Source organism: Nycticebus coucang, chromosome 2, assembly GCF_027406575.1.
Source record: "Nycticebus coucang isolate mNycCou1 chromosome 2, mNycCou1.pri, whole genome shotgun sequence".
Taxonomy (NCBI): Eukaryota; Metazoa; Chordata; class Mammalia; order Primates; family Lorisidae; genus Nycticebus; species Nycticebus coucang.
Genome location: NC_069781.1, coordinates 22,789,925 through 22,934,103, shown reverse-complemented (window position 1 = coordinate 22,934,103; position 144,179 = coordinate 22,789,925). Strand labels below are relative to the sequence as shown.

Genomic DNA, 144,179 nt, shown 5'->3' with positions numbered 1-144,179 from the left:
CTGTGTCAGGGGAGTTAGCTTGATTTTTGAGCCCCACTGGTATTGTTGGAGGGGTAATTAGTGGTAGTTTGTCATCCTGAACTCTAGGAGCCCGGGCTATGTTCTGGGAAGGGGTAGAGGGAAGCAGGACCAATCCAGGGCTAAGCTAAGGGGGTATGTGACATCTACTTTGGAATAGACTCTGGGAATTCTTGAACACATTGAGGGTAGTCTCTGCATATGATCCTAAACCCAAGCAATGACATTCATTGAGTAACTATGTATATTCCTGTGATGCTACTAGGAGATTCACATTTGTATTTTTTGTTTGTTTGTTTTTGTTTTATACAGATACCCGGTTTACTAACATATTTCATGTCAGGTCATAAAACCATCATTTGTCCAAACAGCCTCTGTTATTTTATTTTATTTTATTTTAGGACCATTTTTCTTCCTTGCGACCTTGGTGCCTTCTCCTATCAGCCCCCCACCCCATTATAAGATATGTGTGTCTTTTTAAAAATGGGCAGAGTTTATGGCAGATGTGTATGTTTTTAATGTACACATAGGATAGGATATGATGTAATATATATGTATAGGTAATGTACATGTGTGATACATACATATATATCTCATTTAGATTCTCATTTATCCACTCAACATTGTAAGAGTCTATCCACATCAACGGATACCCTAGCTGACATTGCTAACTGCTACACAATATCCCTCTGTTTACAGCCACCACGTTGTGCACTTCCCTTTTCCTGAGGCTGACCTGTATTGAAATATTGCCTCCAACTTCCAGCGCTGGGCAGCAGCAATGCCCACCTGCTTTGTGCACATCCCACATGCACCTTTCCTCAACTTTGTAAAGGCAGCCGCTTAGTACTAACCAAGATAGTTTTAGGTGCCACGTCATGTGACGATCAGCAACATGGAATTATGCAAAGTTTGTACCATGGAAAGCTTATCAATTTGGTATTAAAAATTCATTCCTACCTCCCCTTGCTTGCTTAACTTCCCTTTTTTAATAAATCAGAAACAGGCAGCATATGCTAACTGAAATTTAATTATGTTGGAAATGTAATTAAAGTGCAATTGAACAAAACAGATCTATTTAAATGTTTTCTTCTATTTTTAATAAGCAAAATTGAGTTTCTATTGAAAGAGGTGACATTTCCTATTTAATAGAATCTCAAATGCTACTGATTGTAAAGCATCACTATTATATATTCCATTAAGAAATACAAATAATTCTATTAATTAAGCCATCCCGCATCATTATTTTAAGAAGCATGTTGCTTTCAAAGCTGTTAAAATGTGAAGAAATGTACATCTATTTCTGTTTCCTTTGACAAATTAACTTACTTAAGTAAAAACAAAAAAGAGTGGGTTTAATGGAAAAAATAAGTGCCAATGTGGGCATTACAGGGATTTGGTAGAAAAGATGGAGTGAAGTGACTAGAGTTTGGGAAGGGTGTGATGACATATGGGTGGTTCTCCTACCAGCCTGGTAAAGGAGGTGATGCTATTGCTGTTTGGCTGGCAAGGAAGCTCTAGAGTGTGGAGAAGTAGCCTTCACAAGGCCACAAGGTTAATGGGAAATTTCATCTCAGGCTGGTATGCCAGAAACCTCACTGCTGGGTACCAGAAGTCCATAAAACTTGTGACCTGAATCTAATATGGTCTTCTTCCCACCTCTGCTCTCTGCACAGCCCTGACAAGTGGCCAGCACATGACTCTAATCATGAGCCCTTCAAAGTACTGAAACACTTTTACACTGGCACCCTCCTATCACTCACACTTGAGTAAGAATTAGTGTCTTCTGGCACATTTCTCACAGTGGCTACATTAATGAGTGGACATTTCTCACATCGTGGTATCCACTGAGGGTCTGGGGACAGAGAATACTCAAGTAATGGTTGTAGTTGTGATTTCTTTGTTGGTTACAGGCTCTTTCATTTTTATTTTCATTTGAATCTTACCACAATTATGTGAATAGGCATTGTCCTCATTTTATGGATATAAAAACTGACAAAATTAGTCGTGTGACCAAATCGCATTACTAATAATTGGTAGAGTTGTTAAGTAGAGCCTTGGAGGCACTGTCTATTTTTTAAACTTAATCTCCACAAAATGGAGATAATTGTAGACTCACAAGCTGTTGTAAGAAATAATAGACATCTGACAGATCTGGTGCACTGCTGGATTAACTACTTTCTCCTAATGGCAACATTATGCAAAATTATGGTACAATAATGTGACAAGGATACTGGTATTGGTACAATCACGATGCAGAAACCAGGATGGCTCATGCCTATAATCCTAGCACTCTGGAAGGCCAAGGTGGGTGGGTTGCCTGAGATCAGGAATTAGAGACCAGCCTGAACAAGAGTGAGACCCCATCTCCACTTAAAGTGGAAAAACTAGCTGGATGTAGCGGCACACGCCTATAGTCCCACCTACTCAGGAGGCTGAGGCAAGAGGATTGCTCAAGCCCAGGAGAGTTTGAGGTTGCTGTGAACTATGATGCCATGGCACTCTACCCAAGGTGACAGAAGAAGACTCTGTTCCCCCCCCCAAAAAAAAAAAAGAAAGAAGAAGAAGAAGATGCAGAACATGGTCATTGCTCTGGTTTTGACCTTGTATAGCAACATTGACCTTCTTCTAAACCTCTCCCATCACTGACTCCTGCCAACCACAAATTCATTTTCCATTGCTATAATTTTAGCATTTTAAAAATATTCCATAAATAAAATTCTACCATATATAGCCCTTTGAGACCGGCTTTTTCTCACTTAGCTTAATGCCCTGCAGATGCATGCAAGATTTCTCCTTTTTACTCCTGAGTATGAATGTACCACAGTCTGTTTAACCATTTACTGGCCGCAATTGCCGGGTTGTGTGACAGTTGCATATTTAGCCTCATAAGAAATGGAGTGGCGGGCGGCACCTGTGGCTCAGTGAGTAGGACGCCGGCCCCATATGCCAAGGGTGGCGGGTTCAAACCCGGCCCCGGCCAAACTGCAACAAAAAAATAGCCGGGCGTTGTGGCGGGCGCCTGTAGTCCCAGCTGCTCGGGAGGCTGAGGCAAGAGAATCGCGTAAGCCCAAGAGTTAGAGGTTGCTGTGAGCCGTGTGACGCCACGGCACTCTACCCGAGGGTGGTACAGTGAGACTGTGTCTCTACAAAAAAAAAAAAAAAAAAGAAAGAAACGGAGTGGCCATGCCGTTTATTTACATCTCTACCAATAGCATACAAGTGACCCAATTTCTCTGTGTCTTCGCCATTTGCTTTCTTTCATGAATTTTCATTTTAGCCGATTTCATGGGTGTGTAGTTACATTTCACTGTGGTTTTGATTTGCATTTCCCCAATGGCTAATGACGTGGAACATCTTTTCATGTGCTTATTTGTCTTTTGTACATCCTCTTGGTGAAATGCAATCATGTGCACATAACAATGTTTCCATCAGTGACAGACTATACGCCATGGTGGTCCCATAAGATTATAAGGGAGCTGGAAAATTCTTATGACCTCGTTTGATGTTTTAGTCACTGTGACGTTGTTGTATAACACATGGTCCATGTGTTTGTGTGATGCTGGTGTAAACTGTGCTGCTGCACTGCCGGTGGGATAAAAGTTTAGCACACACAGTTAGGGACAGTACACAGGCTTGGTAATCATAATAAATGACCGTGTTACTGGGTAATGTGTTTACTACACTTTTTATTCTTAGTTTAGAGCATATTCCTTTTACTTATTAAAATTAAGTTAACTGTAAAACAATCTAAGTCAGACCCTTCAGCAGGTTTTCCAGAAGAAGGCACTGTTATCATAGGTTGTGACAGCTCCATGCATGTTACTGCTCCTGAAGACCTTCCAGCGGGACAAGGTGTGGAGGTGGAAGACCCTGACATTGATGCTCTTCCGCCTCCACACTTTGTCCCACTGGAAGACCTTCCATTTCTCTGAAGAAAATACACAAATAGCCAATAAGCACATGAAAACATGTTCAACCTCATTAGTTATCTGGGAATGCAAATTAAAAACACAATTAGGTACCACTTCTTACCATTAGGGTGGTTATAATGAAAAAGATTGGTAATAACAATTGTTGATGAACCTACCCTACTTCCCCTAGGTAGGCCCAGGCTAATGTGTGTATTTGTGTCTCAGTTGTTAACAAAAAATTTAAAAAGTGAAAAAAAGTTTCAAAATAGAAAAAAAAACCTCAGAGAATAAGGATATAAAGAAAAAAGTTCACACAGCCATACAATGCTTGTGTTTTAAGCCGAGAGTTATTATAAAAGAGACAAAAGTTAAAAACATTTGTAAGTTGATAATGTTAAAAATTACAGTAAACTACGGTTAATTCATTATTGAAGAAGGGAAGTTTTTTTAAAAAATAGATCTAGTGTAGCATACGTGTACTGTGCAGTGCTTATGAAGTCTACAGTAGTGAAAGGTGCCATCCTAGGGTTTGATCTTCACTCACCACTCACTCATCAGCTCTCCCAGAGCAATTTCTAGTCCTGCAAGTTCCATTCATGTTAAGTGCCTGTTACAAGTGCACCATTTTTTTTTTATCTTTCATACCATATTTTTGCTGTGTCTTTTCTATGTTTAGATGCACAAATACTTGCTACTGTGTTACAGTTACCTGCAATATCCAGTCAAGTTTGTAGTCTAGGAGAAATAGGCTGGTGCTAGGCCATAGTCTAGGTGTGTAATAGGATATATCATAGAAGTTTGCGCAAATACACTTGAGGATGTTTGCACAAGGGAATCTCCTAAGGATGTATTTATGAGAACATATCCTCCCTGTTATATGAGGCATGACTATGTTGTTTTCTTCCGAATCCCCTTCCATTTCTCCCCAATATCCTTTATTAAAAAATGAGATTTTTGTTGAGAGAATTGTAGATTCACATGCATGTATAAGAAATAACAGAGATCAATGATAAAAAGAAGAAGAACATATTGAAAAAGTGAGATAAGGTTTTGAATAGACATTTCTCTGAAGAAAATACACAAATAGCCAATAAGCACATGAAAACATGTTCAACCTCATTAGTTATCTGGGAATGCAAATTAAAAACACAATTAGGTACCACTTCTTACCATTAGGGTGGTTATAATGAAAAAGATTGGTAATAACAATTGTTGATGAAGACATGGAAAAATTGGAACCCTCATACGTTGCGAGTGGGGATATAAAATGATGTAGGTGTTTTGGGAAACAGTCTGGCAGTTTGTCCCAAGGTTAAACATAGAGTTATTTACCATATGATTCAGCAATTCCACCCGTAGTCTCGTATACTCAAGACAATCGAAAACATGTGTCTACACAAAGCTTGTAAATGATTATTTATAGTAGCATTAATCACGATAACCAAAAATAGAAAAGCCCTGATATCCACCCATTGATGAACAAATAAATAAAATGTACTGTATCCATACAATGGACTACTATTAAGCAATGCAAAGAAATGGAGAATTGATACATAGCACGTGTTACACTAAGTGTTGAGAAAAAGTTAGTGATGAAGGACCACATAATTTATGATTCCTCTTAGATGAAATGTACGTAAGGAGTAAATCTGTAAATAACGAAAGTAGATTGATGGTTTACGAGGCCTTAGGGTATGGGGGGCTGGGTAGTGATGGCTAAGAGGGGAGAAGTTTCTTTTGGGGACAATGAAAATGTTCTAAAATTGTGCAATGATGTCCAACTGTGTGAGTATATTATACTTAAAACCATTGAATTGTATCCTTCAAGTTAGTGCATGGTGTGTTGTGTGAATCATATCTCAATAAACTTGTTTAAGAAAAGAGAAATAGTACATGGATCCCTTGCCCAATTTTCCTCAGTGGTAACATTCTATCAAAACTACAGCATGATAGAAAATTAGGATCAGGATATTGAGGTTGGTACCACCTACTGGTCTTATTTAGATTCCCCCAATTTTACATGTCCTCCTCTTTCCCTCTCTGTGTATATTGATTTGTGCATTTTTACCATGTGTAGGTTTGTGTAGCTACCACCATAGCCAAGACACTGAGCGGAAGACTGACTGTTATACAGCCCTGTTCCCCGTAGTTTCTGTTTGAAGCAGCCCCATGGAGAGCTTTACTTTTCCCCTAACTGTTAATAATCAGACACAAGGCAGCTCCCTTCTTACCTCCTAAGCTTCCCACCCAGCAGAGCGTCCTCTTTATTGTTGTCAAAGGGCAGGAATCAGAGAGAGACACAAATTCCCACCCACGCAGCAAGGATGAAAGGTTGGGATTGCAGGCATCATTCATCTAGATTCTAGAATCACCCACACTTCTGAAAGAGCAGGAAATCATCTTACCAGAGGCAGGAACATGAATTCTGGAAGGGGGATACGCCTCCGTGTCTCCATACCCCGCTTTGTCCTCCCACCAATTTCGGAAGTGATTTCTGTAACTCCCAGGCCGGGTCTGTGAATTGTCAGCGCTTTTGGAGACCCAGTATTTATTGGGTTGCCACCAGCAAATGCTCTCAAGGAGAGGACTGGCAATGATTCATCTGTACTAATCCCTGCGTTTTCATCAGCCTTGCTGTTGTGCAAGGGGACAGCCCCGGCTGCCCTTCCACATCATCATCACTTTGGTTTCTCTCAAAATGTTTGCTCAGAAAAAGCCCAGAGTTTGGCCTCAGTTCACTTTGGGGTTCTAGGGGAATTTCCCATCCTGCTCCACTCCACGGGTGAAGCTGCTTGAAGATTTGCTCCTTACCCAGCAGGGCAGAAGATGAACCTGGAGTCAGCCTGGATATCTTTTTGGATCAAAGGTGAGTTTAGTAGATTACATAATTTGGGATAGGAGATGCAGGAAGGAGCAGTAGTCATGATTCCAGTGCCCCAAATCCCCTGTTTGCTACTCCCAACTTTACCTCTTCCTTTATCTTGTAACTCCACCAAGATTTGGCCATCTAAAACTTATCTTGTGCACATGTACCCTATGAGACCTCAATTGTGGCCCCTGAACTCTGACCTCATCACCCCTTCCCCAAACTTCAAACCCCAATACTCATGATCCCATTTAAACTTAATATTGTGACTAGCACATGGAAAAAATCTCTAAAAATAAGTACTGATTCTAAAGGTGATAAACAGATCTCTGATTAATTAAGCACTTACTATGCATCAGACAGTATGCCAAGTCTTTTCTAAGCATCACTTCTCTGAGTCCTCACAACTTTGACATGCCCAAGGTCTCACAGCATAATGGTGACACAAGTTTGTAGTAATAAATTTATATTTCTCCCCTGTAGTCACATTTCCCAGCAGCCTCCTACCTTCTTCAAGTTCATTATTCCAGAGCACAGGTAATTGGCCTCGCTAGTAAGATCAAAACCTTGCAAACTGATTCTTTTCTTTTCTTTTTTTTTTTTTTTTGTAGAGACACAGTCTCACTGTACCACCCTCGGGTAGAGTGCCGTGGCGTCACACGGCTCACAGCAACCTCTAACTCTTGGGTTTACGCGATTCTCTTGCCTCAGCCTCCCGAGCAGCTGGGACTACAGGCGCCCGCCACAACGCCCGGCTATTTTTTTGTTGCAGTTTGGCCGGGGCCGGGTTTGAACCCGCCACCCTCAGTATATGGGGCTGGCGCCCTTACTCACTGAGCCACAGGCACCGCCCGCAAACTGATTCTTAAAGAGAAGAAAATGATTTGCTAAATTCCTTTATCTGTTATTTATTGTATCAAAGATGAAATATAGAGAACTCAACATTTATCTCTATACACCATTAAAGCTCAGGCATGAAGTCCATTTAAAAAATCTCTATTAATCAGTCTTCTCCAGAGAAGCAGAAGCAATAGGATATATACGTATAAATATATGAATGAATAGCTGTCTAATAGAAACAAAATGAATAAGATATTGAGAGAGAGGGAGAGAGAGAAACAGAGATGGAGAGAAAGAGAGATTTATATTAAGTAACGGGCTCACGTAGAAGCTGACAAGTTCAGATCTGCCCTGCAGACCAGGCTGCAGAGCCAGGGAGAGTTGATAGTGCACCTTGGTCTGCTGGTAGAATTCCCACTTCCTTGGAAAGGTCGGTCTTTCTCATCTACATTATGGAGGGGAATCTGCTTTGTTCAAAGTCTAAACATTAATCCCATCTTTGACATACCTTTACAGAAACATCCAGACATGTTTAACCAGATATCTGGGTGCTGTGGTGTAGTCAGGTTGATGCATAAAACCATCACACCAGCCCAGGGTTTTATGGAAAGGAGAAGACGGGGAGGGAGGGAGGGGCCCTGGACTGGCCAGGGGTCACTGCCTGGACCTTTGACCAACACAAACTAAGTATGTTAGGTAAAGAAATGCCCAGAACAGAGAGCGGTTCTTGTTTCCACTCTGCTTGGAGAGCTGCCAGGCAGAGCCACCTCACAGGATGCTGTTCAATGTTGGGGGGACCTCAAAATGGCTGCATAGCACCCACCAGGCCGAGAGAGGCTTCGAGGCTCCACTTTCTCAAACCACCCTTGGTTCCTGTGAGCTGCCTGGGGTGATTCTAGAGACAGTAGGGTGCAGGGGCGTGATGCTCCTCCTTAGAAGGTCTCACCATAACGAAGCCAAACAGACTCACAGAACATCCTCAGAAAGTCCTAGAACAGTGGTTCTCAACCTTCCTAATGGCGTGACCTTAAATGCAGCTCCTCATGTTGTGGTGATCCCCAACCATAAAATTATTTACGTTGCTACTTCATAAGTGTAATTTTGCTACTGTTATGAATCGTAATGTAAATATTTGATAGGCAGGATGTATTTAGGTGACACCTGTGAAAGGGTCGTTCAACCCCCAAGGGGGTCGTGACCACAGGTTGAGAACCGCTGGCCTAGAAGCTGATTGGAGGAAGCCAGCAATGGGCCAGTGCAGGGTCAGCAAAATTAAATCTTTGTTGCTTCAAGCTGCTAAGATTCCAGCACTGTTTGGGATAACAACATAATTTACTATGCTAATGGGTGCAGTTGTCACATCCCAAGTTCACTTCTGTTGGCTAAAGCAGTATCAAATATGTGCCAAATACAATGGTGATACATACGGATCAATCAGATGTGGGCCCTGAGCTCCTGGAGCTCACAATTTCACAGTCTTCTCTTTTTAATTAGTTAGAGCCCTCCCTGCATTCAGAAGAAATGCTTTCTTCCCATCTGCTAAGAACTCTTAAGCGTGAGTAGTGCAGTTATAAGTTTTGAAGACAGATCTCAGTTATAAATCATAAAGGTTAACAAGTTTCTAAACCTCTCTGAAATTAGATGATGATGATGATGATGATTGTTTGCTGGTGTTGTTCTTAAGATGAGAATAACGTTAATCATGTAGGACAGTGGTTCTCAACCTTCCTAATGCCATGACCCTTTAATACAGTTCCACATGTTGTGGTGACCCCCAAACATAAAATGATTTTTGTTGCTACTTCATAACTGTAATTTTGCTACTGTTATGAATAGTAATGTAAGTATCTGATATGCAGGATGGTCTTAGGCGACCCCTGGGAAAGGGTCGTTCAAACCCCAAAGGGATCCTGCCCCACAGGTTGAGAACTGCTGTTCTAGAAGTAGCAGGGCTGAATTAGCCAGGGTGCACCTGGACTTTTCAAATTTGACCTGCTAAAGACTTAAGTTGCAAACACTAGCAGGGCAGCCTGCAACTAGAAAGGTCAAGGAGAAGGCCGGGCATGGTGGCTCACACCTGTAATCCCAGCACTTGGGAGACCGAGGCAAGTGGATTTCCTGAGCTCATGGGTTCAAGACCAGCCTGAGTCAGAGCGAGACCCTCATCTCTAAAAATAGCCAGGCATTGTGGTGGGCACCTGTAGTCCCAGCTACTTGGGAAGCTGAAGCAAGAAAATCACTTAAGCCCAAGGGTTTGAGGTTGCTGTGAACTGTGACACCATGGTACTCTACTGAAGATGACGAAGTAAAACTCTGTCTCAAAAAAAAAAAAAAAAGGTCCAGGGTGTTCCCTCTGACACCAATGTCCAACAGGCTCAACAGGCTTTGTGCCTCAGGGCCACAGTGTTTCCAGAAGACCCAGGTGCCACCTGGGAGACAACCTAGGGATGGGAGACAGAAAACCATCATTTTGGAGAGACTGGAATTTTCCTGAAGTATCCATTTAAAACTATCAGCTCAAACTAACTATAAATTATGTAGAATTTAAGGTCCACACTTTACTAGGAAGAACTAGATTCACTAGTTCAAAGTGGTGTTAGCAAGTGATGAATCCAGGACTTTGAAAACTAAGTCTTTGTAACTTTAAACCAAATTTCCGTGCTATTTTCTGGACAGTTTCACCGTGGTTAACCAACCTTCCCCAAGGTTTTCCCAGCACCGCAGGCTAGCTCCTCAGCCTTGGTCCTGCCCTGTAGCCAGGGTTCTCTGAAGTAGACCCTAAGGTCAGCTTTGGTAAGAGATGAAGGGCACTTTCATCACTTCACTGTATGACCCATTGTTGTTCTTTCATTACTTTCATTTTGAGAAAACTTTAACAAATACAGAAAGACATTAAGAATGGAGGCTTAGCTACAACTTGAACTTCACCTTAGAAATGAAAACAATGTAACCTACACATTTGTATTCTCATATCAATCCAAAATAAAAGAAGGATAGTGTCGCACACATTGCCACGATGTATTCCACATTGTGTATCAAATCAGCACATTGTACCCCATAAATAAACAGTTATGATTTAATAAAAACAAACAAACAAAAAAACACATTTGGACCCAAGGATTTTGAATAAGAGAATGTAGACTAGTATCACTTGGAACATACTCCAAGTTTTCTACTTAACATAATGTGATTAATAATGTCAAATCACCCCCCAAATAAAATAAAATCAACCACTTAAATTGGAAAAAAACCCCAACAAATTAACAAATGCCAAGGTTTTATCATATTTGCATCTAGCCTTATTTAAACATCTGTGAAACTTTGCAGATGAATTGACTGACCCCTTTGACCTCTCATGAGCCAAGCTCCTGAGTTTGGTGTGCGTTCTTCTAGGCCATTTAAAATATTTTTATACACAGAAATACCTCCATGAAAAGCTATTTTGTGTGTTTTAAAACATGATCACGGCATCTGACTGTAGATAGAATTTCACTCAGTCTTGTGAGTGAATCCAGTTATTCATCTGCTACATTTTCTATGCTACCCTACTTGTCAGCGTTGGAGTTTTTTCTACTTTTTAAATATATAACCAGAATTGCAGCAGCTACTTGACCAACTCCCAACATTAACCTTAAGTTGACCCAATTTTCGTGGGCGGGACATGTACCACATGGTGAAAAGAACATTGGCCAGTTTGTTACAATCCCTTGGGTGGTCAGTTTGCAGAGCTTCTATTTTGTGTTTCCAGGAGCCCCTGTGTATATCCTGTGATCGCGTGCTTCCAGAAGTAGCAGGGCTGGTATTCTCATACCCGTATGAGGTAGTTATCACTGTGATCTCACCAGTAGCTTGTCTATGTGACGGTCTCTTCACTTAGACGCTGAGTTTCTTGAGCGTGGGGCTGTGCTTTATGGAGCTGTGCCTTGCTAGTGCCTGACACAGGATGTTGGGACACATGGAAAGATAATAAATCAGTGAAATGCCTCCCTTCCTCCCTCTGATATTCCAGTTTAACTTCATCCCTCACCCCAGCATGATGAGAGCAAAGGGAATTCCCTGCCGCAACTTACTGTGTTTATTCACATTATCTTACCCAATTACCACCACTTTCTGAGACGTGTCAATTTATAGGTGATGAAACAAGCTTAGAAAGGCAAAGTGAATTCTTCCTGTCACACTGCGGGTTAGGAGTAAAGGTGAGTTTTGAACCCAGGTTTCCCCTGATCCAGCACCATGGCCCCTCCACTGTCCTATGCTACCACACAAACAGCCGGATTTGCCTTACGGAAACATTTTCATCTTTTGCCATCGTAAACATGACGTCAGCTTTGAGAATTCTCTCCCCTTCGATAAAAACTTTTTATTTTTATCCTCAGAGTCTGGGGAAATCACCTTCATTAATTATCCCACAGCTTTGACTGACGAACCCACATCCTTCTCTCTTGTGCTTTGCCTCTGCGTGTTAGAATCCTAAAATGCTGGCAGGAGGCTTTGCTATGAGTGGGACCAACCCGTAATTTCAGAGTTGGAAGGGAGGAAATACGGTCTGGTGCCCTGTGATCAGTCTTGGGGTTAGCTGAATCTGCTGGACTCGGAGGAAAGCAGCCTCGACAGTGGAGGAGTTGGGTTAGTGCTTACTAGCATAACAACCAGCTCTGGGAAGCTGGTGGCTCACCACCATAAACATTCATTGTTTGCTCACACATGGCTCCATGCTACCCGCGGTGTCGTCTCTGCTGCGTGCAGTTGTTTGGAGACTGGAACTCTTCCCAACTTTGGACCTTCCCTATCCAACACAAAGTCAACCCCAAAGGGGCACAGGGAGCTGACAGTGTGTCAAGGTGAGTCCAGGGCAGAGCTTAGATGAGAGCCAGCCATTCCTAGTTAACATGGCCACTGGCTGGTGTTTCTACCCGACCATCTTGCCTTTCAACATCCCTGCTCCTCAGTTTGCTCCTCTCTGAAATGGGAAGAAGCATAAAGCCTGCTCTGTGCACCCTCTGGACCAGGAGTTCAGGCACTGGGCCGTGTTTTGTAAATGGGTGTGTGTCCTGCAGATATGAGAATGCCTGGTTTCTTCTCTACATGACAGGGAGCCAGGCATTCCACACACCTCTCCTTGGAGTCTTTTCTCTTCCAACCATGAAAAGAGAGGACAGATGTGAGAAGCATTCCTTGTGAATAGGCGACAGCTGCAATGTGACCTGCTGGGACACAGGCATGTACTGTGAGTCTGTGGCCTAGGAGAGCTCTCCTCCCAAGCTGGATCCATGTTGCACGTGCATTTTGACACTAAGCATCACTACCTACCTTTACCCAGGCCCTCCCACCTGCAGGCACCAAGCTACGTCTTCAGGGTCCATCACTGACCTTGAACCTTGACTGCAGCACCATCAATCAGACTCTGGAAGGGAAGTTTGTTAGCCAGTGCATAGAGTTGGGAATCTCGTAACTCGATTCAGTTTTGGGTTCTGGTAGCTAGTGGACTCACTTTCCTCATCTATAAAATGAGAAGAATATCTTATCATCCTTTTTGAGGTCTAAATGAACTCATTATGAAAACTGCTTAGCAGACTGACTGTAAATTAGCAGCACTCAGGAAAGCTGTGGTTACATTCATGCCATGTCCAATGCGCTAGAGATGAGTTCTGGGCACTTGCATAACAGTTGAGTCAGACCTTCGGCTTGTGGCTTCCCTCTTGGCTCTGTTTCCACAAGCAACCTTTTGGCTCAGTGTCCCTTTCCTGCTGGTCTTAGTTTCTGCCCTAAGTTTTAACCAACTAAGCTGAAGGCTCCATCTAGCCCTGCGAAGGCCAGATACGGTGTCCCCCTCACCACTCCCCAGAACTGCCTGGTGGGTTACCAGGCTGGGCGCCCGTCTCAGCCACCCAGGCACTGAGGCCTGAAATGTAACTTTTCCCGGGGCTGTTCAGCGTCTGGCCCATGCTGACCTCTCTGCCTTGATCTCCCATTGCACTCCTGATTCTGTCTCTGCTCATGAGGACCGACGAAGAGCCTGAGACGAGGGTTTGGGAGGTGGTCCCAGGATGCAGGAGTGAAGGAGTGTACAGGGTGAGGTGGGGAGTGGGGGAGGAAAAGCCAGTGTGTTCTGGGCTGTGCACTCGGTTCCTGCTTGGGGTGGCGGTGGCTCAGTCCCACCGGGACCCTGCCGAGAAGGCAAGTAGAACCTGAGAATGACTGGGATTTCTTTACTACATGACTCCTGGACAATGCCTCTGGATCATTCTGCGGTAGGGCAAGGTCTTGGACATTTGCTTCTGCTCCCCTCCCACATTAATTGAGGATCTCTGGGGGATGTTCCGCTTTGAAAACTCTCAAACACCCAGCTTGGAGTGGGCTTTCCAGGCTCTAGAGAAGCTCCCAAGGTGAAGACCTGCTTGAGGGAGAACCTGCCCACTCAGCAGTGAAAACAGAGACAACATGCACGCCTAGTGTCTGTGGAAGTCGTTTCACTTACAAGCTGTTTCCCAGTCCAGGCCCTTTGTATGAACCATCCCCTGGATTACACTGATGATCTAAGTTCACATACAAATATGACCTTTTCAGACAGGGCTCTCTTGACCTCTGATCTGAAGGCTCCTACCTGTGGTTATTCCATCTCATGCTCATTTTCTTCCTGGGACTCTTAGATGGGGTGGCTTAAAATCTACCAGCTTACAAATGTGTCTGGGTCTTGGGATGGGTTCAAACAAGACCTCCAGACCTGGGCTTGGGTCATTCTGTGGGAAGGGGCTCAGATGCAAATGCCAGGCCAGGACGCAAGTGCTAAAACCTCTATGTCAGGCCTTCGGGGTAGAGGATGTCGGGAGGGGAGGGGAAGGAATTCCCCTGTCAGAGTGAGGCCCAGGGAGAAAGCAAGCAGTCGGCAGAGAGTGGCGGCCCAGGAGGAGCCCTGGTGTTACTTCTGTGTAAGGCTAGCAGGAGGCTCTCTTGGGAATGGACGAGATGTGTTTGTGGTCTTGCTCTAATTAAGGGCTATGTAATGCACTTCTGTATAGGGGTTCCCTTGGTGTGGCCATGCAGATGAGACTTTTAAAGTTTGGGACAAGTAACCATTTCCCTCCACACTGCAATGAAAATGTGTGTTCATCTGGTTGAAAGTCATTCAAAAACTTGAAGGCATTGAGAATCAAGGGCCTGGTGTCTTGGCACAAAGCCAAATGGCTTCTGCAGACAATTTTTGTCCAGCTCTCAGTGGCCCCTGGAATTCTGGAGATTCTAGACTGCAGATGAGCAGGGAAGTGACTTCCATTGCCAGTTTCCCAACTTCAGGAAAGAAAACCACTTCTCCACCAGACCGCCTCAGCAGGACCAGCTCATTTGCATATAGCTTGGGTCACCCTCCAGGCTGTGGTCAAGAGCTGAGGCTGCGTGTTCCCCTTTGCAGTGGACCTCACGATCCAGGTCTCAATTCTCTGCATTACAGGAAAAATGTTTTCACTCTGCAAGAGGAGTCTGCAGAATAGTGTTCCTGGCTTGTAGGCAGAGGAAACATCAGGGTGCTTGTTCTTTCATTCTATGGATTTTTTTCTCCTTCAGGCAGAGTTGCAATAATAAACGACCTCTTAGCTTTCCTGCCTGTTGCAGCCAGAACCTGTGGTTCATGCTGGTGGATGAAAAATAGAATTTACCCTTCATCATCGTCCTTGGCATTTCAACTGTGTGGGCTCACAGCTTTGCCACTGTTAGCAAGGCATCCATGCATTCCTTATGTTCATGGTGGACTTCTCTGTTCCCAGATGATGGGAATCTGAAGCAAAGGGCTCCATTTTAATCCTAATTGCCTTAAGCAAAGCACCTTCTCAATGGTGTAGTCTAGAAGTTGCCTAACCTCTCCGTGCCTCAGTTTCCTCCTTTGTATAATGGAGATTATAATAGTTCCTGCCTCGAAGCAATTTTATGAACATGGCATACATTTTTACATGGGGAACACTTAACAAGGTGCCTGGCACATATCAGGAATTGCGATAAGTGTTTGATGTGATTACTTTTTAGCCCATCACTCATTTAAAGATGGCAAATCTGAGGGAAAAAAGTCAGCTATCTTTTTCCAAGTGGGAATCTGTGAAAATTCATGTTTTTAATATTCTCCTACATTAAAGGGTTTTCGCAGAAGGGTTTGCAATGGTTTATGGATTCAACAGAAAACAAAAAAGGACCATTGGGATGAAAACGAGAACAGAAACTGGTGGAAGGAACTGGAAGGAAAATATTGTGCCGAAGACCTAAGTCCTTACTTTCCCGGCAGCTAAGGAAGGTGGGGAACACTTTGGATGACGTCTACTTCACTTCCTGAGCACAGCTTCAAATATACATCTGTTGGCAGAAATAAATTATCTGGGGGGTGGGCACAGGGGGCCAGACGCAGGAAGAGTCGCCACAGGGGTCGCCTCGGGGTTCCCTCACGTATAAGGGCAGTTTATTGTATCTGTATCTGTGAAAGGCTGTGAAAGATGTGACCCTCTAGGTGACCTACAGAGTTCATTTTATGAAACTCAAATACCAAAATAGGAATCACAGTGTAAAAGAAAGACAAACACAGGCGTCGGCTGCCTCTCACACTTAACAGGTATATTAACATTTTGCATGTGTTTCCTCTTCGCTCTTCCAAACTCCTCCAGACAGCAGCCGTGTGACCTGAAGCACTTGGTTTAATCTGCCTGGGCTTCCTCCTAAATTAATCGAGAGCATTCGTATTATTTCCACTTATTGATCAGACAGGCAAATGGTTATTGATTCTTCCTTTGCGTAAAGCATGTTTGTAGGGAATAAAGGAGGATAACATTCACTGGGCACCAATTATATGCCAGACACTGTCTGGGACACTTCATACACATCAGTGCCTTAGTTACAATCATAGGGGGCGGCTGTTATTATTCCCCATTCATAGATGAAAAAAATCGAGCCTCAGAGAAATTTGTAACTTGACCAAAGTCACATGACTACTTCTCTGCAGCACAGCGAGGACTGGAAACCATCCAGCAATTGATTGATTGATCCGGCACATTGCTATCTTCTGGGCCAGGTATGGCTGATACAGAGAATGCTAAGAAATGATTCCTGCCTTCAACCCCACCCTCAGTCAGCTCAGGGAGGCGATTTCCTGACTGTATGTCCAGGGACCTTGTGGTACCCAATCTCAAGCCATAACATGGAAAACATGTGTTACATGATGTATATCAAGCCATTGAAATTCCATTTGAATGCTGATGGGGGAGGAGGATTAATTGATGATTGAAGTTGGGAGGTAAATGAGAGCATCTAGCATCCTGTCTCTTTTGACACTAGAAATCCCCTTTTATGGAGATCTTTGATCTATGCTCTTATTAACTTTCTAAGTGAAATTTAAGAAGCTTACCCCAAAGTGAAGCTTAGCATAAAGCTTGCAGAAATTACCCTGAGTTAGGCAAAAGCCTATGAGATTCTCTTGCAGTAGATCATGGCTGGCGCTACAGATTTTGTTTCCAGGAAGCAGTTTGCTTCAGAGACGCTAATTAAACTCAATATATATATATATTTTTATTAAATCATATCTGTGTACATTACTGCAATCATGGGGTACCATACACTGGTTTTATAGACCGTTTGACACATTTTCATCACACTGGTTAACATAGCCTTCTTGGCATTTTCTTAGTTATTGTGTTAAGACATTTACATTCTACATTTACTAAGTTTCACATGTACCCTTGTAAGATGCAGCGCAGGTGTAATCCCACCAATCACCCTCCCTCCACCCCCTCCCCCCTCCCTTCCCTCCCTTTCTCCTTTCCCCCTATTCTTAGGTTGTAACTGGGTTATATCTTTCATGTGAAAGCCATAGATTAGTTTCATAGTAGGGCTGAGTACATTGGATACTTTTTCTTCCATTCTTGAGATACTTTACTAAGAAGAATATGTTCCAGCTCCATCCATGTAAATATGAAAGAGGTAAAGTCTCCATCTTTCTTTAAGGCTGCATAATATTCCATGGTGTATGTATACCACAATTTATTAATCCATTCGTGGATTGATGGGCACTTGGGCTTTTTCCATGACTTAGCAATTATGAATTGGGCTACAATAAAAATTCTGGTACAAATGTCTTTGTTATGGTGTGATTTTTGGTCTTCTGGGTATATGCCTAGTAGCAGAATTATAGGATTGAATGGCAGGTCTATTTTTAGATCTCTAAGTGTTCTCCAAACATCTTTCCAAAAGGAATGTATTAATTTGCATTCCCACCAGCAGTGTAGAAGTGTTCCCTTTTCTCCACATCAGCTTCAAAAATACACTACTGGGACCTGATCAAACTAAAAAGCTTCTGCACAGCCAAGAACACAGTAAGTAAAGCAAGCAGACAGCCCTCAGAATGGGAGAAGATATTTGTAGGTTATGTCTCTGACAAAGGTTTAATAACCAGAATCCACAGAGAACTCAAACGTATAAGCAAGAAAAGAACAAGTGATCCGATAGCAGGCTGGGCAAGGGACTTGAAGAGAAACTTCTCTGAAGAAGACAGGTGCACAGCCTACAACATATGAAAAAATGCTCATCATCTTTAATCATCAGAGAAATGCAAATCAAAACTACTATGAGATATCATCTAACTCCAGTAAAATTAGCCCACATCACAAAATCCCAAGACCAGAGATGTAAACTCAATATTTTTAAGAAGGCTTAGGGTTTTGTCATCTTGCAAGCTGGACTCTCCCCAACATGTTCCCTGGGAGAAGGACTCTGCCTGTGCAGAGGAACAGCGGCACTTCTGTGTTTTCCCCCTCCTGTCTCCCTAAGGAGCCACCTTCTTCTTTGGAATAACATTTGTGTTGTTTCATGATTGTGTTTCCTTTAGTTGCATTTGAGACACAGGCTGGGGACTGAAACCTTGGAGCAGAAACATTTTTGACACCTTGTCGGCTACCACTAACTGAACCAGGGGTGCAGAATAAGCACATTTCAGGGCTGAAGGGGACATTACCATGCCACTTTATTTAATGCTTGAACCACCACAAGACCTAGCGTTTTTACATATCACTTCCAGGTGCTCACTGCTTCCATAACAGCTTGTTAACATTTTAGATGGCTTTTGTCATTCAAGTTCTTTCTTTTATTTTTTTATTTGAGCACAGTTTGCTCCTCTGTAGATTTCACCATTGGATCCTAGTTCTTCTTTTTGTCACCCAATAGAATAAATCTGGTCTCTCCATGACAGATCTTCAGAGATTTTGAGATAGAGATTATGTCCCAGCTCAGGATTCCATCGTTCTCTTTGTAAGGAGGTGGCGTTTCTCACTATCCTAATGATCTACATAATGCTCCATTCTAAGGATGACAAATACATTAAGACACCTATTAATTGAATGCAAACCTTTTCCCTACTGGGCCTTGTTGTGACCTTCAAATCCTTCCCAGTAACTGCCAGGCAGTTATTCTAAATTGTTATCCTAATAAAAAGATCTGAATTGTATAACTACTGTGTTTAAGGACTGTGCACTGGGGAGATGCCGGGCTGGGCACAGCAGAACAATCCAGACTCTCCCGTGTTTTGCAACCTAGTCTGGAGCTACCTGAGACTTGTGCTCCTGCTAATTGAAGGCTCTTTAATATCTTTGAATTGGGCTTTTGGGTGGAGACATCTTTTCAAACCTGACTCTGATGCTCACCTAAAGGGTATCTAGGTGGTGTGTGGTCCTCTCTGGGTCTACTGTGTCTCTCTCTGTTTCTCTCCTAAACAACTTCCATACACTTGGGGCTTGCTCTGCTCTCTTCTCTGCTAGCTGAGAAAGCCTTGGTTGTAGAAAAATTCATACATATAAAGATGAAAGCGGAATGAATTGGGGATAATTAAGGTTTTGACGCTAGGGAACAGAGGACTTCATTGGAGAAGCTCATGAGCACCCAATGAAGTGAATCCAGTTTAGCGATGCCCCTCCCATACCTGGGAACTGCCCCCCATGCCATCATCTGAACAATCCTTTTTACTTTGATTGGTGCTACATCAAAGGCTTGAGAGGTCAGTCCCACCTTCCCACTGATACTTAAGAAATGGTGGCTCTCAGTGTGGCTGGGTGGTGGGACCTCTGTCCAAACTCTGACAATGCTGTCTAAAGACCCCATGTAGACTCTGGAGAAGCTATTCCAGTCAGAGGGATAACGTACTCTGTCTTTGAAATGATTGGTATTTATGTATTTCTTTTTCTCTAAACATCCTGCTGGATCTCTTTGCTGTAAAACAATCTCTGCCCATTACCTAGTCCCTCCACAGGAAAGGCTATTTCTGAGGGTCCTTAGGAGAGCAATTCCTTTTCTTTGTGTCACACTCTTAGGTTCCTACCTGTTGAGATTGACCTGAGTGAGTGGGGATAGAATTCAAATCCACCTTGATTACGTGACAGCTTTGGGAAAATCACGTTTTCTGTGAATTTGTTTGTTGCAGTTATAAAATGGTTAAATATTCAGTCAATGTGTGATGACTGAGAAATGATAAAGCAGGTCTGTTCTAGGGGCTGGAGATACAGCGGGGACAGGGAGGGGGACACACGGACAGAGTTTCTGTTGACACAGAGCTTGATTTCTATACAGCAAACACATGAATATGGAAAGCAGGATGTCCAGTGGAAATATGTGCTGTGAGGAAAACTAGAGTACTGGGATTGGGGAGGACTCTATGTGTGTGTTTATAAAGGATGATGAAGAAGGTCTCACTGGGCACCTGACTTTGGGAGATGCCCAAGGGAAGTGAGAAAGGGAGCCATGACATGGTGGGGGAGAGGGCATTTCAGGTCAAGGGCTTTCTGGAAGAGGGGGCTTGCAGGGAGGTTATTGTGCCTAGAGAATGGTGAGTAAGGGGCTGAAGTCAGGGAAGCATGAGCCTGGAAGGCCACTGTAACATCTTGGCCTTCTTCTCTGAGCCAGAAGGCAAGCCTTGAGAGGTTACGGCAGCACAGTAGTGTGACAGAGCTCACTCTTCCCAGAGGATCACTCTAGCTCTTTGGGATGGAGATGGGCTTCAGGCCATGAATACTGGGGACACAGGGCTCTTCACCTCATTCTCAGCGTCACCCAAAGTTGTTTAGAATAATCTGCAAGGATCAGCATCTAAATCAAGCTTTTGAGATGAAAAAGTAAAACAATAGCAACAGCACCGGGGAACAAGTCCACGTCTGGGGTCTGTCTGCTCTGGGCTGGGAGTTAGGGCAGGGAAGGAGAATAGACGTCTTGTTGCTGAGGGGCAGAGCCAAGCCAAAGGACAATGACAGAGCAACAGAGCATGGGCATGCATGGCACTCCCAACCAACAAAGAGGGCTGGGTAAGTAAAAGCAACCTAGTAATGGGACAGGGACACAACGGAGGCGGTCAGCATGTCAAAGGAGGGTGGCCATCCTTGCCAGGCAGGCCTCGCCGAATCTGGATGGAGAGAGGACATGGTGGCCAGAACCTCTCCCAGTGTCTCATGTTCCTGTCCCCTGCCCCAGTGTACATTTGCAAGCACTGATAAGCAGGAGGGGTTTGGGCTGTTGACAGGGATGTTGTCACAGGTAAGAATCAAGAAGAGAAGAGGTGGCCTACTATGGTCCCCGCAGACCTCCAGGCAGGGTTAGAGCCCTTGACGGAGAGTATTCCAGTGAAGGGGAGGTTGCTTTCCCATTTACCAAAGGTGCCTGTGATCCTGGGAGCGGGAGGCACCAGCCCCATCCGTATCCACACGTCCACCAGGAGCACCCTGTCCTGTGCCCTCTCAAAGCCAGGAGGAGGCTGCCATCTGCTGGTTCACATGAAGATTTTACCCAGACCCTCCGCTTGTTGCATTTCAATTTTAGGGAGAGAAATGCATGGCAGCATTTTCTTCTGGCTAGAGTTGTCTGTTTTCTCTTTTAAATGACCACATGTTCTAATCAGGGTCGGTGAACTCTTTAGTCTCATTTCAATGGATGCACAGAAAAATTAAGAGATTAGACCAAGATGACTTCCTAGTTGGAAAACTTGGGACTCCAGCTCAGCCCTCATTACAAAGACAATAACTTTTTAAAGCAGTTGTATGATCCCATTGGCTTTGCAAACTGTAAAGTTTTGAGGAGGAACAAATTAATGGCAGATGTTCTGAGTTTCCCAGTGGAAGAAGAGATAAAGGAATAAACACACAGGCAGATATTCCTCAAGGCACGACCTGGGTTTGAGCTGCAGCTCTGGAATTTAGAGGCTGAGTGAACTTGGAGTGATTCATTTCACTACTCAGAGACACAAACTGTGGTTGCAAATGTGTTGGGTATATGTGGGGGCTATTTATTTTGGCTTTTTTTTTCCTGTGAAATGCTGAAATCCATTTTCCAGTCCTGGTGGGATAGGAGCTATTCTGGAGAGGGCATTGTCCTGCTGCTTTTCTAGAGATTTTAATGTATTTGAGAGCTCCCTGGGGAGGGAGGAGGATGAGGCAGGTGAACTCTCTGCTGTCCACTAACCCATCTCTAGTGCTCCGGGGCCCTGCAGCATCCCAGCTCCTGGACTAAAAGGGATCTTGACTTCTGCTTCCCAAATTCTTAACTAGCCTGACTCAGTTGCCACTGACACCCTAACTGACACCCGTGTCCAGGAAAAATCCCCTGTGAGAACTGAGGGCAGCAGGGATAATGGTGAAGACACAGAGAAGCTCTCCGGGCTCTGAGTCTTAAGAGTTTACCTTTGAAGCATCTCTCAGGACCTTATGCTCCATCTCCGTGACACTGCACTTAGCCAAATCCCACCACCTTTTCCTGGACCCCTGAGGCTGCCCGTTCATGGCTTTCCTCCCTCCACCCCCCTTCCCTGCCCTAATCTAAACTACATCAAAAAGGTGGTTAACAGAAACCAAAACAGACATGACTGTAATACTCTCTTGCTTAACCCTCCTTAGTCGCTTTCTGTTGCACTAATGAAATAGTCAAAATCCTTATTCCGGACCAGCTGGGTTCCTGCTGACTGCTGCAGCCTCAGGGCACAGAGGCGCCCAGGCCCTCTGCCTTCTGTCTGCCGGCTCTCTTTGTCTGGTTAACTTCTACTTGCTGTCTAGGTCTTGGTTCAAATGCCCCTTCCCCAGGGAGCCCTCCCTATCAGGTCCCCCCGAAGAGATCCTCACAGCTCTTGGTATTTGCTGCCAAAGCACTGTACTTGGTTTCTAACTAGACATTTGCTTGTCTGACCCAGCGGCTGTGGCCTGAGGCTACCTGAAGGCAGGTACTGTGCTTATTGCTTATTACTGTGTTCACTCACTGCTGGCTAGATTTGGGGGAGTGCTCAATATGGATTTTTAAATGAAAAAAGAAATGAGTGTCTTGGGAGATGAGGCCCCATTAGCACAGCCCACAAGGAACCTCCAGCAAGGTGTGGTGGGCAGAGCGGTGGGGTGGGGGGTCATGCTGAGAAGGAAGAAAGTGGCATCGTGGTCCCAAAGCACTGGGCTTCACAGCCAGGAGTTGCACAGCCTTCAGCTCCCAGGACGCTCAGTGAGGAAGAACCCAAAACTTTTCCCTTCTCTTGGAGGATAGACAGTGGTGTATGAGGGGGGAGCATAAGGCTTCTCATTAGAATCGACTGCCAGATTGCTGAGGTGCCCAGGACAATCCCCACCCTCGTTCGGATTGCTGTTTTCCCATCTCTAAACTGAGGGAAATGAGCACGAATTCAAAGAAACAAACATGCATCAACTGTGTCTTCTGTTCTTGCTTCAAGTCTTTCTCATAAGGCCTGCCCTGTCGGGTCACCTCCTTTGTCCTTTTCCCCATGGCGTTTGTTACCTTTCACTCTGCTGTTTAATATGCTCATTTGTTATGTTCATCATCCATTGTACCTTGTTAGAATTTAAGCTCCACGATGGCTGGATCTTCTCTCTCGGTCTCTTTATTTCTCCCTGACAAATCCCTTCCCCTTGTGAGGTGCTCAACAAGTGTTTGTTAAATGAACAAAGCTCTGGTCTCCATTTAGTGTGGTTTGTGGGAACAAATGAGATATCCTAGCTGCAAAGAAGTTGGATTTGGGAATCAGGCAACGTGGCATTAAATCCTGATCCTACACCAGCTGTATGAGTGTGGGAAAGCCACCTGACCCCTCCGAGGCTTAGTTTCCTGTGTAGAATGTCATGGTCTTATCTGTCTTTCAGGTGACTATGATGCTCAAATGACTTTGACGATTGAACAGTCCAAGCACAGTGCTGGGTCTACAGAAGAGTCAGAGAAACTGAGGGACTGGTGGCCTGGGGGAGAAGCTTATCAGTCAAGATATTTGGGGGCAAGCATCAGGAATCATTGGGGACTACCTAAACAGAAAAGGAATTTTCTGGAAGGATATCAGGAAGCTTGAAAAATTAAAGGGACGTTGAAGAAGACAGCACAGAAAATTCTCAGGAACCAGAGGCCAAGTAGCAGGACTGATTCATCAGCCAGTACGTCTTTGTCACTGCTGGAAACAACCAACACCAATCAAGAAAGACACTGCTGGACCTTGCGTGGATGTGACCAAGGATCCCTCTTGCAGATGGACCCGTTTCTAGACACCATGGAGAAGTCAATTCCACAGGCTCCTTGTCTCGCATTCCTTGCCCAATGGTAAAGGTCCCTCTGTGGGTATCCAATAGGCAAAGCCCAAGTTGTGTGCCCATTCCCTGGCCACCAGGGGGAGGAGAAAAGAGTATTTCCTTCTGTGGGTTCCATGATGGGAGGCAGGGACCTCACCCAATGCCTAAATGTCTGAACTAGAAAGGAGTTTGGGTACCAGGAAGCCATGAAATGACCGGTGGCTGCTCTAAGGAGAGGGCAGGAGGCAGCGAGGGTACTGGGCAAGTAAGCACTAAGGACCGGGTATTCCCTAGAGTACGTGGGCCTGTCAGGCTCCCTGAGCACAGCTGAAATAGAGTGCCACTTCCAAAAGTGCAGGCCGGGAGGACAAGGACCCTAAAGGCCAGCTGTGTCCCCGGGTCCAGCAGCAGCTCGGCTGCAGTGAGCACCCTAGGCTGGAAGGGGTGGCATCATCTGAAACTCAAAGAAGGCCGAGTTGTGCTGGAGACCTTCGACTGATAGCAGTGGTGACTCTGGTGAGGGAACTGGCAGCCCACAGTGATGTGTAGGGGTGGGGCTAGGACACAAGTGCCCTGGCCACCTGGAAGCCACAGTGGACATTGACACAGTTCACACAAGGTGGGCTTGAAGGACACAGAACAGGGAGAAGGAAGGGCTCAGATGGAGGAAGGATCCAAGGAAAGACTGGACACCCTGGAAATCAAGTCTCAATAGAGACATGCTATTAAAACAGAGACAATAGAGACCCCACCAGGGGTGGGGGTGAAAGTGGGGCTGGGGATGGGGCCCAGCCCTTGTACCTGGACTTGAATGTTAAAAGGTTTTCAAGATGGAAAAGGTGGATGGAGCCAAGACACAGAGCCAGAGACTGGAGAATGGGTTTGAGAAGTGGTGAACTTGCGTTTGCCCCTGCAAAGTCTCCAAATACCCCAGCCTCAGGTCCTGCTGCCTGCCCTGTCCCCACTGGGGATATCCACAACGTTCCCAAGGCCATGATTAAGGACTCCTGTTTAAGGGGCAGCCTTCACCAAGCAGAATTTGATTCTTGTGTGGCTTCTGGGGAATCCCTTAACAGCTTAGGTGTATCTATCTATAGTCCTGGAGAGGGGTAAGATTTAGGTCTGCAGCCAGTGGAGAGTTAAGCCTCCTACTTAAGGCTTGGTGGTTACAGGGAGCCTGTTTGTTTGGGTTTATGCAGCCAGGAGAGTGTTGCTATGGCTGAATTGCATGCAACAGGTCTTATGATCTGGAACAGCCAACTGTGTACATAACATGACAGCATTGAGTGAAGCAGGATAAACTCTGCAACAAAGGATATATCTGGAGCCATAAATTCCTCTGATCTTCACTTCTGAGCCATTACATTCCATTGGAATGAGGGCTATCCGTCTAAATGTTTGTTTTTTTAAAAAAGGCTAGTTTGCTGAACTCCCCCTAAAAGAATAAACTCTCCCCCTAAACACCCTTGTTTTAAAAGAGCAGCGCTGTGCACTGTGTGGCTCTGCTTCACTGTCTTTGCTGGGTACTGAATCCTGCTGTGCGGGACACCAAGTTCCCCATCCCTAGATGGGTTCAGGAGGAGGCTGGGGGAGCACTGGGCTCTCTTCCTTGTGTAGGAGAGGAGATATCATAATGGACAGGCTTTCTAGTTCTAAGAGTTCAGGACTGTAGGAGCCTGAGGAAGGTAAAGTTTAAGGTCTCCTGCACCCCTCTTCTGTAACTTGCATTTCTCACCACCACACATCCCCCAGGGAAGGAGAGATTTTCATTAGGGGCCTGAGAGAGAGCAGGAACACCGGCCTGTGTAAAGGCCTATGTTTAAGTTCTATTATTTATTAGGTAACAGCCCCAACCAAGTCATTGCATGTGTATGGACCCTAGTCCATCTCATATAAAGTGACAGCAGACATAACCAACAATTACTAGCATTAATCTATGCCAGGCACCACGCTAAGGCTTTATGTCCAGACCTTCAACTGGACCCTCCCTCAGGCTCCTACAATCCAATTTATTCTTCACAAAATGCTATGAAACAAAAAGTGTGAGTTATCCCTACTTAACAGATGAGGAAACTGGGGCACAGAGAAATTAGGGAACTTGGGAATGAATGGTGGAGGCAAGATTTGAACTCAGGCAGTCTGCCTCTGGGCATCTTAAACTTTGGCTCTCATCACATCTACATCATAGAATTTCTCGAAGGTTACTCTGGAAAATGGGTATAAAAGCATCTTTTAACCTTTTTGTCACCAAGGATGGGTTTCATGGAAGACAATTTTTTCATAGATGGGGGTGGAGGAGTGGTTTTGGGGTGAGTCAAGTGCATATGGCCCTACCTCATCATCAGGCATTAGATTCTCTTAAGAGCACCCTAACTAGGTCCCTCCCAACTGCAGTTTACAGTAGGGTTTGTGCGCCTATGAGAATCTAATGCCACCACTTATCTGCCAGGAGGCAGAGCTCCGGCAGTGATGTGAGCCATGGGGAGTGGCTATAAATACAGAAGAAACTTTTCCTGCTTGCCCCGGCCACCTCCTGATGTGGGGCTGGGTTCCAGGACCCTGCAGCAGTCCCTGGTCTGTGAGATTAGAGACCATAGTTTAAACCATAAATCCTTAGACTTGGAAATTCTGAGCAAGAAGCTGAATCTTCAGTTGTAAACTTTTTCTAATCATGTGCAACTTTGTTTGAAAAACTTATCTCCTAGGTTTTGGTCTTTCTTCTTTCCCTCCTACTGGGCCACCATCCTTCCTTCCTTATTTTTCCTATCCCATATTCCTCCCTTTGTTCAAATTATTGGCTCTGGTGAAATTAAGACTCTATAATGAAAGGCAAAATAACAGCGAAATCCAAAAGTACTTGTGTTTTATTAAAAAAACAAATACAATCAGATACTGTCCAAATGTGTTTTGGAAAGGAAGAGCTCTTTAAAAATCCTTAGTTTTCATCATCATTATTATTATATTAATAATATTAATCATATTTTAAAAATCGAAACAGTATTGCTTTTCTGGTTTCTGTTGTATAAAATGTAAAAAAAAAGGGGGGGGCACTTCTTCCAATGACACACATTTAAACTTTGCTAACAAAAATAACGACAATTAATTATACAGCTTTGTGTAAAATACAGCTGGTTCTAAAACAAACTACCACTGTACAGACTACCCCTCTCCCATTCCCAGAGCCATCCGAGAAGTAAAAACCATTGTGATGTTGTCACTAGAAGATTTTTGTTGAATCAAATAACAAAACAGAAACCTGTTGGAGATTGATGTCTTTGGTGCGAAAAAAGTAATCGCAGAGTAGGCGAGGCTGTGCTGTTGCCACGCTCAGCGTTGACTCCTGCCACATGCCCAGGTGTGGACTGATGATTGGGCTGGTTATATTGATGCTTTGGTAAAATCCGTTCCTTTCTCTGGGCCCTGTTATTCTCTCACCCAATGGTCCCTGCAATTCATGCCCGTTTGCGCCTGCCTTCGAGATTTCTGAAGTGGCTTGGTCTCAGTTTCATCTCAGCAAACTGGATTGAGTGTTCGTGGCCCTTCCAGTGGAACCAGTTAACACCCTGTATGAAAAAGAAGGCCTCCATGTTGGTTTCCGTTAGCAAGGTATTCCACCAATCATTGCTATTTAGTTGTTCAGACAAAATGAGTTCTGGTTAGACTTGGCCATTTGGTATATCACAATTGTCTCCTGCCTATCTCTCTGTTTGTCTGTGTGGTGAAAATGTTCGAAGGGGGTGGCTGAATCTGATCCAATTTTTCATCTTGGTCAGGAGTCACCTGAGTTTGCAGGGACTTTGGGCTGCCATCTTGAAACAAGATGGTGGCTGATGAAACTTGCCACACATGGGAATAGGTTCTCAGGAATTTAGGTCATGATGGGAGGTGCAGAATTGAGTAGCTTATGCAGGGTATGTGTGTGTGTGTGTGTGTGTGCGCACGTGTGTGTGTGAATCTACAACTCACAGGATTTCTATGGAATATTTTAAGAGAATTTTGGTATGGACTAGCAGAAAGAACATAAGTGAAACACAAGTCATACAAAGTTAAATACTAATGCTTGTACTTAAGAGATAAATGGTGTTAAACAAGGTATCAAATCTCTCTGGGTCTGTTTGTCTATGTTTTTAAAATTTTCTTTCTTAAGGTCTGATAATACCAAATGTGAAAGATGGTGTGAAGATTACTTGAGTTCATATGGGAGCTATCACAATGCTGGGCACATCGAAGGTTCTTGGTTAATATCACTTCTTAATTTCAAGTAGGGAGAAATCTCCTTCAAATTTTGGCCAAAGATTTCTACAAGACCACATTTGTGTCTGGGTTTCCAGGATCCATATTTAACTCTTTAGCCAACAGTCACGTCCCGCATGGCCCCCTGCCCTCTGTGGCTACAGAGCATCCTCCTGAGTGGCCACCCCTCCGGAACTGACGCCTCTCTTCGTTAAGCTGCATGGGGTGGTAAAGGAACATGCCATGGGCAAGCTAAGAGCTAGTGAAATGAGGGGGGCAATAGAGATGCTTTGTTTGTCTCTAATTTGTTGGCACTCACTGACACGCGGTGGTGTCTGAGTCCGACAGGAAGGAGGGGTTTAATGGGTAGGTGCCTGCTTGTAATCACTCAGTTACAGTGAGGTCCTATAGCCAACAGCCCGGCCACATGCTGCCTGCTACAGGGTAGGAAGCCAAGACCTCCTTGTGCTGCAGTGGAGACTGCAGTCAGAGAGGAAAGACGACTTCACAGAGGCCTCACTGTGGCTTGAGCAGAGCCGGATCTGGGCCTGAGCTCCAGCGACTCCTTTGTGGCCTCCTCTATCATCTAATTCTTCCAGCATCGACTGGAAGGAGGGAAAAAGAGGTTTCTTTGACAGGTAGCTTTATTTTTTTTTTTTTTCCCCTATAAGGACTTTGTATGAACTAGAGTTAAAGGACAGATCAATAAAGGTGGCTGAATAAGGAATGCTTAGAGAGGAGATATCACTGAGGGAACATAAGGGGTGGGGTCAAGAGGTGTCCTTTAACGCCTGCTTCTCTGTAACACAGGCATGAAAAGCTGTCGGAAATTATGTCAAGGTATGAGCCACATTTCAGGTCACCCGTGTCATTTTCTAGCAGTTAACCCGGGCACACACACGTGTATCAAATTCACTGACAATGGGGAATAGCAAGTCCCAGTGTTTTCTAAATGTCAGGAATCACCTGTGGAACCTGCCAAACCCCCACAAAAAATGCCAACAGAAAAACGTACAACTGTGCAAAAAGATGAGATGCTGCCTCCCACCTGAAGTCATCGAATCAGAATCCCTGGGGTCCTAAGGCATAATTTTGGCCACTGCAGTTTTATAAAGGCCTTGGGACCCCAATAAGAAGACCTGGAGAGAATCTGTGAAGTCTTGGGGTCAGTATGGTGTGGCCTCGTGAGGATACCCATTCCTGCTCCCTGGGGTGGGGATGAACTTTGAGAAGGGACCAGGACAGCGGGGCAAGATTTAAGTGGCTGGTCCCATCTGACTTGGTCACTCTGTAGGCATATGCCAGTGCAGGCTGGGCTCAAAGTTAGCTGAATTTATTTCATTATCCTATTTCTAAAGGGCTCTCAAGCATTGATTTCTGTGACTGCACAAGTTGTGTGAGAGCTGTGTGTGCACAGGAAAAATGTGGGGCAGAGGAAAGGTGGGGGAATTCAGCTCTGCTTCCAAATTCGTTCTGTGACCTAGGGAAAGTCAGCTTTCTCTGGGCCTTAGCCTCTTCATAAAGTGAAGGCATTTAGAGTCCATGGGCTGTAAGGTGTTTGAGGGGTTCTGCAGGTGCCCGAGGCCAGGGCCCTGCTGAGGTCTGCATCATCCCTGCTTTATCTAAAAGCCTGCCATGTTTATATGCTTTACTTTAGGGGTTAGCTAAGTTTGGACTTCATTTGCCCAGGGGGTGCTCCTTGGGAATCTTCCAGGGTTCACAAGTGCTGTTTCCATTCTGCCAGACCTACATTGTTATTGAGGTTTCTCACTGCACTGACAAGTGACAAGACACGTGCTCTCATACCTGAGGTTTTTGCCTCCTTGCATCTGCCAGGATAGGGGTTGAACTGTCCTCCCATCAGCCCCATCCTGCTTCCCAGGCCTGGCCTGCTCCGTACCCTCCCAGTCCACTCACCTGACTGTGGCTGTTATCCCCATATCTCCCCATCAGGTTGACACGGTGACAGTTCTTATACCAGAAAGCCCCCTTGTAGGACAGGGCACAGTTGGTGATGGCTGAGTCTGTGTCCTTGTCAAATGTGGAGAAGGACCTGCCATTGTGGTAGGCCATGGAGTCACCTGGGAGAGAGAAAAAATAAGGACCTGAGAAATCCCAGCTGGAATTTCCTTCTGGGCTGTGAAGGACAGAACCAGAGGTGACAACTGAATGGTCCCAGGGTGGGCTGGCCTTAAACATTGGACCCAGAGTCAGGACCAAATGTGGGACTAGATAAGACACAAGTGTTGCCCCCAGGACTCATGTAGTAGAAAGAGGGCTTCAGAGGCTTGGGATGATCCAGTGTCCAGTCCTATCTCTCACTGTCCAGCTGTGACCTTGCATAAGTTAAACCACTTGCTGAACCTCAGTTTTCTCATCTATGAAATGGAATCAGTACACTTGTTACATCTACCTCACAGTACTATTGGGACAAATGGTTATTACAATTTTTGCTGTTATTTTATGATTTTCTGCGTGCCCTTTAAATAAAAGAGCTTGGAGAATAAGGTAGGAAATCTGCACTTAATAATGTTGTGTCTTCTCCTCACAGACAAGTACTTATTAAACCTTACTCATATTAAACCATATATTAGATGTCCCTAAACAGTCTGTGTATCATACAGTTATTTTTTTAAAGTATTTATCAGACCAGTGTTCCTCGATTCTTAGACAACAAGCTCATTTATACACTATTTGGTCTTAACACAATAATTAAGTAAATGAGGTGAAAGCTATATTAATTAGTTTGATGTAAGCACTCCAAATTGTATAAAAAAATCATCAACACATTGTACCCCACAAAGGTATTCATGATCTATGTGTATACGACTAAATGAAAGGAAAAAAATATATACACTATTTGGGACTCCGGTTTCTAATTTAGAATTCTAGAAGCATCTCAGTTCCATTTCTCTTTGTGTTTCCTCACTCTCAACCCTAGCCAATAATTGGATGCAAACATTTCAAGACTCTAAAGCATTCTATCCTGATATTTTGGAGCAAGTTGTCAAAGGGACTCAGATGCTACCCAGAATCTGAGGGTGGCAGGTAGATATTGGCTGTCCTGCGGATGTCCTGGCTTCAATCAAAGTACACAGAAAAATGCAACCTTACAAAGGTTATCTTAGTAAAGGGAAATATTACAGCTCATTCTCCTATCGGAAACACAAAGAGATGGAGAAAGGCCACATTCCTGCTGCGTGGTGGATTTGCTTGCCATGTAACAATGTCCTTCTTGCCTGAAGCCATCTCAACCAAAGAAATATTTACTGCCAGGTAATAAAATGTCGGAATTCTTCCAGGGATGCGAGAACTAAAACAATTTCCGCCCCTGGCTGTCTCTCTTCATTACCACTAAATTGCCATCTTAAAAGAGCTTTGTGTGTCCTTAGATTGGGCCTGGCTGGCTTTTGGCAACCTTTTATCTGGAGACTTTCACCTTATGTGTGTTTTCTTCCAGGGATCAGAGGAGTTGGAAATGTGCCATGACATTTGTCTGTTTTCACAAACATAATAGAAAGCTACTCAAAGTGACATGGCTTGCTGTGAGGGGTCCTGCACTCTCAGGACCAAGACCATCTTCAGAAGCCAGACTTCTACAAGCTGTTTCACCTTGGGGAAATTTCGGAGTTTTTCTGAGCTTGTTTCCTCATTTGTATAATAACATCATCTTCCTGAAATAGTTTTTATGGGGATTAAATGGGGCGATGCAGGTAATACTTACAAAAGTGAAAGGTACCTAGCAGGCCTTAATCCATGTCATTTCCTTATTTATTTCTCCTCTAATGTGGAGCCATAAAACTACCCAAAGGCCATTTCAAGTCCAAGAAATCTTCAAAACCTGAACTAGGGTTATGAACTAGACAAGGAATGAATGGAAGGGTCACGAGAGAGGTAGTGAGCTTTTGGTCATGGGGTTATGCAGACTGAGGCTGGACGGCCACATGGCAGGGATGTCCTAGAAGAGGTTTAAGTATCTCGGTGTGGGGTAGATTCTTCCCTAATCAAAGTGCAATCCACAGACCAGCAACACCAAATAATACTGGCATCAGTAGGGAACTCAAATACGAAAGGGAGAATCTCAGCCCACCCTAGCCATCCTGTGTTAGCATCTGGACAGTCACAGGCTCCAGTGGGTCATACACCCGTAACAAATTGAGAAGCACTTGGTTAGATGCGTTGGAGACTAGGTATTTTTTTTTTTTTAATCAGTCTACAATTGGTATGTAAAACTGGATAAGAAATACACAGTTTTTGAATGAGGGGAGTTACAATGCAAGCCTGGTTGCCCTAGTTAGTTCCCAACCAACTTTTTGTTTCAGGGACCAAAATAATCTACCCAATCCTTTGTAATCGCATTTCTTCTGAATTAGTACCTAGTACAAATTCAAATGTGGGTTGATCCAATGAATATATGGATTAAGAAAGGAAAGAAGGAAGGAAAAAAGAAAGGAAGGAAGGAAGGAAGAAAGGAGGGAGGGAGTAAGCAGGAAGTCAGGAAAAGCAGAGGAATTAGCTAAAAACACCAAGAAGTTCTCCGGTTGTGTGGCTCTAAGCGCACAGCTCTGTACCTGCTGTCCCACTGTACCCCTCCACCTTCAACTTGTATCGAGTCTTGGCATCTCCCACGCTGAATCTTTCGTAGACGGCGAAGGCTGTCTCCCCTTGGTCCCGCAGGTCCACCCGGAGCTCATACTGCCCCTGGGCTGTGATTTTGCTCAGGTTGTCCAGCCCTGGGGATGACAGACAAGGGTTGCTAAGAAGCACGGGTGACTGGGACCAACATTTCTATTTCAAAAGCAGCAGCTGAGTGTCCTGGAAAGAGGTTCATGGGCTCAAAGCCTGCCCTGCTCCTTGCTGGTACAATACCAGGCCAAATGTGTGATGTTTCTGAGCCTCAGGTAAAATCAGGCCCAATTTGTCCTGCCAACCTTGCGGAGATGAGGTAGTGAAAGTATATTTTAAACTCAAAAGCTCTTCACAATTGAAGGGGCATGGATGGTGGAACGGACGTTTCGGGGCCTGGCCCAGGCCATGGTGCATAGAACAAAGCTCCGTGCAGGTGGAGACTTGGAAAGCGTGCATTGCATGGCTGAATGGATAGATAATTCATTCATCTTGGATTCAACTTGGGAGATTTCAAATTGTAGCTCCACTGCTTAATGGCCAGATTCCTACAGGCACGCCCCTGTCTCTCTCTGAGTTTCTGTTTCCTCATGTGCAAGGTAGGAATTTAGTACTTCCCAGGGGTGCTATGAGGGTTAAAGATTATGGCTAAGGGACCCATCTCTGCACCCAGAGCACAGCTTGGAGCCCGAGAGAGAAGCAGCCAATGTTATCAATGAGGATGAGTCTGTGAATAGTTCAGCAAATGACTTAAGATTAATTCTTAAGGGCTGACTGTTGGCTCTCCTTTGATCAAATTTTTATTTTTAATGATTCAGAGCATTTATGTAGTCTTTTCCATTAAGAATTTAATATTCCGTGCCCACCACCGGAGCGACAGTCTTCTCTTAATCTATTTCTCTCCCATGTGGCCCTGTGGGTTAGGACAAATGACAAGGAGGGCAGAAAGAAGCAGTTTGGACACAGACACGCAGAGCTGAATTACCAAGCCAGAATTCCTCTCTGCGGTCCCCAAACCCAGCTGTGTAGGCTTTCCAGTTTCGATAGAAGTCCTCACGGCCGTTTTTGCGTCTCAGGAACACCTGTGAACATATTAGCGTGCACTGAAGTTATTGCAGGAAAGGGAGGCATCTATTCTAGAGAAAGAAACGTCAACCGGTGGAAGGAGCACCAGTCCTCAGCTCTGTCACTAATTTTCCATGTGACTCTGGGCAGATCACCTCCCCTCCCTAAAAAACAAAGATTAAAAATACTACCCAGCTTTAGGTGACAATGGCAGGTCAATGTAGGTACATTGATTGTAACAAATGCACCCTTTGGTACGGGCTATCAATAGGGGGAGGTCGTGTGGGTGTGTTGGGGGTGTCTCTACACTGTCTTCTTTATTTTTCTGTGAACCTAAAACTATTTTAAAAAATAAATTTTATTAATTAAAAAAACCCTACCCAGTTTCATTTTATGGGAATTAAATTGGAATAATTCATGTAAAACTCTTAGCGCAGTGCCTGGTAGATAACAAATGCTTAGTGTTAATTAACATAAATGACGGAGTCAGTGGTCACTGTCATGGATACATCAGAGAGCTGTCTGATGAGGATCAGATGAGATAAATTACAAGAAATTTTTTTTCCTCTCTCTCTCAATCCCTGGATTCTTTCCCATTCTTTTATTTAAGAGAGAATTCCTGAGTGCCTCCTTGTGACAGGCACAATCTTGCAAAGCCTCATGCACATGGGTGTCAGGTGTCAGAGTACAGGGGTATTGCCTTGCCTCTCTCCCTGTCCCTCCAGCCCCCACTTCCGGGGGCCCTCACCCTCCGACCTGAGAGCTCTGGGTTTCCTGTTAATACTCACAATCCATCCGCCCCCATCAGAGGTCATGTCACAGTAGACTTCTAGTGCCTGGGCCTTATCGCCATTCAGATAAATGGTGTAGAGGCCAGAGGTCGTGTCTCCATTCAGCATAGCTTGGGAGCAGTCCCTGGGGAATGGGTATAGGAGTCCAACTGTGGAATAAGGAGAAATCGTGATGCTTTAGGGCAGGAGGATGGGGTAGGAGCTTGGAAATTGCAGCTTAACTATTCATTGGCTGGATTCCTGGGGGTGAACAGCTTCACCTCTCTCTCTGAGTTCTTAGCCTGTCATGTGAAAGACAAGGGTAGACTGCTCCATGGGGGTGCTCTGAGGCTTAGTGCCCATCTCAGCTCCTTATACTGATGGTGGCGTCAATGATACCCATGGGAGGAAAGCAGATCCGCCATGTGGGGTAAGTGTCAGGTTGACCTGCACACACCTGGAGCAGCCAGGAGCACCTGATGAACACCCTGGCACTGGCTGGGTTTCTGGCACCTGGTGTGTGTCTCACTGAGGATTGGGTCACTCTATCAGGGCGCAGGTTGTTTTGAGAATCTGACGAAAGCTTTGGATATTCAAGCTCCCCAGACAAGTACATCTCAGTCTTTAATCTGTGTTCATCTTTGCCTTTTCACAGGCTTCTGAGGCAGGAGGTCTAGTTCTGAACATGCCATTCAGTTGCTCTGTGACACTGGAGAAATCCTCTAACTGCTGTGAGCCTGGGAATCTTAGATAGATGAAATAAGAATGCTTGGAGAATTTCTAAGTGGAATAATGTGATATAAAAATTAAAAAGTAGATAGAAACCGACAATCTTAGGGCTGTGCTTAGTAGATGGGTCTGAGAGCTGATGGACGTGGTAGCTGCTTTTCCTGATCCAACACCTCCAAATTCCACTGGGGTTGTATAACAAACTGTTTTCTTGATTATTTTATAGCCCTAGGATAAGAACATCTTCAAGGCACACTCATGGTTTTGTGTTCTCAGCACCTGGCAGAAGATCTGGCAGAGAGAAAGCACCTTCTTCAGCAGATGTACACAGAATGACTGTCCCCACTGAATGGTAAAGAGCAGGGCTCTCCAAAGCCTGGATCCTCCCATCCTTGGAAATGGATACTACGTCTTATTTGCCAGTGGAACAACTTAGATGATCATCATCTGTAGAAGATTCCCAGTTGCAGGTACAGAGGAAGGCTCCCTGGGTCTGGGATACCTGAGCCTAACTCTGACTGTAACCCACAGGGTAACCTTGAGTAGGTCATATAGTGTCTGGGAGCTTCCATTTCCCCATCAGGAAATTGGACATGGTAATCTGACCCACTATACCAGCTTGATGGGAGATTCATTTGTGATTTGGAATGTGGACAAACTTCATAAACACTGACATGAAAAAAGGAGAAGGGAAGGGATATTGAGCTTACGTTGAGCCCTGGTAATAAAAGGACCACACACATATGTGGGCTAGGAGTTCAAGCACAATACTTCATTAACCCCCGCAAGGTCCTTATGAGGAAGGAAGGTTATTAATCTCATTGTACAGATGAAGAAACCGAGGATTGTAGAACAAAAATTATGTTCTTCAAGTGATAAAAATGGGACAGCAGTGCTCCCCACTAGGATGCTTACACCCTGCCGCACCCTTTTTCATCAGGATTCCAAGTAGTAGCAGATAATTGATTCTTTTTAGAAATTTGTTTAAAAATTTAAAGTAGACGTCAAAGGGGAAAGAGAGGGTTGATTCAGTCATGGTTAGATCACAAGGCCTGATTTCACTCCCGGCCCCTCTTACTTGTGGTGAAGATGGTCTGGACTATCTTGCTTCTCAGGGGCCCACTTAATGCCTGGACCTTGGCTGTGTAGTGTGTGGATGGGCTCAGGTCTGCCAGGCTATAGGAGGTGGTGTCTGGACCCACAATGACTTCCTAAAGGCAGAAAAAAGAATGTAATAACTTTTGGTCACAAAAATTCTCAGAGTATAAGTAGAAATCCATTCTATTCATTTATTCATTCATTATTTCACTCATCCTTTCATTTATTCATTCACTAAGAATTCACTGAGCACCCACTCTGTGCAACAGGATCCACTTGCATTGTTGTGATATCAGAGAAGAGAGTGCAACATAAGCAAAGGTCCTGGGGCCAGAAGAGACAGAGCAAATCAAAATTATACAAGGAAGTAGTAACCTACCTCAACTGTACTTAGTTTCAGGTGGTGGAGCAGTGGAAAATGTTACCAGATTAGGAAGGGTCTTCAGTGATAAGCTTTGAAATGTGAAATCTATCATTGTAAGAAGTGAAGAGTCCAAAAAGTTTTCAAAGTTGAGGTTTGGAACTTGAGTTTTTTTTTTTTTTTTTTTTTTTATCATTATAAGACATGTGGAACACTGAAAGGATTTTGAACAAGTCATTGATGTGAACCTAGGCATTTTTTAAGAAGGTTGATCTGGTGTCAAAATGAATTACACAAGGGCAAGGGACTCTGAGGACAATTAGGCCAGCTGTTCCTAGACACAGCTCTTTATCACAGCCCTCTGGGAAGCTTTAAAACAATACTTTGCCTGGGCCTCATCCTGGACGGATTGAATCAACATAGCCAGAGGGTAGACCTGGCTAGTCATATATTTAGCAAGCTCCCCCACACGATCTGATGTGCAGTCAGTTTGAAGATCTAGGAGATGATGATTAGAATAGCTCAGTAGGCATGGTGTAATGAAGGCGCGAGCTGACCCAGTGTGTCTCTTCTAGAACAGAGATAGTAGCTATATGAGACCTCTCTTGGTCCACTCTATCTACACTTGTAGTTTGAGTCTGGTCTCTGTGCTGCTGTCCAGGGGAGGAGATTGGTTCCAGTTTGCAGAAACCAATCTTTTCAAACACTTTTACTAGCTTGCAATTCTTTCTATTATAGTAGATGACCTTGGTGTCTGGGATTGAAATTCAACCTACACTCCTAGTAAACCAAACACAACGCTGCTCTCTGCAACCTACAAACACAACTGGTTGGCTTTAGGCAGTAATGAGTCAGTGTGGATGGAGGCCCTGGGGAGGTTTTCCTGTATCCTGGGCCTGGGGAGGTACCTCATCCTGATTTTGCCAATGGGGGAAGTGATTTTCAGAGAGGCTAAGAGACTGGCTCTCATCCCATCATTTGTGGGTGGTGCACAGTAATCTTTTTTTGGCCAGGGCTGGGTTTGAACCCACCACCTCCGGTCTATGGGGGGGTGCACAGTAATCTTGCATCCTGGTTTTCCAGAATCTTATTGAGTGCCCCTTTCTCCTACACCAGGTTGATTTTTTGTATTTGTTTAAGTGACACATATAAAGCTGGGGCTTGGACAGGCAGGAAAGTAAACTGAGGTGAGTGCCCATTTAATACTCAGTGGCCTTTTGGCAGCTCCCAGTTCTGGTCCCTGGGGAAGGGATCAACTGTCAGGTACAAAACTGGGCTCATTGAATTACCTGAGGATCTAGTTACCTGTTGGTTCTCTAGGTTGCAGTGAGAAGTAATTTTCTAGACAGTTAGGGGACCCTAGATCAAAATGAGACTCATTATTCAGGTAAACATAGAATTCTAGAATGTGGGACCAGAAGAGGACCTGGAAGATGGGGGAGCCCAAAGCACTCATTTTATAGATGGGAACGCTGACACCCAGAGAAGGTAAAGGGCTTGCCTCAGTTCACACAGTGAGTTAGTTCATTGTTACACTACTTCAGCAGGGCCAGGATAGTAACCAGAAATGTGCATCCACTCTGGTAAAACACGACAGACTGGACATGTCCATTTATCTTACTGGCTTCTGATACCCTCTAAAATGAGAGCAAAGGAACATAAGATACAAATCCATTAAGGTGAGGGGTGTTGGAGAAGAGATAGCAGCAGGCATATGATGTAACAGGTCTTGGTAGATGGAAAGTGGGTGGTAGGGAGACCACAGAGGGGCTGAACGGAGAGAGCTGCAGAGCTGGGGGCTCATTAACAACAGCAGGCAGAGCTGGTCAGAGGCTGGCTGGTCACAGAATCCAGCAAGTTCAGGAACAGAAAAAGTGCAAAAATGAACTTTACTTTCAAGAGCAGGGTGGGATATGACTGAACAAAGGTTAGGTGTTCTTAAACCCTCAGATTAATCTTCCTATCCCCTTCAATGGTCCAGATGACTGTCACTGTCCAGTTGGAAGGCTGAGGTTTACTCTCTGGAGAGGGTGACATAGAGGGGAGGCTCTGGATCGTAATCCACTGGCCATAGCTCTCAGGAGGCTGAGGTGGCACCCTGGCTACTTGCCCAGTGACTCTGCAGTGAACCTCCCTGGCCCTGCCTATGTAATTTGAACTTCCAATCAGCTTTTCACTCTCGGCTTAAGTACTAAAAGATAGAGCAGGCCCAACAGACAGTGAGTGGACGTCTCCAGTGTGAAAGAGGGACACCCAAGCCAAACCAAACTAGTAACAGTAGCCAAACAAAGAAACTTGGAAGAAACACTAGGCAGGTTATAGAATAAAATACCACCAGCAATATCATTCTTGGAGGCGAAGAGATGACGCACCAAACAAAAACAAGGTGCTAGGAAAAGCTGAATGTGCTGAGAATAAACAAAAGATCTTGGGAATATGAAGTATAAAAGCCGATATAAGAAATGCAATAACAAGTTTAGAAGGCAAAGTTCAGAAAATCTCTTTCACTTGTCTGAAGGTCTAAAGTTATTTAAAATTAAGAAGTGAAAGAAGAAAATTCACAGGTAGAGAATATAAGCAGTGTTAACAATAAATATAAACAGTACTAACAATTGACGTCATAAGGACATGGTAAAATGCATTGCAATATTCAGAGGCTGCCAAAAAATATATACACATTTTAAGAAAGGAAAACACTGTATTAAAATGGTTATACTCAAGTCATATTTGAGTCATTCTGCAATTATAAGAGGTGCTCAAACATGACTTGTATTCATCTTTTGTTATTGAAATACATTATCACAATTTTAATACATTCTTTTTTCTTTCTGACAATGTATACACTTTTTTTTGGCACCCTTTGTATAATGCAATGATGCTGATACCATCTGGGAGATAACTTATATGGCAAAGATGCAGAAGGTGCTTTTGATCTTTGCTCACTAAAATATTAAGGGAACAAGAGTCCAGCTCCTAAAATGTCTTCGAGTCTTATAAGCTGTAGTTCTTGATCTTGGCTGGCTATCAGAAGTGGCGTTTGGTTAAAATGAAAGAGCAGGAGAATATGATTCAGAAGGTCTGGCATGGAATTCAGTCCCTCTAACTTGTTTCAGCTCTCCAGTTGCCCTGGGGTAGAAAACCAGTTTTGGGTAATTCTTCCCTTCTTTGAAGATTATGCAAATGATTCAACCAGCAGTGGGGAGTTGTTATGTATTTCAAGATACCTTGACTGTACCATCCACGGATTCATAGACCAGGAGGTAACCAGTGACTGGCGCCCGAGGAGGTCTCCACGTGAGCAGGGCAGTTTCCGACTGAACCTCAGTAGCGGTTACGTCTCGTGGAGAGTCCAGGTCTGGAGAAGGCAATACAAACAAGACCAAGTGAGTCCACAACGGGAGGACAGAAATTATGGCTGTGTATCCACAAGACTGGATTCAAGCCTTCCCCTATCTCTTGACCTACATGACCTTGAGCTTGAACCTTCCCCGTATGTAAATGAGGTAGTTGAGCCACGTGGTCACTAAAGACAAATTTTCCATAGTGTACTCATCCTAAGAGCTGAGTCCTCATGAGCCCAACATGGTCTTGATTGGTCTGGTTGGATTTTGGCAGAAAGATACAAGTGTGAACACCACTACCAGCCCCCGCTTGTTTCTAAGTAAGAAGATAGATGAAGCTAATCTCTCCTGACTGAGAGAACTGTTGTTCTGTTCCCCTGCTTGCTGAATTTTGTAAAAAAGACCTCAATGTATAAAAACCTAATGAACATCTAGGAAAACTTGACTGAAAAATCTTTCTCTTCAAAAATATTTCCCAGCCTGGAGCATGGATCATTAAATGCTGAGTTTAGGACCAGCGGTGACTGTTTTTCCATGTAAAAAGCCCTCCTCTTAAAATCTTTTCCTCATCTGTGGGGAGAACAAGGTCATTTCAGTTCAAAAGGAAATGGTGTGTTTCTGTAGGTCTGGATTGAATGGGCATTGGTGACTTGAAGTGATGCTGATGTCATCACATTGCAAGGGCCTGACTTAAGAGAGAAGAGTTGGCCAGGGGGTCACCGTTTAAGATACAGGCTGGGTGGGTGGGCATCTGCACAAGGAGAGCTTTCAGCTACTGGTGTCTTTGTACCTGTTGTGAACTTGGCAGTGATGGCTGAGCTCTTCTGAGGCCCTTTCTCCGCGAGGATTCTCAGTGTGTACTCCGTGGCAGGCTCCAGGTCGGTCAGAGCATACTCCACTGTGTTTCCGGACACGGTGCGTGTGATTTCTGGCACTAAACATAAAATACACAGACCAAGGCAGTTACCTCTCTCTGAGCCACGAGTGGACTTGGCAAACAGCACCCACACCTCCTTCTAACACAGAAACTTTCAGTGACCCGGTGGAAAAGTGGGTTTGATGTCTTTTTTTTTTTTTTTTAATTATTAAATCATAGCTGATCATGGACCACTATACACTGGTTTTATAGACTGTTTGACACATTTTCATCACATTGGTTAACATAGCCTTTCTGGCATTTTCTTAGCTATTGTGTTAAGACATTTATATTCTACATTTACTAAGTTTCACATGTACCCTTGTAAGATGCACGGCAGGTGTAATCCCACCAATCACCCTCCCTCCGCCTATCCTTTCCCTTCCGTCCCCTCCCTTTCCCCCTTCCTATTCTTAGGTTATAACTGGGTTATAGTTTTCATACAAAAGCCATAAATTAGTTTCAGAGTAGGGCTGAGTACATTGGATACTTTTTCTTTCATTCTTGAGATACTTTACTAAGAAGAATATGTTCCAGGTCCATCCATGTAAACATGAAAGAGGTAAAGTCTCCATCTTTCTTTAAGGCTACATAATATTCCATGGTGTACACATATACCACAATTTATTAATCCATTCACGGATCGATGGGCACTTGGGCTTTTTCCATGACTTAGCAATTATGAATTGGGCTGCAATAAGTATTCTGGTACAAATATCTTTGTTATAATGTGATTTTTGGTCTTCTGGGTATATACCTAGTAGAGGAATTATAGGATTGAATGGCAGATCTATTTTTAGATCTCTAAGTGTTCTCCAAACATCTTTCCAAAAGGAATGTATTAATTTGCATTCCCACCAGCAGTGTAAAAGTGTTCCCTTTTCTTTTTCTCCACATCCGGGTTTGATTTCTGAAATGACTCATACCCCCCTTCTCTCTCTTGTGCACATACCTCATATGTAAAGGATTTATCATATGGAGACTGGATTTTTCCAGACACCAAATCAGAAGGAAAGGGAGCTGGGGGTCAGGGATTTTTTTCCTGCCACATGGTATCAGCAGGGAGAACTTTGCAGCTGAGACAATGCCGTAGCTGGATGAGAGCTGTGGGTGACATCCCCAAGCCTTTTGATTTGTCCCCTTGTTTGCTCTCTTTCTTTTTCACTTACTCACATTTCCTTTTATAATTTACCAAATGTGGTCAAATCATTAGGCTGAGAGGGTCATGAAGACGGGGCAGCTATGGACACCACGGAGCCTGGTCGCTGCCTCTCAGGCCCATGGGGTTACATCCACTGCTGGAAACGAGACTACAGTGCCCAGGTGCGTGTGTTTATTTCCTAATCATAAGCGTCTCACCATCCTGGTTTGCCAGGAACTGAGGAGTTTCCTAGGTATAGAGCTTTTAGCACTAAACTCAAGAAAGTCCCAGGCAAACTGGGACAAGTTGGACACCTTTCCCTTCATCTGTGCGTCCCCCACTTCCTCCTCCTGACTTGGCCCTTTGTGAGCCTTGAATCCACAATTTCCACAATTCCCACCAACTATATTCTGATTTATTTTAGGTGAGAAAATATGACATTCCCTGACTCAAAAATGATTATCCTCATAAGGAATATCTGACAATTATAGAGTAAAAAGAATAAACACAATATTCCTCTTCCCCCATCCCCACCTGTGCTCTGTCCTTAGGTGGTAGCGGGGGCTGAATTAAAAATTCCTGAGGTCCCAGGCACAGGCTACGGTGTCCTCTCATACTGTCATTGAAAGCAAAACAATACTGAACCATAAAACATGAAACTTTCACATACTTGGAAATTAAATGACAAAATTCTTTGTAGAGTAGCTCATAAAATGATGGACAGGTTCATTGAAAAGGGCTGTGTCTTTCATCTCTCTCGGATTTGGGTCTGATATTACTTTCTGGTGGTTGTAAGTTGCTGAGATGCCCAAAGCGAGTATTTAATCTGCCACCTGGGCAAATTAGCATAGGTGCTGCAAAAATAAGGAAAACTAATTTCTTATTTTAAATCACATTTTCTACAACTGGCTTCTCCTGTGGCCTCTGAGAAGCCGAGTCTCCCCACCTGGAAGCAGTCTGTTTGATATTTAGATTCTGGGCTTGGTCTTGTGAAGGATGAGAGCTGCTTCCTAGAGAGAGTGTCTCACGCTGACCGGGAGAGAGACAAGGAGCAGAGGAGGAATGGGCCAGGAAACAGGTGGAGGCTGAGATATACTTTTTTTTTTTTCTTTAAGTGTCCTACTGAGTTCCTTTGAGGTTGTAATTAGGAGCTACAAGGACACTATTGGCTTTTCCATCCTAGTCATGCTTTTTTGTCATCCTTTACTGAATGTGGCACAGGGAAGGGAGAATGGAAAGAGTGTACAGTGGGGCAGAAACTCCTCCATGTGCGGAGAGTCTTGGACAGGACCCTACCTCTTTCCCCGGTGTAGGAGATGATGTAACTGTCCACAGTGGCAATGGCTGGCTGCCACCTGGCCAAGGCTGTCGAGTCGGTGATGTTGGCTGTCACCAGGCCAGATGGGCCATCCAGAGCTGTAAGGAAAGATGGTGGGAGACAGGAAGTCATAGGTCAGACATCAGACCCCAGCTGCTCTGCTGTCCGCATGACTTATGGCCTTTTGGTGTTAGGACACACGTGCCACCTGCATGGGTCAGTTTAGAGTCCTGAGCCTGGAGCCAGGCTGACCTGGCTTTGAGTCACCACTACTCCTTGCTTTGACGGCAGGCTTACTTTGAATGTCTATTTTCTTACCTGTAAAGTGGGGATAATAATTCTGGCTGGCTTTATCTCAGTGTTATTTATATTTTCATGTAATATCAAGGGTGGAAAAGAGCTGTGTTAATTGGAAACGGCTGAACATACGATAGGATTATCATTATAGCTCATGTTACCTTTCCCAGGGAAAGGACCCACGCAAACAGAGGAGAACTGCATAGTTAAGACTGCCTGAGGCTTCTCTGCGCTTTGAGTGATAGCTCTGTTACAGTGGTTCAGACATAAATCGAAGCCAGGCTTGAGTGGTCTCAGGTCCTACAAAGGCTTGTCTTGCCCGTGTGCCCTGAAGAAAGTCATTTCTCTTCTCCAAACCTGACTTTCTTTAGCCATCAAGAGGTAGGCTACTATGAATATTTACTAAATAATGTATGTACAGTGTGCTAGGGGAAGCTCTTAATAATTGCAGTTGTCATTAAGATGGCTATTAAAGTTATTTGGAGTCTTAGGTATGTTTTTAAATGACTTGTACTGCAAAGGCATGGATAATGAAAGGGCCTTTCTCGCTGGCCTTTTAACTGACTGCCTCCATTACCCGACATTCCTCTCTTAGAAGCTAGTGCAAATATGATGATTTTCCCCTCGCTTTTGCACCTACTATTCAATCAATCCCTTGACAGCCCCAGGAAGATGGAAGGCAGCCGTCCCCAGCTCATTTCTCAGATGAGACACCTAAGCCTCAAGAAATGAGAATAGCTGGCCTGAGAGTCAGGGTATGGCAGAGCAAGTTAGTAAGCCCACATCGTCCATTCTGCGTGTACAGCATCTTCTTTAACTGGTAAGGACACTCGGCCTGGGAGGAATTGCATCCAGCTTTTCTGATCCGTTGCTGGAGAATCCAGTGATGAACGATTTCTTTGGGGAAATAAGGGCCTCTGAGGCAGGGTGGACAAGACTCTGGGATCAGATGGGATGCTTTCATCACATATTGTCAACTCTTAGGCTAGGAGGATATTTTAAAAATTTCCTATGAGGCCCATTCTTTGTATCCCTTAATGCATTGGACTGGATAATTACTCACATATCAAAGGCTAAATTGTTTAGAGACATGGCTGTCTAAAGAGAAATTTTCCACTTCATTCTCCTTCAATGCGATTCATTATTTCTTCCTCTTTACAAAGCCTTGTGCAAATCAGGTTAGAATAGGAAAATAGCCCTTTATTTCAGAAGAATACAGGGTTTGGAGGCAGACTGACCTATGTTCAAATTTGGTTCCAGCATTTATTAAGCATGTGGCTTTGGCTGGGGTATTTAATTTCCCCAGGCCTCAGTTGTGTCCTCTGTAAAATGGGGATGATAATAGCTGTGAAGATTAAATGTGAAGGGTTTAGTAGCACCCAAATAGAGACTAGCTACTTTGCAGCTGTCACAACTGTGTGCCTGCAGCACCTCCTTGGAGCGATCCTCACCATGGTTCTAGGCCAGTGGTTTTCAACCTTCCTAATGCCATGATCCTTTAATACAGTTCCTCATGTTGTGGTGACCCCCAACCATAAAATTATTTTCATTGCTACTTCATAACTGTAATTTTGCTACTGTTATGAATCATAATGTAAATATCTGATATGCAGGATGGTCTTAGGGGACCCATGTGAAAGGGTCATTTGACCCCCAAAGGGGTCTTGACCCACAGGTTGAGAACTGCTGTTCTAGACAATAGGAGCTGTGACTAATGTGTACAGTCATTTACATTTGCAGATGCTTTACAGATATAGTTTCATGTGGTCCTTCATCCTTTGAGGGAAGCAGAACTGTGTCTAATGTGCTCTGTACAGTGACAGAGAGGGACACTCGACCCCAGAGAAATGAACTGGCAGGTCATGCAGTTGGGTTTCAATCGAGGTCAGCATGTCTCTAGGACTTGGACTCTTTCTTCCATAATAGTTCAAGAAACGGAGGCCCAAGGAGGTTAAAGGATGCAACTAAGGTTACCCAGCTCCCAAGTCTGGAGGTGAGACCTTTTGGACTCTAAATCCAGGTCAAGTTCCACTAGGATTTAATAAATAAAACCTTTTTATTTTCCCAGCTGGTGAATCATGAGCCATAAGGCTGAGAAATATTGCAGCGTGCCCAAATGATCTCCGAAAAACTAACACCCAAAGCCAACATACCTGTGGTGAGCAACCCCGAGACAGGTTCGCTTTCCTCAAAGCCCTTCATGGCAATGACATTGACAAAGTATTCCACCCCGGGGAGGAGCTTCACCAGCCTGGTCTGAGTCTTGGTTCCATCCACAGTTACAACTGAGGGTGTACCTGGAACACAGTAAAAACAGTATTGGGAAAGGTGAGCCTCACTGAAACTTACTCAGCATGCACCACGATCGGGTATGTCTGATTTGGAAATGAAACTGTATCTTCAGCCAATGCCATTGTCATGATTTCTCGTTTGCTGCTACCCTCTGGTGTAAGGGGAGAGGCCTTAGTTTGTGAATACTGCCTTTTCCACTGGTGCAGATGCCAAAAACCAAGCCGGGAGAGGAAAAAACATGAAGTCACAACATACTAAAAAGGGCAAGTTTCTGCTCTGTAGAGAGCTGGTATGTTGTGAAAATTTTATTTCCTTTTATTTTTCTCCACGAACACCATGGAATAATATATATCTGATCTATATACCTTATTGTCTTGGTAGTTATATAGACTCCTTTACTACCAGAAATTCTACTTAAGATGCTAAATAAGAGGGTCATAATCAAGTTTGTGCTGATCTATTTATGAAAAAGTCCAAGACTTTTGGGCAGCACCTGTGGCTCAAGGAGTAGGGCGCCAGCCCCATATACTGGAGGTGGTAGGTTCAAACCCGGCCCCGGCCAAAAACTGCAAACAAACAAACAAACAAAGAAGTCCAGGACTTTTATCTTAGAATTTGGGGGCTGATGAAGGGCTTGTACATCAGATGATCAAAGTCCCCACAGAGATGGTACAGCTATGCAATGATAACCATGAAGGGGTTGTTAACCATCCTCCCTTCACATGCCTCCAGGTACAGATGTCTTAGTACCTACCAGAATGTCTTTAGACACCTTTGACAATATTTCCTCCCCATGGTCTCTATTATAGCCTACGTGCTTTCATCTAGAGCTCACAAATCTGCTAAGTTACAACTCTTCATTCCACACTGAGATGGTCAGATCTGGCACCTGAAGGTAAACCTTCACTTATATACAAGACTGGCTTTTCACCCACATGTACTCAGAGAAAAAAAAAAAAATGGCCAGCGTGATTAGGGTCTTTTCAAGGTTAAAAAGGATCTTTTTTAAAGTGACCCTTACAAGCTAGTTTCTCCTAAGGATCTTAGAGCACTTTATAAATAGTTGATGGTCTTCAAAACAAGGAGGTAGTTGTTTTGGGGGCTGGGAATTATCACGGTCTCTTTCACGATTCCATCCAAACCTTCCACACTCCTCCTCTTCCTCCCCTCCCTGAGTCTCCTACCTCCTGTGATGGGCACAAAGGTAACCCGGAAGTTCTCCACCTGCACCGTGGGTGCCACCCAGTTGACAGTTGCTGCGTTTTCAGTAATGTCCGAGAACATGATTTCCTTTGGGGAGCCCATTGCTGTCAAGAAGAAAACACAAGAGAAATCCAGAAAAGGTTAAGTATCTTGTTCTGGTTCTCTCTGAATTCTTAACTTAGGAAAACTCAGTGGCTTGGGTTTGCATCTGAGGAAAGTCTTTGGGTTGGAGAATGTGGTGACCTGTATTCAAGTTATGACTTGACAGACACAATTGCTCTTTAATTTCAGGTACAGAAATGTTAGCACCACAGCTGATTTCTAACAAATCAAGGGACACAGGTTTCACAGATTGGAATACACCCCACTTTGATATTTTTGATTTTTAGCATTTTTCAAATTTTTGCTTTTTAGTCACTTTTATTAAGTAACCTTACAATGTAATGACTGTAGAGTTCTTTGCAGTTTATTAGGCTTAATCCTCATGTAGCAACCTCCAGGAAGAATGGCTGTGGTTGCAGCCATTTTACAGAGGACCAAATTGAGGCTCCTTTCTCCGACGAACATTCTTGTGATGTGACCTTTCTGGGTCCCAGGCCTAGGCAGCAGGGCTAAGCCCAGCCAGGGATCCTGGAATTAATGTTCACATGAAAACTGACCTAGACCAACCCACTCCTACAACTGGAAGGAGCCCAAAGCCCGGGGAAGTAACCTCAGGCCATCACCAGAGCAAACACCCACTGGACACTGGGTCTACGTGCAGGGAAAGCCGTGCCTGGGGGAAGTTTCTGCTTCCTGAATGCTCCCCACCCCTCCAGAACCGAGATCCCTCTGGAGTTTTGGGCGTATTTTTTGGCTTCTATCTGTGCCCTCTTTTGCTGACCATGCTTAACCAGAGAGTCCAGGAAACAATTTTCAGGCTCTCAGGAGCTCATTTCCTCATCTTCCCCCTCTCCAACCCACATTGATCATTAAGTCCTGAAACCTACAGAACTTTGGTGAGGGGTATTTTTTTCAATTCCCATTTCTGTCTCTTCTCCTCATCTAAGATCTATCCTCCCATAGCATCCTTTAGTGACCTGGCAGCCACCCCAGACTCTGTGGCTGCCTGAGTTTCTGTAGAAGGAAACCACCAGGTCTCTGGAGCCCGGACAATTTTAATTGTTCAAAGACCATTGAGAAGCTGGGTGAGCAGGCGAGGGTCCTTTCACTTCTAGGAGCCTCAGTTGCCCTGTCTATCCAGTGAGAAAAGTGATAACCCCACAGGAGTGCTCCGAGGATTAGCAGAGATAACAAATATAACCCCCCCAGCACGGCATCTGGCACACAGTAAGAATTCGGTACATATGATAACCCTTTCTGTACATTCTTTCCCAGGTGATTCTTTCCTCCATGGGCCAGTTTGGATTTTAAAGTGACTCCTACGAAAGATCTAGATGAAGCCAACAGACACAGAAACCCCAGTTGAGGTATATCAATTTAGGCACTGGGCATCTCCCTTTACCAACCTAGTCCTCTCTGGTTTTGCTCTGGCTGAGAGTCTTACTGAGGTACATTCGATGCATTTTAGAAAGTGTACATTATGGCCAAAGTCTTCCTCCCCAGGTCATAGTTTTCTCATCTGAAAAATGGGAATAATATCTGCCCTGTCTTGCACACCATAAGAATTAGGAGTCTCCTCCATCATGTGTTCCTGGGGGACATGCATGAAAAGTGGTAGTGGGAAGAGAGCCGTGCATTACCCTCGGGAGTGGCACATTGGCAGTGCCATTCCAGGGTCAATGGGTGTGCTATTTTTGGACAACAGACCTCCCTTGTGTGTGGAAGCCTATTTGTTATTCTAGGATGTCGTCTTCTGTCATAAATAGGGCTCCTGAGTCTCCAGCCCTACAGCACGTAGCTGTGCACAGAACTACTGAATCACACCTATCGGAAAGTTGGGGAAACCCACGCAAGGCAATGCTTCTTGTCTCTTTCCAAAGGCACTCTGTTTTCAAAAACAAAAACAACTCCATTAGGGAAATATTTGGAATTGCTAAAAAACTCACAAGGAGTTTGAAGAGAGGGCTTCTGTCTGTTCTCTGCATAAAATGTTGCCTCCCCAATTCTGGAACCAACACCTTTCATTATGTGTCCATTGACAATGGTTTTAGCAAAAGTATTTATCCTTAAACATGTTTATTGAACACTTGATATGTGTCAAGTCCTATGCCAAGCTAAGGGGACATCTGCTATGGGAAGTGGGGCTTAGGAGTTGGATTAGCCTGGGATTAAATTCTACACTGGCTTTACTTGCTACAAAGACCTTAGCTCCTTGGATCTCAGTTTTCATATGTGTGAAATGGGGCTGAATGTAGCACTCAGTTGGCGAGCTATGTCATCAAGATCCAGTGAGGTAAAAGTGTGTCAGTTGCCCTGCCACATGTGGCATGGAATACATACTCTATAATTAATAGTTACTATCTTTATACATTTTGTGAGTCAGAGTCACAGGTGCTGAGCACAAACAGCCTGCATCATAAGAAAGGGGCATTGCCCAGCATGTATTTCCATAGACCCTCTGATCTAGGGCCCCAGGTACAAGTCACTACAACTCTGTGGTGCATGACTCCAAGTTCAACTGAACTGGAACCAAGCTGAAAAGTTAAGAAAGAGGCAGGCTGGCTGAGAAAGATAGGACAGGTAGGAGTTGGGGGCATGTTCTGGGAGTTAGGATTGATTATCCTATTGGTGTTGGGCGTGGAAAAGATTACCAGGAGTGTATGTACAGGGGTGATGATGGGGACAGGTTAAAGAAACATTTCTGCATCCTCACTTTGAGATCCCAAGGAGGGCTACAGAATCGTCCAGAAGAAAATGACAAAGTCATCTGACTCAGTTTCTGGAATCTCTTCCCTATTTTCTGCTCATTCTGTGGACCCTTGGACATGTTTACATTTAACTTCTTGAAGGCAAAAGTAACTCCTAGAAACTCTTGGCCTTTCTAAGGGGGAGCAAGAATATCACAAGAAAGTAGCTCAAACTACAGAGGGGACGAGAAGCCATTGCTAGTGCAGGGATTATCAGAAGAAACAATAAAAGTGATAACCTAAGTATCTACCAGCAGGGAGCTAGTTAATTAGATAACGTACCTGGGATTACCTTCAAGATCTATTAATAAGTAAGAAAAACAAGTAAGCAAAATACACATACAAACAAAAGCTCAGAAAAGTGGGTAGTATGTTAAACATATGCTTCTCCCCAAAACAGCAAAAAAGAATGTAAATGTATGCCTAATTTTAACTATTTGTGTATTTCTGAAAGGACATACAAGGAGGTGGTAATATTGGTGGCCTCCAGATAGAGCAACTGGATGGGATACAATAAAATATAGGTTTCACTTTGTATCCTTTTAAATTTTGAATTTTGAACCAAGTCACCCATTAAAAATGAAGTTTGCAGGAAACCACCAAATAATCATGGCTGATATCATTACTGCGGGCAAGGAAATTCTGCTAAATACTCTACACTCATGATCTTATTTAAACCTCATAGCTGGCCTTTGAGTTAAATCCTGTTTTACGGATGAGAGAGTTGAGGCTCAGAGAAGACAGGAGATGTTTCTTCTGTGGTGGTTAGACACCAAGCAATCAGTATTGAGGTCACTGGCTTAACGACCAGGCAACACAGCCCCTCACCCGCTTTCTGTCCTCTCCTTGTCCTGAAGCACAGGCATGCGGTGCCCATCAAGGCCGTCTCTCTCTCTCTTCTCTTTCCTTCTCCTCCTCCCTCTCTCTCTTCCCCCCTTTCTCACTCTCTTTCTCCCCCTTCCTTACCCCTTTTGGCTGTGAAATACAAATCCCTGGAGAAGAAAATCAAAGACAGGGTGAAAGAACAGGATCTGCCTTTTGTTATTAAAAAAAAAAAAAAAACAAAAACTCAGCTCATGATTATTCATTCTCTTTTTTCTTTAAAACTGTAAGACTTCTAGAAAAAAAGATCAGCTAAACAAAATCAATGATCAGAGGTAAACTTTGAAGAGCAGTGTTTATAAACCAAGGTCAAAATCAGGCCCTGCCTCTGATCTGGAGTCGTTTTATGAGGAGCCCAAGGAGAGGGGGCTCAGACCTGCATCCCGGGAGAGGCTGTTTGTGTTAATAAGGAACAGGGTTTTCCTCCTCACTAACTTGTTGCCCAGAACCCAGCATTTTCTCTATGTCTACAATTACTGATTCTGCTTTCTGCGGGAGCTTTCTTATAGCTTATTAAGTCCTGAAACTTATCCATAATAAAATACCTATCTTCAGACAAAGAGGAGAGGGCTCTGGTTGGTGTGATGCCCTAAGCCTGTCAGGGATGACAAGTGTGTACTGATATGTCCAGTTATCTGTCATCCAGCCTGCTCAGATTTAACAGTATTGAAATAAGTTGGCCATTCGGGTTTTACTCCAAATCTATCTGTGTCACCTTAGGCAAATCACTTCACCTTTCTGGGCCTCTAATTCTTTATGTACAAACAGAAAAGGCTGAGCTGCATCATTTCTGAGGCCAATTTTCTTTCTCCTGGTGATGTGATTCTTTCTTTTGCTTCCTCTTTGAAGCAGGGGTCTCAGCGCTCTCTCTGTTTCTGCCTCTCCTCAACTGCGTGCGGGAACTCACTTGACTTGTGGGTCTTTCCTTGTTACTTTAAAGAGCCATATTACTCCCAGTATTATTAACATAAAGAGTCATGTCATTTACCGTATTTTTTTTCTCCTTGAAACAGCTCATATGGAAAAGTGTTTTATTTGTCCTCGGAGCCTTTTAGAGATGTGTATATGAAGTAAACTCAGCGAGCTTCATCAAGAGTTAACTGCTTAGCTTTGTCACCTCCCTCCCTTTTCCTTGCTGGTCTCCAGACTGATTATTCAAATGTGACCTTTTATAAATACTCTTTGCAGGTAAAAGAGCCATTTCTTTATTATCACCCTGACTAGTGTAACTTCAACACTTGAGCCAACAACAAGCAAACATTTCTCTGGATAGAGTATGTGATGTGATAACAGGTAAAGAGTCTTTGGAATTAAAAAAAAAAATGTGACGACTGTAATGATGATTCACAATGACAAAGAGCTGTCACTTGCCGAGCCCTGGCTATGTGCCAGATGCTCTGCTACAGGCTTTACACAAATAACTTCGTTTAACCCCCACGATCTTGTTAAGCAGATGGCATCATAGTCTTTCTGCAGAAGGACTTAGCCAAACTGTCAAGGTAACACATTCTCTAACTAGACAGCCTAGCATCTGGAGGTAAGTTTGCTTCAATCCGAAGCTCCTGTGATTACCCAGCCCTGTGAGACGAAGACCTCTAAGTCCTGACTTTCCTATGTTCTCTCCTGTCAATTTACAGTACCTGTTGTTGCTATGGCACTGATTGGCTGGGATCGCCTTCCACTGCTTAGTCCATAGAGTTCAATTTCATATTCAGTGGCCTCTCTGAGACCTGTTATGTCCCTGGTACGTTCGGGGGCAGGAAGGGTTATTTCCAGTGGCTCAGACTGCTTTTTGGTATCTCTGATTTTGAGAACAAAACTGTCGAACACCCCTTCATCAGCTGTCCAGGACAGACGGAAACCGTCTGGTGTGGCGTCTGAAACCAGAAGGTTGTCAACTTCCGGTTCTGCTTCTGGAGAGGGAGAAAATGGTGGAAGGAGGAGGAAAGAGAACATCATTTACCAGTCCACGCAATCTGCTCTCCAGTGGGGGTATCAATATCAGTGATGCCCCGGCGTTCAGAGAGAGAGGTGTCCTGAGATACGGAAATAAAACCATTCAACACTAACAAGTCTAGCAGGGCTGGGAGAGGGGAAAGATGGAGATGACACATTCATACAAGCAAAGCGTCTGCATGTGTGAGTTTTGTCTAAAAGCAATTCTATAAATCCACATCTGGACTCAGTACTGGCCCCTCCCATGTATTATAAAATAAGTTCAAAGCCAGTAACTTGTTTACACTTGCTCTCTGTCTTCCAGTGGCTGCGAGCCCATCCTCTGCTTGACCTTTTCCTTTTCTTTTTGAAAAGACAAATAAACCAGCATTAACGATCTGTAGCGCTGCCATGGTGAGACTGCTGCTGCTATTTCCCTGAGTCTGAGCAGAATGGCTTTTCAAATGTTAGCATCCTTTTGCTTTGTTCATAGAGCTCTTTTACTAAAGAAAGCTCCTAACCCTTGATTTTCTTTCTCGTTTGACTTTCTTTTCTTGCTATTTTAACCGTTAGGTGTGTTCAGATGGTAGAACTAAGTCTTGCAAATTCTTGTACTGTGTATTTGGGACCCAGGGTTTCATTTCAGATTTTCTTACCTAGACAAAACTCAATGTTAAGGTGAATTTAGAGCTGAGTTTCCCAAAGTGTCCTCAAAGCAAACTACTCTTATTTGCTCCTCCTCGTTAAAAGGTACCTGCTGTCAAATAAATTTGGGAAATATTGCCTGGATAAGTCCCTCTTGGAGATACACAAAGCACATTAGGATGTCCTGAAAAGCCCATGATTAAGGATCATGTTTAACTTTGACTTGACAAAGTTTCCAAACTTACTTGAACATGGAATTTCCTCCCCAATAGTAGAATATTCTATGGAACTAGTCGTGTGTAAAAAGACTTTGGGAAACACAGATCTTTGACCATTTACATTGTTAAATGTTATATTTCTGTAGGAATTATTGGCTTTGAAAACATTATGGATTTAGTAGTCACTGTTGAACCTTTCTGGTATTAGTGGTTACGGATGTAAGAAGTTCACATTTGGTTTTCCAATGACAAGCCCACTGGATAAATTTGTTAAGATCATGGGTGAGACTTCGTGATGACAAAGAATTTAAAGACATTTTCAAAATATACCTATTGGTATATTTCTTTTGAGAAGGCTGAAATGTAGCTGGGGACCCAGCCAGGATGAACACAAGGGAAGATGATATGGAGGGAGGAGACGAGTGCTACGGGCAAGACGTGGTCTAAGATTTGGGACATGAAGTAGAAACATTTCGACCTTCTCATTTCTGGGGTGGGAGGAGAGCGTGCTCATTATATGTAGACAAGGGAGAGTGTGGGGAGGACATGAAGGAACAGGCCACATCTGCAGATTAAGTCAGGAATGTGAACGAAGATGTTAAAATCATGGTGATTCAGTAGACACGGGACATGGAAGGGAACCGGGAAGAGGAGAGAATGGCCCACTTGAGTTGAAATACCTGTAACAATTTCAGCCCTCAAGGGCTTGGTTTGGTGCCCCTGGGTGAAGCCAGAGACCATGACCTCATAGCCAATGCCGGTTATGAGGCCTCTAAGCTCCAGCTTCCTCTGGGTTCCTGAAAGTGTGAATTCTTGGGGGTCCAGCAGCTTCCCAGAATCCACCACCGTTACAAGAAAGCTGTCAAAGGCATTCTCCGATGCCATCCAGGAAACTGTGAACCCGTAGGGATTAATGTCGGAAATGGTTAGGTTTTCCAGAAAGGGCAGGGCCTCTGAAAGAAGGGAGGAGTGAAAAGAACTCAGGTTAGCAGCACTGACTCTGTCAGGACAGCACGAGTTTCCAAGAACACTGCTAGATACCCAGCCAACCATCCAATGTGTTATATGCTCAGAGAATGAAAGGTTTAGTAAGAGCTTATCAGCGTCAGATAGTGTTATTTTGTGTCATTCTCTTAATAAGCCTGTGAGGTAGGTATTATTCCCTTTTTACAGGTGAGAACGTTGAGTTTCATAGACGTTGTTTGAGTTGGCTAACGTCATGAGCTAGAATGTGATTGGGCAAGGATGTTTAGCTTGATTTTACTCAAGGGCCACACATTTCTCCATTCAGATGGGGTCTGCTGTGTTGGTCTCGGACTCCTTCCTCTACTTGCCACTGCATTCTGGTGTTAAAGCAAGTCAGCTTTTTTTTTTTTTTTTTGCAAGTATATTTCCACTTGGATATATTTCATGTTTGTATCTTCCTTCCAATTTACATTTTTGAGCTGATTAGTCCATTCAGTGACATATCCTCAGAAATCATTATAAAGGGAAGAGGTAAGATTTTTTTCATGTGTCAAAATTAACAATTTATGGTTATGGCACAGTGTGGAATTCAAAGATTTGCTAAATTGTTTGCTGTTTATTTTCCTGGCTTAAGTTAGAAAACAAAGACATCTTGTTCTGTCATCATCTTTTGTTCATTCATTCACCACACATCTGTGTCCCAGATGCTCTGATTTCTCAGGTGCCAAGGGGCCTGCTTACACATCAGGATTCCCAGGAATGAGTTTCTATCAGCTATGTTTCTGTCAGTATTTCCCAGTTGACATTGCTTCACCTAGCATCCTATTAAATCCATGATACTGTTCAGCAGTTCTCCACCTGTGGGTCACAACCCACAGGAACTGTATTAAAGGGTCACGGCATTAGGAAGGTTGAGAACCACCGTGTTAGGTAGATAATGCTTCCTCCCCTTGGAGCCCAAGGCATCCAAGGAATCAGAGGGACCAATGATTTATCCAAGATCACACACCCACTAGGTGGCTGAACTGGGATCCAACTGGGTCCTCTGATTCCAAGATCCATGTTCTTTCCATGCCCAAAGCCAACATCTAATTAGTAAACCCCATCAGCGCTGGTGAGTCCTGAGGCATAAGCAGGCTTAGTCGAGAAGGTCCAACCCCTCCTCTCTAGTTAAAAAACCCCACAGTAGTAGTGAATGTATTTGTTTTTTATCAGAAGGAGAAAGGGGATGGGATTTCCAAACTAGCTGCATCTACTTTAGAGCCTTCTTTTCCATTACAACTAAATGGAAACTTTCAAAGAGATAAATGACCTTGTACTAATGCCCAGGGTCTAATCCATGAGCTGTAAAGAAAAAAAATGTTTTACAAAGAAGCGTTTGGTGACTGAATGAATAAGGGAATGAATGTTCTCATCCCCTAAACAGAGACTCAAATTTTGCTGTGGTTTAGACTTCCTGTACTTATTTTGAAACACTTGGTGTTTATTTTGAGGCATTTTTTTCCCATGTAAAGATCTCCAAAGAATCATAACTCTATCAAAGGCAAAAGATGAAATTGCTTCTACTGTGCAAACAGTCTTTTTGCTCTGAGCAAGGGTTTCAAATTCTGTTGCTGGGTTTTGTTTAGGTAAGAGGCATCTCTCTTTGATAGCTGGCCTCTTTGCACCCCTTGCCATCAAAGCAATGAATTCCAGAGAAAGTGAGGAGTTCAGGCTAATTAGTCAATGAAGGGCTGTTATTTAAGAGCTCCTCCTGTTTCCTTCTGTTTTTCTTTTCTAATATGCTTCTTTTAAAACAGAGTGTCTTTTCACATCATGGATTAGTTGAGACAATGCCATAGCTGGATCTAGGATTCTTAGACCAGCCCTCTCAGCTTTCCTTTCTTCTCTCTGTTCTGTGGGAGGTCCTGCAAGCAAGGACCTGATGGGACTGCAGCCATTCCTCCCCTCCTGGGCAGTAACAGTCTCATCTCATACCTGCCCCTCCCCACTGTAGTGGCTGAGGATATTATAATGTTCTGTATTTAAAGACTGATTTGAATGATTTGATTCACATTGGATATTGAGTAGAAAAAAATTGCCGTTTTTCAAGTTTACGTTAAAACACATCCAATGCCCTTTTAAAAATACAAGGGAGGTCATGACTGCACAAGTCTGTGGTTTCCATCTAGGTTTGTTGGTTATTTTTAAGGACACCACTTGCCTTACACTGTTGGGAGACAGTGAAAGGAATGCCTACTGTATGCCAAGAAGTTCAATTTCCTCATATCTACTTGACCCCTGAGACAAAGCTGCCAGAGGTACCTGTGGGTGTCCTTTCTCCACACATAAAGAAATTAGGGTTCAAATACATTATGAACTTGCTAAGGTCATTGTAGCTAAAAAGCTAGGGGAGAGGTTTAGAAACCACACAGTCTGGATCTCTAATCCTCATTCTTTTAGAATGCCATGCTGTCTCCAATGAAATATTTCACTATACTTATTAACAGAATCATAACAACTTAGATCCTGGGAGAGATTTGTTTAATATGAAAAATCAAAGTCTATCTCCTGAACAATTATCATTAATAGAAGCCAAGAGACTTCTAAGGGTTTTCTGAGGCTTTCTGGGCTAGAAATTTAGTAAATAAATATCATTTTTAACCTTTGTCATTGACAGGATGATATTAGAAAAAGAAATAAAAAAACTTTTTTTAATATAATTTAAAGTGAAGTTAGAAGCCAAGGTTAATGAATGAGTAAAGTTTCATTAACCTTGGAATGTACCTGCTGTTGTAGACTGAGCCACGGTCAATCGGTTATCAGTTATGGGAAGAACTATTCTTTAAAGAAAAATGTTATTATACTTCTGGGATAGGTAGTTTATGAATGCCTTATTAGTGCCTTACTTAACACAATTTAGGGGCAGGCTTCTTGTCTAAGTCTTTACTAACTTAGAATTCACTTTGTAGCCAGAATCTCTAAATTGTGGAAAAAAACAGTCTATAAAATGGCATAAATATGCCTGAAAACCTTACACAACAGTTGAAAGCATTGTTTTCCTTTTCCCAGAGTGGCTGGGAATGACCTCTCCTTGGCAATACTATCTGCTTTCTCTTCCCTTAGTACTTTACACACGTTATCTTGGCCACTGTGAATAATGCTGTATTATCACCTACGTGTCCATCAGTGCATGAATGGGTAAAGAAAATGTGGTTTATATGTACAATGGAATACTATATACGCTTTTGCAAAAAGGAAATTCTGTCATTTTTGATAGCATTGGTGAATTGGGGAGGTTATATTATTTGAAGTGAAATAGAGCAGACACAGAAAGAGAAATACTGCATGATCTTACAAATATGGGTAATCTAAAAGAGTTAAACTCATGAGAGTAGAGTAGAATGTTGGTTACCAGGGACTAGAGTTTGGAGAGATGAAGAAAGGGAAGATGTTGGTTAGAGAATAGAAAGTTCAATTAGAGGAATACGTTCTAGTGATCTATTTCACAGCATGGTGAATATGGTTAATAAAAACATACTGTATATTGCTAAAAGGGTAGATTTTAAATGTTCCCACCACACACACAAATGATATGTAGGTGAGATTATTGACATGTTGATTAGCTTGATGTAATCATTCCACAAAGTATACACATATCCAAACATCACATTGTACCCCATAAATACGTGCGGTTATAATTTGTCAATTAAAAATTAAAGAAGTTTGCATTGGGAATGAAGATTGTATGTAGGGTCGAATTTTCCTTTAGACTATCATCCCCCCCCACCCACCGTCCTCCTGTTAGAATTCTCAGCAGGCAATTGAGTACCTGTAACGACAAAGGCAGTGAGGGGCCTGGTGGGGTGCCCCGCCCAGGTGGTCCCTGCCACACTAACGTCATAGCCAGTGTTCTCCACCAAGCCCGTAATGTGAGCTTGCTGTGCATCTCCTGAGACTGTGAATTGCTTGGACTCATGCAGCGAGTGAGCACTGCTCACATTGATAACAATCTTTGCAAAAAGCCCAGCTCCAGTGGTCCAGGACACGGTGAAGCTGTCAGGAGTAATATTGCTAAGGATTAGCGTGCCCAGCTGTGGCTCTGGCTCTGAAGGAAAAGCAACATGGGCAGAGAGACATTGTTAGAGGGGACAGTTGGTTTCTCCAGAATGTAGCTATAGAACATGAAAGCATTAGTATCTCCAAATATTGGCAGAAAAGGTATTATGATAGGCTATGTTGACACCTGCATTGATTATGGTAATAGAGGACATATTGTGGGCATGGATTTATATTCCTTAAGGTACAGACATAGCCATTTGCTAGTCGTGTATGAAGAAAAGTGTACAAGCCATTAAAGCAGTAGATTAGATTAGTGTGAAAGGCGTTAAGGCTACATTTTTAAGGTTTGCAATGGGCAAAAGTCCTACAAGTTGTTTCCAGAAAAGACAGCTTTATGATGAAGTACACATGGTGAACTTGAACATTATATCTCACCTTAGAGATTCATAAAGTGAGTTAGCATTTTAAAGGCTATGACATTCCACTAATCAAAATATTTTGTTTAGCCCATCATTTCATAAGCTTATTGATCAATGGATAATATTCTGAGGCGTATTCCTGGAACATCTCAAGGAGCTGGTGCTCCACTGAGCACATTTTAGAAAATGCTATGTTGGAGTTTTTTTATTAAATCTTCTTTTGGTCTATTTAGGTTGCACAAATTATAGGCTAACATCCACACAAGAGAAATTCTGTATAGTGTTTAGAAACCCAAATATATATGCCACAGGAAAATCTTTATCTCACCATAAATATTATAAAGATGAAAATGGCTTCCATGTAAGAATTCCTGGTGGATGCAAGTTAAATATGAAGTTTGCATTGCATTGATTAGGAAATTTACTTATTAGACAACTTGAAAAGATAGATCATTTCACTGTGGTTAAATAAGTGATGACAGCAACTTGTTTAATGTAAGGGGCCTAAATTGTAATTTCAGCTGAGATGTATATGGGGTTGGTCTCCTAAATGCTCATTAACCAAATAAAACTAATATTAAAATGCATTCAATACAGGATGTATTTCAGGGAGAGGCAATAGTCCTGGAGGGTTGAGACATTAGGGTTAGAGAAGAGATATATGAGATTCAGGGTTAGGAAGAGATATATGATATTTTCTAAGGACTTAAGAATTGTTTTGCTTCAGCTCCAAAAGGTTAAGGAAAGAAAGGGATTAGCTTAATAAACTTTAATCTCTCAATTGCATGACATAACTAAATGCCATATAGTTTCTAGGATCTGGCAAAGATTATAAGCATAAGCCATAACCATTGACCTCAGGTTTCTTACTTATCAATTAGTTTGAGAAGCTAATGATGCTATAATTTTCAGCTACAGCATTGGCAAATTCTCTCAACCTCACAGAAGATGAAATCCTCTAAGTGAAACTCTGTTCTTTCCCAATCTTTTGCTATAGAAACAATCTCCCAAATTAAGGATGCATTTTGGGATTCTTCTCATGCTGCCAGACCATGCAAAATAAGACTCAGGTTCTTGAGGTCAGCTTTACCTCCCACTGTTTCTCAGAAGGTGCAATCAAGCTACAAAAGTGAGATGCAAGAAAAAAAATCAGAATAGTAGTTAGGGTATGGTCAGTCTACCATGCAAGCGAGAGACATCTTTCCCCTACCATTTCTAATCTTTAGAAATAATTTCTTGACATGCAGCCTGATTCCATGAAAGACAAACATATTCAAAAATTTACCACATGCACCAAGATTTTAATAAAATGATGGTGGGAGAGAAGATTCTGACGTTTTGTGATAGATATCAGTGGGTGACAAAGCATGTTTGGCAGAGTAGATGTCAAAAAAAGAGCAATCTGTTCATAGGAGATCCAAAGAAATCTCTCAAGTACGAGATGAAACCACGGGGGTCCTCTCCTGCACTCCTCAGAGTGTGATTTATGGTCTCTTCTCAGCATGCTAAGGGCATCACTATTTAAAGTCTTGGTACAGAGAAAGAAAACATAGACCATTCTAACCAAGGAGCCAGGAATGACATGCACACACCTCTTGGAAAATAACACAGGCAAACTTTGATTAGAAAGACCACAGGCAGATGGTAATGGGTGGAATTATTCAAGATCAAATGAAAGAATGGTTTAGAAATTGAACCAAAGCAAGTCACGTTAACTCTATATAAACAAATAAAGCAACCCCAGATGTGAATGGATATTTAGGAAAAAGAGGTTGATACTGAATTTCCTTAATTTGGGGTAAGAGTTATTTTAAACTAAGCTGTAAAGCTTTGGTTTGGATGGCTCTATCAAATTTGAGATGGATCTGGAACTACTAGGAGTATGAAAAGTTGGTCCTGGGTGATTTTTGTAATGCTATTCAGAGGATATTTGATAAAGAGTGAAGAACTCATCAGGAGAAATACCTGTGGTTGCCTGGACCATCAGCGTCTGAGCACGCTGCCCTCCAATCAGCCCATGAAGGTGGGCAGTGTAATTGGAAGAAGCTTTGAGGTTGGTGATAACAGAGCTGCAAGATGCCCCAGGCACAGAGCGCACCGTGGTCTCCTGGGGTTGATCGGAATTACTAACTTCTATAAGAAAGCTATCAAAGGCAGGCTCCTGAGCTATCCATGAGATAGACACACTGCCCCAAGTCACATTTGAGACAGTAAGGTGGCTAAGAGGTTCAGCTACTAAAGCAAGAAGAAAATATATGAAAGCATGTCAATTTAAAACACTGGTAGAGAGTCTAAATCAAAACACATAAGGCTAAATCCATACAAGTTTAGAATTTACCCTTAGTAAAAGTAAACGACCTTGTCCTTTGTTGAAGACCAATTTTAGCCGTAAGAAACAAATATATTTGGTTAACTAATTTTCTCCTGTGGGTTTTGTTATACTTTCATCTTGTTGAACTGAGAATTAGATAAAGCTATCTCTCTGCCTTACCTATGGACCACCCTGATAATAATTTGTAGTTTTGTGTAGAATGAGGACAGACCCTTCCTCAACCATGGGTGACCTAAGTGATAGACAATTTTGATGCTACCAATGTCAACCCTATTATTGGAGTCCCCAAACTGTGGGTATCTTTTCTTTGTTAAGTGTGTATGAATTCTAAGGACAGATTCTCATTTGTTCTACAAATATATTTTCCCTCTGCCCAGTTTGTGATGTCTTAATTTACCTGTCAAGAGAAGGCATTGTGTAAAATGTGCTAAGAATACTATTTTGAATGCACAAGGTTCTCTTTTCCAAATTCACATGAAATTCTCTTTTGCTGCATGTAGAGAATGTCTGGCAGGGTATATAAGCCATAGACACCACACATTTAAAATAAAATTAGTTCACTCTTGCTAATTTTAAGCCAAGTTCCTTGTCTGAACACAATGATTCTACTTTTATTTTTGCAATCCACCATTTACTATTTCAACAGCAAGATGGTATGATCTGGTCTTTTCTTCTAGATCAATGGAATTGGGGTGGTCTGAATGGTATGGCTACCTTCTGCGCTCATTTGTTGAGTCACCTCTGCTCTATCTCTTCACTAAGTTGGAAAAAGAATAGCGCCATTGACACAATTATTACATCATTGGGGTATTTGTGTATTATATGGTCAAAGGCCCTAGGAAGGCAAAGACGCTAAAATAACACAAAAATAGACCACATTAACTGAGGTAGATATCTCTCCAAGTGAAGAATAACTCTTGTTATAGTTTTTTTTTTTTTTTTTTTTTTTTTTTTTTTTGAGACAGAGTCTTATTCTGTTGCCCAGGCTACAGTGCCATGGTGTCATAGCTCACAGCAACCTCAGACTCCTGGGCTCAAGTTCAGCCTTCCAAGTAGCTGGGACCACAGGAATGCACCATCATGCCCTGCTAGTTTTTCCTAGTAAAGATGGAGTGTCACTCTTGCTCAGATTGGTCTTGAACTCCTGAGCTCAAGCAATCCACCCACTTCAGCCTCCCAGAGTGCTAAGATTATAGGCAGGAGCCACCACTCCTGGCCTAGTTGTAGCTTTTTTAGTTACTGCATTTTATGCTGCAAATGTCCTGGTTGGTGATAAATCAGGCACCTGCCTTTATGGCCATCCATTATTTGGGCTGCTGTGGGAAGAGAGGTGGGTTAAATAGAACTCCAGACTAGCATCATGGAAGAGGTAGTGCTTCTGTGGCTTGTACATTGATGGACAAGGAAGAGAGGTGGCTTCACCCTGCAAAGACGACTGTGGAGAGAGAGTGTTAGAAACAGGAGAACGCGCAAGTACCTGTGGTGACTGTGGCACTGATGGGTTTGGTCCGGATGCTGCGAGCAAGTCCAGAGAGGTAGATAATAAAATCAGTACGAGGGGGCAGCCCTGAGATGTGGGCCGTTCGGTCAGCACCAGAGATATTATATTCTACTGTCTCCAGCAACCTATTGGAATCAACAATTTCAATGGTAAAGGTCTCGAAGATCCCATCGGTAGCTGTCCAGGAGAGATTGAAACTCTCAGGAGTTATATCAGAAACATTTAAGTTTCCAATTTCAGGTTCTTTGGCTGAAAAAGAATGGGGTACAAGAGAAAGAAAAACAAATAAATTTGAGTTAATTATTTGTCTGTGTTTGAAGATAGGTTGTTAGTAGAACCATTGCTGGGTAGAGAGATGTGGTAGTTCACGGTTACCGTGAAATAAAGCAATGTTATTGATCAGTGCTGATGAAAGAGAAAAAGTAGTTTTGTTAAAAGAAAATTTGAAAGCAGAAGATATGGCAGTTAGAGTTCTCAGCTCTGCAGCTGCCACACATGGTCAGGCCCTGGCTGAGAAAGTGTGCTGAACGGTTTCAGCAGGGACTGGGGCACATAAGCTGTGCATGCCTCTGGGAGCCCCGCCTCAGGGTTGCTGGCCATTGGTCGAAAGATATGAATCCTGGCAGCTCCCAGTCTGTTGAATTGCACTCTGTACTTGGATGCTTTTTTGCAGACATTCTTTGTTCTAAATGAGCTCCCAGCTATTCAAACGGAGGCTAAATAATCCTGAAGCCATAACTTTCCCAAGGTGGTACCTTGAGGCTTCTGATTGACTTAAAAGAAATTACCAATTTCTCAGTATATTTTCTCTTCATACTTCAGACAAGGGCAAGCCATATTCTATTAAAATAGCCTGTCCCCTCTTAACTGCTTATATGTGGGCCAAAAAGGCTGGTGCTGCATTGCCAACCAATAGAGCTAAGCTAAGACCAGGCAGTTTAAACAACTTTTTCAGCCAAGAAATAATATTTTGTCTTGGAGATTGTCCTGCCAGTGCTTTTTTGAACAATAGGAGTAAAAACATGCAGAGGGCAGGTAGGAAGATTTGAAAAGCTAGTATTTTTTTCTTTAGCAAGGGAGCAGGCTGCTGGGTTCTGAGATTTGTTGAGATGCAGATCAGATGGGATATGACCCTTCCTCCCGCTGCTCCAACTCATCAAATGCAAGAATGTTGCTATCATTAAAAAGTAAGACACAGGCCCATATAAAAAATACTAAGGATGCCCAAACCACAAGATCCGCAGGGAAGATCAGAAGTGGTGGGTGATTTTTCCACCTCCTGGGAAGGGATGGTTTGTGGGTATCAGATAAAAGAGTCCTGGGCACATTCAGAGAAGCCTCTGCTGCAGTTTCTAGGCATTTCAGGATCACTGTTCATGCAGTGGCTGCCTGTGTTTTATGTTTATCTATCTCAGTGAGAGTGACTGAAATGGCTGAGGCTAAAATCAAGAGCTATTCTTTGGCTAGCAGCAACTAGCTACAGGTGTACCATGAAAGCTTAGTTGCAATGATTACATAAACAGAGGCAGAGGAGTCCTATGCAAAACAAAGAGTCTACTGAGCTTCAAACCCATCGAGGCACAGAATAAAGATGAGTAATGAAAAACAGTGCTGGGGGAAGGCTGCTGACTTCAGCAGGCTCCCAGGGAAATACTGAAGCCTTGTAACTAAAGTAGGGTGATGAGTAAATTATAACGCACCCTCCTAGGTCTGGAGCTTGGAGTTTGCCACCCATAGGCCAATACTCCATAGAGCAACTCTTGCTTAGAAGTGCAGAAAGTGTATCCTTTTTTTGACATTCATACCCTGGGACATTCCTTGTTCCCAACACTGCTGTGTACACTTCTCCTAATGAATAGTTTTCTCTTCGGTATAGTCTCCAGTCATAATTGTGTAATTATTATTCTTTTTTTTTGGTCTAGCTGTTTGCTAATTTGATGTTCTAACAATGACTCAGTATCTGAGAGGATTGCCTGAAGGAGGGTAATTCACTTTTCTTATTATACTTGGTGCATTTTAAAGATACATTTCTTAAATGCAAGAACCACAATCCCCATATCCTTGGGGGATTTGGAGACAGAAAAGCACCAATTTCCAACTAGCAAAAGACTCCCTAAAGTAAATAATCTGTGCACACTCCACCAGAACTCACACATGGGAAAGGGGGGACTTTTGGCAAGCACCGGAGAAGTGAATTGAAACTTTCAGGCTGATTCCTGTAATAAAAGGCATCATTCTAAAGTAGTGGTTCTGAACCTGTGGGTTGTGACCCCTTTGTAACAATGAAAATGCATCGCGGCATTAGGAAGTTTGAGAACCACTGTTGTAAAGAGATGCAGTGGTAGGATGGGTCAGGTAAAGTATGGGTGGGAGAGGCTGGGGAGTTGGAGGGCAGAAGGGACCACATCTGCATCATTCATCATTGAGATGGCAAAGGCATCTGGACAAAGGCACAGCCCGCAGAAAGGTCTCTGAGCATGCATGGCCAGCAGCTATAAGTCACATGGAAAGAACTGAGTCATGGAAAGAAGCTGACTCCCTGCAAAGTGTCTTGGGGAGGGAGCAGGGAACCTTGGGGAGAAAGCACTGGAAGAGAGAAGTACCTGTGGAGGCCTCAGCAGAGAGCACTGGTGTTCTAGAGCCCCGGATCACCCCATAGATGGAGACTCTGTAAGGGGTGGCAGCCTTGAGGCCAGGGATCCCCACTGCCCAGAGGCTGCCGGGCACCGTGAGGTTCTGGCTGGCCTCCAGCGTGTTGGCCTCCTGCACCTGGATAACAAAGTGCTCATAGGCCTGGTCAGGTGCAGTCCAGTTGAGTGTGAGGCCATCCCAGCCAACCTCAGTCACAGTTAAATCTCCCAGCTGGGGGAGCTCCTCTGGAGAAGGACAGAGAGGTCTTTGTCAGCTCTGCAAACGAAAAGTGAGGAAACCAAACATCCCAAAGCCCAACTCTAGGAAAGAGAAAGAAGGGAGACATTTTTTGGGAAGGGTGGTGATGGTAATTCGTCTCTGGGCAGTTGCAATTTGAACAGTGGTACTCTGGCCACAACTGTCTTTGGCAGCCGAAATAGTCAGAAAGGGGGAATATCTGAGTCATTCACCCTGGGGATGGCAGAGACATCTGCACCCAATGCACACCCCGGGAGGTCTCTGAGCATGCATGGCCAGCAGCTAAAGTTCACATGGAAAAGAGGGGCTGTGAGAAAAGAGGGGAGGAGAAGTGGAATTGTTCAAAGTGCAGACTGTGGAGGCAGGTGGTCCTTGGGCAGAATCCCCAAACTGGCATTTACAAGCGGCATAGTCTTGGGCATTTCACTCAATTTCTCTCTGAGCCTCACTCTTCACCTTTAAATGGAGCTGACAGTACCATTTCACTGGGTTGGGAGATGTAATATTCAAGGATAATATTTGTTAACCTCTTAGTACTGTATCTGGTAGATAGTGAGCATCCAATAAGTGGCAGCTTACACAATATCTCAGGTGTAGGTGTGGGAATTTCCCCTTGAAACTTCTCAGGCATGTGGGAGAGAATCACCTTCATTTCACGACTTGAAATTAGACAGGTCATCTCATCATTGGCCACAAGTTATCAGCCTGGGTTTATACAGTGTTGCTGTCTGAGGGGTGGGCAAGTATGAAGCTTTCAAGGATCAAAGGTAATACACTGGCTTCTTGGCTTGGTTCTTCCCCTCCTTCCTTCTGCTACCCTGTTTCCCCGAAAATAAGAGTGTCTTATTTTAAGGTGTGCTCCCAAAGACGCGCTAGGTCTTATTTTCAGGGGACGTCTTATCTTTCCTGTAAGTAGGTCTTATTTTCAGAGGATGTCTTATTTTTGGAGAAACAGGGTAGTATTTTGTGTCTGGGTGAAGAATGGCTGCATTGCAAAGCAAGCCTGCTTGTGTGAAATGAGTATGCCTGCTTCTAATTAAAAGTGATGGTGTTTTGCTCAGTAAATGGTGCAGAGCAGGGCCTACTATTAATTTTTTTGCAACATGGCAAGGAAATAAAATGTAGTTATTATTGCTGACTTAGAGTGTTTGGATTCGGGATATGGAAAAATCCAGTGCTTTGTGGGATGCTTCTCAGGGTTAAATGCAATCTCTCGGTCACTCTTCTATAAGTCTGAAGTAACCACGGATCACAAGTTAGGGAAGAAAATATCTACAGGGATTTCAATCAAGAAAATGCAGGAGATAGATACTTGTTCTTGGGCACCCCAGGATTCAGTGTATGGTGAGAACCTGAGCTGCCTCTTCCTGTTAGAGGGGCTGTTTTCAAAACAGGTTCCACCAAGATCTGGTGCTTTTCTAGAAGAACTGTGTTGGGGTCACAGATGCAGGCATCCCCTTTTCCTGAGCTCATGAGGAGCAGCTGGTGGCTTATCTGTCACACAGTAGGAAGGTTTCATTTGCAAAAGGAATTTGAAGCTCACAATAGAAGTTTTCAGGCTATAGGGTTATCAGGGTCCTGCACCCAGAGAACACATGCTCAAAGGCCCTTTTTGTTCTTGTTTGGACTGATGATATTCCAGAAAACACAGGGCAATAGCCTGGCCAGCTTAAGCATATTAACACATCACCTTTCTTATTTTTGGAATTGTGAGAAGTTTCTAGCAGTGACCAAGTTTATATTATATATGAGCAAGAAAAATAATTTGAATTAGGTGATTTGGGTGGCATTATCAATATACAGGATATACAGACAAGGGAATAGGCTTAGGGCACAGCATAAGAATCCTATTATCAAACATTTGGCCCATTTGCCCACAGCTGCCTTTTGAAGGCTTCTAGAAGCCTCACATACAGCACACAGTTTTCTGCAACAGATGGAGCAATGTATTTCCAGGGTACAAATTGATATGATTTGCCTATATTCTCCCTACACTGAATGAAAAACACTGGAGTCAAAGATAGTCATGGCTATCTTTTCTAATCATGTCCTTGCTTTGAATATCTGTTCAGAAAAGAGATTTGGATTATTTCAGCAGAAGATGACTATATCATTTCCAAAGGTTCTTATGCAGAAAGCTAACTCTAAATTGGCTATTAGCTTATGGTTCTGAGGCCAACTGTGGTAAGGTTTCTCCAGACAGTTCTGGTCCTATCCTGGGCTGCCACAGCCCTACTACTTGTTTTGTCTTTTATAATTCTGTTATCTGTTGCTATGTGATAAATTTAGATGTTCACGATTTGGTACTTAGTACACGATGGACACCTAGCTAAGCACTCACATCCATTAGCTCAATCAATGATCACTCATGACAGTGTTATGAAATAGGGGGATTATTTCTGATTTAAAAATGAAGAAAGAAAGCTCAGTAGGCTAATACGCCCAAGAAGATTTAGCTGATAAGGTGGAATTCCAACCCAGATGTTCCTAAGTGAGACATTCATTCTGCCACATGGGGAGTTTTCTCTATTCTAATGTCAGGCTGGCTCATGTCATGCCTCTGGTCTCGGGGAAGGGCTATATACCTGTGGTGACCTCCACAGCAAGGGCTCGCGTGCTATGGCCTCTGACCTTGCCACGCAGGGTGATTGTGTAAAGAGTGCCAGCCCTGAGGCCAGGGATTTCCACGGAGCGCAGGCTGCCAGGAACGGTGACACTGTGGGCCTCTTCCACCTGGTCAGCCTCCCAGACCTGAATGATAAACTGGTCATAGGTGTCATCTGGTGTGGTCCAATTCATTCTGAGGGCGTCCCAGCTAACCTCAGTCACTGTGAGGTTTGTCAGATCTGGAACCTCCTCTGCATAAGGACATAGAGTTTCTGAGTTACTCAAAAAGGCAAATGCACGTGGGGTTCACGTGAGATGGATTCTGGCTGAGCTCGGGTATGCTGTTTGGTTAGCGTTGATTTTGGGGACATGATTTACAGCAGGTCTTGCCTGCCGTCTAAGTGTCAGCACTGAAGCCAGGATTTTTCTATTTAGCCTCTGGGAATAAAAGCTAGTTTTAGGAATTGTTCACAACATCCATTCTTGACATACAAATAGGGCTTTGGGGAGTCCTCTGGTGTTCTTAAAATGAGCTCAGAGCCTTTGTCTCTTCTTTTGTTTTCACTTCCAAGTTGTGCTTTCCAACTTCATAGATATTATGACCAAAACTTACTTTGGTAGAAAACTCCTCTCTCACTTTTGTAAAGGAAGAGTAGGTGGAATTTTCCATGGGACTGGGCTTCAACTAGGACTTGGCCAAATAAGGGATATGGCATTTAGGAAGAAGCGGGGATGATTCACTGGTATTTCCCCAATGTGGTATGGGCTGAACCCCGTTTAGGGCGGGGAAGAGCTTGGATTCCTCCTGAGTAGAGAGAATGAGGATGAAGCAAATTAGTGAACTGACGTAGAATACCTGTAGAGACTTTAACAGAGAGAGGGGCTGTGCTGAAGTCCTGAGCGACCCCACGGATGATGACAGTATAATGAGTGTCTGCTTTGAGCCCGGGCAGGTCCACAGACCTCAGTTGTCCTGGGACAGTGAGGTTCTGGGCTGCCTCTGCTGTGTCAGCCTCCTGCACCTGAATGAAAAACTGCTCATAGGCCCCTTCTGGAGCTGTCCAGTTGAGTCTGAGGGCATCCCAGCCCACCTTGGACACCGTGACCTCTCCCAAATTGGGAGTTTCTCCTGGAGAAGGACAAAGAACTAGTTTAGTGATGAAACCATATGTCAAGATCCAGGGAATCTTTAGCACACAAAATAGCTTTATATTGCTTAAAAAGAATGGCTTTCTTTAGATTAACATGCATCATGCAACTTTCTAAATTTTAGAAATAGAACGAAGAGGAAGAGGTATGGGAAATTTTTTGTTTTGTTTTCTTGTCTTATTAAAGTATTGCCTTAATTCTACATTTTCCCCCTTTCAATATGGTGCCTTCATGGCCCTTAACAGGTGGGGCCTATTTATAGAGTGAAAGGCCCCCTCCACAGGAGCTGTGTGTATACCCCAACCAGGCTGGACTCTGCACAGCTCCAAAGGAGGTCATTCAACTGAGAGCAGCGGTTCTCAACCTTCTTAATGCTGCGATGTATTTTCATTGTAACAAAGAGGGCACGAAGCACAGGTTGAGAACCGTTAACTTAGAGTAAAGTGTTAAGAGTGTCCTGGGAAGTGTGTAACCCAACGATGGCCTGGCTTTCCATTATTGGATCCCATTGCAATATAAACTTTGACAGAATAAGTCCATTCCAAAACTGGGCCAAGAGCAGTGGCTCACGTCTGTAATCACAGCACTCTGGGAGGCCGAGGAAGATGGATCACTTGAGCTCAGGAGTTCAAGACCAGCCCGAGTGAGAGTGAGACCCCATCTCTACTAGCTGGGCATAGTGGTGGGCACCTGAAGTCCCAGCTACTTGGGAGGCTGAGGTAAAAAACTCACTTGAGCCCAGGAGTTTGAGGTTGCTGTGAACTATGACACCAAAGCATACAACTAAGGATGACTGAGTGAGATACTGTCTCAAAAAAAGGAAAAAAGAAATAAACAGAGCAAAGCTAGCTGTGTCTGGGTATCCACAAGCGGTTTCCTGTTGGAAAAAACAGAAGCTGGAGATAGGAAGGGAAGAGGTACCTGTGGAGGCCTCAGCAGAGAGCACTGATGTTCTAGAGCCCCGGATCACCCCATAGATGGAGACTCTGTAAGGGGTGGCAGCCTTGAGGCCAGGGATCTCCACTGCCCAGAGGCTGCCGGGCACTGTGAGGTTCTGGCTGACCTCCAGCGTGTTGGCCTCTTGCACCTGGATGACAAAGTGCTCATAGGCCTGGTCAGGTGCAGTCCAGTTGAGTTTGAGGCCATCCCAGCCAACCTTAGTTACGGTGAGGTTTTCCAGTTCAGGGGCTTGTTCTGAATAATGACAGAGATGGGGTTGGTTAAAGTACCCAAAAAGCTCAGCTTCTGAGAATCCAGAAACAGGATATCCAGTGCCAGTGTTGAAAAGCGGTGGCAGCCAGAGGGCTGTGTCCTGCTCACTGTTCCCCTGCTGGGCTGTCCCCATCGCACAGCAGCAGGGAGCCCGCATGCGGCTGGTCTGTCTCCTGCATATTTGGGTTTGTCTTTTGGAAACAATATTTCTCTGTTGACCAGTGTCCTGCAGATTTAGAAAACTCTACAGATCTACATTAGTGATGCTCTCAGCTTCACTTTCCATTTTTCAAAGTGTCTCCCATCATAAGAGGTGGCCCTCAGCTGTTCCTGGGGTCTTGGTCTGAGCTGCCTGGTCTTCTCTGCATTTATACAAATTGAGATAATTCGATTCCTTCTTTTTTATGCTGCCTCAATAACCTCTAGAAGGTATATTTTATAGTTCATATTTGGATGTTGTCAGTTTCTAGGATTCAAACCGATTTACAAAGACAACTTCAGTAAAGGTCAGAAATAAATTAACATGATACTAGGAAGGCTGAACAGAGGAAGGTGATGACTCATTGAAAAACTTATTCTTTATTGGCTAGAAGGAAAGACTGAGGCCAGGGGAGAAACAGATCTTAATAAGCTCAACTATTAATAAAATTGAATGCACCCTCTTTATCTCCTGTACACAGAAAATTCAGTAAAAATTCAACTTGTCTAAATCTGCCCTTGGAGGGATAATTTGCCCAGGGCTCAGCTTAAGTGGACTTCACATAACCTAGGAAGGAAAGAATTACTCTAAAAATGGATCCTGTGAACAAGAGAACATGAATTGCCTTTATCTCATTAAAAAGAACAAACTGTTTTTTCTATTTAAGCCTCATATTGCTGCTCATTTCAAATGAGTTCTCCATGTCCGTTACAGTGAAATCTTAGCTTGCAATTTGATTGAGGATGTGCTTTCAGAGGAGAAAACATTTCTTATTTAGAATCTATTTAATTCAGACTTTTCCAAGTTCTGGGGAACATTCTTCCTATTGTTTTACTGACAAAGCTTATATTCCTTCAAATGTTCTTTTTTTTTCTTTTTTTTTTTTTATTATTGTTGGGGATTCATTGAGGGTACAATAAGCCAGTTACACTGATTGCAATTGTTAGGTAAAGTCCCTTCAAATGTTCTTTGATTTATCACAGAAGTCTATAGACTATGACCTGAGGCCCATATCTGGCCTGCTGTCTATTTTGGTAATCAAGCAGATGATAGCTTTTACTTTTTTAACAGATTGGTAAAAAAAATAAGACATAATGATATTACATGATTCATGCACATTATAAAATTCAAATTTTGGTGCCATAAATAATGTTGTATCAGAACATAGCCACGCCTCCTTACTTGCAAATTGTTGATGGCTACTTTTGTGGTATAAGGGCACAGCTGAGTCATTGTGACAGAGACTTCTGGCCTGTAAGGTCTAAAATATTCACCATCTGACCCTTTATAGAAAATGTTTACAATATGTAGTCTTGAACTGTGGTGTATGGATGCCTCATTTAACCCAAATTCATGTCCTGAAGCTCACACTCAAGGCTCCTTAGCCACCTAACATAGTCTCTATAGGAAAAAGACCTCAACCTCAAAGCAAGATATCTAGATTTGGGAAAAGAGAAGATAATCAGTTACTTTTAAACCACTGGCTATTGTGGGGTCAGAAGCAGTGTTCTTAGTCATAACAATTATAATCTTGACCTTGGAATTTAAGCATAACTAAATGCAGAAGCTTGTCCTTAAGTGCTCCAGCAGTTCTGATGCATGAAGAGATTCAGGACAAAAACAAGTCAAAGCGAACAATGAAATCACTCCTCTGGCTCCTCAGCTCCGCTTATTACCCACTTTCCTCCTTTTTACCTCTGCTACCAAAAGCCACTTGTCAGGAACAGATCTGACAGTGACAAGTCACCCTGTTGTGTGAATTATGTCTTTCCTCTGCAGGTATCTTATGTTTTAAACCTTATCTCTAATTATGTGTATTAACATGAAACAAATTTTACATAAAAGAAATGTCAGGTACCAAAGTGAAAAACATATGGGGAGAGTTAGGTAACTGAGGGAGGGAGGAGGTGCCTCAGGGTTGCTCATTAAGCTGTTCTGGTAGAGACGGATGGAGAGAGAAGACACAAACTGGAAAATGTTTCTTCCTGGTAAGAATCACCTCATCTATTTTAATTGGCTCTATACAATGTCACTGATACTTACCTACAATGCCTTTCACATTGCATAGTTGATAGTGTAACTTGCACATAATATCACATTGTTTGGCAAATGTGTGTTAATAATAGCCATGGTGTTGATATTTCTACCAAAATTCTTGGCGATTCTGCCACTGTTTTTTTTTTTTTTTTTAAGGTAAATTAGAAAAGAGCATTGGTTTATCACCTAGAGAGGCAGTGCTGTGGCCATGTCTGCAGCCGGTGTTATCTATTCTCCACCACCCAGATCCCTTCACTAAACAAATGCTAACCAAATAGGTAAAAAGGTGCCACTTCTACAAATAAAATCAGCAGTAAATTAAAAGGTGTAGGGTAAGCACTATGAAAGGAAAGGGATAACATGAACAAAAATACCCCAGACAATAGCTGAGGTGGCAGCTAAGGGGCATTGCATGAATGCTGACTTTACAGGCCAACAGCAAATGACAGCTTCGTGGGCTTACTGCCCCAGAAGCCAAGTGTTTCCACTGTATAGTTCCGCACTGAATTTCTTGTCATTTCTTTATGAAAAGGCTGTTGTCTTTTCCTTAAAGCTGTCTGCTGGAATCTACCCTCTGAGCAATGTCAGTGGGCCCGGAAATCAGAATTTCAAAATCCCATTTCTGTGCTTATGGTGGGTTAAGCAGCTGGGCTGCAGGGATTTCTGGATTGGTGGCAGTGCCAGCATTAAGTCTTTAGATCTCTGCCACTTTGTAGATGGATAATTGTCAAGTGCTGATGAGGAACCCACATCTCCTGTTCACTTATGGGAGAAAGAATGACTTGCCAACAGCAGGGGGATAGTTAGATTCCGGGCTGATGACCCCAAAGGGTAGATTAAGACATTTCAGCCTCATCCTGTAGAGATAAGACAATTGAAGTGAAAAGCTTTGGCTGCCTTAAAACTTTCAGAGACTCTTTGTAACTGTCAAGGATGAAGTCCAACGCCCTTAGCATGATGTTCGTGGCCTGGTGCAGACATCTTTGATGACATGTCTAAACTCATAACCTCCTCTCTCCTGCTCTATCAGGTAAGGACAGTGCAGCTTGCATTTCACTGATGTCTAACCTTTTCGGATGCTGTTCCCCCTGCCGGCAGTGTCCATTTGCTCAACTCCTTTAACTTTTCCAGGACTCAGCCAAGCATCACTTCTTCCCCAAAACCCTTCTTTGATGCTCTTCATTCCTTTGCTCAGGTCTGTGTTGGGTACCTGCCTCTATGCTCCCACCACCTCCCTCAAGTCCCTCTATAGCAAATGAGCAACATTGATATAATTTTCGTTTTGTTCTTCTCTTTTCTATTGCAATGTGCATCATTTCTTGAGCATAGAGTAGAACTTTCTGTTCTATACACAATCATTGCCTGCCCCACAGTAGGTAAGAAGTAAATATTTGTTGGATGGATAAATATTTGAATAAACTCCACTTTGCTCCATGAGAAAATCAATATGGCAAATCAAAGCAAAATGTTCTTTATTGCCTGTAGCTGTTGACTAAATACAAAATTCTATCTTTCTGCTTCCAAAATTCATGTGAATTACCAGGTTGTCATTGTCAAGGCTGCTATGGAAAGATGCTTTGCTGGTTTTGTGTTTCTGTCTATTGCCCCTTCTTTATATCCCTTATTCCACACAGCACCTTCATGGCCTTGACCTTAATCAAGGTCTAGTTGGATTTATCAGAATAAAAAACCAGAGAGAAAGCAAAAAGGATAGGGAAGAGGGGCCGGGGGGGGGGGAAGGAAAAAATGCCTGTCATACACTGTTTTGGTTTTTTTTCTTTTTTTTTTTGTAGAGACAGTCTTACTTTATGGCCCTCGGTAGAGTGCCGTGGCCTCACACAGCTCACAGCAACCTCCAACTCCTGGGCTTAAGCGATTCTCTTGCCTCAGCCTCCCGAGTAGCTGGGACTACAGACGCCCGCCACAACGCCCAGCTATTTTTTGGTTGCAGTTCAGCCGGGGCTGGGTTTGAACCCGCCACCCTCGGTATATGGGGCCGGCGCCTTACCGACTGAGCCACAGGCGCCGCCCTTGGTTTTTTTCTTAACGTAACAGACAGTAGTACTTTTCTTCCTTCCCCTCCTTCTTTCTTCCTTCTTTCCTTTTCTATCTAAATTCATCTGAATTGAAGAGTTTCCAGTGCAATAATTTCTCTTCTTTTCTTTTCCCTTAGTCTGAAGAGAGAGAACTGGACTGTTAACACATAGGTGGAAGGAAAGGATGGAAATGGAGACTTCACTATAGCTGGGGTTCCCAGACACTTGTGAAGCTCGTGTCACATGCTTGGCGATGTTCAAGGCCTGGGGGTGAGGCAGTAGATAAAGGAGACGGTCTTTACACTCTGCCCCATGGTGTGAGACAAGGCCATAGATGATACACCTAAGATGCGCTGCCTAATATCAAGGCAAGTAAGTGTCATGAGAAACCGGAAGGGGCCCACAGCATGAGGATGGCTTTCTAGTCTGACAGAGAGGCCCTCTGATTTAGATGATACTTGAGCTGATTTAAACAAGGGAGGATGCCCTATAAAGAACAGGGAAAAGAGTGGTGTCCAGGGAGCAGGAACAGCACATGCCAGGACCCAAACATGTAGGCAGGCCCACAGGCTTACGGAACTGCAAAAAGGCCAGGGTGACCACAGTGAAATGAGCAAGGGCACAGCTGGAGGAGCAGAGGTCAGACAGGGGACGGCCCTATTCTGTAAGGCTCTGTGTCCCACAGGAAGGTCTTTGGACCTTATTTCAGGTGTGACGGTGGCCTGGTTATGTGTACTTTGAATATGGTGCCACATCAAGGAAAAGGCTTATACTCTGTCCCCATCTACAGCAAGAGCCCTGAAATCCCCAAGGAAAACTTTGGGGCCACCAATTTCCAGTCTTTTCCATGAACCCCACAGACAAAGTAGGCTTTTGCTATCAAGAGTCTAGCGATGCAGGTGAGAGTTCCTTTCTTCTGAGGGTTGAATCTACAACTCTGCCTCTTTTCAGGACCCAGAGCCATGCAGTTCCTTTGCCTGAGAGCTCTCACTGTTCCTGTTTTCTTTCATCCCACATGCTTACCAAGGCCAGATGCCTTTATAGATTCTGCAATACAGTCCTGTCTTGCTTCTTATGTCTCTGTGCAAAGCATCTGCCCATTTTAAGCTTTTCCTGATTCTCTGAGATTAGATCCAGTGTCTCCTGTGCCCCACCTATACCCTCTGCAACCCTAGTCACAGCAAACAGTGTTGCACTGGTGTCTGTCTGTTGACTAGAGGGTTAGTTCCCTGGAATCAAAGACCTGTCCTCATTGCTGTAGCAGCCCCAGAACTTATCACACAACATGGTTATAGTGTTTTATTAACTCATGAATGCAAGAGAGTCTAAAAGTGAAGAACACAGACATGATGGCTATAGTGAAGCAGCCATACTGTGACATTCAGGTGACTTTGGGAATGGAAGGCAAGGGCTAAGAATTGTGACATGAAAAGAGTGGGCCTGGGATCTTGACGCTTTGGAACTACTATACTATCCCTGAACCACTGAACTTCAGATAGTTTACAAAAGAATAAACCAATCTATATCTTAAGTGACTATTATTTGAAATTTCTATTACACACAGTGGAAGATACATGTGAGTGAGAAAGACTCTTTAAGCATTTCCAAATTTTCAAATTTCCATTGTTATAAGCCCTTTTCTTACCATCAGGGTTCAGCTGTGTGACAACTCTGTCATAACACCTTCCCTAGCTGCTTCTCTTTTCCCCCAATCACTCATGTTTCTTGCTTACACACTAACATTCTGAATATTTAGCCTTCCCCAAGGACCGTGAACATGCAAACAGGACCATATGAGTCAATAAAACGATACTGACTTCGTGACTTGATGCTCCTCAAATATCAGCACAGTACGATGTATTCAGTAGATACTCAATATATGCTTACTAATTACTGAATAAATTAAAAGTAAAGAGTATTACTTGCCAAACCTTGGAGAAGGAGTATTTTCCTCCTACACATTTTGAATATTTGGTGGCTAAAAGAGCATGTACATATTTTTCATAAAGGAAGAAATCTTTCCCTCCCACCAATTGTTTCTTCAGTTTAGACACGGCGGAAACACAGCGGCAGGTTCAGCAAGCAAGACTGGGCGAGAAAGGACACTGGAGGTCAGGATCAAGCTGTCATCGCAGAAAAACCAGGTCTACCTCTTCATGACTGAGAGCAAAGAGAAAATGAGAAGGGCACCGTGGAAGTCTTAGAGGCTTACGTGTGACTTTTCAGGGGGAACCTGGGCAGAAAGCAAAAGACCTGGAATAAAAAAATTTCATGGAAAATCACCAAGGAATTGTCACCAACATCTTGGTCCTCTTTAAAATAATCAAATGAAAAGTAAATAAATTATTAGGTTATAGGAGGGAAATACACAAGAAGCAATTTAAAAGATTCTGTGAAACACTCAATAAAGCAAAAGACACAAAGACAAACGCCAACTCTGGTGCACTAAGTTTCTCCTGGGAAGAAATAGTTAAAAACTGCTATTGCCTGGTGAGGGAATAAGCGGACAGGAGGAAAAGTCCGTACGTGGGAAAGACAAGTAAGCGGCTTTCATGGTGGTGGTTAAGGCCTCCTGGGTGGAGAAAGCAGCGTTTTCCCATCTGACCCCTCCCTTGAGGACAGCCTGGCTGAGGCAACCTGCAGACCCTGGAATCAACAGAGGGCTTGGAAGGCACTCAGGGCCAACTCACCGGTGGTCGCCTTCACCCGGGCAGGTTTGCTCTTGTGCCTGCCCTTCTCGGCTGTCAGGAGGACGGCATACTCCTGTCCTGGCTGCAGATCCCGCAGCACGTAGGAAGTGGTGTTCCTGGGAAGCTGCGCCTCCACCAGCTGTCCAATGGGCAGGCTGTAGCTGAGGCGGTAGCGATCAAACTTGGCCAGCGGTGCCCTCCACAGCAGCTTCAGGCTGGTGTCTGTGGTTTCAGAAACGCGAAGGTCCTTGGGCTCATCCAAATCTGGGAAGAAAACAGAGAAGAAATGAAGACTTTTCAGACTGTGAGGTAGGACTGCTCCCGGGATCAACGCGGGGCTGGAATCTTGGGTCCATCACGGAGGGGCTGTGGGGCTACAGAAGATTCACCTCTTAGAGTCTCCGTGTCCACCTTTGTAGAATAGTCCTCGTTGGATGTTTACAAGATGAAAAATAATGTAGTGATACAACCATACCATGAAATACTATTCAATTAAAATCACTTAAAAACAACAGACTACTGATACAAGAAACAATTTAGATGGGTCTCAACAGAATTAGGCTAAAGGACAAGCCAGTCTCAAAAGGTTACGGATCATTACGATAGTTTTGAGATACACAAAAGTCAAGAAATGCCAAGTCCAACCAAATGGAAATAAATGAAGCCCTTCCAGCAACACCAATAAGCTAAGCAAGTTGAGAAAAGCTGCTGTGTTTCTTGAAAGCGAAATAATGAACCATAACAGAGTCTATCTCAAAACTTTCATAGTGACTCACGTACATACTGTATTGCTATGGACTGAATATTTGTGTCCCCCTAAAATTTATATGTTGATATCTAATCTGAAATGGGATGGTACTTGGATGTGAGAACCTTTGGGAGCCCTCCTGAATGGGATTAGAATCCTTATAAAGACACCCCAGAGAGATCCCTTACCCCTCTGTCTTGTGAGGACACTGCATAAAGATTGCCCTGTGTGAACCAGAAGGCAGGCCCTCACCAGACACTGAATCTTGTCAGTTACTTAATCTCCACCTTCCCAACCTCCAGAACTGTGAGGCATAAATTTCTTCTATTTATAAGCTCCCACTCTAAGTTATTTTTGTTCCAGTGGTTCAAAGGGACCATAACATGCAGGATTCCATTTATGTTGCATTCTTGAAATGGCAAAACTCTAGTGATGAGGAACAGACCCTTAGTGAATGTCAAAGGTCAGCCTGAGGGGTACGGAGGGAGGTGGCTGTAAAGGGGTCACCGTGGAATTCTTGTGTTAGGATCATTCTGTCTTCACTCCAGTGGGGAATTCGCAATTGACATATGTGGTAAAATTGCATAGAACTAAATTGCACACACATACAAATCAGTGCAGAAAACACTGGTGAAATCTGAATAAAGTGGATAGATTGTATCAATGTCAATTTTCCAGTTGTGATATTGTTCTATATTTCTGCAAGATGTTACCCTTGGGGGAAACTGAGTGAAGGGTATTGGGAAATGTCTCTATATGATTTCTCACAACTGCATGTGAATCTATAATTATCTTAAATTCAAAAGACCAACAACAACCAAAAAAAATAAAAAGGAATATGTGTGTGAGAGCCCAGCACTGAATCCTGCACACTCTAGAAGCTCAATGAAGCATAATCTATGTTCTCTTTACACACCAGCCTTCCTCTTCCTCACAGTACCTGGGGGGAGGTAAAGGCAGAGGCAGAGGGAAGAGTTTTCCTTTTGCAGTGCAAATCTTCCAGCAAAAAAATTTTTGAGCAAAGAATCAATAGCCTCAAACTATCTTTACCCCATGACCACAGCTGCAGGATTCGACGCAGAAAAGCAGGGCTGGATATAACTGTGGCACCATCTCTTAAGATGTACTTAACCAGGGTGCACAATTAAGTGTTTCCTTCGAGGCAACCCCCAAGATGTGTTTTGATAAATTGATGGTTTATTACAAAATGGAATTGGTTATCGACTTAAAAATGTTTGTGGATTTCTTATAAAGCCTGGTTCCTATTATTCTTAAAACAACAACAATAACAAAACCCTGTCCCCTGTGCTGGCATCTTTTGGGTGAGCCATGTTAATTTCACATTTGGATTTAGACACCTGGGCTAGCGGGTCCTACAGGTCTCTTCCTCCTCTGGGGCCCTCCTTTCTCTTTTTTTACAGGTGTGGCCTCACTGGCCTGTCCTATCTGCCCAGCCCAGTCCAGAGGCAGCGGTAACCCCAGGTGTGCCTCACCTGTGGCTGCGTTGATGGTGGCCGGATTGCTCTCCCTATCCTCCTTCACAGCAGAAACTCCAATTCCATATTCAGTTCCCGGCCTCAGACCTGAGAAAGAATGTGCAGGTTGAGATTTGGCCTGAAACTGCAAAGCCTTTCGGAGGATAGTAAAAATGGCCCTGATATCCAGAATGTTTTACGACTAACGTGCGGCAGTCCCAGAGAGAGGAAGTTCTAGAAAGTGGACTGACTTTCCTCCGGAGAGTTGCAAACATGGACAAGCAGGAGCAGGTGCCCACTACTTTGAGGACTCCTTGGGGCGGGGCTGGATCAGCCATGCAGAGTTCACCTGTGAGTGTGGTTTTGGTTGTGGCTTGTTGGCTCTTTGGGACATCCACCTCGGCATGGTCACCTCCAGATATGGGTGCATACTTGATTCTGTAATTGTCTATGGCTGCCTTGCCATTCCTCCATTCCAGGGTGATACTGTTGTCTGTCTGGGAGACACGTCGGAGATTCCTGGGAGCATCCAGGCCTGTTTGGGAGAAGAAGGAACATTTGTGTTGAAAATACCAGGCAATGGGAGACCAGAAGTCTTTGATAATTCAAACTGACATATGAAAGAGCATCTGCTTCTGGAGAGCAAATAGTCCACACACTTGTCTGTCTCCATAGCTGATGCACAAATCTAAACAAATACTACAGATTTCCTACCTTTCTCCATTACCGATGTGTGAGGCCAATTACTCATTTGTGGATTTTTTTAGACTTTGTGCTTATAGAACAATACAAATCCTTACAAATAAACTCATGAGTGTAAGAACTTGTCTACTGTATTTCATCACTGTATTTCTTTTTTTTTTTTTTTTTGTAGAGACAGAGTCTCACTGTACCGCCCTCGGGTAGAGTGCCGTGGCGTCACACGGCTCACAGCAACCTCTAATTCTTGGGCTTAAGCGATTCTCTTGCCTTAGCCTCCCGAGCAGCTGGGACTACAGGCGCCCACCACAACGCCCAGCTATTTTTTTGTTGCAGTTTGGCCGGGGCTGGGTCATCACTGTATTTCTAATAACTCATACAGTGCTTACTGAGCTCAGTGAACAATTGACCCTGGTACATTTAAAATAATGGCATTCACTGGGTGCAGTGGCTCACACCTGTGATCCTAGCACTCTGGGAGGCTCAGGCAGATGGATTGCCTGAGTTCAGGAGTTCAAGACCAGCCTGAGAAAGAGTGAGACCCCTATCTCTATCTCTTAAAAAGAATATCCAGGCATTGTGGGGCACCTGTAGTCCCAGGTACACGGGAGGCTGAGGCAAGAGGATCACTTGAGCCCAAGAGTTTGAGGTTGCTGTGAGCTATGACATCACGGCACTCTACCAAGGGTGACAAAATGAGACTGTCTCAAAAAAACAAAAACAAAAAATAAAAACTATATATATATACATATATATTATAAAATAATGATATAGGCTAAGAAGTTAGGTGGCTTCCTTGTTATTTATTTTTCTATATACTGTATGCTATTTTTTTTTTTTTTTGTAGAGACAGAGTCTCACTTTATGGCCCTCGGTAGAGTGCCGTGGCCTCACACAGCTCACAGCAACCTCCAACTCCTGGGCTTAAGCGATTCTCTTGCCTCAGCCTCCCGAGTAGCTGGGACTACAGGCGCCGGCCACAAAGCCCGGCTATTTTTTTTTTTTCTTTGGTTGCAGTTTGGCCGGGGCCGGGTTTGAACTCTCCACCCTCGGTATATGGGGCTGGAGCCCTACAGACTGAGCCACAGGCGCCGCCCCTGTATGCTATTTTTAAAATACTTATTTGAATTTATCTTAACTATAACTTTCGTTTGAAAATAATCAGACCAGCATCTTCTATGCATGCCAAAAATAAGGTACTTCAGAAGATTATTTGGGGTATTTTTTTTCCTTTGGATAATTAATTAATCGATGCTACAATATTTTAAAATGAAATTTAAAGTAGTGGAAATTAGGTAGCGTGTGGTGGCTCATGCCTGTAATCTTAGCACTTTGGTGGCTGAGACTGGTGGATTCCCTGAGCTCAGGAGTTTGAGACAGCCTGAATAAGAATGAGACCCCAACCCTACTGAAAAAACTAGTTGGGTATGGTGGTTAGTGCCGGTAGTCCCAACTATTCAGGAGGCTGAGACAAGAGGACGTCTTAAATCCAAGAGTTGGTAGTTGCTATGAGCTATGACAATACCACACTCTACCCAGGGTAACTGAGTGAGACTCTGTCTCCAAAAAAAATAGTAATGCAAATTCCCTTCCATTTTTCTTACTGTAAAATCAGCCTGCATGACATCCCAACATGGAGCGGAATGAAATCTTTCAATGTTTCCTTTACTGTAGCTGTTAACAAGAAAAGTCCTCTTACCCGTCGTGAAGGTTTCTTTGGCTGGGTTGCTGGACATGTCAGCCCTGCGGGAGATGAGGGACACCTCGTACTCAGTGTCCGGCTTCAGGTTCCCAATGGAGTACTGGTTCTCATCCTCTGTGAGGTCGATGGTGGTGCGGTCGCCTGGCACGTCTTTGATGCCATAGGAGAGCTCAATCCCGTCAATCTCAGCCAGCGGCTTTAACCAGGTGATCAAAGCAGTGGTGTCTGTAACATCTTTCACCTCGACCTGGCTGGGGGCATCCAAGCCTGTGATTCCAGAGCACAGAGCAGGGTCAGAGGTCAGGGCCAGTGATGGGCTGAGCAGAGGGAGGGACTTGTAGCCCTCTAGACCCAGGGGCATAGATTTAGGAGTATACCGATCACTTAACCTTTTAAGCTTCAGTGTCCCGTTTGATAAGCTGTATGTGGGATAATGGCAGGTATCTCCAAAGTTTCTTAGTTTTGTTTTCAAACTTAAAGGAGAAAAATCTTGCAAAGCATCTAGCATAGAGCCTGGCACTTAGCAGACACATGAAAAAATGATTGTTCTTCTGTTATTATTATTATTGTTGTTGTTGTTACTGTTCTTATAAGTTGGGAAAACATGTTTAGGAGTTACTTCATTCGAAAATTAATTGACTTAGTGCTCTGACTTTTTAATTAGGCAAAACTCCCTGAATGGCGGACTTTCCCATCAGAATTATGAAGCAGAAAAGAGAGATAGAAGGCTGTCTTGACCATGTATGGGAACTTATTTTTTGATGAAAATAATTCAGACCAGAAAGTCATTGCTATCTCTGGCCTTGCCTATCTGTATACTCCTCTTGGCTTTTGCTGACCCATCTGCCTTTGCATTTTGTACTCTGACAGCAAGCTGCTGGAGCGCAGCATGAGCTGTTTGTCACCACCTGGTTGCTCCCTGAGATTGCTCCTCCCCCTCTAAAAACGTAGTCATCCTTCAAAATCTCACTCAAGAGGAGCCTTCTCTAACCCTGATGCAGCCAGATGAGCACGTAGACCCTCCCTCTGGCTGCCACTGTCATTCCAGAGCCTTCTAACGTTGCACCTTTATCACTGTTCTGTAACAAATTTCTCTGCAGTTTGAATCTATTTAAATAGAGTCACTCTTCCATGCAGTCAGTGAGTCCTTGACTTTTTTGAATCTCCACCATAGAGACAGGCACCTCTTAGACATTCAGTAAGTATTTCTTACTGCTTCTTTTTTAATACTGAAGTTTATGTTTTCAGCATTTGTTCAGTAAACCATATCAAGGGAAAGGAATCTGGCTTTAGGCAGGGACTGGGAAGGAGGAATACTGCATAGCTGACTGTCAGAAAGATGCAGAATTTGTCTTTTGAAGTCTAGAGGTTGACATATCAGTTTCAGCTCATAGACTCGTAAAATGCATAATAAAAATGATGCTTTTCCAAGTTACTTTAACAAACGAAGCGCACACCCACAAAACGATGCTACGAAACTTGACAGTGAAGCTGCTGGTCCTACATTGGTACAGCCGCCAGCAAATGTCCAAACCCTGCCTCCTATTGCCCCTATACCCTGTTCATTAAAGAAGTTGGGATTCAGTCAAGGACACAGAGATGCCCGGATGTCTTGAACAGCAGAAACTCTCTCTGGGCTTATCACGTGGCAAGCATGGTGCTTATGATATCCCCACAAGGAGGATATTCTAAACCCATTTTCTAGTTCTGGGATTTGAGGCTTAAAGAAGTGGAGTAAGGTGATGGTGAGTAGTGAAGATGGAATTCACTCTCAAAACCGATGGGATCTGAAGCCACGCTCTTTCTTCTTTACATGACTATGCTTTTCAAACAAATTAACATGTTACAAATAGAACAATGCAACCTCTGGGTAGAAGCCAGAGTGAAGGAACCAAATGTGCTTTGGACTGTAGGTATAAGGACCTCCTTTCAATATAAAAAAAATAAAATAAAATTCAGGTACATCATCAAAATGGACAGGGAAATATCTGTCCCATAATGTTGGTATTATGTGATTATGAAACTTCAAATGTTGGGATGTTTAACTTGAAGTATAAAGAAAATAAAAAAGCCAATCCCAAGTTTTGATTAAAAATAAAAGGTCAGGTGAAAAGAAAATGCCTTTTGTATTTTCAGTATGCCTCCTCTGCAGCAAATAAGCATTTGTTTAATTTGTTCTGCACCTTTCTGGTGAGCTAATGATTTTTTCCTGTCAGTACATGCCTTCTACCTACCACAGGCAGATGTTGTTGGGGTGATGGAAAACACTTGCTTATGAAGGAGAAAATCCTATGAATTGGCTCTGAGCTAAGCAAAATGTGCAAATATTTCAATGTGTGATGTTCTTTCTTGTCATTAGGCAACAAGGTTAACTTTTCCAATAACCCCCTGCCAAGAAAAGTCAATTCTGTAAAGAGCTGGCAGATACGTTATCTTAAAGAAAGTAAAGAGGTTTTCTTATATGGCAACACCAATTTTTTCTTTCTTTCTTTTTTTTTTCTCTTTAAAAATGTGCTCATCAGAAGAACACCTCCAAATTCAGATCTTTTCCCTATGGAATGATCTAATAGTGCCAAATCCTATTCTATTCCAAGAAGTTCTGACATCATTAGTGTTGAGTGAAATTTCTTTTTTATTATTATTATTCTTAAATCATAGCTGTGTACATTAATGCGATCATGGGGCACCATACACTGATTTTATAAACAGTTTGACACATTTTCATCACACTGGTTAACATAGCCTTCCTGGCATTTTTTTAGTTATTGTGTTAAGACATTTATATTCTACATTTACTAAGTTTCACATGTACCCTTGTAAGATGCACCACAGGTGTAATCCCACCAATCACGGTCCCTCCGCCCGTCCTCCCCCCCCCACCCTTAATCTCCCCCTTCCCCATATTCTTAGGTTATAACTGGGTTATAGCTTTCATATGAAAGCCATAAATTAGTTTCATAGTAGGGCTGAGTACATTGGATACTTTTTCTTCCGTTCTTGAGATACTTTACTAAGAAGAATATGTTCCAGCTCCATCCATGTAAACATGAAAGAGGTAAAGTCTCCATCTTTCTTTAAGGCTGCATAATATTCCATGGTGTACATATACCACAATTTATTATTTCTTGTAGGTTTCTATTAAAGCCATGAAATCAACCATCTACATAACCAGAGCATTGTCCAGGCTGGCAGTAAAAGGGTTAAGAGTATTGTGACCCTGATAGCATTAACTACGTGGTGATGGTTAAAGTGATTTAGCTTCTCTAATCCTCAATTTCTACTCCTGAAATACAATATTAATATTCATCCTGCCCCTATCGTAGAACAGGGTACTAATATCAAGTTAGATAATGTGGTAGATTGCCTGTAATGACTTCAATTATTTATCTTCCCACATTCATGCCCCTTTGAAATGTGTCTGTGAAACTCTCCTTTTCAAGAGATGAATGTTTACCCATCTCTTAAATACAAAATTGGCCTTGGGATTTGCTTCAACAGAAGTGCTATAATGCCAGTTTTGAGCCTGCTCAGCAGTAACGCGGACGCGCCCAGGCTAGCATACTGAGTATACTGGCAGATGAGAAACCAACGGAAGCAGATCGCCTCCCTCCTCACTGAGGCCATCCTGGGCCAACCAGCCCCTTGGCCACACAGAAGCATGAGGGAGCTCACTCAAGAATGGACAATTTGCCCAACCGAGCCCGACTCCAAATCACCAGTGTGCAGAATTGTTATTTGAAACCACTGCCTTTAAGCTTTATGGAAATGTAGAAAGCTAAATGATACTGATGCTGTACAAGAAGGTAGGTGCTGTGAAGTAAAATCAACTTTATCATTGTAAAATGGCATTCAGGCTGATACTCACGGGTGGTGGTCACTCTCTTCAGGCCAGGGCCTCGGGTATTGTTTTTCACGATGTGCAGAGATATTTCATACTCTTGCCCGGGAGCTAGACCTGTTTGCCGGTAAGAGGTCTCTGGCCTCCTCAGGCTTTTGGTGATCTCTCCCTCATCCTCCTTATTCTGAAAGATGGAGGCAGCTTGGTGAGATGTAGAGCAGCTGCCATTCTCCCCTTGTGTATACTTCATTCATTCCGCATTCATTCATTTCTCCTGTATTCTCTCATCTATTCTTAACCACGTATGATGCATCAGATCAGTATGTCAGGTGCTGAGTATCCAGAGATAATAAATACATTTCTCAAGTTCATTTCTCCCTCCTGTGAAGCTCTCATCACCCCTTTGACATACAGGTCCAATTACAGAATGTGAGAGCTAAAAGAATTCTGAACACAGGCTCAATCCCTCCTTTGACAGCCTAAGGCCTGCAGCAGAGAAGTAAGGTGATTGTTCTAATAGGTCACACAGCTAGATGGTAGCAGAGCCTGGCTTGAACTCAGAACCCAGGTTCCCTGCCTCACATATACTTTGGGGTCTAGAAAGAAGGGTTGCTCGAATCAGAATTATGCCTGGAGGCATTTTAAGGAAAAGACTATTATGTCTTCTTTTCTTCTTTTCCTATGAGTCAAGATATGTGAGATGATGCAAGGCAATTGAAGCCTTGAGACAACTTCTCTTTGTCTAGGCTCTCAGCTCTAACTAATATACTCACTGACTTCTTACAATCAAGGGAAAACCAACATCACTTAAAATACAGATGCAAACACACAAGGTGCTAATTCGAGCCTTGTCCTCCACCAATGCTAAGGAAATTGAGTTGATATAAAAGTCTGCAGAACACTTAGACCATCTTTCAGATCCTTCAGGTCTAATACACCTGCTCCTCGTTGCTCCTTACCATATTCCGGAAGATGATCTCCCACGTTTCAAAAGCAATGTCCAGAGGATCCCACTCTACTTCCACAGATGTCTCCTTGATGGACTTGAATTTTAAGCCTTCAGGTGCAGGCAAGTCTGTAAGAAGCAGCACACATAGGACATAAGGATGGGATTGGTATGTGGTTGGGGCAACACAGCCATGACTGCACTAAACCCTAAACGGATGCCTGCTATAGTCGGGGCTCACAACCAGAGTTGGGGTCAATTGGAAGGTTCTTCTGGGCTGCAATCTGCTGGGAGGCAGTACAAAAACTAACACTAGAACAAAACAGATGGTTCAATGTTGGCAATTTCATAAACCTAAAACAAGCACAGGCTTTGGAATCAGACAGAGTTGGGCTACAATCCAAGCTCTACCATTATCATCATCAATGTGACTGCAGGCCCGTTGTACAATATGTCCTGAGCCTCAATTTCTTCACCTGAGAGGAAAAGGTAAATAAATATGCCTGCTCCATAGGAATGCACCGAGGATGGAGTGATACACTCCCTGTGGACTGCTGTGCCTGGCTCCTGGCACATAGTACAAGTTTAATAAATAGCAGCCAATCTTATTATTGCATTACTAAGCAAGAAAAGGCCAAATTACAGCCATAGCTTGTTTTTCAGATATGGAGGTATTTATACTGATAGTAAATTTATAGAGGAATAACTTGCACCCTAGAGTCCACTTAAAAAAAGTAGCAATGAGCTCCATTAATAGGTAGTAGAGTGATTATGAGCATAAGTCTTCCAGGGCTGCTAGAGTTCAAGTCTCACTTCAAACACTGTTGTTGTATGGTTTGGGATAAGATGATTAAACATTCAGAGTCTCAGTTTCCTCATCTGTAAAATGGGCTTAAAAATAGCTCCTGTCCCATTGGGTTAAATGAATTAGTCTATAGAGCATGCTTAGGACAAAGTCTTGTGCCTAGTAAACACTTGTTAAGTGTTATCTGTAATGCTTCTCTGGCAGGAAGTCTATAGATGACAGTGTGTGAGAGGGACAATTTATAGAAAATGAGGAATTTCTCTAAAAAACTATTCAATGAACTTAACTGGGTTCCAGGTTCTTAATTGGTTTAACTATAAAAGAACAGTTGTAAGGCTGGAAGAACCAAGGCAAGGCAGGCAAGGCCGCCGGAAGAGCTCCGCTCACTCACATGTGGCCACCCTGGCGCTGACGGGAATGCTCCTCTTGTTCTCCAGGATGGCAAAGACACGGATAAAGTACTCCACACCAGGCTCCAGCTCCCGGATGGTGGTGGACGTCTGGTCCCCAGGCACGCGGAACTGCATTTCCAGGCCATCGGCATGGGTGGGCGTGTATATGATCTGGTACTCTGTGACCCGCATCTCATTGTCCCAGGCCAAGTTGACGGTCTCTTCAGTCACTTCTGTCACGATGAGGTCTTTGGGAGGTGAGACTGCCAAGAATAAGAAAGGACTCTGGGGTCAATTTGTCTCCCTTGACCGCCTCTTCCGCTGTCAGCAACAGAGGTCTGATATCCTCCCCTTGAAATCCAGCTTCTGTTGTCTCTGACTGGTAGAACTCATCAAGGACCCCGTGCTGCAATCCCTTTAGACCCCGTGACATCTGTCTGTTGGCCTACTACCTCCAGGTTGATGTCCCAGGTCAGCAAAGTGACCTTCGGTGTTCTTGCTCTTCCTACCTCTCTACTCCCTGGGTCTTTGTTCAGATTCAGGCCATTGAGATGAAAAAGTGAACTGTGAACTTGACTCCTAGCTCTGAACTTTGAGTTACATGCCCTTAGCACTGGAAGGGTATACTGGGCCCATTCATTTTCTAGATGTGAGGGAGGCTGAGGGACTTGCCTCGCTTTGCTTACATTGTTGAGTTTAGAACTGACATCTCCTCCCTGCTAGCCTGGTATTCTTTCCAACCAGGCTATGCTGCCTTGCCCATGTTTAAACACAGCTACCCCTAGCTTTAATCCAAGGCAGAAATTCTCCATTATAGGACATGGGCAGATGAGAAATAGCAAGGAGACTCATTCTCCATGAGTATCATTGTTCTTTGCTGTGTTTTCATTTTAACCGGTGTTTTCCTGAGCAGTTACTCTAAACCAGGCCCTCTACTAACTGCTGGAAACAGTGCTTCTTTAAGGAAGCTTACACTCTTCACCATAAAAAACAAAAACAAAAAAACCCTAATGAAGGACAATTAAGAGTCAGGCCTACCTTGTGGATGTTAAGCATTTAGTCTTTAGCTGAGTCAGTGCATTTAAAACAGCTGCTTTTACGTAATCCCACCATAGATTCATTTTAGCTGAATTTTTCCTTTCATCCAAAAAGAGAGATTTTGTTTACTGTAACTTTGGTGTCAGTGAAGAGTAGAAAAGGAGGCTAATGGTTAGCAAAAGGGAGGTCATCCCTCATCTACCTCATTGTGGGCACTGGATTGGGGCAGTGGGCACTCTTTTGAGGCTACACTCAAATATCGGCTCTCTGGTGTCTTAACTGTGTGTCCCCAAAACAATTACATGGCCTCCCTGAGCAGGTGGCCCTGTAGTAACTGAGAGACCAGGGCCCCCTCAGAGTCGTATGTGTGTGTGTAGGTGCTACACCATAGTTCTGTAGCACATACCCGGTGTCCAGCCCACCAGGGCTGTGACCACCCAGCCTCCACACCTGCACTCACCCTCTGAGCAGTCTTCTCCCGTATGGCCCTCGCTGCAGATGCAGCGGCCAGAGACACACTGCCCCAAGTTGCTGCAGTCACTGGGGCAGGAGCGCTGCCCGCAGTCCAGGCCTGTGAAGCCTTCGTGGCAGAAGCACTGGCCGTCCTCGCAGCGGCCCTGGCCGTGACAGTCGCTGGGACACCTCCGCTCCTTGCAGTCTTTGCCCATGAAGCCTTCGTTGCACACGCACTGCCCATTCACACAGCGGCCCCGACCGTGACAGTCATTTGGACAGGACAGTTCGGCGCAGTCGGGGCCGGCAAAGCCGTCCTCACACACGCACTGCCCGTCCACGCAGCGGCCCCGGCTGCTGCAGTCCCTGGGACATCGGCGATCCCGGCAGTCTTCCCCCATGTAGCCGTCATCGCAGACGCACATGCCATTCACGCAGCGGCCGTGCTGGTGACAGTCATTAGGGCAGCTCATGTCACTGCAGTCGTAGCCCTTGAAGCCGTGCTCGCATACGCACTTGCCCTGGACGCAGCGGCCCCGGTTGTAGCAGTCGTTGGGGCACCGCCGCTGGCTGCAGTCCTCCCCGGTGTGGCCGTCCTCACACACGCACTGCCCGTTGACACAGCGGCCGTGGCCACTGCAGCCACGGGGACACTTGAGCTCCCCGCAGTCAGCTCCCGTGAAGCCGTCGTCACACTCACACCGTCCGTCCACGCAGCGGCCACGGTGGTGACAGTCGGCGGGGCACCTCTTCTCGCTGCAGTCCCGGCCGGCGAAGCCCTCGTCGCACACGCACTGCCCCTCCTCGCAGCGGCCCCGGCCGAGGCAGGCGCGCGGGCAGGCCAGCTTGCCGCAGTCGTCCCCGGTGAAGCCTTCTTCACAGTAGCAGGTGCCGTTGACGCAGCGGCCGCGATCGAAGCAGTCGTTGGGGCAGACGAGCTCGCCGCAGTCTTCACCTGTGAAGCCCTCGTCGCACACGCACTCGTTCTCCACACACCGCCCGCGGCCGTAGCAGTTGTTGAGGCACAGGGGCTCCTGGCAGTCGTCGCCCGCGAAGCCCTCCTGGCACACGCACCGGCCGTCCACGCACGTGCCGTGCTCCTCGCTGCAGGGCACCGGGCAGACCTCCCGGCTGCAGTCAGCGCCCGTGTACCCCTCGAAACAGACGCAGACCCCGTTCACGCACTTGCCCTGGTCATTGCAGTCGCCTGGGCAGGCCAGCTGGCTGCAGTCCTCCCCCGTGAAGCCCTCATCACAGACACACTGTCCATCCACGCACTGTCCTCGAAGGTGACAGTTGCTTGGGCATTCGGGCTCAGAGCAGTTGGGACCTTTCCAGCCAGGTTCACAGACACAGCCACATCCTTCTGTGCTGAAGTTGCCGCGGCCACTGCAGAAGGGCCGGGTGTCAAGACGGCCTGTGACAAAGAGAACAGAAGCTTTCAGCTGGGCGCAAGCAGCCAAGTTTCCTGGAGGTGCCCAGATTCAAATTAGCCAGAGGGTGGCTGCATCCTCAGGCCCTCTGGCTGGAAAACCACATCAGATGAGACTCACATCACCTGCATCACATACGAAGTCTTAATCAGTGTTCCCCTAACTATACACTAAAAGAGATAGAGATAGAGATAGAGATAGAGATAGAGATAGAGATATATATATATATAGAGAGAGAGAGAATTTCCACCTGGGGAGAGGATCCATAGTTTTTATTACATTTTCAAGAAGTCCGATGACTCCAGTGATTATGAGTCACTGCCTTGTGGAAATGCATTACTGGGCTATGTGGCTACTTCTCCAGTAGCAAGTGCTGAGTCAAGGTCAGGCACATAAGAGATGCCCAAGAAATAGTTACTGAACTGACTTTTTTTTTTTTTTTTGTACAGACAGAGTCTCACTGTACCGCCCTTGGTAGAGTGCCGTGGCGTCACACAGCTCACAGCAACCTCCAACTCCTGGGCTTAGGCAATTCTTCTGCCTCAGCCTCCGGAGCAGATGGGACTACAGGCGCCCGCCACAACGCCCGGCTATTTTTTTGTTGCGGTTTGGCCAGGGCTGGGTTTGAACCTGCCACCCTAGGCATATGGGGCCAGCGCCCTACTCACTGAGCCACAGGCGCCATCCCAAACTGGCTTTTTATAATTCTGACTTTTTAAGGCCAATAGCTGTGCTACATTTGGGGAGGGATTTAAACTTCTCTAGTACTCAGTTTCCTGAACGTTTCCTTCTTTCTGTATTGATAGAACCTTCTCTGGGGTTCTGTAGGGATTAAATGAAGACATTAAGAGCTAACTCATATTTATGTTCAGTGATATTTTCTTTGTTTTCTCTTCCAAAGTTTTTTTTTTTTTTCTTTTGGGTTGACTCAAGTTGGTAAGTGGGTTTACATGACCAAAAGATTCTAATTTCCCATACCTGAAATAAGGGAGCTAAGGACTCGGTTTCTAATTTTATCAGGACACTTTTCAGTTTGGTTTAGCCCCCAGAAAATCCTTGTGTCTCTGTCTTTTTTCCCTCCCTCTCTTGATTACTTTGTCGTGGTGGTCAAGCTGCGGAATGTGACGTCAAGACTGACATCACCCCAGGGCTTTGAGGCCTAACTTTTGTCTAGTCTGATTTCCATGGAGACGAATGAGTGAAACTAAAGTCACTTCTGTGTTCTCTTTATCTAGACACAGTTGCATTGATGTATTTTATTTCCTTCCTGATAGCAGAAAGGAAGAAAATTTAAAAAAAAGTTGGTTTGAAAGTGAGAATCTAAATCTGTGCTGTTCAGTATAATGACCAATGGCCACATGTGGCTGTCAAGCATTGAGTTATGGCTAGTCTGAATGGACATGTGCTGTTAGTATAAAATACACACTGGCTCTCAAAGACTTAGTATAAATATATAGAATGTAAATATCCACTAATCATTTTTGTATTGACTCCAGGCGGAAAAACTGATATTTTGGTTATATTCAATTAAGTAAAATAGATGATTGCAATTATTTTTTGCCTGTTTCTTTTTCCTTTCTTTAATATGACCACTGGAAAATTAAGGATTATACATCTGGCTTACCTTATATTTTCATTGGACAGCGCTGTTCTAAACAATTGTTTTAACTTGCTACTTAATGTTGATCCTCCTTTGTACCCTCATCTGGATTTTGCAGGGAAGATGACAGAAGGGGAAGGAAAACTAAATCTTTATGCATAGAAGAAAACATTTTTGAAAATATTGCCTTAGAATGCCAGAGTGTGTCCTAAAGAACCATAAGACTAGTTTACCAAGGATAGTTAGGTCTACTCTTGAAATGGTTGTCCAAATACTTTTTGGTAATTTCTTTTCCAATTGGCAGAAACAGATTTTCATCTCTGATTTGAAGTTGTTGAAACTCCCATAGCTGTACCAACTTTAGAGAACGTCATAATTCCAAAGCAGCAAAATTCCTTAAGGTGGGGTACCTGTGGAGACAGGGCACCCGTGGGAGAGCCAAGCTCTGGAGATTCACAGGAACATCCAGAGCCCCCACCTCTCACTACTCCTGTGCCATCTGTGCCAATTGGTGGCTTCTTTGAGGCTCAGTTCTCAGGTCGCAGAAGAGAGAGCTAAACCTTCTCTGACAGTATTGTTGGGAGAATTACAAGAGATAATAATCACACTGCTAAGTACATAGAGGGGGCTTAATGCATGAATGTGACCATCTGTACTGCTATTAAACTTGAACATTTTCCCATTCTCACAGACTCTGCACAACCACAGGCAGCACTGTAAGAACACTGGGATATGAGAAACTCAGCCGCTCATTTCAGGACCTTGAGGAACCCCATCTTCCTTCTGGGCCTCAGTTTCCCTATTTGCACCTTGAACCCAGATGAGGGGATGGGGCTATATTGACACCTACCAGGGAGTTCTCTTTGGAGCAGAAATATCTTGGTATAGTCATAGGTTTTGGGGTGGCTAATGGTTGGATTTCATGTTCAAATAAAATTTAGAAATTTAGGATTAAAGGGATGTAGGGTTTTTCAAAGCAGGACTTCTCAGAGACCTGAAAATTCCTCTGAGAAACATTTATCTCTGTGAGTTCTTCAAGCAGGAGAGAGGTGGCTACATTCTCCACAATTATTTGACCATGCAATCTCTTTGTAAGGAACATTTCATGTGGCTAGTGCTCCTAAGAGGCAGGGAACTCAATCTGGAAACTATAGATGGATCCTGCCATGCTCATCATCTCTCCCATCTGTACAGGGAGGGGCCTGGACCAGCCTCCGGTGTGTACCTTCTGCAGGCTGGAGGCAGCAGCCTGCCCCTGTGGTACATTGCTCCCGCAGGGACGATACCAGGCTCTCCAGTTCCTCCAGCCTACTCAGGAGCTCTTTGACATCTGGAGCGGCTGCACAGCCACAGGCCCGGCGGGGGATGTTGATGCGGTGAGTGAAGACAATCTGGTTCTCCCCATCCACCGTGTGGTCCTGGAAGCTTTCACTGGGCTCTGATGGTGGGGTGAGGTCTTTCTCTCCGCTGGCTGATTCCAGATCCACTGAACACTGGGATCCCACAGGCAGCTTGATGTTGTAGACATGGTTAAACACCACCGGCTGGCTCTCCTCCGGCAGGGTAACATTCACCCCACTCTGTCGCTTGTACCGGATAACTTTCTTCAGGACCCCACCTTCGGTAGAGAGGGCCAGTAAAGCTAGAAAGATGGCCGCCAACTGCCGAGTCATGACCCCCATGGTGGAGGTAGCTTTGGTTGGGTGTTTCTGGGGTTCTAGGATCCTAAGATGTCTCACTCTCAGCAGAAATGATTTGAGAACACAGAATAGAATCCAAATCAGTTGTTCCTACTCTTCTTGAAAGAATTAATCTTCTGCAAGGAAACAAAGGAAAACAGTATCAGTATCTACTGATAATCCAATCAACCCAATAGCTACAATTCCAAGTGGGTTTTGATTCTGTATTCTTGTGTTTAAAGCTTCCCTGACAATCTTTTATCATTTATGTCATCACTGTTGTGCTGATGTAAAATATCTTTAAAAATAATTTTGTAATTTTAAAGTAATGACTTCACACACTGTTCATCTTCAGCAAATTTAGGGAGATAGTAGGATATGGAGGAAAGGACAGGACATTGGAATAAGACAGACACGGGTTTGTATCTCAAATCTAGCTCTGGCCCCTTGGGAAATTCATGTAACTTTTCTTTGCCTTATTTCACTTTGCATACAATGAAGATCATAATGGCTAATGGCAAGGTTAAACGAATGGCATAGAAATCACTTGTGTATTAATCAGTTTCTTCAATATTTACTAACTAAGTCCACTGAGTCAATTACCACAGTGTTATGAAGGTCATAGTAACACATGCCTTTTTTTTTTTTTTTTTTTCTTTGAGACAGAGTTTCACTATGTTGCCCTCAGTAGAATGCTATGGTGTCACAGCTCACAGCAACCTCAAACTCTTGGACTTAAATGATTCTCTTGCCTCAGCCTCCCAAGTAGCTGGGACTACAGAAACAATGCTTGGCTATTTTTTAGTTATAGTTGTCATTGTTGTTTGGCAGGCCCTGGACCGACTTCGAACCCGCCAGCCAGCTCTGTTGTATGTGGCTGTCACCCTAGCCACTGAGCTATAGGCACTGAGCCAGATATGCCTCTTATTACTGATCCTCAAAATTGGGCTTAATGCCATCTACTGGTTTTTTTTTTTTTTTGGCCAGGGCTGGGTTTGAACCTGCCACCTCTGGCATATGGGGCAAGCGCCTTAATCCTTTGAACCACAGGCACTGCCCATCATCTACTGATTTTTTTCTATTTTGAGAGGTGGGGGTTATAATAAAGGACTCCATAAGGCAAATTGAGCTTTAATCCCAGCTGAGCTTCTTACTATTTGGCTATCAGGATAGCATTCCACCCCTCTGAACCCCTGTTTCCTTTCTCTTTTATCATTTCCAAAATCTTCAAAAATCCAGCCCATCAAAGAGCCTACAAGAGCATTTCTGAACTGGTTATCTAATCTAAGGTTCATGACTAGATTGGCTCAGAAAGGATATCCACCACCAGCCTCTGATGTTTTCTCCCATCAAGTATTTATAGAATTCTTACTGAGTTCACCACAATAATCAGAGTTCTGTGGGTGGTAGAAATAAATAGAAGACCAATTAAATACCATCAGAAGACTTAACAATAGAATTGAGAAGAAAACAAAATCATTCATTCAATATTTAGGGAATGGAGCAAGAAACAGTGTATAGGATTTATTTTGTAGTGTAGACTATAACTGCTTAGGGAACTTGAAAGAAGGTGAAAAGAATTGTCAGGAGAATGATATGACATGGTTTATCAGAAAGGAAGGAATTTAAGCTGAGTTTTAAATAGTGAGAAGGATTAGTTGGGAACACAATATGGAGTTCTGGAGAACTCATAAAGCAGTTCTCACTTTATGAAGTTGCCTTATCCATTTGTCTAGTGGCTATTTACCTGTATGGTATCCCAGGTAGTTGAGAAATGGAGTAAAGATAGGAAGACATGGCAAAAATTTGGGTGGTTATGATACTGATGAAAATAATGTTTTGGAGGCATTATTAGAGGTCTATAAATGATATAAATCATTCATGATCCTCTTTGGGAAATGCACCTGAATGTAATTAAAAATAATTGAAGAGCTATTTGGTTTTTAATAAGCCATTTCACAAGCTGACATTTCCCTATGCCTACGCTATTCGTACACTTGCACATTCTGAGTTAACTATTTATGTCAATTAGCTGTGGTATGTGGATTACTTAGCCCATAAAGAGATTTCTAACTTTTTTTCCAGAAATATTTTATCCTAATGATAGAATATATCAACATAATCCCAACAGATCACCTCTGTCCTGATGACAGAAACTCTTTGCAGAATACATTGTGATAGGGAGAACTGAACCGAAAAGCTTTTGTAGACCTGGTCAAGGGTCTGAGACTAAGAATGCACTAGATGACATGTCTCGATTAAATGATATGCCTATTAAATGCATATCATTTAACCAAGAATGGCCCATACTCACCCTCATCACATCCCCATAATAATCACACTGATATTTTACCAACTATTTCTGCAATATTTACTTAAGGCCCCTCTTCACTGGTTAGTAAAATAAATAAATAAACTAAGATAAAGAACAAAAAACAAACCAAAATCTTCTGAGTATTCTTTCTCATTCAAATTTGTTTTCTAAATCACAGTTTGTGGGGCTGGGATTTAAGTAAGCCCACTAAATGAAGATTATTATGGAGCGGAGAGCTTGGTCTATTCTCTTCTCTCAAACCCATTTGGCCATTCTGTTTGTTTGCTGGACAAATATTTATTGATCGCATAACCTCTTGGAATGACTGCTTTAATTCTTTTCACCTTTTCAAAGTCCTTCTTTCTCCCCACTTCCTACCAGCTGTTAGCCCTCCCTGCCCCCAACCCCCTCAAGGCCCATGGGCCAAGCTTGAAATATTTCTGGACTTTTATCCAACACTTTTATGTGTGTTGGTAAATGGCTTAAATTTCCATCTGAAAAAAACTTCAGAGTTGCTAGTTGAGACACTAAGGCAATGAATTTAGAGTAGTAATGGCCAGAGTGTTGTAGAGAGAGAAGTTTTCACTGTGTATTTAACATGTGCACTGGCACTGTCAAATGTTACATTGTTTGGGGGGAAAACATGTTTTTTTTTTTTTTTTTTCCTTGAGACAGTCTCACTCTGTGCCCTGGATAGAGTGTTGTTGCATCATAGCTCACAGCAACCTCAAATTCTTGAGCTCAAGCAATCCCCTTGCCTCAACCTCCTGAGTAGCTGGGACTACAGGCATACACCATAATGCCTAGATACTTTTTTAAAATTTTAGTACAGATGGAGTCTTGCTCTTTCTCAGGCTGGTCTCAAACTCCTGAGCTCAAGCCATCTGCTCACTTTAGCATCTCAGAGAGCTAGGATTACAGGTGTGAGCCACAGCACCTGGGTGAGGTATGTTATTCTTGCAGTTTAAATATGTCCCAGTTGGCTCATAGTAGACTGAAATGGGGGTGGGGTGGGTAGATGGTTTGGCACTTTAGGAAAAACTTACCATATTGTTGGGCAAAATGCTTAGGGTTTGGAAGTAGACACACCTGGGTTCAAAGGTCAGTCACTACCACTGTAACTTTGGCAAGCTATTGATGCTCTCTAAGCCATGACCTCCTTTGTAAAATACGTGTCAAAAATGTTTCAGAGAAAATGAAGGATTAGAGACCTGTACATAAAGCATCTATCACAATGTCAAGGCCATAGTAAGCACTCATTAACTAGTAGCTGCTATTTTGTCCCACTTCTCGGAACAAAACTCAGCAAAAGTCCACACCAATAGCTAAATTTTGCTTAAACTTGAGCTTGACCTCCTAGTTGAATCTAGTCTTAAAGTCAGCAGCAACTTGGATCTAGATTAAAGAGGAGCCAGAGAAATCACTGGTCGGGGAGGAGGCAAATTTTATGAAGATAAATTTACTAAAACTGAAAATATTTATACGAGAGAGAGAAAAGATAGGGAACAAGTAATGACCTTTAAGAATGTAAAATATCCTCATGCAGACAAATGGCTGGGTTATGTCTCCTTTGAGGATGGACCTAGGGAAAAGTACTTGAGATTGCAAATTGAGATACTTAGGTTAGATGTGAAGAATCCATGTTCCAATAGCAGAGCTTTTATATTTCAGAATAAGCAACTTATTCTGCGGAGACTCGTTAAAAAGCACAATCAAATTATTATATTTGTAGGAAATGATCACCCATGAAAGCTCTGGAAAGTATCTTATACAAGAAAGAACTACCATCCTATGCACGTCTATCCTGTAGATGAGAGAACCAGGGTCGAGGCGGGCAGAATTACCATGTGTAAACCCAGCCAAGCAAGAGCGGGCTTGTCTCTTGTGGCCTTTAAGGACACAACAAACATCTATGTGTATGAGCGCGCAAAGGGGTGGGGCAGGGAGGGAGCATTGGTTACAAGAAGGCAAATTTCAGCACAATGGAAGAAAGATTTTTCAAGTTGGATTTGTCCTCAGTAGGAAGAGCTTCTTTGAGAATGCAGCTGGTCCCAAAGTACCAAAATGAAAATCATAGGGCGTTGAAGAGCACGGGTTTTGCAGACAAACTGCAGGGTTTGAATTATTGTTTGACCACTTCCTCTTCCTTGTGCAAGGTATTACCCACGACCATCAATTAACGTGGTAGGAGTGTCCGCAGAGGACGATTTGAATAGTGCATGAGATGATGTGTATGAAAGGGACGGCACAGGCCGTGCCAGTGTCCAGCGCTCAGTAAAGGGAAGCTTTTGTAGAGGAAAGTATGGACTTCAATTAATATTTTTTTCTTCTAGAATTTTCTTTCTTAACCCTAACCCCTACACAGCTGTTTTTAACAGGGATAAGAGTTCTGCAGGGAAGGGGAAATTTGTCAGTGCACCTAGACAAATATTAAATCTGCCCTAGAAGATATACACACACATATGTATTGCTTATATATCTAACTGTGTGTGTGGATTTTTTTATGGTGAGGCTAAAAAACTTGTTAAGTCAATAATCGCAAAGAAGAGCATCAAGGAGAAACACATAGATTTTTGGGGTCACATACCTAAGACAGAGCTCCTTCCAGGCTAAGCTCCATACCCCGAGCTCCTGCTCTGTGCCCTTGCCTCAGCACGCATACCTAATGCAGAAAAGTGTACATGTGGGTCAGACTTTGCTTTCTATCTTAATCAAAGGAATTTTTTTTTTAATCAAAGGAATTTTTTAGAGCCAAATGAATTGTGAAATTGATTCTGCGAGACCTTCTAGGTATCTTCATTTTTGTTAACATCCCCCAACATAATTAATTTGGTGACAAAATTCTACCATTTCTTCATGAGATAGGAGGTTATTAAGTGATAAAAAACATGCATTTGTTGGTTTAGAGCAGGCGTCTCAAACTTTTTAAACAGGGGGCCAATTCACTGTTCCTCAGACCATTGGCAGGCCGGACTATAGTTAAAAAACAAAAAACTATGAACAAATTCCTATGCACACTGCACATATCTTATTTTGAAGTAAAAAACAAAATGGGAACAAATACAATTCACACCACTTCATGTGGCCCACGGGCTGCAGTTTGAGGACGCCTGGTCTAGCCATTCTGTCTAACAGGCCACACGTGGTTATTAACATTAATTAAATTAAATACAATTAAAATTCTCATTCTTCAATTGTGCTACTCACATTTCAAGTACTTAATAGCCTCACGTGGCTAATGCCACTGGATCAGACCAGTGCAGATAAAGAACATTTCCATCATCACAAGAAATTCTATTGAGCAGTACTGGTTTTGAAGGTTGCTTGATTTTATTAAGTTCATAGTACAAAGTAAGAAACTAAGGCAAAGAGATCTTGTAAGAAAGGTCTGATGTTGATGAACTGATGTCTTGATGTCTGATGAAAATGGGTAAGCGCCTCAGACACAGGTGCCAAGCCACGAGGGAAAAAGAGATCTTGTAAGAAAGGTCTGATGTTGATGAACTGATGTCTTGATGTCTGATGAAAATGGGTAAGCGCCTCAGACACAGGTGCCATGCCACGAGGGAGAAAGGATGGCATCTTTTAAGCGACTTAAACATAAGCAAGCACGTGTGTGCACTGTGGTTGCTGTACTTTATATGTTTGAACATATCCAGATACAAGTGGAGCACGGTCTTTAAGGCCGTTGTCTTCCTTAAATCTGAAGACCTAACCACCTTGTCCTTGGTTAGCATCTTTTCCCACACCCTGCCCCTGGGTCAGGAAAGATTTTCTTCTCCCTCTCTCTGCACACCTTAGAGACCCAGAAGAATCTTCTCCTCTCATGGAACCAAAGCTGAGTTCTCCAGAAACTACTCTGTCCCAGTATAACGCCTCACTCTGCTCTGTCTCTGCGTTCCCTTAGGACAGCGGTTCTCAACCTGTGGGTCGCAACCCCTTTGGGGTAGAACGACCCTTTCACACGGGTCGCCTAAGACCATCAGAAAACACGTATTTTTGAAAAACACATGTTTTTGCACACATGAAGTAGCAACGAAAATAATTTTATGGTTGGGGGTCACCATAACATGAGGAAGTGTATTAAAGGGTCGCGGCATTAGGAAGGTTAAGAGCCACTCCCTCAGAAGCTGGTAGTGCTTGTCAGAGACAATCCGTGACTCCCATTCCTCTGCTGACCCTGCACTGGTTTGCTCCACAGTTTTTGGGGTGCCCAGTCTGTTTCCTTTAGCCACCTAAATATTTCTGTTATAAAGTAGCTGGAGGTGTTGGGGAAAGATTCTGATCTTGGGAGCAAAATATCTCTATGTTAGAATTCAGCTTTCCCACTTTAGTACTGTGCCTGTGGCCATTCCCTTTCTCTGAATCTCACTTGCATCCTCTGTGGGATATGCATGTCTATCTCGTAGTGATGTGGCTGAATGGGATGAAATGAGAAGATAAATGTTAAGCTACTAGCATAGTGCTTGGCACATAGAAGGTGCTTCATATGTGGTAGATAATATAACAGAAGCAGAAATTACAACACAGGTCAAATAAGAGAACAGATCAGAAAGGAAACCTTGTATCCAGAAAGGGGTTGTGTGTGGGGGGGACTCAGCTCAGGGAGATACATTTGTGACAATAATAATGATATAATGAGTAACAAAAGAGTTGGGTTAATTTAGATCCCTTAATGTTCAAAATGAAGGGAGGGCATGTTCAAAAACAGGCTCATGTTCTTTTTTTGAAGGGATCAAGATAAACACCTTGAAAGATGAGGTATTTGAGATAAACTTGAATGGTAGGCAAAATTCTGAAAAGTGGGTGGAGACACCTCCGGGAGTGGGTAGAAATGGAAGAATACGGAAGTCTGCAAAGAAGAAGCGGTATGAGAAAAGGGCAAGGAAGTTGGATCCCATGCGGGATGGCAAGAATGAAGCAGATGATAGTAATAACAGCAGCTTTTCTTTGCAGGTGCCTCATGCGTGCAAAAGTGGGGTGGTATGCAGGGAATATGGGGAGGTTATGTTCTATGGGGGTTATAATAATACATAGGGGAGTGGAAAGGAAGAGACACCGCGGAGTTGGAGAAGCCACATTGGGAAGGATATTAAAGGTCAATGTGAAGGGCAGGGACTTAGCCCAGTCAGCAGTGTTGAACGTCTGTCTGGCCAGGTGCTGACTGCACACAGCCAGCTGTTGAGAAGGCCGGGCAGAACACTGGCTTTCGTATTCAGTCTTTGGCCCCAAACACCTGATACAATTATGAACCCTGTCTCCTACAAAAACGAAAAAAAAAAAAAAAAAGAAAGAAAAACAATAATCACCAAGACTTTTTTTTTTTTTTTTGAGTAGGGTAGGTAGGACTAATCTTATTTCAATTAATTTCCTTGGCAGTAGATGTTACCAGTGTAAGATAATTTCTGTCCCACCCCCGTCGCCCTTCTCTCTTTTTTCTTTTTAACCAGTAGAGCTGTTGGGTAGCTAACTTTAACCTTTTAGAAGCAGCATGGAATAAACTAACAGTTATTTTTAGGCACTTCATCACAGGACAAAGACCATTGCTGGATGAAGAAATCAACAATCTTTGAATTTTTTCCTGGTCACAGCTAGAGAATAAACAATTCATTTTTAGATAAAGATAAAACTTCCAACTGCCTAGAATCATATTTCAGAATTAGTTTCTTATGACTTCATTTTTAGCAGCTCCCAGAATATATTTATCTTATTGCCTCGGACACATACATGAAATATCTGAGGTTTGGGAGGACACGGAGGATTCCTACTATTTAGAAATATGGACGAATTTATTTCCACATCATTTTGGCAATGCACGAGGGAGCTTACACTGAATTTTTCTTCTCACTTACAGGCACAAGAATTTTATTGTGCACAGTCTGTCAAGCATAGAGTTGTTTACATGGGCATTCTTAAATGTTCTAGAAATTCCTTACCCCTTATCCTTCCCAATATCCATAAATTCCTTTTTGGAATGTGTCAGGAAGAGAGAGGAGCCAGGGAACAGCCATAAGTGAGGATTTCCAAGGACATCTGATCCCCACCATTGAGTGAGTCCAGAACAACCTGTGTCATGAAAGAATTGAGAAAACTCTAACTGTCAGGCCAAAGACCCTCCAAGCCTCGGTGTTTGGATTCCAGAACTGAGAAGCAGTTATTCATTTAGGTAATATGTTGGCTTAACTGTTTCTCAGTTAGGAAACTAGGAGATCTAGTGATTATCTCAGAGTACTGAGAATTAATTCATTTTAAAATTATTTACTCTTGCATTCAATAGAGATGACTGGAACAAGTATAAAAACAGGCTCCTACTGGGATAAGCTGGGGGTGGTAGGGTGTTTCAGAAACTAGTGGCGGATAGATCTTGCCCTTACTGAGTTCATAGTTTAGTATTGAAAGCAGACATATAAGCAGATACTTATTGGGAAGAATGATAAATGTTAAAATTGACAACTATCAATTTGATCAAGAAAATATTTGAAAATGTCTGCTCTGGAATCAAATACTGTTAGATCCTGGCTCTTGCTGTCTGCCACTTGCCATTAGCTTGAACCATATGGAATAAATATTCTTTTTTTTAAGTCAAAAAATGGCTGGTGGTGGCAACTCCATAGGATTCTATCTAGTAGCTGCTTTGGATGTGTAACATTGCCTCTGTGAGCCTCAGTTTTCTTGTCTGTAAAATGGTAACACTGCATCAAGCTCACAATAAGGTTCTTCCAACTGCAAGTGAGAAGGATCAGATTAATAAGATAATGCAGGCAGAATACTCTGCAGCTAACACTTACAAGGAAGGAGATGTTAGTAGCTGGTGTGTATTGGTCTCGTGTGATTACCTGTGTCTTTTGTTTGGAGAAGGCACTAAGCAGAAGGCCAGTCTCTGAAGGATGAGATTCATAAGAGACTTTTGGGGAGCCCTCTCTTTCCCATGTTGCTTTATCCATGGAAGTGTATAAATCTTAGTGTTCCAGTTTGTCAGGTGACAGGGAAGCTCTGAAATTTTTAGGAAAGTGTAGAGTCTGTGGCTATAGTTCTGGTTTCCCTCTTAGCCTGTCAGTTCTATTTCAGTAGCAAGAAAAGAAAGGGAGTGAGCCTGGGTGGGGCTCTTTTTTGGGAGGTCAGTTCACTGGCCAAGGTTTCTCAGAGGCAGAGCTGCTACTGGGATGGTTGTCCATGCTGCTGAGCCAGGGTTTCTCCAGAACAGACTGCTTGTGGTTTAAACTTTTAAGACAATGTTCCTAGCGGGAAACATTTGGCCCAGCTTCTCAGTACTTTCCAAAGGCACAGACAGACCTCAGATTACAGAGTCAAAATCATTCTTGAGGAGGACTTAGAAGCAACTGTAGATGGTTGACAGGAGCCAAAATCTGAGGCACTCACACACACACCCTATTCTGGTTGTGTATGGCAGGCCTTGCTAATCAATAATAAGAAATTCCTTTGGAGTTCTGCTTCAGAATCATTCTGGATCTATCACTCCAGGAGGCCACATGCAATTAAGTAGAGATAGAATATGACATAAAACATATTTACTGTAGTGTCTACTTATAAGAGAATAACTGAACAGGAGTACCCAGAGAAGGTCACCAGACAGTTAGTGGTAAAGCTGATATTAAAACACAGACATATTGCCTCTTGGTCAATGAATTTGACTGAGGTTCATCTCTTTCTCAAGACCACTGGGAAGCCTTCATAAAGAAGTGCATATGGGTGAACTGGCTGGCGACCTGTAGAAGACTGAAACTGGACCCACACCTTTCACCATTAACTAAGATAGACTCTCACTGGATTAAAGATTTAAACTTAGGACATGAAACTATAAAAATACTAGAAGAAAGTGTAGGTAAAACACTTGAAGAAATTGGCCTGGGAGAATATTTTATGAGGAGGACCTACTGGGCAATTGAAGCAACACCAAAAATACACTACTGGGACCTGATCAAACTAAAAAGCTTCTGCACAGCCAAGAACACAGTAAGTAAAGCAAGCAAACAGCCTCAGAATAGGAGAAGATATTTGCAGGTTATGTGTCCGACAAGGATTTAATAACCAGAATCCATAGAGAACTCAAACATATTAGCAATAAAAGAACAAGTGATCCCATCTCAGGGTGAGCAAGGGACTTGAAGAGAAACTTCTCTGAAGAAGACAGGCGCACGGCCTACAGACATATGAAAAAATGCTCATCATCCTTGATCATCAGAGAAATGCAAATCAAAACCACTTTGAGATATCATCTAACTCCGGTAAGATTAGCCCACATCACAAAAATCCCCAAACCAGAGGAATGCAAACTAGTACGTTCCTTTTGGAAAGATATTTGGAGAACACTTAGGGATCTAAAAATAGACCTGCCATTCGATCCTATAATTCCTCTACTAGGTATATATCCAGAAGACCAAAAATCACCTTATAACAAAGATATTTGTACCAGAATGTTTATTGCAGCCCAATTCATAATTGCTAAGTCATGGAGAAAGCCCAAGTGCTCATTGACCCACAATGGATTAATAAATGGTAGTATATGTACACCATGGAATATGCAGCCTTAAAAAAGACAGGGATTTTACCTCTTTCATGTTTACATGGATGGAGCTGGAACATATTCTTCTTAGCAAAGTATCTTAGGAATGGAAGAAAAAGTATCCAGTGTACCCAGCCCTACTATGAAACCAAGTTATAGCTTTCATATGAACTCAATTATAGCCCAAGAATATGAGGAAATGGGATAGGGAGGGGAGAGGGAGGATGGGTAGAGGCGGGGTAATCGCTGGGACCACACCTACGGTGCATCTTACAAGGGTACCTGTGAAATTTACTAAATGTAGAATACAAACGTCTTAACACAATAACTAGGAAAATCCCATAAAGGCTATGTTAACCAGTTTGATGAAAATATTTCAAATTGGGCAGCGCCTGTGGCTCAGTGAGTAGGGCGCCGGCCCCATATGCCGAGGGTGGCGGGTTCGGACCCAGCCCTGGCCAAACTGCAACAGAAAAATAGCCGGGCGTTGTGGCGGGCGCCTGTAGTCCCAGCTGCTCGGGAGGCTGAGGCAAGAGAATCGCGTAAGCCCAAGAGTTAGAGGTTGCTGTGAGCCGTGTGACGCCACAGCACTCTACCCGAGGGCGGTACCGTGAGACTCTGTCTCTACAAAAAAAAAAAAAAAAAGAAAATATTTCAAATTGTATATAAAACCAGCACATTATACCCTACAATTGCATTAATGTACACAGCTATGATTTAATAAAAAAAATTAAAAAAAGAAGTGCATATGTACAACTTAGGGATTAGATATAATAATAATGTACTGTATACCTCAAGTTTGCTAAGAGAGTAGATCTGTTCACACCCCATACATTCAAAGGTAACTATGTGAAGTAGTGGATGCATTAATTAGGTTGACTCTAGTAATTATTTCACAATGTATATACATGTATCAGCTTATCACATTGTATACCTTAAATGTATATAATTTTTATTTGTCAGTTATACTGCAATAAAGTTTGAAAAAAAACTTTAAAAGAAAAGAGCATGGGCGGTGCCTGTGGCTCAGTGAGTAGGGTGCCAGTCCCATATGCCGAGGGTGGCGGGTTCAAACCCAGCCCCGGCCAAACTGCAACCAAAAAATAGCCGGGCGTTGTGGCGGGCGCCTGTAGTCCCAGCTGCTCGGGAGGCTGAGGCAAGAGAATCGCGTAAGCCCAAGAGTTAGAGGTTGCTGTGAGCCGTGTGACGCCACGGCACTCTACCCGAGGGCGGTACAGTGAGACTCTGTCTCTACAAAAAAAAAAAAAAAAGAAAAGAGCATATGAAAGGCTTCAAGTAATTCTTAGTCTGAGGGCATTGTCATGGTCTCCAGAGAGAAACATCAGTGGCAGGATCTTGGAGAGCATCTGCATTAAAAGATTCCTAGACTTCTTCTTCCTCCCTCCTTCCCGTAGGGCTTTTCCACTTTTCCATCCATCCATCCATCCATCCATCCATCCATCCATCCATCCAACTCTCCATCCACCCATCTATCTCTCCATCTTTTCCGTAAACAGTTATTAAAATATAATAATTTACTAAGCCCTGAGTTAAGCAAGAAGGGTACAACACTGGAGGAGATAAACATGCTTTTTATAATCACAAACTTTACAATTTCCTCCTAAAGGGTCACAAAATGCAATTGCCTTTAAATCCATATGCCGTGGATTTAATATCTGTGATATTCTTAAGTGCCATTGCAGATTGGAAACGTGATGCATGCTCCCCAGCCACTAGTCAGTATAAATGTTAAGATTCTTTCAAGATCGAATTGCTATTTACTAACTATGGGTTGAACAATGCGCTGGGTGGTGGGAAAATGGGCTGAGCAAGCTGTTCCCTTTTCCTAGAGATCTCAGAACTAAAAGAAGATACAGCAAGGTTTAGAAGCAGCAAGAGCCTGAAACAGAACTGAGGATATGCCACTCTGAGCTGGGAAGGTCCTGCAAGGCTTCCTGGAGGGGGTCTTAGAATCACCAAATATTAGTTGAATAGGTCTCAGAAGATCAGAGAGAAGTTGATATAATAGCAATAATGATAAAAATAATATAGACCTCATGAGCTATCATTTATCAAGTGTCTATATTGTCAGAATTTCTGCTAGCATTTTAAATCTCCAATTTAAAACTCTCACAAAATTATATGAGGTAGTATCTTTATCCTCATTTTGCAGGTAAAGAAACTGAATCATCGAATCATTAAGTGGTTTGTGGAAGTTCAGATAACTATTAAGTTGTGAAGGCAGGATTTGAGCCCAAGTCCCTCTGAGTCCAAAGTCAGTGCTCTGAACCACAATCTTAAACAGCACAAAAGTGCTGGAGGGCCAAGGAAAGGCTCTGTCCATATGATTTCTAAACACCTGGCTCAAAGGAGAATGCTGTCAATCTCCTGGAATTAGAACCTTTAGGTGCAAGACATCCGGGGATGCTGTGGAGATGAAGCAAACTGACAGATACCTTGGAGATACTCCCATTTCTCAGTTATCATTGGGAGAGGGTTCCAGATGTTTCAAAGGCTTCTAGAAAGCTCTTTTGCTATCTCTGAGTGAACAAATCAATCAGTCCTTCAAGATGCACTCTCTCTCTCTCTCTCTATATATATATATACACACACACACACACATACACACGTAATTGAAAGCTTTCTCAGGTAAATTCAACCAAAATTAATCCTTTCTTCTCCTGAATTGCCTGAGGAATTGATCTGATATTATCTCCATCGTATTGTATTGGAGCGGCTTCATTATGTATGTATCACTCCCTCTCTTAGGAAACAGCTAATTCTATCTTGTACTTACGTTAACTGTGTGCAGTGGGTCTGTGTGCATGCCCTGTGGAGGCAGGAACTGTGTCTAAGATGCTCATCTCTGAATGTCTAACACCTGACCCTCTGTCTAGAACATAGTAAATGTACTGAATGTACTTCTCAGTTTAAACTTATACATGGCAGGTTCTCATATCTGTGGAATGAATAAATGAGCAAATGCTCTTATTTCCATGGAAGCCCTTATGTAATAGGTTCTCCTGTGATCTCTGCTAAAGCAAAATGTACCAAGGAATTTATCACAGCCTCAACTCTGCAAATAGTTTATTTCTTGCCTTCAGTTATTCCACGAGTATGGTACTTACTCTGTGCCAGATACCACAGTGAGTTCAGAGCTTACAAAAGTGACAAGGAGAGACCTGGCTCCTTCCGACATTTTAGTCATAACCCCAAGGGCTTTTGAAAGACCAGTGCTATCTGCTATGAGATATATTAAGAGTAGAGTATAAATGTCTTAACACAACAATTAAATAAGTGAGGTAAAGGCTATGTTAACCAGTTTGATGTAAGCATTCCAAATTGTATATAAAATCAGCACATTGTACCTCAGAAATGCATTAATGTACATGGTTATGATTTAATAAAAATATATATTTTATACTACATATCCAATTTCCTATGCAATTAAAAAAAAAAAAGACCAAAGTAAACACCTTTGTCATGAAGTGGGTTTGGCCAGGCCTGTAATACACTTAACATGATAATTTGACTCTGGTGTGAAGGAGTACCCTGGGTTACTAGATGGCAACCCTTCTGATTTAATTGCAGTATTGTTGGGTGTTAAATCTAGGTCACTCTCTGTTTTGAATTTTTACCTTCATTATTTTTGAGTTCCCGAGATTTGGCCTTTCATGGGACCATGTCATAGAAGATATAACAGATTGAAGATCTGGAAAACAGGGCTCTGAGTCCCACTTCTGCCAACCAGGACTGACCAACGAGGTCATTCTGTGACCTTGGACACACCACTTCCACTTGTCCTGCCCCCATTTCTCTTGTAAAACAGGCAACCGTGTATAGATCCCAATTCTGAGGGCTTTATAGTTCTTGTGACCTGTGGTTTATTGCTAATTTGGTAATATTTCTGTTAAAATTAATTTTGGATTTCATTTTGGACCCAGTGAAATGGCCAATAGTAAGTACAAAAGGTCCGAAATTCTGCGTATTGTTTTCTGTAGTTGTTCAGTTTGAGTATCGGTGGTGCTTCATGGCCTCCTCTCTCTCACCCCTTGAACAGAAGTTTCATTACCAACCAAATTAAATCCACAAATCTTAATCCATAAAACCTTTCCATCCAGACCCAATAATGAGATTCATATTTGTGGTTTAGTATACCTATAAAAAGCTCAGATGAAATATGACTAGATCCATTGATAGATTCAGACCACAAACTGCCCTGGTGAGGTCTGGTTTCAATTTTTGAAATAAAACTTCTGCAGAGCATTTGCTTTTTCTTTTCCATTTCTTGCCGAGACAGAAAAGAAAATAAAAAGTGGGTCTGACCAAGTGGCAACAATATAGATTCCTGTAAAATTCTGGAAAATTGTTTCAAAAATAGATTTGAATTCATTTCCCAATGGAAAATGAGTCCTCTATTTCAGCCTTCATCCAGAATTTTAAGAAGCCCAGTTGGCTCTTACACAAGTATTGAAAAGTGGGTTCTCAAGTTCATGAGCCAAGTTCAGGAAGTAAAGAGGTTTATCTAGGAAGGACAAGGATACAGCATGACACAACCCTAAATAAGAAAACGTCTGAATAGGGCTCTCTGACATGCTGGCTTTGTGAAATGGTTATTAGCTACTTGATGCTAGAAAGTAAGTCCTGAAAGAGTTCAACGATTCTTAAGGAGAGAGAAAAGCACAGACTGTAGAGTCAGAAAGACCTGAGATCAAATTTTACTGGGGAACCTGGATGAAATCCTGTAACTTTATGAATTGTGGCTTATTCAACTAGGAAATAGAATTTCTCCAGGGTTATTTGAAACAGTGACTAGATGAAGGAGCTATAAATGCCCGGAATATTAATAATGAAAGCCACTCAAATGTTAGAATCTCTTCTTTTCTCCCCTTTCCCTTTTTGTCTGTCCTTATTAGGGAACTCCAGGACTGGCCATACCAAAAAAGGAGACTAATACTCTAGAGGTGGTTCAAGCATTAGTTAAAATAATAATTGGTGAAGATAATTGGTTTGGGATGACAATTATATTTCAATGTTGAAGAGCTTTTCATAATATAGCTATGTGCAGCTGCTTTGAGGAAGACTCTGTGGCCACATTTGAACTCCAGGGGAAAAGGATTCAGCATAAATTAGCAATGTCCACTATGGGTATAGGAGGGTGTGTTGATAGGTACATCAAATGCAGTGGAAACTCGGTAAGTTGACTGGTCAACACACAGAAGTGGGCAACATAAGGGACCAGGCCTATGTACTGACACATACATGTGGTGAATGTTTGGTCTATGAAAATTAGGTCTATGAAATTAAGAAGGTGGTCAATGTAGGGAGGTGGTCGACTACGGAGTTTCTACTGTCTTTGTCATAGCAGAACCAGATAGGTTTGGAAATCTATTTGAACCCAATATGTTGAATGGAATTCTGCTTGACTGGGGTTTACATTAGAAGGAGCCAAATGGAGTCACTGGCAATTAAAAAAGCTTGTATAAATCGAGTTCAATACAACTTAATGCATTTTGATAGAACATAACTCCTGAGAGGAAAATATTACCTCTCAGACTAGAAGCAGGGCCCTGGACTCTTAGGGAAAAAACTAAGACTATCCCAATAATTAATTTGTGTGATTCCAGGCAAAGAAAATGCACTTCATTGTCTAATTTTTCCTTTCTCAAAATGGGACCATTTAAATGCTACAATAATAGCGAACACTGACTGAACACACGTGTGACAGGTACCGCTTCATGTGTCTTCTGAAGATTATCTCATTGGATCCTCTCCAAGACCTTGGTGGTAACTCTGGTTTATCAATGAGGAAACTGAGAATTCTGCATCTAGAAAGGGGAAGCAGGAATTGAGTCCAGGCAAACTGATTCATGAGTTTTAATGACAGCAAAGGGTGGGTTGCGTGACTAAGTTAAAAGGGGTAACGTCAAAAGGATCCAGTGTTCGGGGTTCAGAATAGCTATTGGCAATGAATGATTTTTATGATTTACAGATAAAGCAAGAGAAGGTGCACAAGAGCCTGAAAAATAGAGATACATCTAACATTTGACTTGGCTTTAATTTAGCTGTGTGTAACTTTAAGCAACATTTTCTAGACTACAAACTACAGCACGTTGATCAGTATTCATGCAAGGGAAAAAGATTTCCTAATTCAACATTTGGAAAATGTTATTTTTTTTTTTTTTTTTTTTTTTTTTTTTTTTGGTTTTTTTGGCCGGGGCTGGGTTTGAACCCACCACCTCCGGCATATGGGACCGGCGCCCTACTCCTTGAGCCACAGGCACCGCCCGGAAAATGTTATTTTAAACTCAATTTTAAGCCAAAGAAATGACACTGACTTCTTTACTTCAGGTCTTTCATGGATTCATGCTCACTGAAAAATCTCCAAGAAGGGGACAGTATGTAGAGTTTCCCATATTTACTTGATAGTTCTACGTTTGAAGTGTATCATGGGATTAGGTTTGAGGGCACATAACAGAGGCAGTGCTGACCCTTTCTCCTTTCATGTCTCTATAAATTTGTTGGGAGTGAGGATATACACAATTGTGATCTGTCTGTGATGAAGGGTGAGACTCCAGCATAGAAGATTTTGAGCAACTCAAACTAAGAGTGGCACAAATAGGTTACCACTTATCCCGTGCCTGGCACTTTACAGATTCTATTTAGTCATGATGTCAACTGTGTCAGTAAAGGAGCACTGTTTGTATTTTACTGGTAAAAATATGCTTGAGAAACTTAAATATCATGCCCAGCCAGTAAGTATTTGTGTCAGAATTAAGAATCCAATCTTATAATTCTAAACTCTATGGTCTTTCTGCTATATCAAGTTATCTTTTGAATGTAGCTATGTTCCAATAAAACTTTATTTACAAAGATAGGCTGTCACCCTGTGGTCTACTGACCCCTACCCAAATATAGTAGTTAATAAATGACAGCTTCTGTTGTAAAGCCAAACGTGATTAGAAATAAACAGTAAGGAAACTTAAATTTTGTTGACTACCTACTACGTTCTTGTTTTGTGCCAAAATTTATGCTAAATACTTGTTACACATGCTATCACTTATCTTGTCATCTATCATGACAACTTGGTAAGATAGGTGTTATGCCTATTTGGGAATTAAATGGAAACTCAAGGAGCTTCAGTGATTGGCTTAAGAGGTAGAGCCAGCTTTTGAACTCTGATTTGCAGTTGTAAAATTTATACTTTCAACTACATTCAAAAGATAACTTTTGTTCAATTTAAACCATTACTATTGGTATAATAAATATCAGAGGGAAACTCAACATCATTAATGTAATAGAGTCAGCTGTCGAAGTCCTAAAATGGGACAAGGTGGGAGGGTGGTGTTGGGGAATCGGGGTGTACATGATTATTTCATTTACTGTTTTCAACTTGAGGGGAGGGCATGAAGCCAAATGTACTGTAATATCTACATCTCAGATGAATCTTTGAAGCCCCTGACAGAAGCCTGCTTTCCTCAAGTCTGGCTGGGAGAGAAAGTTAATAAGCGAGAGGAAGAGAAAGTGAGAAGTAGCAGACAGGGGAGCTTAAAAATGTATCATTTCTGGAAAATTGGGCCTCACACTATGCACTATCTAAAAAAAGTATGTTTTCCAAGAAATCAGACAAGGCACCGGAACATTTCAGAGGGTCTGGAAACTACCACTTTCATTTTTGAAAGCCTGGACGTGTATGAATAAACAAAAAGTAAGTAAGGAAAGCAAGGGGTGGGGGAAGGCCTTCTAGGCAGGACCATTTAAACCAGCATATGTCAGGAAAGTCAATAAACTTAGAGAGAAATAAACGTCAGATGGAAGCAAGGGCGAATAGAAGATGAATCACACAAATGAACAACTTTTAATCATTCTTCTGACCTTCCTTCGGGTAGAGAGTTTGGCATTATGCTTTTTTGTTGTTTCGGGTTTTTTGAGATTGCGTTTCACTATGATGTCCTGAGTAGAGTGCCATGGCATCATAATAGCTCACAGCAACCTCAAACTCTTGGGCTCAAGCGATCCTCCTGCATCCTCCTCCCAAGTAGCTGGGACAACAGGAGCCTGCCACAATGCCCGGCTTTTTTCTATTTTTAGTAGAGACGGCGTCTTGGTCTTGCTCAGGCTGGTCTCAAACTCCTGCGCTCAAGGGATCTTCCTGCCTTTGGCCACCAGAATGCTAGGAGTACAGGCATTATATTTGTGAATGGGGGACTTAGAAGATAAACTTTTTTTTTTTTTTTTTTTTGTAGAGACAGAGTCTCACTTTATGGCCCTCGGTAGAGTGCCGTGGCCTCACACGGCTCACAGCAACCTCCAACTCCTGGGCCCAAGCGATTCTCTTGCCTCAGCCTCCCGAGCAGCTGGGACTACAGGCGCCCGCCACAACACCCGGCTATTTCTTTGCTGCAGTTCGGCCGGGGCCGGGTTTGAACCTGCCACCCTCGGTATATGGGGCCGGCGCCTTACCGACTGAGCCACAGGCGCCGCCCCTAGAAGATAAACTTTTATTTCTGCCTAACTCAGTATCATATTGCTAGGTTATGGTGACGGGAAATTAAGTATAAAGATTTAGCATAGTGACTGGCAGGAGTCAGTAACATTTTAAAAAATGATTAGATAATAAATATGTTCAGTTCTGGAGTTAGGTGATCTCTGTCACAACTAGTTTCCCCAGTTCTTGTAGAGAAAGTAGCTATAGGTAATGCATAAAGGAACGAGCACAGTGCGTTCCAATAAAACTTTATTTACAGAAACAAGCTGCTACCCTATGGTTTGCTGACCCCTGCTGGAATACAGCAGTTAGTTAATAAATAGCAGTTTCTATTGTAAAACCAAATACAAATGGAACTGAACAGGAAGGAAACTAACATTTCTCTGAATGTCTATTATGTATTTGGTTTGTGACAGACTTTATGCTAGATACTTTTTGCACAGGCTATCATTTATCTTGTCACTTGTCATGATGACATGGTAAGATAGATATTATGATGCCTTTTTGGGAATTAAATTGAGATATGAGGAGGTTACATGATTGACTTAAGAGGCAGAGACAGCTTTTGGACTCTGATTTGCCGCTTTAAAATTTGTGCTTTCAACCACATTGAGCTACACTGGGCTGACTCCTCAAGCAACCTTGTTCGGTTCATGTAAGTTGAAAACTTAAACTCACCCTGCTCAATAAAGAAAGAAATCAGAGTCCAAGTGGATTCCTCTACCATCTCCTACCCACCCCTTCAGTAGCTCTCGGGTGGCTGTCCATGTGTAAGCACCAAAATATTTGGCCTCTGTCTTTTTCCCAGAGTCTCTGGCTGGATCTCAAGTTTTACACACTTCCTCTCTGGAGAATGCTTATGCCAAGGTGTACCATTTGCAAATGTTAATTAGTTTCTGGGCAATATTGGCCAGTTTCCACTGGCCTGAGATGGGGTCCTAGAATTTGCGGAGGCCTGGCTGGGTGCTTTGATCGTCTTAGCCAAAAAGAGTTGCTTATTAGGATGACAGTAGGTCTTGCCTCTACTTCTAGAGCTAGGTTTTCCCACCTGGCATGCCCATTTCAGCCCAAATGGTATGTTTGACTTGTAACTGTAGATTTAGATGAGTGAGAGCAAATTTACAGTCTCTTTAAAATCTACAAAGCCTTATAGTCCATTGCAGAATTTCCCAGACCATGTTCCAAGATGTTTTTAGGTAGGTGTCCTATGGAAGAAGTATTTGTGGTTAAATAACAAAGTTTAACAGATTAATTGCTGCAGGATTTCTTAGGTAATGGATTCCCCTGTCCCAAACCTTCCATGGCTTCTAATCACACTCAGAATAAAACCCAACCCTTCAGCCATGGCCTGCAGATCTCATTCCCTCACTTCATTCGGATGTCTTCACAAACAGCACTCCACGTCCCATTCTATCGAAAACAGTAGTCCTCTCACCACCAGGCCTTGTTTATTCCCTTATGTTGTTTTATATTTCTTCTTAGCAAATATTACTACCTGCAATTTTGCCATATGCTTATTTGATTCCTTTGGATTGTCTGTTTTCTCCCACACCATGGTCTGAATATTAGTGCCTCCCCAAAATTCGTATGTTGAAAGCTAATCACAGATGTGATAGCATTAGCTGGTGGAATCTCTGGGAGGTAATTAGGTCAGAAGACGGAGCCCTCACAAACTGATTAATATTTTTGCAAAGGAGACCTCCGAGGGCTGTGTTGCCTCGTCTGCAATCTGAGGACACAGAAGTCACCATCTATGAACTACGAAGGTACTGAACATGCAGGCACCTTAATCTTGGACTTCCCAGTCTTCAGAACTGTGAGAAACAAATTTCCTTTATTTAATAAGCCCGTCAGTTTATGTTACTATGTATTTTGTTATAGAAACTTGAGTGGACTAGGAGATCCCATCATAATGTAAAAGGTCTGTAAATAAAAGGATCTTACCTGTCTTGTTTTCTATTATATTGCCAGCCCTTATATCTATGTAGTAAATGGACATAAAAGCCGTGAATTTCCAGGAACAAGACATGGTTTCCAGTGTTCCCTAAATGAATTTTGCCATGTCATTAGAATGCTGTCCCACAGGACACACTTTTGGGAACTGCTTCTCCAGTTGGGTCTTATCACCAATAACCATTTCAACAACAGGTAACAAACAGCAACAGTAAAGCCAATTTCTGTACTAATCAATGCACATTTGCTACATTATTCAATCACCACAATAACCTTGTGAAGTAGATGATACTATTTTGCTTTTAATAAGAATAAGGAAAATGAGCTTAGAGAAATGAAGTTACTTGGCCAAGATCATATAGCAAGAAAGTATGTCTTGAACTCAGAGGTTTCTTATGCCAAATCAGTATGTTTAACTATTATTTAGTCCTTTCCCTGGGCTGTGAATTTCTGCATGTCCTGGGATAGAGAGTCTTTTGTCTCCATCCCTCCCTTGAGACTATTCTTTTCTCCCACTAGTTGTTGACTGATCCTTTTTATAACCTCCAGATTTTCAGCTATTTCTTGTGACTCAGCCTCAAATCCCCAGACAGGACTCCTCTGTCCTTGGTACTGGTTTTCTGAACTCCCAAGAAATTCATGCTTTTATCCTGAGGGCTACCTCTGAAAGCAGGGACATTCCTTGAAGTCTTCAAGTCTGTGTCCTGATGGTTTCCTATACTAGAGCTAGGGAGGCTTCTTCCAGTCACATGTTGTCACATCACTCTGCACAGTTACAAGCTTGGAGGATGAAGTGTGAAAACAACTGCAAGTTCATAAACCCTGATGAGGAAGGAGATGTCCAAATGTGGGACACAGCAAGGACCTTTGCCAGTTGTTGAAGAGTAATTTTACTCCAGTTGTGCTAGGTTTCAGATAAATCATGCACAAATTCTCCTTTTTAAAACTACGTTGTCTGGAGGGGTTGACCTATGAATAGACAGATAACTCTAGAATGATAAGGGAGATGATGGGAAAAACATGGACTGGAATGACAGAAAAGGGGCATCTAACCCCCCTGAGAGAGGTAGTATCTTAAGTGGATTTTAAAGAATATGAATATGAGTAGGTGAAAAACAAAGGGAGGAACATTCTAGGTGACAGGGAATGGCATTTATAAGGACAAAAAAAGCACAAAACAGTATGAAGAGCAGGAATTATAGCTGAAGTATCTCTTTGGAGAAACAGGATCTCTTTGGAGACTTTGAGCCAAGTCATGTGAAGCCTTGAATGCCAAGCTGAGGGTCTGAATTTTTCTGCAGGTAGAAGAGGACCATTTGGAAATCTTGAGGCATAGGAATGTTGATTTCCACCACGCAAAGTTGAGGGATAGATTGAAGGGATAAGCTGGGGTGGAAGGGGACAGTGGATGAGCTATTAGAGTGGGCCATTGTGAGATGCATGAAGTGAGGTGATGATGATGATGGAGACGGTGGGTGACAGTGATTTGTTATACAGCAATAGATAACTAATACAGAATTATTGTTACTAGTTATCCTTGGTTCAGTCTATGCTTGGTTACTAGTTATCTAAGGTTCTTCAGAGAATAAGATTCTGTTTATTTTTCTTTTCCAAAAGGAATGTCTTAATTCTATAGCTTTTTATATTGTCCCTGGCTTCCAAGAAAAAGAGTCAGGAGACCTAGGATTCTGCCATGACCCTGCTGCTAACTGGTGGGAGATCTTAGAAAGATCTTGCCCTTCTTCTCGTCTCACTTTCACCATCTTTAAAACAAGGGATGTTAAACTGGGTCAATAATTCATTTTTTCTTTTTGCCACAGAACACTTTCTTCAAATAAAATTTCATAAGGGAGCATGAAAACAGATGAAAGTAGAAGGGCTTTAGTTGAAGTAAGAATAAGTGGAGCTCCACACCTAGCCTCCCATCTCTTCACGGCAACCCCCAAATCACCTCTGAGGTGCCTTTTCAAATACAGTGTGCAAGGTTCTGGCTTAAAGGCTTCCCATCAGCCTTTTAGTTTCAACATTCAATGAGTTCTAGAGAATTTCTCATTTTAATTTTTAAACAACCAACCTCTAAGTCAGAGCACTCTTTTGTAACATCTCTGCACCAACTTCTGATGGCCATCCCATGACCCTGGGCATCTCAGAAAGTTGGCTACTTCCACTGGGGACTATGCTAATGGTGAATCTACCCAGACTGGATCCTTTTTTGGCTTTTGGAGCTCCCTAGCAGGTGGATTTCCTCTGTTGCCTCAAATCTCCTTAGATATTTGCCACCATTAGACTGTCTTCCTAGGTGGAAATCATGGCTTCTTTCTCTAGATGTACTCATATCTTTTAAAAAATACATATATTTTTTCTCACAAGGGATACACTTTTTGATTTTAGATTAATGAGAGTACAACAGATTAGATTGCAATGTTTGCATTTGTTAGGTAAGATCACTATTGTAGTTGTGTCACACAACTAGGAGCTATGCCATATACCCTTACATTGTGCCCAGTAGGTGAGAGCACACCTCTCCCTCTCCCTTATCCTCCCTCCCCCCAACTTGAATTAAATTGAGTTGTTCTCTTGTGTGGGCATGTATTAGTTCATCCACTGGCTTCATATTAGTATGGAATACATTGGATATTTGCTTTTCCATTCTTACAAGGGATATAATTTGAAGGTCACCCTCTTATATCTGCCTTAGTTTTGTTGACATGTATCCTAATAGAATAATTGTTCATTGTCAGTTGTTTTTCTGTAGTTATAACTGTAGCAGGAGTTTTTGTTTCCAAGCTTTAAAGAAGCATTTTGTATTTTTAGTCTGAAATTTATATTTCCTTTTTCATAACCTCATTCTACCAATCACTTCTTTTTATCTTAATCTGAAAGTATTCACATTTATTTAACAATGTTTTTTCTTTTTAACATAAAAGCATATACAATTCAATATGCTTTGTAGCTTTATGAATAAAGCTGTAACCAAAATGTGCTTAGATATATGCTCCAAAACTTGCCAGCTATTTATACTACTCAGATTCATGGACTAGCCATAAGACTTTAAGACTTTAAAACCTAAGATCCATGGCAAAATCTCATGAAGAGATCTGTTTCAATATATCACATATAGGCTCAAGGCTACTTTCTCAGAAACACTAGAGCTTTGTTTTAATTTTGTATTAAAATTTAAAAAATCAAATTATAGCATATATTAACCAACTGAATAATTAAAAAAAAAGAAAAAAAGTTTGATAAAGAGTTTATGAGGGTCGGGCAGGGTGGCTTATGCCTATAATCCCAGCACCGTTATTATTTTGGATCTTGGCGCCTACATTGGATGCAGTGTTCTCAAGTGTCCCTGGACAGCAGGGCCAGGGGCGCTCTTGGCTCTCTCTTCTGGCTGTGCTGTGTTGCTTCTTCAGGTGATGTTACATGCATTCATATTTCATTGTGTCCCTAGTACAGTTCCCCTGGGCACTGCTAATAACCAGGTTTTCCCTATGCAGTATTTGTAAGCTTAGAGTTTTGGACATAGATATTCAATATTTTTCATTCAATATTCAATTCTAACATCTTTTTTTATTTCTTTCTTCCTTTTCTTTCTTTCTTTTTTCTTTCTTTCTCTCTCTCTCTTTCTTTTCTTTTTTTTTTTTTTTATGCTACCAGGCATGCTTTACCTCTGTACACACCTATGGCTGATGAAATTTGAGCTCTTCTACTTCTCCAAGGTATCGCCTTGCTAAGGTCCACCACTGGCAATTCACTCATTTGTTTCACTTCTGTGAGCATTGCCCTCCCTAGGTATCTGCCTTTTAAAGTGTAAATATTCCTCTAGCCGAGTAGCCTACTGTCTGGAACTTTATTTCTTTTCTCGAAAGCAGAACTAATTCTGGAGTCACGTGGCACAGGGAAAGAAGCAGACTTTGGGGGAATTATGTCCAGGGACAGACTTCAATGACACCGCTTCTTATTTTATATAAGTGACAATCTTTCCAGACCTCAGCAAAATAATATATACTAGCTGGAATAATCCAAGAGTGACAAACAGAAAAGTTTATCAATTTACACATTCACAAATTCAAAGTATCCTACTTTATTAAAAATATATTTTAACATGTGAAGATGCTTCATAAAACATAGATCAGAGTCACCAAAGTGGCGCCAAAAACACTTTCAGAGGCAAAGCGGTGCTGCTTTACTCTTCCATTTCCTTGGGGACAGCAGAGAGTTTCTTTAATAATAAGCCACTGAGGGCCTGATACCTGCCAGCAGATGGCTAGGCTTTGGGAAAACAAACTCCAGCATACACAGCTGCTGCCTCACTGGTGTTCTTGACCTTAGTGGTGTACACTCTATTGGGACAGAGGAGAAGATCATGGGGTCAATTATGACAGAAGTGAGTGGGAGAAGCAGAGATCCTGGCAGATGAGACTTAAGGCGGCCTACAGGGCAAGCCCAGCTTCACTTGGGCAGCACTTGCTCACCTGGGTCCACACTTCAAGTCTCAGGCTGGGCAGAGGGAGGCACTGTGGCCAGGGCTTTGCCATCATGCAGCTTACAGTCTAGCAGAAAAAAAGATCTTACACTAGGAGTTGTACACTGCTTGTTTAATATAGTTTCTGCAAGAAGTGAAACCTGAAGGGGCAAGTTGGAGACAGCAAAAATGCCACCTGGCTAAAGAGAATATCAGGTCTGAAAAAGAAGGTTTGAAATCTTCTTTAGCTTTGCTGTGTCTGGCCCTCTTTCCTGTCAGAAGTTGAGTAGAATTATGGTGCTGGGCATGACTGGCCACTGGACGTGAGTTCCAGCTCCACCAGCCGTCTCTGCATGGTGTTGGGTGGCAACTTAAAACTTTTTCAGCCTCTAGCTCCCCACCTTTTAAGTGGGGCAGGCGAATGACACCTACTGGAAACTACGGTTGATGATTAAATGGCATAATGCCTGTAAATAAAGTACTCGGTAAATGTTTATTATGATTATTAATAGCTATTATGATTAGCTATTAATCATTAGCTATTATGATTATCCTCTAGGCCCCACCTAGAAGAATATTTTACACACATTCTTGTTGAAGTTAGCAACAGCCAACTCACCTGCTTGGGGTAAAAGGTGAACATTGGTTAATTCTGAAGCAAAGCCGCCATCTACTTTCAGAGCTTATGAAATATCTCTGGCTCTTGACATAGGGTATTTGGAGAGGGTTAAAGGACTGACCAGAGCTATTTGAGTTACCATGGCTACATAATTAAGGATCTGTGAACTTCAGGAAATTTCAAAAATCTGAGACAATTTGGTGAAATATTTTTTCTTAAATTTCCACTCACAAATAGACTAAAAATACACATGGAAGGGATTTTCCATTCACGATCTGCTTTCAACATGAGCATTTTGCTATTACTGCATGGTGGAAGGTCAAGGAGGGGAAGGATCCTGTTGTTGCTGACAGTGAGCAGAGGCTGCACATGTGAGATAAGGGGAAAGGGAAAAGGATTTCTAGGTTCATGGGCATGACTCAAAAAAAAAAAAAGAAGAAGAAATCTGGTCACAAGGGTGAGAACCAAGTAAGTATATGGGACTTTCTCCTCTTCAAAGGAGCCCCTTATGGTAGGTCAGGCCACTGCCTTTGTGTTGGGCAGAGTTCATGTGTGGGGTTGGCAGGAGGCTAGTTCCATCACAATTTGAGGGATTCCCCCCCTGGAAAGGGAGCCTCCGTCTAATGTTTCGCACATATTGAAGATGTTCAAAATGGCCCAGGATTCATTTCAAGGGGATTCTCAGGTATCTTCCCAGAATGATAAGTGTCTGAATCACAATCTTCCACTCTGAGTCTTATGCTGAATTCGTTATCTACAGCTCGGATTCTACCACCATTTCCCTGATTGTCCAAGGATTTACTGCCCCTGAGGCTGGAGCATACCGATTTCACTTTGTCTCCCCATCAGCTCTGTGAAAACCAGATGTTCTGCTCACCTGGCTCACGGAGAGGGTGCGGTTACAGCTCTGGTTTACCAATCCGGGCTCCCACCTGCAGAGCATGGAGAAGTGGGCGCCTACTTTTCTGGAATGAAATCAGCAGTAGTTGACCTGATTGCTACCTCTAGTTTCATTCTGCTCTCCCCCCGGGAATGGAAATTTGAACTTTTCTGTTTCCAGGCAGACTTGCACCAGTATGAGCTGACCTTTTCTGAGCACTGTGAAAAATGATCCATGCCGGGCTAGGGCTATTCTGTAAAATCAATGGACACCAATGCCAGTTGGGGGCTTGTCTACCATCTTGGCCATTCACCAAGATACTGTGATGACTCCTACAGTCAGTCAGCCCAGGCTGGCTTCAGGAGGCAATGTGGCATGAAAAAAAAAAAAGTAGTAGGGTTTTTAGTTAGAAAGCTTGGGTTAAAGTCAATTCTGCCACTCATGGATAGACTCAGATGAGTCACTTAAATTTTCTTGAGGCTTGATTTCTCTCTCCATAAAATGGAGCTAATAATTCATAATTTGCATTGTTAGACTGAGAAATAGGTGAGAAGATTTGGCAAATCCTCCTGCCAGAGTGTCATGTACTCCTCGACATTAACTTTGGGTGTTTTATCATCATGAAGGGATGCATATTTACAGCCAACTCAATGGTTGTAAACTACATGTACATTTTAAACTGAAATGGCTTTAGGATGGAGGGGCTTGTGCTTTATTTAGGTTAGTTCTCTCTCTCTCTCTCTCTCTATATATATATATATATATTTTTTTTTTTTCTGTAGGACAGCACAGATAGATGTATTTAGAAATCTAGGGAGAGGAGAGAATAGGTGTTCCTAATTCATTGCAAGCACTAGAAAGAGCAGGATTAACGGGGATATGTTTTTCATTCTGTCGGCTTGAATTCCCTTTCCAAATTCCATTCTGGTTATATGATCAGGCTACTGCTGTATTTATGGGTGGCCACGGTCTGCCTGGAGGGGCATATTTAGTCAGAAAGGAAGTATTTATCCTTATAAAAGCAGGGCAAGAAGCAAAGAAGCAGAAAGGTCTCTACCTTAGTGACCATGGGGACATGGTCTGGGACCTGGCTCCCTCATGCTGAGTTCTAGGGCTCTGGAAAATTTACCCAATCTCTCCACTCACCAAGCTATTTCTTTGACCAATAGCCAAAGTCTAAGTCTCAGAGACCAGCTTGGATGTTTAGCAAGAATATGTCCACCAAAGCCCTATAGATTAGAGAGTCACTTCATTGTATATTTTGGCTAATTAGAGTCATTAAAATTAGTTAAAATAATCCGCCTTGCTTAAGCCTGTTAAACTTCTCGCACATATTCCTGTCTAGTGCACTATTTGGGGAATTGCAGAAGGTGACTCAGAAGGTAAAAAAATCCCTTTTGAAGTGCAGAAATGCAATGTGCGTGTCCCTACCCAGTTTCATGATTTGTAAGTGAATTTTGTGTTCAAGATTCCATGGACGTGTCCCAGAGGCTAAGAGTGATGGAGTAAGTGTCAACTAAAGCTGCCCCACATTACCTGTCATATACTCAGGTTTCACCCTACATTCATTTGATGAATGTTTCCATTGTTGAAAATAAGTTTAAAAATCATTGTCTTAAAACATTAATCTTAAGACAAATTCCTATAAATTGATAAGCAAAAAAAAAATAAATAAACAACAAGAAAAACTTCCATTTTTTTTTTAACCCTTACCATGTGCCAAGAGTTTACCATGTATTACCTCATTTGAATGTTGCAAGAGCCCTCATCCTCTTTATATGAATGACAAAGCTGAGGTCTGGGAGGTTTATAACTTCTTGGAGTGGGGAGAGGGAGGTGGTTAGTGGCAGATAAGAAAGGGAAGCAAAGTTTTAAATAAAGCATAGAGGAAAAATATCTTTAAGCTTGGGGACACTCTTTTCAAACTTTATCCAATTCACCCTGTTTGAACAAACCAGAAGATACTCAGATCATGCCTCCTTTTCTTCCCCCCAGCTTGATCACCTTCCTGAAATGCACAGGGCCAAAATACACTAACTTGTATCTCTTGCAAAGGGCTCGGTTGCATATGCTGCCAGCAAACTTTCCACGGGTTTATTTAGGACTGAACAAACCTTTCCCCAGTCTGGAGCTGGGCTTACCAATATCCCAGGATGAGGTGGGAAACTGACTGGGGTGGGCAGCAGTTTTCATTTCTAAAGCACATATGGGAAAGCTCCATTAAAAAGGAAAAAAAAGGTCCACAAGAACATGAAAAAGGAGTATTCATTCTTCGAGGGAGGCTCTCTGTCCTGCTCTCCCACTGGACAGAAAGCATTTCCAACTAGTCCCCAGCCACATTGTACTTTACAGCCAACAGCTTTACAATCTGCAAGTGCCTAAACGCGAAACCTCGTGACATTCTGGAATCAGAACAAGATATTTACATCCAGCCCGGGGCTGCTACCTTTTCTCCCAAGCTGTGCCAACACAGCCTCCTGCTTATAAAACACAGCCAAGTCTCCGACCTGCCAGCCTGGTGAGACGCTCTCAGACGGTGGGGGCTGTGGGCAGGCTGAGGAACAGGGCACAAGAAACAGTCCACAATTGGCTAAGTGCCTCTTTTAACTTCCAGAGTGATGGCAGTTGGGGGCAATGACAATGATTATTCAAACTTCCAGCTATTAAGCACTCACCGCCAATCTCTGTCTTTGTACCTCATTTTTGCCTCATAACAACAACCGAAGTTATCGTTCCCATTTTAAAGAAGTGGAAACTGAGGCTCAAGAAGGTTATGGATTTTTCTCAGGGACATACGTGGTGGTGGTGGTGGTGAGGAATAACAAAGTTACCTCAGGCTTTGAAACCTGAGCTCTTAATCCCCTTATATCATTGATGAGTAATAGGAGCCTCTGGGTTCTTTCCAAAGTCCACCAGGGGAGGTAGGTTTCCCTGTACGTGGGGGGAGTTGTGCTCAGAGTTTTCTGTGATGAAAGGAGGGAAGTGAGAGATGAGTGTAAAGAGATGTGGGATAACACTGCCTCTACACAACCCAGACACGCATGTGCTCCCTGCCAGAGGATCAGTGAATCGGGAGGTATTCACAAGACATCCCTTTGCCTTTAAGAACAGAAGCTGGTGTTCACCACTCTTCAACTGGCCCTGGGAATCACCTCCTCTTTCCTGCCCAGGGCCTTCACCTCTTTGCAAGTCCGACCACAGGATGGATGCTGTGAGGATCAAATGACGGGATGGGTACCAAACCCTCTGTGAACTGTAAGGGTTGTTTAGATGCGAAATTTTCTTGTTCTCTCTGAAATCTTCTATCCATCTACCCCTAATCCATCCTAGAGCAAGCCTATCTGCTTTAAAACTTTACTTCCCTAACTCCCAAAGAAAGAATATCTGCAGGTGGATCAACCAGGCAAGGGGTTAAGAGAAAATTCTTTCTTTTCCTCTGCAGAACAGGCAGAGATAAAAACTTTGCAAAAAGTTCCTTCCAAGTGTGACTATTCACAGAGCTAAAACAAACGTGTAAAAATGCACGACCACAGAGGGGGACAGGTCTGAAACCGTAAGGTGCATCTGATCATAACCACCATGTACCTGCTTTTTTGTACCAGTGCTAAAAATAAAGCAAAAAATTTATAATGAGAAAACCACAGCCCGTGTAGTACCAGCAATGCAAAAAGTACATCCTAACAATCTTTGGTAATGGGAGTGAAACAGACTTACCTTTTCGTCGTGGGAAGAGACCTAGATCTCTGAGAGATCCATGGACGAAGTACCTGGGCGAGAGCAGCCGCGACTTCCCACGTGCGGGGCTCCCCAAGGTACCCCCAGCTGTGCTGTCTTTGTGCGGAGGAGAGGCGCGTGCTGCGCGCAGGAGAGGCGGGTGACAGTAGGCTGGCTGTGGCCAGTGCAGCCAGCTTTGGCTGGCTTATATAGCCAGCTCCTTCCTCTGTAATGGGACGCCTCGCCTCCAGACATCCTTTCCCACTTTTTCAGTTGGCGAATTAAAGGAACAGCCCTCCCAGCGGAACAGGGTTAGCTCATGAAAGACGCACTCGCTGCTCCTGGCTCTCCGCCACGGAAGGAGCCTATTTGCATACAATTTATGGCTAAAGTAGGAATTCCCGCTTCCCCGCCTCCCGCCCCCGACACAGAATACTTGTTAGTGAAGTGTGATTTTTACTTTGCTCCTCACACGAGTTTTCCACTTGTGAGACAGAAGCAGGACCCGCGGCTCTGGCTCCCACACCCGGGCTCACCTGGCTCCAGGCTGCAGCTGCTCAGCGGCACCTTGGAGGAAGCCCTGGGACCACAGCAGAGCTGAGTTCCTGGAAAGAGGAGATAAAGCCCTTCAAAAGCCCGGCCTTCAGGGTTCCTCTGGGCCAGCAGAGAGATAACCCAGGATTAGTTCTTAGCAGGTGGGGACCGGGCAGGGAACACAGATCAGTCCTGCCTTTCTAAGGTGGGAGCCAGCCATGCCCAGCTGCCCCAAGGCTTCTTTGTCCCAGCCCCATTGTCCTACCGGGGAGGCTTTTTGACATTGCCTCTTGCCTGATGGGGTCTTTTTTGCTGTATCTCCTGGGGAAAGGGGTTTCTGAGGTTTTGTTTCAGTGCTGAAAGGTGTCTCCCACAGTCTTTTCTTTAAAGAAAGGTAATAACTTAAAAGGGTAACAACTTAATCTTTGAGCCACAAGCCCGACTTTGCTTTCCAGCCTGCTGTGGATGGTTTCCAAGCTCTGAGTCATCCCTTCTCGGTGGTTAGCATGCACTGAGTATCCGCAGGGCACACAGGGGCATTTGAGGGAAGGAGCGCTTCACCCACGCTCGAGGGATTTCTGGGCGTGTTGCTGCGTATAGTCATGTGTGATGGTGGAGGGAAACGAAACATCAGGTAACCTGTACTACCACGGAGCCCTCCTTTATTACAGCTCGATTAGATGCAGTACAGGGCACATTAGGAACACTATTTCATTCCATCCCTGCAACCACTGAGACCTTTTTACAGATGAAGAAACTGAGGTTTAGAGAAGTAATGTTACTTCACTAAGGGAAAACACCTGGGGAGCGTTTGGATGGCAACCACTGGGCTCCACAGTTCTTTTCCATTACACATGACTGTCCAGGAATAGGGTGTGATGATATTTAAACAGCATTTTATGCCCTGTTGGATTGTTACAACATTTGGATAGAAATCACTGCCATATTTAAGTATGGAAAATATATTTCTTTGTTCCATAAAGCTAACGAGGAGAGAGCTTTGATTTTTTAAAATCAACTACTAATAATGGTGGTCTCGAATAGCCACTTATTTTCTGTACTAAATAATATCGTCCCTACAGTTATTATTATTACTATGGGCCTCTGTTTCCCCATCTGGAAAAAAAATGCGGGACAGCATTAGGTCGTCACTGTGGTTGCTTTAGCTCCAGAATTTTAGGATTCTCTGCTCAAGTGACCCAGACAGCAGGAAAGCCCATGAAGAGTCATGTCCTAAAGCAGCTCGTTTGGACTTTTTGAACAATTTTGGCTGATCCCGATATTGGTTGTTTGGGAAGTTTTTAATTCTGTGCTTTTGCCAAAGCATATTTCAGTAGCACAAGGCTGTGTCTTTCAACCAACTGTGAATGTTTCCAGACCTCCTGGATCTCCTACATTTGCTGAGTTTATCTCCCGTATTAGAGAATAAAATGTTGGGTAGTGTACAACACACATATATATGAACTATATTTGCATATAATATATAAAAGTCTGTATTTGTAATTATGTGTGGGTATTAAATAAGACCAGAGTATCAGGCAACCGGATGATAAATAGGGATTTTTCTGGGAATGTTGCAAACCTAAACCCCTCTCCTAACCCTTCCTAGTACTCTACAATCATTGATTAGTGTTTGAAAGTGTCTTAGCCAATCACGAGAAAATAGATCCAGATATGATCAGGCTGGTCCTCAAGGCAGGAAACAAGCTAGTGGAGCTGACATACAAGGATACTATTATGATGAAGTTCACAGCTATCATAGCAGTATTTTCTGGTAACACAAGAGAAGAGATGGTTAGCTTTATTTAGTATCTTGAGAAGAGGCTCCAAAAAGCTATTTTGCACCTTAAGCCACACCTTGGCATTTGACTGAGGAGGTCCAGACAAGTATGTTTTCCATCTTCGGACCTTTTGTATTCTTTATTCCAGGCAAATGGGTCTGTATACGTACATATATCACATGCTGTCCAACACCTCAACCTCTGCTTATGCTGAAGAATTCTCCTTCCGTATCCTCACATCTCTCGCCCATTTCTGATCTGACTTCATTGTGGAGCTTCCTAGACAGATTTCTTCCCCAGTAATTGCTCTCACACACTGTGCTATCTGTCAGGACATTCATTGCTTCTACAGGGTATGACCGTGTGTGTGGTTCTAGAGTTTCCTCCTAGACTCTATGCTTTCTGCAGTGATCGCATCTGCCTTTTCTGTGCCCAGCACAGAGCATTGTAGAAGTGCAGTAAATATTTATTAAATGAAATAAAGGGGGAGCAAATAAATGTTTACTATGTTGTGCTTTACAATTAAATTCTTCCCTTTTCACCCGCAGAGCAGGACAAGAAAGCTGGCTTCTTGTGTACACCAGGTTCATTGCACAGGATCAGGAAAGGGGCACAGAGAGGAACAATCACTCACTTCAGACTGTTATGCCTGTTCTCCGTGCAGATGGCCATCGCACTCAGACCACACCAGACATTGCAGCAGAGAATGTTTATGGAAATTAATAACCGTTTATCCTCCTGTTTGGCAGAGGCCATACCTCTTGGCATCTGATCTCCGATGGCTGCATTCTCCTCAGTGTGGTAAACACTTCTCCCATGTGGGAGGACAGAATGAATGGATGTAAATACCACCTCTACCCAGACTTCCTGCCAAAGGCTGCTCTTGTTGTTGCTTGTTTGCAATTCTTATTCACAGTTTGCTGGTGGAGGCTGTGGTTTGGAGGCCAGAGGGAATGTGGGAAGTCGCCTCAGGTGAGATCATCCTCATCTTCTTAAAAGTCTGTTAAATGTAATATTTATTGTTTCACAGACAGATCAGCCAGTGAGTGGAATGTTGGTCAATACTAGCACTATCTGAGGAAGCTGAGTGTACACTTCCCTAAGGGACCCCCTGCTTCCCACTCTGATGACGCACTACTCCCATCCTCCTCCTCTTCTTCTTGGGATTCATCTAGTGTGCTGACTCCAGTCCAAAAGTCCCAGACGACTCTACAATTGCCAGAAATCTCTCCCAGAGCAATGAAGGGGCTCTAATCCAACACAGTGGGATGGTCTATTCAACTGATGCATTTCTTTAGAGTCAAGGTTTCCCAATTTGCCTGCAGATCTTTGCTGAGCGCTCTGCTTTTGCACTTTTCCTTAGACAACAAAGGACAGAAAAGCTCAAAGACTTTAGCAAGTGAGTGGCAAGACAAATGAGAGCCTCCCTGCCAGATGGCATAATGCACGTTGGCTGCACTGTCAACATGTTCGCCGATTGTCTGGTCCACACAGCAGAGCAGGAAGAGCTCTGGTTGAGGGTGGGTCCAAATCCTGATGCTGTACAAACTACTGTGTGACCCCTGGGCAGACCCCTGTGCTCCCCCAGCTCTCACTGTCCTGGCTAGCAAATGGGCAATTCCTTAGTATCTTAGTAACTCTCATATTTTAAGTAATGTTATAAAGAAATAATTTAGAAGCCTCTGAGCCTTTGCACATACAGCTCCCTAGAATGATGACCGTCTCATCCACCTGGCAAATTTGTTTATTATTTTTTCAAGATTTACTTCATGGCATTTTTTCTAAGAAAGTTTCCATGACCCTTACATCCAGAGAGCAGGGCTGTCCTCCATGCTCATCCACACTACCCTGTTTGATGTTTAGCATGTTGCACGCTCTATATTTACCTCGCCTGTCTACCCTACTAGACTGCGGACACCAGAGGACCTTTGCAACTATCCGCCTATTCGCATATCTGTTTATAGTCAGCACCTGTTTATGGCTATGCCACGCCATTTGTTAATTACTTTGAATATCATCCGTGTATATCATAGTTTTTAAAATAGTCGTAGGACCTATAGTAGATTTTAAAGGTAAACAATAAAAATAAACTTGAAATGATTTGTTAAATGATTAAACCCCTTAATTGTTATCAATCATTTACTCCCCAGCTGGTCAGTGGGAGCCCCTTGAACACAAATGACTGTGCTTTTCATCTGTACCTGCCCAAAGCACTGGGAAATCAATTAATGTTTCCAAGAAGTGACTGGTCAGTTGATTGGCTACGTGATGGAAAAGGTATAATATTGGCACAAGCAGTCTTGGGTTCCATTCAGCTTGGCTACGTCCAATGTGAATTACCTTGATAAAAACATGTCTCTGTTCTGAAGCTCAGTTTCCTGTTTTACAAGAGCAGAATAAAAATCTATAACTTTAGTACCTCCCAGAGCTGGTGTAAAGACCAAGTAAAAGAGTAGAAAAGAAAGTGCTTAGCAAACTGCGGTGCCCTGTGTACAGATTTTTGGTGCTGAATGATGTAAGGTCTCCCCCACTCCACCATCACCACCACCAGTCCCCGTAGACAGCTCACTCTTTGCATAGCTGTATTGTGCTTGTGAAAGCCTGACTTACAGCTTCTATCTGAAGCATTTCTGGGTTCTGCAGGGGTTAGTTAGCAACAGAGAGAGGGGACTTAAAGCCACCTGGTGCTGCCTAGTTAACACTTTTTTTTTTTAAAGTAACAGAGTTTTTTAATAATCCACATAAATAAAATTGATATAATTAAATAGAATATTTCAACATTATCTTAAATGTGAAGGTCAACTATTTCTTCTTACAATTCTGATTCTAAGCTATTTGGAAGATTTATCTACTTATCACAGTTCTTTGCTCAAACTTTTTATCTTCTAATAATCTTATATCAGATTGATTAGGTTAAGTATAACTTTTAATGTAATTTTTTTTATTAAATCATAACTGTATACATTGATATGATCATGGGGCATCATACACTCGCTTCATAGACCATTTGACACATTTTCATCACAATAGTTAACATAGCCTTCCTGGCATTATCTCAGTTACTGTACCAAAACATTTACATTCTACATTTACCAAGTTTCGCAAATACCCCTGTAAGATGCACCACAGGTATGATCCCACCAATCCCCCTCCCTCTACCCACTACCCCCCTCCCTCCCCTCCCTTTCCCACTTCCCTCTATTGTTAGGTTGTAACTGGGTTATAGCTTTCATGTGAGAGCCCCAAATTAGTTTCATAGTAGGGCTGAGTACATTGGGTACTTTTTCTTCCATTCTTGAGATACTTTACTAAGAAGAATATGTTCCAGCTCCATCCATGTAAACATGAAAGAGGTAAAGTCTCCATCTTTCTTTAAGGCTACATAATATTCCATGGTGTACACTTTCTAAAGACTGCATTTTTAGAAAGCAGGAGAGTTTAAAAGACCAGCATTGGCCAAGGCCAAGTTAGAAGGTCTGGAGTTCTGCATTCCCCACAGAGGTCTGGGGAGGAAGCTGTTTTGGTCATGTGTATTAGTCTGAGTGAAGGCTGCAGTGGTGAGTACAGTGAGTCAAAACCATCTTGGGCTTAACACAGGGCACCGAGGGAATACACAGCTTTGTAATCAATGCAAATTGAATTTCTTTGTCTGATTTTCCACAGCTTGGTTAGATACTTGTGAGGAAGCGTAATTTACCCCATTTCCTTATTTCTTCCCTAGGTTTTAGATTTCTTTTGTGGGCAAAAAGGGATAATAGTGACTAACACTTTCTGAATAGTTCCTTTGATCCAGATAGTACTTAAGCAGTTTGCATCTATTAAATTTTTAATCTTTACGATCAGCATGTTGGGTAAGTTCTATTATTATTATTATCATTTTCAAGATGGGTATTTTGTGGTATGGAGAAGTTAAGTAAATGTCCAAAGTACATGGGTAATAAATAGCAGCAAGAAGATTTAAACCCACCAAGAGGACCCTTGTCCACAACTTTTCTAACTATAATATTGGAGGTGCTTTCTCATATTTAATTCAACAATGACTCAAAGGCAAAGATAATGTTCTTGGACTGATGGTCTGTGCTTAAGGGGTTATGGAGTTTGGGCATAAAGATCTACTGAGGTAAGGAAGGACTTTGGTTATGTTGCTTTGTCTATGTTTATGCTCATACTGGAATTGTGGAACTGTCTAGCATGGATTTGGCTCCAATCCTAATTCAACATTAACTAGTTATGAAAAGGAGTGGGGCCTCAGACAAATTACTTAACTCCTTTGTTACAGATTCCTCATCTGTAAAATGGCTGCAACAGTAACTGATAGTTCTTGGAGTTAAACAGAGCTATTTTCCAGAGGTGCGCTCACTAAAATAAGTGTTAAAAACACAGATGTACAAGCAAAAAAAATGTATATATACAGCTCCTTTCATGATGGGATCTGAGATTGCCAAGTTGACCAAACTGTCCTGGTCATGCTATCCACTCAAACATTCTTCACGAATTTCTCTGCAGCAGATGTAGACGTGGTAAGCAGGTGTGTACGCATGTGTGCGCAAACACACAGAGCTCATTGAAAGGAGTATTTTCCTGAAGGGATGTTTACTGTTGCTCTGGAAGAGAAGCAGTATTAACTATCAATAAGTGTTAACTATTTCTGGAAGAAAAGTGGAACTACACTTGCCCATCCATTCAGTGGATGAAGGGCCCCTTCCATCTTTCATTGTTTTCTAAGCCTTTGCACATTCTGTTCCTCAAGTAAAACAATTGTCCTTATTCAGTCAGGTGGGTGGTGTCTTGTGCTTTAGACGTAGATGGAGGCCTCCTGGCAGGGCCTAGATGGAGCAGCACCACTGGGGGTTTGAATTGCTCTCCTCCTTGGGGAGCACACTGGGTTGGCCCTTTGTCCCAACTGGGCAATCCTTATCTTGATAATTTCCCCACCCAGTAGCCTCCTAAGAGCAGGCACGGTGGTGAATAGATCCACCTATATTTGCTAATAACATTACAAAGTCCTAACATTATCTCAGGCATCATGCCAGTCTCCCCCCATATTACAAGTGAGGGAACCAAGGTGAGGAGAGGCCAAGAGTCTTGCCTGAAGTCACATAGCCAGTATGTGATTCTACAGAAGTTCTCCACATGCAAATTATTGGGCAGTTTGGTTTCTATTGCACAAATCACCTGTAAAGAATGTTGTCAGTTTTCTGGGACACAGTAACAGAACAGAAGAAGGTCATGATCTGACACTAGACAGATTGGATTCATTCTTAGCCCTGCCATTTTTCAGTGTGTGACCCATTTCAAATTCCTTCTCTTCTGTGAGCTGAGCCCATCTTGTATCTGTATCTGTAAAATGAGAGTGAGAAAGTTCACTTCACAGGATTGATAGGAGGATTGTGGGAGCCTAAGAAAATGACCCCCCCTAAGATATTTGTGTCTTCCTGTTATGCCCAGGAATCTCTCAAAGACCACGCTGCCAGACAAGTTGAATTTAAAGAGGAGTTCTTTTATTGAAGAACAGCCAGTGACTGCCTCAGTGTCCCCAAATGGGGTTTCTGAGAGCAGCCCCAAGTTGTCTATGGCTCTGGTTTTTATAGGGCAAAACTTTTCCAGGGGGCAACCAAGTGTTATTACAAAAGCAAAAATAGCAGTTAAAGGGGTAGGGGGAATCACCAGGGTAGGATAATTAGTCATTTTACACAATGCTTTGAGCATGAAAGTGATTAGTGATTTTTCTTCCTTACAAAATAGGTACAAACCACAATGTCCTAGCAAGGAAATGCAGGGAGGGGAACTCACAAGTAAGGGTCGTAAAGGGCATAATCATAAAAAGCTATAATCACTAGGGCTGCAATCACAAGCAAATGCATTTACAGTTACACAATAGGAGGGCAAACAAGAGGAACTAGTTTGACAGCAAAAGGGAGTAAATAGTAAAATGGAGTCAAGCTTGCTCTTTTAACATTTCACTGTCATATAGGGATGGTATGAAGACCACCTTAACATAATCATGAGGGTTGTGTTATGAGGCAAAATGTGAGGGTACATGGCACATCTCCTGGGGGGTTCAAGACACAAGTACAACAGATACTTGTGTTAGTGACTTTCTACACAATACTAATAATTCTAACAGTTCTAACCACGTACACTTAAAATACCATGCAATGGACGGGGAGGCAAGCGCGAATGTTTTCTTTCTTTTTTTTTTTTTAAAGCAATAAAATGTAACAAAACAGCAGAATGGAGTCAGGCCTGCTTTGCCTCCCCACTGATTCTCAGGAATAAGAGTTACACCAAAATGGAGTTAGGCCTGCTTTTCTTTCACCCTAACACTGGTTCATGAAACCTGTGAGTATTACTTTGTGTGACAAAAGGAACTTTGCAGCTATGATGAAGTTAAAGAGCTTGAGGTGGTGATATCATTCTCATTATAATTACAAGCATGTTTATAAGAGGAAGGTTTAGAGATTGGACTACCCAAGAGGAGAAGGTGATGTGACCTGGAAACAGAGAATGGAGTGAAGTGGCCACAAGCTGAGGAATGTTCACATTCACCAGAAGCCAATAGAGGCAAGGGATGGATTCTCTCTCCTGGAGCCTCCAGAAAGACCAACCCTGTTGACAATTACATTTTAACTTACTCCAACTCTTCGTACCTATAAAAGAATACATTTCTGTTGTTTTAAGTCACTAAATTTGTGGTCATTTGTTAAAACAGCACTAGGGTACTACTACCAGGAATAAATGGGATAATATCTCTGCCTTGTGCATAATGGGATCTTAAAATGGTAATGTTTAGTGTTGCTCTGAAAGCTTTTTTGCCTGGGAGAAATAGCATTAACTTCCTCTGAAAACTGGAACTGCATTTCCACAAAGATGTGGTTCTGTGATGTGGATCTACGTCTTTATAGATTTTCAAATACCTTTTTGTCCTTAAAGGTTACAGCTCCTTTAAAATGACATTTTTAGATGCAGGCTGGGGACCAGGACAGGAAGAGGGAACTGGAGGGAGTTGCAACCTCTACCATTAATCTGAGAGTTTTGAAGTGGCCTGTCGATGTGGGAGCTTTGCAGTGTTGAGTGATTTCACTCACAGTGGAGTAAGGCTGGACCAACACACTGCATTCTTATCATTCCAGGTCAGCCTGGCTCCAACAAGTGTCCGGCTTATCTGGGTAGCTGCTCATCCATAACTCAGGGGGTTCCCTCGCAGCACACTTGTTGTCAAGTGCAGAAAGAGCTGGGCCATGATCCTGCTGGAGTTAGAGATAAGAAAATGAGGCCCAGAGCAGTTGCCTGTGTTGCCCACTCACTGTGAGCCGTGGTCGAGCTACGATCCAGGCCTGTTTCTTTGTGACCCAGAGTTCCATGTGGAGGAAGGAACTTGTCTAGATTAATGTAAGACCCTCAAAACACAAAGGAGCTTATTACTTAAAAAACCTTCTTACTAAAATATCACAGGTAAGTATCCAATGTACTCAATACTATATGAACTCAGCTGATGAATTACTACATGTGTACAGAAGAGAAAAACTCAATTCAATTCAACTTGGGCCGAGAGAGGAGGGAGGGGAGAAGTGGAAGGGAAGAGGGAGAGGAGGTAGGGGGATTGGTGTGTTCCCACCTAATGGGCACAATGTTAGGGTCCCTGGCACATCTCCTGGGGGGTTCAAGACACAAGTACAACATATACCTTTCCTAACAACACAAACATTGTAATCTAATTATTTGTATCATGTTAATCTGAACATGAGTATTACTTTATAAACAAATAAACAAAAAAAACTTCTTTACACAGATCGGGCTTCTATTCAGATAGAAAAGATATAAAAGGGCGACAGAGAGGAGTAGGCAGTAGACACGCTGGGCTCTCTGCACTTCTCTGAGCAGGACACAAGTCCCGTCTCTCTCCCAGGCTTTCCTCTAGGTCCTCTTGCTCATGGTGATCTCATCAGATGTGGCTGTGGTGTCTCCGGGAGGGGTGGGGGGCAACAGAGGAGCCTCTTCGTGAGATGCCAAGCAAGTTTTTCAGACCCTGTCTCAAAGAACAGTCTCTGTAGTGGAAGTCCAAAAGCTTTCTAAATTCTTTAGAACCTGCCTTGGCCAGGATTGGACCTGACTTGCACATGAGCGGTCTATGGTATACTGTTAAGTGAGTATAGATAAATGAGTCATCTTTTGAGGCAGATGATAGAAGATTCCCCTGGTGGAAAGTCTTTATAAGGAAATTATGGTGAAGCCCTGATAATCCCCATGGACAAGAGCGGATGGGGGCCAGGCTGAATCAGCGAGACAGCTGCATTGCAGAAGACCAACAGAGGGGAGCTTCCTTTGAAGTATAGTCTGCCAGTGGCTCATCTAAGCTAGTAAAGTATTGCCAAGGAGAGATCTTCTGAGAGCCTGGTTTAATGAGCAGAAATCGGTAGTGGATGGTTGCTTTTTAAGGAAGTGGAAGTACTTCAACTTGCTTCAAGAGGTTGCAATCTTGATTGCACGGTTCATCTAATCAGCAATTCATGTGAAATTGCTCATGTTCAACCATATTTGATCTACAAAAATGGTTCTTTAATACAATTAAACTTAGTACATTCCAAGCCCTACCACCAAAGCTGTGACAAAAATGAATTCTAAGGCAGATCTTGGGTAAATTTAAAAAGATTCTTCCCACTGTCACACCTGCGATGGAAAGATAGGCCAGGTTGGTGTGGGGGTGGGTCTTTGTGAAGGGGCAGTGAGGCAACCCAATGCTTGTGGTTCTGACACTCATGGTTGGCAAATGGGTTCTTTTCTCTATTTGTGGATACTCAACTGACATCAAAACTACATGTAGAACCTACATAGAACAGAAGACACTCGATCAAGGAGAGGTCACAAGCTGATGTCTTGAGAGCCAAGGAGATGAGTAGGGAGCATGGGTTTGAAAGGCATGGTGTCCTTAAAAGGCCCCCATGGGAAAAATGATCTCCTATGAATAGTGAGTGCTGGTTTTTATTGAGCATTTACTATGTGTTGGATATTAATCTTAGGAATTTACTTACACTAACCTTTTTTTATTCATAGCTATGCTGTGGGTAGATACTATTATTAATCCAAAATGAAGGCATGGAGAAGAGAAGTGACTTGATCAATAACCAATAACTGTTGTGACATGAGGACCCCAAATTACTTTCCTCTTGTGCAGGGTCCTCTTCCCTATGTTTTCTTGAAGAGGATGTTTTAGTCCTTTGTTTTCCTTGTTAAAAAAAAAAGGGGGGAAGGGTAAGATATTTTTAATTTCTTTATTTTTCTCAACCATACCATTTTCTTATGAGTTCTCATCCAAATGACTGGTAGAAATTTCAATCTCAACTGTTTTGAGTTGTTCCCCTCACCTATTCTTTATTCAGGAATCCAGGGGTCTTACATGGCCCAGAACATTTAGAAAAGTGGGGGGAGTAGGTAAAGCAAGAAAAGGGCATGGCATTACATTCATTGACTAGTTCTTTCCCTTGATCATTTGTTTCTTCCATATAGTTTGGTGGGATACACGGGCCTTGTGCTAACAGTCATTGGAAACACAGCTGCAAACACAACAGATGCAGTCACTTTCCTCTTGGACTAAGCTTCTAGGTCTATGTTTTACAACCAGGAGTAATTTTGCCTTCCAGGAGATTTTTGGCACCATCTGGAGGCATTCTAGCTTTCACACTTTGGAGGCTGTTACTGGTATGAAGTGGGCAGAGGCCAGGGATTCTGAAACTAAAGCTCTACAGTGCACAAGTTGGTCCCCCACAACAAATTACAATTATTTGGTCCAAAATGTCAATAGTTCTGAGTTTGAATAATCCTGATCTAGTGAGTGTATGGGATGTGGGCATGATGACAAATATCTAACATAGAGGTTGAAAAGATCTGAACTTAGTCATATTCATGACTTTGAGTTGATCTAATACAAGAGACATGCAATGGAATGGTGTGTGTGAGGGATGGTGGGCTTCATGAGATGGGACAGATGCCTTCTTCCATTTTAGTATCCTAGGAGTTGAGGACACCTTATTTGGTCATAGTCATAGGGTGCATTTAGAAAGACTGTGCCCTGAATGGGTTCCCAGGCCTTGCCAAGACCCCAACATCATAGCTGGGTATGGAAAGAGAAGAATTCCTCCCTTCTAGTGATGTGGGTCCAAACAAAGAGGCTATTTGCCATGTCCAGGGAGGAATGAGGCCTGAGACTGGTTCCTAAATGTTCCGAGCCATGTAAGACTCCTGGATTCCTGAATAAACCAGTGGGTGAGAGAAACAGCTTAAAACACAGTTAAGATTGAATTTTCTACCAATGACTTGGATTAGAACTCAGAAGAGAATGGCATGGTTGAGAGATATAAAGAAATGACCCTTAAGTATTGTAATGCCCATTTACTAGAGGGCACATACATAAATCTCACAGCTAATGGCCAGTCATATAAAATGCTAATTTTCCTTCTTACTTCTCAAGAAGGACCATGATAGATGAAGTAATAGCTTTTCCTGTTTGGGGATAAATTATATGATGGTCGCAGAGATGAGACCTACCCATATGTTAAACAATCCAAGGCCTTAACCTTCTGTCCTAGATGCTAACCTCTAGCTAGGAAGAATATGTGGCTTAGTTTATTATCTGTTTCCTTTGTGTACCAGATGTTCCCTTCTCCAAAGACCAAGATGCTGAGACCAGAGGATGAAGAATATTTCTCTAAGACTCCTGAGCTCTTTATTGCTGTCTGCCCAAGCAATGCGATAGGAACAGCTGGTTTCCTTTGAGTAACTGAGAAGAATGCCCAACATCAAAATCATTCTCTAAGTCTTCAAAGTTCAAAAAGGTTTAACCAGCACCTTGAACAGTGGCAGGCTCATAGTAATCACTCCATAAATATTTTTTATAGCTGAGTGGTTGAATCTAACAATGTTTGAAGGGCTATCTGGATATGGAAAATTCAGTTTACAGTTTTCCTTATGAAAGCTGTCAATTTAATCCAATACAGAATTATTATCTATGTTTTCCTAGAAGACTTAACAGCAACAACCCCAGTCTTCTGTTTCTTGTTGCTAGATGTTGTATGAGCAGAGCTGGCAGCAGTTAGAGTTCCAAAGCCTTCGATTGATATGCTGTAAGATATCAAGATGGTGATTTTGTCTGAGTGCTAATTCAGTGGACAGATGCCACTTAAGGCATCAGTGTCTTTGTTTTTACAAATACTTACTAGACTCAGACATATATTACAGCCTGGGTACAAGAAATGGGGCCATGTCACAGCAATTTAAAAGTGATATATCCATCCCTGGAGGATAGTCATAGAAACAGCAATTGCAGAACAATGTAATACAAGTCACCATGAGAAGTATGACAGGGACACAGAGGGATGGAGACTCTAATTTTTCCATTGCTTGAATATTTCCAATATCTATAAACTCATTTTCATAGGGAGAAATAAAAGGAGAGAGAGTGCACTGACGTTTCTTATGCACTGAGCATTTTGTAAATGAATGCCTCACGTAAGCCAAGTACTCTGAGGGGTGCCAGAGAGGCAGTAAGTAAGAGACATGGTCCCCACTCTCACATAAGGACAAAAATAACCATGTAATTCCAAAGAGTGATGAATGCAATGAAAGAAAAGCCAAGTGGCTGTGACACACTCTTTATTAGTTTCCACTACCTGAGTTTAGTTAATCCTATCAATCTTGAGGCATTTTAATCTCCATTTTGCTGAGGAATTAACTGAGGCTTCTAGCTGTAAATTGCTTTTCGCAGAGCCTCACAGCTGGTAAATGTTAGAGCTGGGATTAGAACCCAGAACTGTCCAATGCCAAATCCACATGCTCAGCTCCAGGTCCTCACTAACAAGGATCATGACGTTCGGGTCACTCCATCCAGGGACTGTTTCACTTACGAGAAACTATTTGTCAAACAAACATATTCTTTCTATTTAAATTTCATTCTTTTAATTTGGGCTAGCTATATAGGGGTTAATTACGCACTATCTCACATTGATTTATAACTGTGGGTTAGTCTTGTTTAAGTAAGTACATGGAAAGTCTGATTCTCCCACTCAAATCCACCCACTTTCTGTCTCAGCTGGATGTAGAAGTTCCTGTTAAATACTCACCAGTTTTATGTGAAACTTAGTAAATGTGGAATGTAAATGTCTTAGCACAATAACTAAGAAAATGCCAGGAAGGCTATGTTAACCAGTGTGATGAAAATGTGTCAAATAGTCTATGAAACCAGGGTATGGTGCCCCATGATCACATTAATGTACACAGCTATGATTTAATAAAAAAAATAAAAATAAAAAATACTCACCGGTTTAAATCATAGACCTTGAAAATTTTATGGTGTTGGGCACAGATTTCAAAGTAAGAGACAGAAAAATGTAATGTCTCTGAGTTTTTTAAAATCATGCAGATCTGGGTTCAAATCCCAGCTTCATTACTTACTAGCTGTGTGTTCTTGGCCGAGACCTTTACCACTGAGCTTCAGAATCTTTACCTATGACATGGAGATCAGGACACCCACCTTTAGGGCTCTTGTGAAAAGTCAGTGAGATAAAGTGCTTAGCACCAGGTTTATGGTGCAAAAAGTGCTAAGTAGGTGGTAATAACCATCATTGCTAGGTTTTCCTCTCTATTAAATAGCTGTCACCTGAATCATCAAACAAAGCCACCAGCTAGCTTTGAATTCATTTCTAAAACTACACAAGGAGTTGGAGACTTACTGTATTTTATTTTTTCCTGAATTCTTTACTCCACCTTTAATACAAAGAAGGTCTAATTTGTTCCACTTTCTGGTTTCTACTAGCCGTTCTCAACCTGGGGCAATTTTGGAAATGACTGAAGACATTTTTGGCTGCCACAACTGGTTCGGGGTGAAGGGCAGTAGGGATGCTACTGGTAACTAGTGGATAGAGGCCAGGGATGATGCTGGACATTCTACAATGAGCAGGACAGGCCCTCTACAACAAAGAATTACCAGCTGAAAAATGTCAGCAGTGTTGAGATTGAGAAACCCTGGTTTATAGAGGCCAGGGATCCAGAGTGCGTGAGCCGCAGGATGATGTCATGCAGGGGAGACCCACGCTAGCCCGCGGTGAGACACGTTACACGTGGGGGAGCTCACCATTTCCTTGCAGACCCCTCACCTTACCACTGCCGCCGCCTCATATCCTGCTCAGGGCCCTCCTGGGAACCCAGGGAAACCTTGCAGCAGATGGGATTTCGCTTAGTCACATTCTCAGCAGCCAGATTGGATTACGTCGACAGCAGCACTGGCTCTGTGAGACCGAAGTTCCCTGGTGCTCTCTGGGCTGGCCTATCACCTTTCGGGACCCCAACTCACCCCAACACAGGCAAGGAGAGGGGCTTATTTGCAGTTCTGTCTATCAAAAGGAAGAAAACAGAGAAATAGAAAAAGCTGAAAGGATATTTGCATCTTTGGTTGAGGGCAGGATCTGGATTTCTGTCTGTGTACCTCTTGGGTTTATCACAACAGGTGATAAGTAGTCATAATTTTTAAAGAGCAATGTATAAATGACAGAAATCTTGGAGTTTGTATTTCATATGTATCTTAGTTCAGGCTGCCATGACAGAATAACTGGGTGGCTTATAAACAACTGAAATTTATTTCTTATCGTTTGAGAGGCTGGGAAGTCCAAGATCAAAGTTCTGGCAGATTCCATGTTTGGTGAGGGCCTGATTCCTTCTGCTTCATAGATGGCTACCTTCTTGCCGTGTCCTCACGGCAGAGGGGCAAGCCAGCTTGTGGAATATCTTTCTGTACAGGCACTAATTCCATCAATGATGTTCCACCTTATGGACGAATTATGACCTAATCACCTCCCAGACGCTCCACCTCCAATACCACCACATTGGGGATCAGGTATCAACATGCATTTTATAGGTACACAACATTCAGCGTACAGAACTATGAACGTGTAAGGATGGCTACTAGTTTTTGAGTAAATATAATCGTCTCACTACTATGTTGTGTGTTTAACAAGTATATGTTCATATACTTTTAAAACAACGATGTGTAGATCAGTGTCTCCACTTGATATTGATATAATGGAGGGTCAGCAAAGCTGGCTCACTCAAGGCAACAGTTACTGGGTAGAAAAGCCAGGATTCCAATACATATCTCACATTCTTCAAGGCCTAAATCTTAACTACCCAGTGAGAGGCAAGTTTAGTTTGGTTCTAGTGAGAAGAGAGCTAACCTTTTTCAGAAAGCATGGCTAATCTAAGAACTCACAGTCACTGGGGTATAATGGAAGTATCTCCGCCTCCTCCTGGCATTGCTCTTTAGCGAACGGGTGAAACAGGTAAACTTGGTTCCTGGTGCCTATCCTCTCACCTGCATTCTGTGTGTTCCACAATGTGTACATGTGCCTCGTGTCTCAAATTCCAGGAGTTCACTGCATATGCAATGCTGGGCACCAGGGACCTGACATTCAGTACCTTCTCATAAGAAGTCAAGTGTAAAAAAGAGACAGGAGCAGGACTATTTCAATCCAGCAGGATGAGTCCAGCGGCTGAGGTAGGTACCTGCTAGATGAGGGTCATCTAACCCAGGCTGCAGGGAAGATCAGCTGATTTATCTGAATTGAGTTTTGAAGTAAGCTCAAAGCAAAATAGGTATAGTTTGGGAAGGGTGTTCTGATGGGAGGAACTACACATGCAAAGCTGGGAGGGGTGGAGGAGAACTCAGGAGTGGTGAGTCCTTCAGGAGAGAAGGGCACAGATGCCTGGGATATGCATAGCTCGAATAGGTCACAAGGAGTGCTATTTGCTAAGGAGTGTATAATTATTCAGCTATTCTGACCTTCCAAAGATGACAGCATCCACTTGGGAATGCAGATTTTCACAGTATTCAATGCAACACCCTACAGGGTGGCTCTGATGGAACTTGCTCTTCTTCTGTAGTAATTTGAACACTTGCAGTCACCCTGGTGTACTTGCCACCAGGTTACAGCCTGTAGTCATGAGCCCCTGGATGCTGTGGTCCACATACACCCCTGCTGCATATGCTAGTCTTCCCTGGCTGTGAGGTGTGATGCAAGCACTGATTCTCTACCTGCTTGGGCCCCATTCTATTTGGCCAAGTACTCTGCAATACAATGACATGTTTGCACCCTCCATCCCTGGGAAACTGATGGCTGCTTCCATTCTCCAGAGAAGAAGGTTGAGTCACTGTGTTGTTACTACATGGAGATTTAGCACCGTCTAGCCATCAGCATTCATGGAAGACTCAAAGATGAGGATGAGCTGGGAACCAGAATCACAGTTTCTAGTTTATAATCTGTTTTTGGATAGGAAGCAGAACCACATGGAAAAGATTTGATAATGTTAACAAATGACACAATAATAACTAGCCGAGCCAGGAGGTGTTTCTTTTCAGTGTAAATGATGCACTTTAGTTACACAGACTGCTGAGAAGCTAGTCTTCTCATCCTGTCTAAAATTCCATTTCAACTTTTAATGTTCAACCAAAACACCCCCTGCCCAGTAAATCATTCCTCACTAGTTAGCTCAGAATGCCTCTTTATATTTTATTGAAATCTCCATTCCTTGATTACCCCACTTTGCCTGGGTCCTAAATAATTGCTTCCAGATGTGCCACTTTCATGAGATTATAAAATGAGGAGAAGTAACATTTATTAGGAGCCTCTATGTGGCAGGCACCGGGATAATTGTTTTATAAATTCTATTTCATGGAAATCTTCTCAAATTGACTACAGGCAGATGTTACCAGCCTCATATTAAAAATGAGTAAATGGAAGTTCCAAGGTTTTTAAGCTCCTGGAGGGCTTAAGATTTATGCCTTTATCTAGCTCTGTATGTTCCCCCAGCGTGGCGTCACAGTTCCCTGCATATGGTAAGGAAAAAAAAATGTCTTATTAAAATCCTTG

The 144,179-nt window shown here is 43.0% G+C and overlaps 1 protein-coding gene across 10 annotated transcripts; it reads right to left on the bottom strand.

Moving 5' to 3' along the window:
• Positions 1 to 27,036: 27,036 nt before the first annotated feature.
• TNC (tenascin C) lies at positions 27,037 to 126,146 on the bottom strand. 10 transcript variants are annotated; one of them, XM_053564604.1, is made up of 30 exons: positions 125,951 to 126,146; positions 99,895 to 99,969; positions 94,540 to 95,130; positions 90,289 to 91,698; positions 88,790 to 89,053; positions 87,607 to 87,722; positions 86,675 to 86,831; positions 82,807 to 83,076; positions 80,758 to 80,943; positions 80,427 to 80,516; positions 78,186 to 78,449; positions 70,933 to 71,205; positions 69,719 to 69,991; positions 68,841 to 69,113; positions 65,970 to 66,242; positions 63,343 to 63,615; positions 58,885 to 59,160; positions 54,788 to 55,060; positions 52,950 to 53,222; positions 47,560 to 47,682; positions 46,237 to 46,380; positions 43,765 to 43,884; positions 41,202 to 41,345; positions 40,295 to 40,425; positions 36,690 to 36,822; positions 34,901 to 35,052; positions 34,033 to 34,129; positions 32,993 to 33,154; positions 30,339 to 30,502; positions 27,037 to 27,751 (listed from the first exon to the last, which is right to left on the bottom strand). In XM_053564604.1, exons 3-30 carry the CDS (start codon positions 94,994 to 94,996, stop codon positions 27,641 to 27,643), a joined length of 6,882 nt encoding a protein of 2,293 aa, XP_053420579.1. In that variant the 5' UTR covers positions 94,997 to 95,130; positions 99,895 to 99,969; positions 125,951 to 126,146; the 3' UTR covers positions 27,037 to 27,640. The 10 variants fall into 10 exon arrangements, with proteins under 10 accessions (XP_053420579.1, XP_053420594.1, XP_053420589.1 ...); XM_053564619.1 differs by lacking the exon at positions 58,885 to 59,160; XM_053564614.1 differs by lacking the exon at positions 68,841 to 69,113.
• Between the last annotated feature and the right edge of the window lie 18,033 nt (positions 126,147 to 144,179).

Excerpts from the sequence above, each read along its gene's own strand:
- TNC (XM_053564604.1), bottom strand. The coding sequence starts at position 94,996 with ATGGGGGTCATGACTCGGCAGTTGGCGGCCATCTTTCTAGCTTTACTG. Across the intron at positions 55,061-58,884 it reads CACTGCCTTTGTCGTTACAG|AGGCCCTGCCCTTTCTGGAA; the intron begins GTACTCAATTGC and ends CCCTTCTTTCAG. Across the intron at positions 43,885-46,236 it reads CTCGGGGTTGCTCACCACAG|CTCTGGATGGCCCATCTGGC; the intron begins GTATGTTGGCTT and ends CTTTCCTTACAG.